The 144,179-nt window shown below is 45.2% G+C and overlaps 1 protein-coding gene across 1 annotated transcript; it reads right to left on the bottom strand.

Moving 5' to 3' along the window:
- Positions 1 to 26,108: 26,108 nt before the first annotated feature.
- Positions 26,109 to 139,942, bottom strand: LOC137637716 (zinc finger protein 271-like). The gene is made up of 3 exons (XM_068369864.1): positions 138,312 to 139,942; positions 110,354 to 110,365; positions 26,109 to 27,242 (listed from the first exon to the last, which is right to left on the bottom strand). The coding sequence occupies exons 1-3, from the start codon at positions 139,729 to 139,731 to the stop codon at positions 26,500 to 26,502; spliced, it is 2,175 nt and encodes a 724-aa protein (XP_068225965.1). The 5' UTR covers positions 139,732 to 139,942; the 3' UTR covers positions 26,109 to 26,499.
- Between the last annotated feature and the right edge of the window lie 4,237 nt (positions 139,943 to 144,179).

Here is a 144,179-nt window from a genome sequence, read left to right as displayed (position 1 = left end):
TGAAAAGGAGTACAATTTAACCATAAAAGAAACACTTTCTGGTACAACTCAGGAACATAAATGGTGGTCTACCCTTAAATCTGCACTCTTTGGTGTAGATGCAACAGTTCCTCCTTTACTTAAACCAGATGGCTCAGTCACTCACTGTCCAAAGGAAAAGGCAACCCTTTTGGCTGATGTTTTTGACAGTAAACAGAGTAATGAAAAATTTGAACTTCCTCATTCCTGTTTTCCTGAGCCTAAACTAACTAGTTTAGCTTTCCAATCTCGTGAGATTAAAGCTCTGTTGGTGGACCTTGATGCTTATGGAGGTGTACACCCAAATGGTATTTTTCCTTTGTTTTTTATAAAGACAGCAGATTTCTTAGCTCCAAAGTTATCTGTTATTTTGCGCAAGTTAGCAAGAAGAGGAGCTTTTAGCACTAGTTGGAGAATTGGTAATGTTACTCCTCTATGTAAATGTGTTTGTGGTAGCTCAAGTCCCACTGATTACCGCCCAATTTCCATAACTCCCATATTATCTAAAGTTTTTGAACGTCTTCTGGCAAAACGTCTTAATAGGTTTGCTGAAGGTAATCATCTACTCCATAGTTTGCAATCTGGTTTTCGTAAAGGCCTTGGAGCATGTGATGCCCTTCTTACAATCTCCAATGCTGTACAGAAATCCCTTGATTGTGGTAGGGAAGTTTGTATGATTGGCCTTGATTTTAGTGCTGCCTTTGACCGTGTTAATCATGAGGCCCTTGTTTTCAAACTGAAACATTTGGGAGTGGGTGGGTCGTTTCTTAACATTATTATTGATTTTTTAAGTAATAGATCTCAAAGAGTTGTTGTTGATGGGCACCATAGTGATTATAGGAATGTGATATCCGGTGTTCCACAGGGTAGTGTTCTTGGCCCATTACTTTTCATACTATATACACATGACATGTGGTTTGGCCTAGAAAACAAGCTTGTTGCATATGCAGATGATGCTACTCTCTTTGCATCAATTCTATCCCCTGAATGTAGATCTAGGGTTGGTGAATCCCTTAATAGAGATTTAGCTAGAATTAGTGCATGGTGCAAATTATGGGGTATGAAGCTGAATCCTAACAAAACTCAAAGTATGATTGTAAGTAGGTCAAGGACGGTGGCTCCTCAACATCCGGATCTCAGTATTGATAATGTTTCTTTAAATATGTATGACTCTTTTAAAATTTTAGGTGTGATTCTCGACAGTAAATTTACTTTTGAGAAACATATAAGGTCTGTGTCTTCTTCAGTTGCACAAAAAATAGGCTTATTAAGAAAGTCTTTCAAGATTTTCGGTGATCAATCTATTCTGAAGAAGTGTTTTAATTCTTTCATTCTACCTTGTTTTGAGTATGTTCTCCTGTCTGGTCTTCAGCTGCTGATTTTCATCTTAATATGTTGGACAGAAACTTACGGTCTATTAAATTTCTTATTCCTGATCTAGATATTAATCTCCGGCACCGTTGTTCAATTAGTTCATTATGCATGTTGCATAAGATTTTTCATAACTCTGACCATCCTTTACATTCAGATCTCCCAGGACAATTCTATCCTGTTCGTAATACTAGGCAGGCAGTTAATTCTAATAGCCAGGCCTTCTCCATCACGAGGCTCAATACTACGCAGTACTCTAGAAGTTTTATTCCAGCTGTTACCAAGTTGTGGAATGATCTTCCTAATCGGGTGGTTGAATCAGTAGAACTTCAAAAGTTCAAAGTTGGAGCAAATGCTTTATTGTTGACCAGGCGGATATGAGTCTTTTTATAGTTTATTTATGACATATTTGTTTTTGATGTTGTTAATAGTTTATATATGACATGTCTGTTTTGACGTTGTTACTTATTTTAGAATGATTTATTGTTAATTTGTTATCTTCATTTATTTATTTCCTTATTTCCTTTCCTCACTGGGCTATTTTTCCCTGTTGGAGCCCCTGGGCTTATAGCATCTTGCTTTTTCAACTAGGGTTGTAGCTTGGATAGTAATAATAATAATAATAATAATAATAATAATAATGTATTCAAACCTTTTCTGTGCATATATACCTTGTTTCTACATGGATAAAAACTTGTCTGTTTTGACATACAGCTAATCCTGTATACCTTGGATGTTATAGTGGCTTATATAAACCTTTGTTCGTATTGGGAATACAAACTTCGACTGATTGGGTATACAGTGAGACCTGTATGCTTTTTGCTGCTAGGTTTGTTCATATGAGATATGCAAACCTCAAGACTTTTCCTGAGTCTGGTATGACTCTTCCCTCTAGGGGGCAGGAAGCACTAACATAGTTCATGATTAGGAGTACAGTGAGCCCTCGCTACTTCGCGATTCGACTATCGCGGATTCACGACTTTGCGGATTTTTTCATAACGCATGTACATTATATACATATATCGCGGATTTTCCGGAAATTTCGAAATAGCCGCGATATATGAAAACCCAAATATTTCGTTAATTCCATTAATAATTAGTAATATCTGCTCTTACTGATGGTTCATTGCATTACATATGACATATAATTCAGTACAGAAAGAAATAAAACACGAAAAGAGAATGTGATCATACGATAATTCAGTTTAACTGTACGTAGTAAAATTAAATCGAACATGAAACGCAAATCAGATGCAGTCTGACTTTGTCATATTTGAATGGTGTAAGGCTGCTGATGGCTACTACGTACTACAAATGTAATGGATGTGCATCTTTTCCATGAATCTTTTGTATGTACTGTATACGTACGTAGTACTGCATCCAATAATATTCTTTGTTGCAAAAATCACATCTCGGATAAGCGTACATATCCTACAACAAAACAAGCGTAAAATAGCGTACATAAAGCATATAGTATATAGTACCTTGTATTTGAATTGGTAACTACTACGTAGCATGTAAGATGGACTGTGATTGGTTCCAGTGCTGATAGATGACGAATCAGCTCCCCAGTTTTGTAATCTAGCCTGTGATTGGTGTTTTGACCGCATCTCTGATCCGCAGCATCTTCTCGCGGCCACTTTGTTTGCTGCTCTCTCGCCGGGTAGACGCTGCCACTAGAGCTGCTGTTCCCTGAAAGGACCTCAGCTTGTTGAGGACCTTCAACAGAAGGTTGGTTGGAGGGAACAGGTAAATCCTGGTCCATTTGTTCCAGTCGAGGGACATGGCATCCACTGCTTCCGCTAGAGTGTCCTCGTATGGGGCCACATAACGAGGTAGCTTCTTGTTGTCGCTCGTCGCGAAGAGGTCGATCTGCAGTTCCTAGACTTGACGTAAGATGAAGGTGAATGATCCTGCGTCTAGGGACCATTCTGACTCTATCGGCGTGAGCCTGAATAGAGCGTCTGCCGTCACATTGCGGAACCCTTGGAGGTGAACTGCTAATAAGTGCCATTTCTTCTTTTCCGTCAAGCAGAAAATGGCCAACATCACATGGTTGATTTGGGGTGATCCCGAACCTTGACGTTTCAAACATCTCATTATCACCTTGCTGTCTAGAACCAGTCTTATGTGGACTGAATGGCGGGAGGACAATTTCTTCAGCGTGAGAAATACTGCCATGGCCTCCAAAATGTTGATGTGGAAGGTCTTGAAAAGAGAGGACCAAGTCCCTTGGACTTTCCTTTGGTGAGAGTGACCTCCCCATCCTTCCTTTGATGCATCCGTATGGATGATGACTGAAGGTGGAGGTGGTTGCAACGTTACCGATTTCTTCAGATTCTTGGCCTTCCACCATGGCTTGATATGTGATCGTAGTCGAGTCGGTATTGGTCTTCTTAGATCTCTTCGAGCGTTTGATGCGTATCTTCTCCAGACTCCTGATGCATCCTTTAACTGTGCTCTTAGCACCGGGTCTGTCACTGATGCAAATTGAAGGGCGCCCAGCACTCTTTCCTGTTGGCGTCTTGATATCCAATCGGATTTCAGAAGTCTCTTAACAGATCCCGCTATCTCTCTCCTCTTCTTTGATGGAATGGAGAGGTGGTGTGACAGTAAGTTCCAGTGTATTCCAAGCCATTGAAACTCCTGAGCTGGAGATAATCGAGACTTTTTGACATTGATCTTGAATCCCAGATGTTCCAGGAACTGGATCACTTTCTTGGATGCTTGCATGCATTCTGTCTCGGATACTGCCCACACCAGCCAATTGTCCAGGTAGGCTAACACATGGACACCTTCTAGGTGTAGTTGTTGAACGACTGCATCTGCAAGCTTTGTGAAGATCCTTGGGGCTATGTTTAGCCCTAAGGGAATGGCTCTGAAGACGTAGTTCTTCTTTTGTAGCCTGAATCCTAGGTAGGAGGAGAGTTGGCAATTGATTGGAATGTGCCAATAGGCATCTGCTATGTCTATGGTTACTTTGTACACCAGTTTTGGCAGCAGGGTCCTTATGTGTTGAAGGGTCAACATCCTGAACTTGTAGTTTACTATGAACTTGTTGAGTGGCAACAAGTCCAGAATGACTCCGAGTTTGACCGAGTCCTTCTTGGGAACACAAAACAGCCTTCCTTGGAATTTGATGGACTTTGCCCTCCTTATTACCTTTTTGCTCAAGAGTTCTCTGGTATATTCTTCCAGAAAGGGGGTGGAGTGTTGGAAGAATTGAGGAAATGATGGTGGAGCTATCTTCCAGCTCCAACCTAGTCCGTTCTTGATCAGGCTGTGGGCCCAGAGATCGAAGGTCCAGCGATCCCGAAACGAATGGAGTCTTCCTCCTACCGGAAGCATCTCATTGCTTCGGTTCACCGGAGGACTTGCCTAATTGACCGCGCCCTCCCCTACCCACTCTTCCTCTTGAGGGGTGTCTAGAGGAACCTCTATATGACCCTCTACTTTTCGGCCGAAAGGTAGTAGTCTGCCTCTCATAGGCGGGAGTAAAGGCTGGTGACTGTGTCACCACCTGCTGGGGTACCATCTGGTAGGTGGATTGGGGTTGTGCCACCATCTGGGGCACCGCAGTCATGGGAAGTTGTTGTTGTTGTTGTTGTTGTCTGGTGGGGCGAGAGGGCAGTCTTGGCCTCTTTGTCTTCCTTTTTGGTTGGGATCCCTCATCCGGGGAAAACTTCCTTTTAGACGACATGCCCCACTTTTGGAGAAGATTCCTGTTCTCCGTGGCAGCCTTGTCGACTATTTCCTTGACCACTTCGCTCGCGAAGAGGTGCTTTCCCCAGATATTGGAAGATATCAACTACCTGGGTTCATGCTTCACTGCAGCCGAAGCAAACATGAACTCCCTACAAGCCCTTCTGGCCCTAACAAAGCCATACAGGCCCTTGATTAGTGTTGCCAAGTATGTCTTGGCCATGACCATAAACATATCTGGGTTTCTAAATTCGCTTTCCATTGCCTCCAAGGTGGTCTGGAGGGATAGAGATGCGACAAGCCTTTCTTTTGTCTCTTGCTCTCTGCGCAAGAGTAAATCAGACAACTTAGGGAGGTTTTCACTGAACTGGCGTCCAGCAATATCCGCCTCCAACTTCCCGACTGAGAAGGTAAGGTGTATTTCCTTCCAGTCCTTATGGTCTGTAGGCAGAGCTAGGGATAAGGGCCTACACTCCTCAAGTGTAGGACAAGGTTTCCCTGCTTCTACTGCCGACATTACGGCCTTGAACCCTTTGTCCGTAAAGGGAAAGGCTCGAGTAGCTGGAGCAAGAAAGGAAGGGTATTTCTTACTCAGGGCTGGCACCTTAGAGTTAGTGAAGCCCTTGTCCTTCAAACTGCTAGCCAGTAAAGCCTGAGCATTTCCATGGTCAAGCACTATGACCTCTTTCGGCTCTGTCTCCTCTTTTGACACAGGTTCCGCCTTCAGACGGACGAAGCAGTCTGGATAAGACTCAAAGCTGGGACAAAAGTCAACATCTTCGATGAGGACGGATCCCGGCTTTTCTGAAATAAATAACCTCCCGTTTGTAATTGGGATGTACTCTGCATGCCTCCACGGGTTTACGTCAGAACATGAAGGAAGGTCCTGCACGTTGAGTCTCTTGTGAGACCCACGGGACGCGGCAAGCTGATGTATCTCCTTCCCCAATGCCGCATCCCTTTCTTCACTCTGCTTCTGGAACCTCTCCATCATCGATATGAAGGTAGACAGAGTCTTCACCATCTCATCAGGTGGGGGAGCAGACGACATAGAGGGCACTGGTTCTGGGGCTAGAACCGACGAAACGGAAACCGATTTGACTTCTTCCTATTCAGTTTCAGGAGCCAAAGTAGACTCCTCTTCCTGACCTTCCGCAAGAAGGTCCTTCTCAGTGTCTTCTGACACCTCTGACATCCTCTCGTCTAGATGGATGTCCTTCATCGCATCCGAGACATCTGGACGCAAGGGATCTGAGGGTGAGGCTGTGGTATGACAGCATCTGCCGACGCCCTAGGGAATAGATAGGCCCGCATCCGCTCATTCGGAAGGTAAGGCCCCGTGGTGTTCTTCTGGAAGCCACGGACCCATCTACACAGCGTGCGCCATGCTGCATCCCTTGACTCCGTTATCTTGGGGGTCATCAAAGGCCTCGGTAACCAAGGCTTTGCAAACGTTACATACCTGGGGGTTCCAATACTTAAGAGGTCCCTTGGTGATGGAACAGTGGGAGTGCGCCTTGCCCTCCTCATGGCCGCAGAAGTCCTTGCTCCGGACGTTGCAGAAGACGCAGCAGAGCTTAGGGTGGTCCTCCTGTAAAAAGAGGAAAACAAAATGAGTATAAGGTAGTTCGTCTCACTTGACAAACTATATAAATATTATTAATAATATTTTTACATTTTATTGCATATAGCTTAAGATAAGTAAGCTAGAAATGAATTAGGAAAAACACATACATGTGTTCCCTGCCCGGCCAATTGCTGTGACCTCCCTCAAAATTAAAGCCTAGGGTTATCCTATTTAGGAGGCCCATTGGAAGAGTTTTACCTTGTAAGGATAGATAAGTGTAACTTCACACCAACTTCCAAAAGGTTTAAAATTGAGGGTCATTTGTAACTGATCATCTCTCAGTATATGGAAAGAAGATTCCTTTCCTTATATAGTACGGTCTCAACAATAGAGTATGTTGGAAGATTTTACTACTGAATACTTTATACTATAATTTTCTGTTTGCAGTAAGATTTATACTGCAAATATACTGGCTACTGTATATTCACATACTGTCGTTCTATCCGGCATATCGCCGACAAGGCTAGTACCTAGGGCACAGTTCAGTCGGCGCATTGCCGGCTGAGATGGTTGCCGGCGGATTGCCAGGCACCGGTAGGTCGGCGCACTAGTTCAGCCTGCATCTGTCAGTCAGGATAGTGGCCGGCAGTCTGAGCCCGGCCGGGCCTTGCCCACAAAGTTCGATGTGCCGGTGGCTCATGGCTGCCAGCGCACAAGTCCAGCCAGCACTTTGCCAGCTAGGGTAGTGGCCGGCAGCTGCCGGTTAGGTTATTACCCGGCGGAACTAGCCAATGGAGAGAGAGAAAACAAGGAGTGAAGGTTGATGTAAGAGCTCTGCCTTACTGCCTTCCTCCAGAGTTTAAATGGAAGGGGAGAATATAGTTTTCAGGCTTCCATCCATCCACAACCATTGCCGGTCTCTGCCAGCCACAGGTTTGTGAATGGCAGTCCAAGAGAGGACTGAAGAACACTCTACAGTAAAGGGATCCTCTGCCGGCAGCCGGTCCAGCCGGCACAGCTCTCCCGGAGCCTTGCGTCCATAAGGGAAAGCTGAATGCTAGGCCACTACAAGCAGAGGCCCGAGCTGGCCCTACAACCTGCCGGCAAGCGGTGAGATTGTAGAACGATGGCCAAAAGGTTGCGATAGCTAGGCCATCACTAAAGGACAGAGGTGGGGGGTGGAAAGGGTCCTGTATGAAGCATGGAAGGAGCCAGCAGAATTACCGGTCCTACCACACCTTAAAGAAACTCTGTTCCAGTATCGAAGCTATCCTAGGCGGCAGGAGAATAACTATTCCCCAGCCTAGGGTCCGCCAATACAGTTAAGTGGCCGGCAGCACTCTTGCCGCCACCCCTAAACAAGAAAGAAACAGAGATCCAGTGCCGGCGTCATCCTAGGCGGCTTCAGCCTAGGGTCTGCAAGCACAGGACTAGCCAACTAGACCACAGGGAGAAGGTAACAATATCATATAAGGTCTTCAAGTGTGGTCTAGGGAGCTCTAGCCTCCTATGCCGGCAGCGTAAACCGACAGGGGAACACTATTCGCCCTGCTGGCCAGCTGCCAGCACCAGACTATCTACTCTGAGGTTCTGACCGAAACCCAAAACCTGCCATCTGCGGTTAAGGGAAGGGACAGAAAACCCTAGCCTAGTCTTGCCTGAATGACAACTCGAGGCATGACCAACTAGAGTTGTAGCCTAAGGCTAATACTCAGAGGGAAGGAGGGATTATCCTAAAATCTCCACTGGAGACGAGTATCGCTTTATATAATAATTCTAGGAGATATCTATCTCCGCCTGAATCGATAAAAGGATACACTAGGGTAACCGGGGAACATGTATGAAAGTATACTAAAGCCACTAGGCTAATAGCCCAGCGGCAGCGAGAATAGACTATCTAAATCACCGAAACTCTCTTGTACACTATCTTAGAAGAGGAAATTATTATGCAATCAATATATCTTACATGTATAAATTGCCTAAATATCTTCATTTAAAATTTTATAACAATAGGAATGTCTATTATATCATGCATGCAAGTAAACTGAAACACCTAGGCTAGGAGGCCTAGCGTAAGCAAGGTTCGGTTACCTAAATCACTGAAACTAATACGAATACTATCGGCATAATATAAATAACTCCTAGTAATGAAGACAAAATAGCTATCATCATTTACGCTATTTTCACCGGGAAAGTCGTTCTGGCTAACTAAATAACTCATGCGTTACAAATGACAGCACCTAAGATGCCTCCAGTACAGGCAACAGCTCTTCCATAAGTTAATTTAATTTTGATTTCATTTCATTATGAGGAAAGAGCTAGTATTTATACAATGAAAAGATCAAATACTCAACTTTCCAGAGGCAGAAGAGGCTGGAGATTGCATGATAAATCCAAAATAATCCAATAACGAGAGAGTAACCGGGAAAATCACCGAGTGAGATCGCTACAGAAAAAGGAATAAATATGGCGGCGATGATGGAGTCATCTAGATACTCAATTAGTAACGGAGGAAAGGTACCTAATTAACGGCTACCCTTCTTTTTTGCCACCTCCCCCCTCGAAGCGTAAACGCTATTCAGGGTAATGATAGCTATGTGGCGTGTCAAGAATACGTCCTCTGATATTATGCGATATCCTTAAAAGGAAACTTTAGGGATATTCACGCCAGGAGTTAGAATTCTGGAGACCTTAAGGTAAATTCTCTGGGAATATCACTGGAGTCAAATATACCCTAGAAAGCTAGTTAAAGGAACCTTCCATCAGGACGACATAGCCTGAGCCCAAAAAGGGTCTATACATATTGCACTACACTCTTATCGAGACTGACACAAACATATGAAGCTTCTTGTTGTGTTTAACAACATAAAAAGGATCCACCTTCTATTCTTTGGCACACACCACCCGGTAAACACTATTCACCACTGGGGTTACAAGAATATGGAAATGGAAAGAAAGTCACAAAACCTGTGGATCAGGTCAAAATCCCTGAAAAAGAACACAGAATTGTGGGAACATACAAACTTGAGGGAAATACATCATGAAATTAAAGCAAACAAACTACTGTACAGTACTGACTTTTTTCAATCTTTGCATTTTTTAAAGTTGTTACACATAAATGGGAAGCTTTAGGTAAATGATATTGAATACTAAAAATTAAAATTAATGCATCAAGGCATTATGTTCCAGTGAATATATTAACACGTAGTGCGGGTTTCATAAAAAACGTGCCCAAGAAGCACTGAAATGAAATAAACTTTGTAATTTGAGGTACTGTACCAATAAAATTCCTTTAATTTAGGTGATATTGACCTTTTAAACTCATAGGTTAATCTATTATATAATTCTACAAAATTTTATGTACAGAAGACAAAAAAAGGTACAGAAAATTCCCTCAAAGTAGCCTAAATAACAATTCTTACACTTTTGTTAGAAAGATAATGTGGTTGTTTGTGAGAAATATTGTGAAAATATTAATATCAAAATGTAAAATACAAAGCAATTTCCTCATAATAATGCATTAATTTAAGAGTTGTTTCAATGATTCTAGCTAGTATAGACATTAACTCCTTTGACATAACTTTCTCCTTTTTTAATATATTTTCTACAACATGACAAATTCGTAGATAATTTGTATTTCTGGGCTCGAACCTGTGCCGCCCAGTGAATAAGCTCCATTTAGCACTTATTCTTAGGTAATTTACTGCTAAATATACCAGAGAAAAAATGTAAAGGAGTGCTAGGTTAACTAGCTCGCTCACCTATTGGTGTCGGTATAAAATTGGGCGTATAGTCCAGAGGTCCCGCACTATTTAGATTTATCCACGACAGAAACCCCAATAGAGGAGAGCCGTTCAACCTCACTCGGTACTACTAACAATGCATCCGCTCAGAACCAAACTCCTTTTAGCACGACGAGTATAGTAACCCGCATTTTTGTTGTGCTCTCGATTTTGGTTTATTTTCCATTGAATTATGGCTTCTTCGTCGGTTTCCCACGAGACACCGTCTAAGTTAAGTACCAAGCTGGGTTTTACTGTGTTTTGAGCAACCTAGATCGTTTAATATTTATATTATAGGAGTTTATTCTCTTCGTTCATATCGATCTTGCTTGATTTCACTACAGTTGGTACTCCTGTTTTTGAGAGCTTTTAAGTTTCACTTGCGGTGTTACTATGTGTATTATTTTTATTATCAAATATTATTTGTTATTGTGAATATTCATTATTTAGCGTTTAGAATCCTCGTGGTTCAATTTTGGGCCGATATCATTTACGTATCGTTATGGCTGCCGACCTTCGTGCTAGGCGGCAATGTTATTTTTAGCCATCAGGTGTGTCTTTTGTCATTTAATTATTATGTTGCATGCCTTGCCCAAAATTTTCTATGTGTTTATTCATATAATTTTTAACGCTATTATTATTATAATGAATATTTGTGCCATTACTCCGTTTGATCTGTCTGGTTGGGGATCGTCAGTTGGTAGCCCTGCTGCCTCGTATCACGTGATCCTCCCCCACGCTCCCCCTCTCGCTAGGTGGGCGGCTATGCTCCCCCCTCCACTAAGGGACCGTTGCCGTCCCTCCTTTTAGAGGGGGTAGTTCAGTGTTTTTGGACTTTGTCCTCCGGGTGGCCCGGCGGGTTCGTCTCTGTCTAGTCTGGTTGGCCACCGGTCAACAGAGTTGGATCCCGGTGCACCCTATTTTTATATTCACTTTTCATTCTGGCTTTTGTTATACGAAACCCTCCGGGTTCGGTTGGCGGTTCTTAGCTACAGTTCCGCCCCCCCTATTATTTTATAACATTTCCTATGATGATTATATATGACAGATCACTACCCCGGAGTCCCTAAATGAATTGGTATTGGATACTTTTATTTCCCGGCCCGGGTCTTAGCCTCGCCCCGGGAAATCAGACGCCCTGTGTCTTAAATTTTTGTTGTTGCATCCTTTTTTATACTCCCGGCTCGACCGGAATGGATGGCTATACTTTAGTCTAAGCTAGACTTTTGTTTAGGCCGGGTCCTCCGGACCCGCCCCTACTTAAGAATAGTACAGTTAAGCCCTAATCTTGTGTTAGGCTTATGTTAGGCCCGGGTCCTCCGGACCCGCCCCTACTTAAGAGAATTTCAGTTTCTCATATACTATTTACTTTAGTCTTAAGCTAGACTTATGTTTAGGCCGGGTCCTCCGGACCCGCCCCTACTTAAGAGAATTACAGTTTCTCATATACTATTTACTTTAGTCTTAAGCTAGACTTATGTTTAGGCCGGGTCCTCCGGACCCGCCCCTACTTAAGAATACTACAGTTAAGCCCTAATCTTGTGTTAGGCCCGGGTCCTCCGGACCCGCCCCTACTTAAGAGAATTACAGTTTCTCATGTACTATTTACTTTAGTCTTAAGCTAGACTTATGTTTAGGCCGGGTCCTCCGGACCCGCCCCTACTTAAGAGAATTACATTTTCTCATATACTATTTACTTTAGTCTTAAGCTAGACTTAGGTTTAGGCCGGGTCCTCCGGACCCGCCCCTACTTAAGAGAATTACAGTTTCTCTTATACTATTTACTTTAGTCTTAAGCTAGACTTATGTTTAGGCCGGGTCCTCCGGACCCGCCCCTACTTAAGAGAATTACAGTTTCTCATATACTATTCTTTTTATAGATGGTGCATTGTCAGACGACAGCCTGTGCAGCTGTTCTACATCAGCCCTGCGGCCATACTATCTGTCGGTCTCACGCCCTCTGCGGTGTGCAGCTGGAGGACGTCGTGGTATGGCACCCGGATAACTGTGTGGTCTGTTTTGACCTCGTTACCACCCTTGGATCTGACTCGGTGAGTCCCGTTGGCTATGTTGCCTTCTTATTTATCTTACCTTTTTTGGCATACATACACTATTTAGTAAGATATCTATGGTCTTGAAGGACCACTGGGGGTCTGCCCTTTTATAATTCCCACTATTATTTCAGGCATCCCCGGAGCAAAAGTCTGCGGCTCGGGCCACACTGAAAGTGTGGGTTGGTGGTTTTGCCCGGAACGTGAAGTTCAAGCGGCCGTACGTCCTCTCCGAGGACTACTGTTCCCTGATTTACCCCAACGCCAAGTCTTTAGCCGCTGTGGCTAGGCATGTTGCAGCTCCCATCATTGCCCACATTGATGCCACCATAGCGGGGTTTATTGATCCAGAGCAGGATCCGTCGGACGCCCCCGGAGATCTAGAAGACAATGTTGCCTCCATGAACCTGGACGTGGAACCCATGTTATTGGATGATCCAGATACAGGTAGGGTGGTAAGTGAGGCAGGTGTTTCTGGCGCTGAGATTCCTATCCTCAGCCCCTCTCTTTCTTCTTCTGATCGCTCTTCCTTCCATGGTTTTTCTGGGGACCGTGATTCGTCCCAACGATTACACCCGGTTCCCCCCAAGAATAAGTCTAGAACCTTACCTAAAGTTCATAAGCCTCATAAGGCTTCTCATGGTTCTAAACAGAATACAAACCTGTCATCTAAGGCTTCTGGCTCCTCCTCTAAGTTTCGCGACCCGGGAGTTCATTCCGCCACACCTGCTGCTAGCCCGGGCCTTTCCGAATCAGCCATGCTTCGCATCGTGTCGGAGATGCAGGCTAAGTTTGTATCAGAGATACAGTCTAAGATGGACACGATGTTCTCTAACATCGGTCAGAGACTTGGGGCATTAGAGCAAGGTGCTCCGGAGCAGGTACAAAGCTCTCTCATCCCGGATGCCTCTAAGCTCCCGCAGTTTACCAAAAACAACCCTTGGCGTATGGCTCTTCATTCCCCGTTCTCAGACGGAATGTTAACTTTGGAGGGTCTTGGCACTCGTCCCCTAGAGGACTTTGAATTCTTTCCTCCTGGTCTGGCATTTCCATTTCATGGTTATGCCAGGCTTACCGAGGAAGCTTTGGTTCGGTTAGACAAGGTCCCCAAGGAGACAGTCATCTTCCCAAAAGAGCAGGCCCAATCTGTGTGGGCCAGATTCCTGAATGACATCGGCTGCACCAACACTAAGGTGACGCCTTATAAGAGCTCTTTTACAATGTTCCTAATGGACAAAAACTCCGTGACTCCATGTGTCAATAAGGTAGCAGAGCTTGCCTTCCAATATGCTCTGGAGGAGAAGCCCTTGCCTCCCATCCGAGAGGTGGATCCAATCTCCCTCCTTCTTCCTTCAGGCATTGAGTGTTGGGACAACGTCCATACCACATTTACCTCTGGAAAGCTAGCAGCAGACTGTGCTTCGGTAATGTTTAGTGAGCGGCTTCCCCGTCTCCCGGAATCCCTCATTAAACAGGAGTATGATTCTCGCCTACGCGTTGGCCGTACTCTGAACCTGGCCACTTCCACGGAGTCGATAGCCTTGACTTACGATACTGAGAGTATTTTTAAATCTCTCAACAAGGCTACGTTGCAGTCATTATACTACGACCTGTATGACTTCGCTACTGCTAAACGCAAGTGTCGCAAACATGTCCTGGCAGAGGCGACTATTAGGCATGAACCTAATAAGCTGATCTGGTCCTCCTGTTGGGGTTCAAACCTCTTCCCTGAGGACCTTGTAGAGGAAGTCTTGGCGGAGGCCACTAGAGTCAACCAGAGCCTTAAAGCCCGTTGGGGTTTGACTCCTAAACGTAAATCTAACCCTGCAATTTACCAAGCCCGGGGTAGGAAGAAGCTCCGTCCATATACTTCCATTCAGTATCATCTCCAAGGGACTGGGGTGGAGTTGGATTCAAGGACCTCCTCCTCCGAACAAATTTCGGCAACATTCCACTCCGGACCTGGTCGAATTTGTCCAGGATCTTTTACAAAAGAACGCCGTACAAGAAACGAAACACCTGAAGTTTCAAGGTCGGCTGTTCAGTGTCCCGAAGAAGGATTCAGACAAGAGAAGAGTGATTCTAGACCTATCCCTTCTCAACTTGTCCATTCAATGCGACAAGTTTCGAATGCTTACCGTCTCGCAGGTGCGGACCTTACTTCCCCGTGGGGCCGTCACCACCTCTATCGATCTTACAGACGCCTATTATCACGTCCCGATAGCGAGACACTTCCGTCCGTACCTAGGCTTTCGCTTAGGGGACATAAGTTACTCCTTCAAGGTGATGCCTTTCGGGCTCAACATCGCCCCAAGGATCTTCACAAAGTTAGCAGAAGTCGCTGTTCAGGAACTCAGGAATCAAGGGATTCAAGTAGTAGCCTATCTGGACGACTGGCTCATTTGGTCAGACACCTCCCAAAATTGCCTAAAAGCCACTCACAAAGTCATCCATTATCTTCAATCTCTAGGCTTCCAGATCAACTTCAAGAAGTCCCGTCTTCTTCCAAAATCGAAGTTCCAATGGCTCGGCCTGCAATGGGATCTTATATCTCATACTCTGTGTCTTCCCAGACCCAAGAGGTTAGAGATTGCAAGGAACACCAAACGCTTTCTCAAAGACAAAGTAAGTTCCAGACGACTCCAAGAGAGGATTCTGGAGTCCCTTCAGTTTGCCTCAGTGACGGATCTTCTTCTGAAGGCAAAATTGAAAGATTTCAATCGTGTCTGGCGTTCGAGGGCGAACCGGAAGCTCCGGGACAGGAAAGTCCGCCTTCCTCCCATTCTACGGGAAAGATTTCTTCCTTGGACAAGAGCAAACAGTCTGTCAAAGTCAGTTCCCCTTCGATTTCCGCCTCCGAAATTAATCATTCACACGGACGCATCCTTGTCAGGTTGGGGCGGTTATTCTCAGCTCAAGAAAGTTCAAGGTCTTTTGACTCCCTTGTTCCACCAATTTCACATCAATGTGCTAGAGGCCATGGCAGTTCTTCTATCCCTGAAACGTCTTGCTCTTCCCAAGAAACAACACCTTCGTCTGGTCTTCGACAGCGAAGTGGTGGTCCGCTGCCTCAACAGAGGCGGGTCAAAGTCAGGGCCTCTGAACCATGTTCTAGTAGCCATATTCTCCCTAGCAGCCTTGAACCGTTGGCATCTTTCAGCTGTCCACCTGGCGGGAGTCCGGAATGTAGTGGCAGACGCCCTGTCCCGGACCTCCCCTCTAGAATCGGAATGGTCACTCGATCTAAAGTCATTTCGGTGGATTCTCTCTCAGGTTCCCGGTCTCCAAGTGGACCTCTTCGCCACGGAATCCAACCACAAATTGAGAGTATATGTGGCTCCCAATCTAGACCCTCAGGCTTACGCCACAGACGCCATGTCACAGAATTGGGACACCTGGGAAAAGATTTATCTCTTTCCCCCGGTGAATCTTTTGCTGAAAGTTCTAGACAAACTGAGATCCTTCAAGGGACAAGTAGCCTTGGTCGCACCCAACTGGCCAAAGAGCAACTGGTATCCTCTCCTGCGAGAGTTGAGACTATACCCTCACCCGATACCCAATCCGGTTCTGTCTCAGATAGTACAAACACGCGTTGTGTACGCTTTCTCAAACATTCAGAGCGCCCTAACTTTATGGACTTTATGAAGTTTGCGGCTATGCATGGTGCCAATATTGATCCTCAAAACACCTTGTTCCTAGAATCGGATAAACGGGATTCCACCATCCGCCAGTATGACTCTGCAGTTAAAAAGTTGGCAAAATTTTTAATAGACTCAGACGTGAACTGTATGAACTTGAACCTTACAGTTACTTTCTTTAGATCTTTATTAGAATCAGGTCTGGCAGCCAATACTATCACCACTATTAAATCGGCTCTGAAAAAGATCTTCCTAGTGGGTTTTAACATAGACTTAACCGACTCTTTGTTAGCTTCAATTCCGAAAGCTTGTGCCAGACTGAAACCGGTTACTCGCCCTACTCCGGTGACCTGGTTCCTTAATGACGTACTCAGATTGGCTTCTGATACCATTAACAGTTCTTGTGATTACATTCCCCTTCTCAGGAAAACACTTTTCCTGGTGAGCTTGGCTTCCGGGGCAAGAATTTCTGAATTGGCAGCCTTGTCGAGAGACCCGGGTCATATTGACTTCCTGCCTTCGGGAGAGGTCCTTCTTTCTCCTAACAAATTCTTTTTGGCTAAGAACGAAGACCCTCAAAACAGATGGTCTTCCTGGAAAATTATTACCCTCACGCAAGATCCGTCTCTGTGCCCTGTTACTACTCTTAGGTCTTATTTATCCCGGACCTCCTCTAACTCCTCGGGGCCTCTATTCGTTAGAGAACAAGGCGGTACCATTTCTATTAAAGGGATCAGGCAACAAATCTTGTATTTTATTAAACAAGCTAACCCTGACTCTTTTCCTCTTGCACATGATATCAGGGCGGTTGCTACCTCGGTGAACTTCTTTCACCACATGAATTTTACAGACCTTTCCAGGTATACAGGGTGGAAATCACCGTCAGTGTTCAAGAAACACTACCTTAAACATTTGGAAGCCCTAAAATTTTCTACAGTAACCGCAGGGAGCGTAGTTACTCCCAAGTAACTCACAGGTTAATGCCTTGACTCTTTATCTCTCCCTCTTACCTGCCTCATTTATACCCTATTGTATTCGTTGGTCTCGCACCTGAATACTGTTATTATATTTGTAAATTTTATACTCCTGAGTATCTGTATATATTATCACTCACGGCATTTTTGGTACTCATCTCTGATTAAAAGCATCCTGTATTTCCCTTACGCTTATGTTTTTTCCTTTATTTTGCAAGTTTGGTGACATTTTCTCTTGTATAGATTCACTGGGCGGCACAGGTTCGAGCCCAGAAAAGGGATTTTGACGTAGGAAAAATCTATTTCTGGGCGAGGGACCTGTGCCGCCCAGTGAACCCTCCCAGCTCCTCTCCCTTGGAGTCCCCAAACTTTGGGTGCTAAGGAGTTGGGTTCTGAGCGGATGCATTGTTAGTAGTACCGAGTGAGGTTGAACGGCTCTCCTCTATTGGGGTTTCTGTCGTGGATAAATCTAAATAGTGCGGGACCTCTGGACTATACGCCCAATTTTATACCGACACCAATAGGTGAGCGAGCTAGTTAACCTAGCACTCCTTTACATTTTTTCTCTGGTATATTTAGCAGTAAATTACCTAAGAATAAGTGCTAAATGGAGCTTATTCACTGGGCGGCACAGGTCCCTCGCCCAGAAATAGATTTTTCCTACGTCAAAATCCCTTTTTTCCTAACTATACAAACCTTAGCTATTTAATAGGGGTTATTATTTTCGGCGTAGCTGAAATGACGAGCCATTAGAATTTTAACGAGGGTTTACTAACCCACCGCTAGTTAGCGGGGGGTAGGAAGGGTAGCTTGCTAACCCCCCCCTCACACACACCTGTGCTTGAGCTCACTTTACTTAGGGGTAGGACTTCAAGGGGGCTAGGGCTGGCAAGCAAGATTGATTAAATAGCTGAGGTTTGTATAGTTAGGAAAAATACAAATTATCTACGAATTTGTCATTTGTTCCGTAACTGAAATACAAACCACGCTATTTAATAGGGGGGACTCACCCATTAGGAAAGGCCAGTATTGGCTTTTGGCTTTGCCCGGGGACTAAGTATCTGAGTGTGTCAGTACTCAAACAATAGGGAGTCTCTGCACCTCGCTAGACCCTTGCTATGCATGGGCCGTGGCCTACGTATGCTGTGTGTGAAGGTATGAAGTGTGACTCGTCCTAGGAAGTTGACCTGTAGTCCTATAGATGGAAACTTCAGGCTAGGACTCCCCCTATACCACCTCGTCAGGGTATGGGGACGTGACAGTATTAGCTTAATACTAGGAACACAAGGAAACATGGTTTACCTACAGTGGTTTGAGGTCAGCTGTGCAGAGAACCCAGGAGGCTGCTTTCCCCAAGAGAGGGGAGGATGAAGAAAAGAATAAGGGCCAGACATACCTTTTCATTAATGCAGACTAAGACTGGGAAACAATGCCCTCAACCTTCTGTTAATTGTCCAATAAGGAGCCTGAGGTTTTAAAACATCTGTTGTGCAGCCACCACAGGGCCGATAGAAAACGTATCGAGCCTCCTGTGGGTCACGTCTTGCAGGTAGTGGGCTGTGAAGGTCGTCTGGCGCTTCCAAACCCCAGCTCGGAGCACCTGCGTCACTGAGAAATTTTTCTTGAAGGCCAGGGACGTAGCTACGCCCCTGATGTCATGTGCGCTCTAGGGCGACGTGACGGAGGAGGGTCTGGATTCATGGACAGATGGATCGCCCTACGAATCCATGCCGAGACGGTGTTCTTGGTGACCTTCCTCTTAGTCCTCCCAGTGCTCACAAAAAATGCCTGCACCTGGGAACGTACTGCAGCGGTTCTTTTGAGATAGAGCCTCAGAATCCTTACTGGGCACAGTAGGAGATGGTCTGGGTCATCTGTTACAGAACGAAGACTCGAAATCTGGAAGGAGTCGAACCGAGGGTCCGGTACCCCCGGATTCTGAGTCTTAGCAATAAACTCAGGGATGAATTTGAACGTTACCTCCCTCCATCCCCTTGAATGGGCGATGTCATATGAGAGACCATGAAGTTCACTGACTCGCTTGGCCGAGGCCAAAGCTAGTAGGAACACCGTCTTCCAAGTTAGGTGGCGATCTGAAGCCTGGCGTAATGGTTCGTAGGGAGGTCTAATATGAGAGACCATGAAGTTCACTGACTCGCTTGGCCGAGGCCAAAGCTAGTAGGAACACCGTCTTCCGAGTTAGGTGGCGATCTGAAGCCTGGCGTAATGGTTCGTAGGGAGGTCTCTTAAGAGACCTGAGAACTCGAACCACGTTCCATGGAGTAGGTCTCACTTCCGACTGAGGGCAGGTAAGTTCATAACTTCGTATGAGTAGGGAAAGTTCCAGCGAGGAAGAAATGTCCACTCTTTTGAGCCTGAAGGCTAGACTTAAGGCTGAGCGATAGCCTTTCACCGCCAAGACTGAAAAGTGCATTTCTTCCCGCAAATACACGAAGAACTCCGCTATCGCTGGAATGGTGGCATCGAGTGGAGAGATACCCCTTCCACGACACCAACCACAGAAGACTTTCCACTTTGCCTGGTAGACAGATGCGGATGACTTTCGCAGATGTCCAGACATCCTAACCGCAACTTGTTGCGAAAATCCTCTCTCAGCGAGGAGATGCTGGATAGTCTCCAGGCGTGAAGACGTAGCGAAGCTACGACTTTGTGGAAGATGTTGGCATGTGGTTGTCTGAGTACCTCGTGTCGCGGAGGGAGTTCTCTCGGAAGTTCCATTAGGAGTTGCAGAAGGTCCGGAAACCATTCCGCGTGATGCCCTAGCGGAGCTGTAAGGGTCATCGAAAGATTGACCGATATTCTGGTCTTGTTGAGCACCCTCCTCATCAGACAGAACGGGGGAAAGGCATACACGTCGATGTTGTCCCACCGTTGTTGGAAGGCATCTTGCCAGAGAGCCTTGGGGTCCGGGACTGGGGAGCAGTACAGTGGCAGCTTGAAATTCAAGGCTGTCGCGAACAGGTCCACTGTCGGGGAACCCCAACCCCACAAAGTCAGGACTTTGTTGGCAATCTGAGGATCCAAAGACCACTCGGTACTCACTATCTGCGAAGCTCTGCTCAGACTGTCGGCGAGCACATTCCTCTTGCCTGGAATGAAATGTGCCAATAGTGGGATCGAGTGGACTTCGGTCCATCTCAGTATCTCTACTGTGAGATGGGATAGCTGCTTTGGAAAGGTACCTCCTTGCTTGTTGATGTAAGCCACTACTGTGGTGTTGTCGCTCATCACCACCACAGTGTGACCCGCCAGGTATTGTTGGAACTGTTGAAGGGCCAGGAATACGGCCTTCATCTCTAGCAGATTTATATGGAGGCACTTTTCTGATTCTGACCACAGGCCTGAGGTCCTGTGTTGCAGAACGTGGCCCCCCCCCCTCCTTTCTTTGAGGCGTCCGAAAACAGCATCAAATCCGGGGGAGGACGAGAAGATCCACTCCTCTTAGAGGTTCTCGTCTGTCACCCACCACTGTAGGTCCGTCCGTTCTGCAGGTCCCATAGGGATCATGACATCCGGAGAATCGTAACCCTGATTCCACCGAGACTTGAGTCGCCATTGGAGGGATCTCATCCTGAGGCGACCGTTGGGAACTAGACAGGCCAAAGATAAGAGGTGACCGAGGAGACGTAACCACGATTGGGCTGGTAGTTCTTCTCGTCTGAGAAAAGAGTTTGTGACCCTTCTCAGCCTTGCTATCCTGTCGTCAGATGGGAAGGCTTTATGGAGATTGGTGTCTATGATCATGCCTAGACTACCAGTCTTTGAGTGGGAAGCAGAGAGGACTTCTCGAGATTTACCATGATCCCCAGATCTTGGCAAAGTCCCGGAAGTTTGTCTCAGTGTCGAAGAAGGACTGACTCCGAGTCTGCTAGGATTAGCCAGTCGTCCAGATAACGGAGGAGACGGATGCCGATCCTGTGTGCCCACGACGATATTAGGGTGAACACTCAGATGAAAGCCTGTGTTGCTGTGCAGAGACCGAAACACAGCACCTTGAACTGGTAAACCTTGTTATCTAGGCTGAATCTTAAGTGCTTCCTTGAAAACGGATGGACTGGGATCTGGAAGTACACGTCCTTCAGGTCCAGTGTACACATGAAGTCTTGCGGTCTCACTGCAAGTCTGACCGTGTCTGCGGTCTCCATGCTGAACGGAGTTTGCTTGACAAACTTGTTCAGAGCCGAGTGGTCGATGACTGGTCTCCAGCTTCCAGACGCCTTCTTTACAAGAAAGTCGACTGAAGAAGCCTGGAGACCCGCCGAGGACCTCTTGGAGAGCGCCCTTCTTCAACATGGTCTGGACTTCTGCCCGAAAGGCTTGCCCCCTTGCTGATCCCATGGCAAGGGAGCTCAACGACACTGGATCCGCTGTCAGGGGAGGTAGAGATGTTGTAAACGGGACGCGATATCCCTGACTAATTACGGAAATCGTCCAGGAATCGGCCCCAAGTTTCTGCCACCTGTTCGCGCAACTTTGTAGGCATCCCCCCACTGGTGGACATGCAGGGGGACTGCCAATCCTAGCGTTTGCAGTCTCGGCCAGTCCCTCTAGGATTCTTTCCTCCCCTGGAAGACTTTTTGCCTTTCTTGTCCTTGACAGGAAAGGGCTTAGACACCACCATCTTCGCTGCAGCTGCTGGTTTCGTGGTCTTGGTAGGGCGTGGTTGCTGGAGGTTTATAGGGCTTCGATGTCAGAGCCCTATGTAGGAGAGAGACCTGATTGGACTTCCTCCACCTCTCAGCGGCCTGCTCCATGTCCCTAGGCTCAAACAAGTTCTTCCCCATAACAGAAGAATGCCTGAGCCTGCTGATCTCGGTATTAGGGACCTTTTGATGGAACCTCTCAGACAACCCGTCTCAACGTTTCAAGATGGTATTAGACCACAAGTTCGCGACTTGGTGGGCTAGAAACTCAATCGTGCGAGTGCCTGAGAGTAAAAAGGTCTCCATAGCCTTCCTGGTACTTTCTTTGGATAAATCCTCCAAACATAACAGGATGCCTAGGGTCCCTAGCCAGATATCCAGCCATGAAGTGGCCAGCAGGGCACACTTCGCCACCTTCTCCTGGCTAAGGATCTCCGTTGCCAAGAACAAGACCTGCCGGTTGGAGAGTCTCTCAAGAGGGACTCCCCTGGTAAGCTCTTCCAACGAATAGTGAAGGGGAAGAGCCAAACAAGTCTCCTCACCGATGTCGAAGTACCTCCTCTGCTGGACACGAGTAGGTAGGAGGAGCTTGTTGCCGGCGCTGGATCGGCTGGAGGAGGCAAGCTCGGAGAGTTGGACTTCGACCTTGTCTCTTTCACTCTTGACCAAATGAGACCAGGGCAAAGCCGCACTGGCCTTCGAGGGTTTTTGAGTCCCAAAGACTCGGTCCAAGACCATGTCTTTGCCCTCACGAGGAGGAATCTCTGGGTCAGCAAACCCATTGAGATTCCTCATAAGAGTCAGAATCTGCCAGAACGCGTGTTCTGACTCCTGCAGCTCTCCTCCTGAAGGGCTAGCAGCGAAGTCTCCTGTCCCCAAAGGCTCTTCTTGGGGGGACTCGTGGACATTTTCCGAGTGCTTGGCTGGCTCCGGTCTAAGCCTTGATGAAGACTTAGGTACAGTCTTAGAGTCCTTCGACTCCCTCCTGGGAGGGATGCAAGACTCCAACAACGACGGTGGGAGGCTCTTCTCCACCCTTACCCGAGAGGACTTTCCAGCGCGAGGTGGGGTTTCCCTCACTGGTGCGATGGGGGAACGCCTCACCTCACGTGACTTCCCTCATAGGACGGGAAGTCTTCGTCCGAAGGAGAGAGAGAGAAAGTCTGGGGGGGGTGAGGAGGCCTTCCTCAAGGACTTACGAGGAGTCAGCTTTGCCCTCGGAGAAGTTACCACGTTCAAAACTCCTCTTTTCCTCTTCAGTGGGGTAGAAGATGACAAGGATTTGTGGCCCAGGTCAGAGAAGACAGGCTTAAACGCCTGCATGACCGCTCTGACCAGTGTTGCAAACCAAGGCTGCTGGCTGACAGCTGCGCTGTCAGATACTCCCTCTGGAGGGAAAGGGATCGACCGATCCCTGGGAGGAGTTACCAAAGGAGGGTTTGCCTGAAACAAAGATGATGAAGGAGAAAAAACGTCCCTGGACCTTTCTGGAACCTTCCCCCCTGCCAGCGAGCACGCTGTTCTGCGCTTGCGGGGGGGGGGGGGAGAACACGACGATGACGACCTTGCCGTGCGCTGCCCTGCAGCTTCGCGCGTGGGTGGGGGTTGGTGATCGCGCTGGGGAGCGTGCTGGCGCTTGCGCGGTGGGAAATACCCTGGGTCGCACGTGGGTGACTGTTGGCGCGAGGGCGACGGTGCGCGCGGGCGAGCGATGGCGTGCAGGAGCGTGAGCCGGAGACAGCAGAGGGTGCGCAGAATGAAGGTTGCGTGCTCGTGCGCGCGAGGGTGAATGTTCACGCGCGCAGGGTCAGGCTGAATCTCTTGCGCGCGGGGGCGCATGAGTGCGCACATCAGGCTGGGGAGATGGGCATGGGACCGTGGGCGCGTGCGCAACCTCGTGGGCGCGAGTGGGAGACTGCGTGCGAAGGCGTGCTGGTGAAGGATGGCGCGCAGATGGAGAACGACGACGAGTTGGTGAGCGCTGGTGCGTTGGCGAGTGCTGACGAGCAGGGGAAGAAATTAACTTCCCTACTGCGCCCAGATCAGAAGATCGTGGGCTCGCAGAAGATTGTTGCCGGGCAGGAGTGTGCTGGCGCGTTGGTGAGGACTGGCGCGCAGGAGAACAATGGCGCGCATGGCGCGCAGTAGGTTGAAAGCACGCAGTAGCGCGCTGGTGATCAGGAGAGCGCTGGCGCGCAGGTGAGCGCTGACGCGCAGGTGAGCGCTGACGCGCAGGTCAGCGCTGGTGCGCTTTAACAGGAGCATCTTCTGTAGATGAGCGCTTGCGCGCAGAAGAGCGCTGGTACGCAGGCGAGCGTTGGCACGCAGGCGAGCGTTGGCGCGCAGGTGAGCGCTGGCGCGTAAGGGAAGTATGTGCCAACTTGCGCATACGCCCTTGTTGCCCCGAAGGGACCGTTGCATGTTTCACAACAGGATGTGTCGGCGCCCACAGCGCATCAGCAGCCAGGAACGGCGACAGCAGGTCAGGTCTGACGGTAGGAAGGTCGACGTGTCCTTTGTAAGGACGACCTTCCACCGAAGGAGATCGCGAACGATCTGCAGAGAGGTCCAGGGTTGTAGCTGGGAGAGTTGGAGAACGATGGCGAGGCTCCTCTGCGGTGGACTGCGGCTGAGACGATGAACCGAAGAGGCGCCTCGTCACACCCTTGAGAGGTGACGGAAGGCCTCTCCGGCGAAGAGGAAGGCGGGCTTTACGCCGTTTGCGCCCTCTGGGGGCCGTAGGGTCAGCGGGCTGACCGTCAGCAGTCCTCCGAAAAGGAATCTCTGTGAGTGAACTCCCCCGAGGGGGAGAATCACCGGCAGGAGAGACTGTTGGACTTAGTTCCTCCCCCGGAGGATGAGCGGAGGGAGGAACTAAGCCTTCAGCTACAACAGGTTGTTCAGGTGCAGAGGTCTGAGATACCGCATCCGAAGCCTCCGTCACCACAACGTCGACGATAGACAGAGGATCAACCTCTGCCAAAGTCGGCGATTGTTTGACAGCGGCCCCCAACCGGATCATGTCAAACAAAGCTTCCTTGGAGGGCGAACCCTCAAGCCCCAAGGAAGACCAAAGCTGAAATAAATCATTATTGCACAAATTAAGATTTAAATCCTCCCCGCGGGAGGAGGAGGAGCTGCCTTGCTATGGGAGGCAACTCCCTCTCCCGAACCCCGAGATTGGGGAACAGAACTATGGCCTACGCTACTACTCGACAGTTTTTCAGAAGAAACCGATCGAGCGGGAGCTTCGGAGGAGGTTTGGGCAACGGAAGAAGAGCTCTTGGGATTTTCTCCTTTCAAAGAAACCTTCGAAGGAGAAATATCCCGTTTGGACTTCTTCTTCTGTCGCCGAGAAAACCTCTCCCACTGGGAGGTAGACCACTCCCTACACTCACCATACTTATTAGTTCTATCACACCGCTAGCCCCTACAATAAGGACAAAGGGTGTGAGGGTCCGTATCGACCGCCGACATAAACGTGCCCCAAGGGCGGTCGGGTAATCCAGGACACTTTCGCATGATAGCAGAGGCCAACTTCAAACACACCTGAGAAAGGAAAAGCAAAAAGCATTAAATAGCAGTCAGAAAGGCGAGGGTGAAAGCAGACACGTCCGACTGCTACCCGAGCCGAGAGCAAAGTGAGCTCAAGCACAGGTGTGTGGGGGGGGGGGGGGTAGCAAGCCACCCTCCCTAACCCCTGCTAACTACCGGTGGGGTAGTAAACCCTCTTTAAAATTCTAATGGCTCATCATTTCAGCTACGCCGAAAGTAATAAACCCTATTAAATAGCGTGGTTTGTATGTCAGTTACGGAACAATTCCCTATTTCCTTATAACTTTTCTCCTTAACAAATTTTCATATGCTTTGAAATCCTGAATTTCAAAGTATGATATACTGGTACTTTTTCACATATATATTGCACTTCAATGGCCGATCCCCCTTTGCCTTAATACCTAAATTGGTTTCGGTTTATATAATTGGTGCAATGGACCCCAACCTGGGGTCTACGGTTGCACCTCTTATATTCCACTAGCCTTGTATTCGTGGGCTCTTTTCAAGATGGTCCCCGTTCCCTTGATGGCAGCAATCTGTACCTCATTTATGCTTGGTTATTGCCTAAAGGTATTCTCATGTTTTCTTCATAAGTCCTGTTGCCCCCACCACCACAGGTATTATTCCTATTTCTTTCAGTTCCCATGTATTTTTCAGGTTGTTCTTTAGTTCTTGGTACAGTATATTGTTACTTTTTGCCTCAGCTCCATTGAGGCCATAATCACTGGGCACTGTCCCATCTATTATATTTCTTTTTTTTTCTTTACTCCAGATCACAATATCAGGTCTTATATCACTTCCTTCTATATATCTTCGTGTTGGAATTATCTTATCATAAAATATGGAAATGGTCCTGTTAGAGGTAACTGAATCTGGTTCATGCTCCCATACTTTATCGTTTACTTCAATTTTGTATTCTTCATATATTTTCCCAATAAATATATTTACAGATCTTATTGTGGCGAGTTGTGTAGTGACCATCTGCAAGTAGGGTTTGGCAGGCTGAAGCCAGATGACCAACACTCAACTGCTGCATGACAAAACCCACACTGGTCATTTCCTGATATACCTGCCATTTTCTTGAAGCTGTATGTTAGGAGGCCTTGGTCTTGTGGTCCTATTTCTCCACCAAAACCTGAATTTCTATTCCTTACCCATCTGAGTGACTCTTCTTTATCTATGTAACCTTTTTCCAGTTTTTCTTGGAATCTTCCTCCTCTCCTCCTGTGGTGTGAATACTATAATGTCTAATGAGATTACTTTTCCGAGAAAATGCTTTGTCACAGACATTGCACTTGAATGACTTCTCACCAGTGTGAATTCTATAATGATTTGTGAGATTATTTTTCTGAGAAAATGATTTGTCGCATACATTACACTTAAATGGCTTCTCCCCAGTGTGAATTCTATAATGTTTTGTGAGATGACCTCTCTGAGAAAATGCTTTGTTACAGACATTGCACTTGAATGGCTTCTCCCCAGTGTGAATTCTATAATGTTTTACGAGATTCCTTCTGTGAGAAAATGCGATGTTACAAACATTGCACTTGAATGGCTTCTCCCGATTGTGACTTCTATAATGACTTGTGAAATTCCCTCTGTGAGAAAATGCGATGTTACAGACATTACACCTGAATGGCTTTTCTCCAGTGTGAATTCTGGAATGACTTGTGAGATTTGCTCTGTGAGAAAATGCTTTGTTACAAACATTGCACCTGAATGGCTTCTCCCCAGTATGAATTCTATAATGCTTTATGAGATGAACTTTCTGAGAAAATGCCTCATTACAGACATTGCATTTGAATGGCTTTTCCCCAGTATGAATTCTATAATGTTTTGTGAGATTACTTCTGTCAGTAAATGCTTTGTTACAAACATTGCACTTGAAAGGCTTCTTCGGGGTATGAATTCTATAATGTACTATGAGATCATTTTGCTCAGAAAATATTTCACCACAGTCTCTGCATGTAAACTGGCTTCCCGCGTCAATTAGCATGCGAGTGTTGAGGTTAGCTATTTCACTGGACTGTTTCCCATCCTTCTTTCTCATACCAACAGCAGTGTTGATTTTGGGATCATCTTTCTGGAATAAATATGTGTCACAGTCACTGTTATCAATCTTCTCTTCTTTTATTTGATTTTCCTCTCCATAGGCTTCCCCTTTGCCACATTCTTCTTTCAAACCTATTTCTGTCCATAAAGAGGTATTTACACTTTCATCCTCTTTGTTGGCTTCCTTTTGGTATCTTTGCAAATCCTCCTCACTCGCTGATACATCACAGTCGTAAGAATATTTCATGTCGTCGTCGCTGGACTCAAATATTTCTGGCTCTGCTTTGAATTCCATATCTGGATCCATGAAAAGAGAGTCATCATCATAGACCCCCACATTGTTAGGAAAATCATTATTTTTCAGCTTGACTGCAGAGAGTGAAGACGAATCTCCACTCTCACTTTTTATTGGAAATTTTATGGATTCAGAATTCCTCAAACTTTCTCTATCACAAGATGACATCTCCTTAGATATTATTTTAAACAGCTAACAAGGAGAGATTTAATTCTTAACTACCTATTCTGAGTGACTATACTTAAAGACTTCCTATATATGAACCAACATGGACCCTTCTTCCATTTTCTCAGTCCTGTATCTCTTGCAGATAAATTCAGTAGTTTGAACAATTTTGCCACAAGAGTTGGATGATTATTTCCTTAGGGAAAAAGTCTGAAATAATAAAGAACAACAGCAATTGGAAAAGGGAAAGGTGAATATGCTTGAGTTTTCTAAAATCTAAGCACAACTTTCTGGACTGTAAAATTCCTAAATGTGCATAACAGACTCTTTATTCTATTCTCTTCTCCATTTGTTCTCAAACAGTTTATGCATCTAAAAATCCCTTCCCTCCCCTTTATATATTTCAGAGTGCAGAGCATGTCCTGTGAGGCCATCAGTTACAATGAATACACAATACAGTTATTCAACTCGTAATCCTTTTCCCTAAACAAACAGATAAAATATTTTAGAATTTATATTAATTTATTTAGCAATACAAACCTGAGTCCTTTCAAAAAGAATATGTCTTCAGCAGAGCTATGTCCTTTAAACGGATTTTGACGTAGGAAAAATCTATTTTTTGGGTGAGATAGCCATGTCGTCCTGATGGAAGGTCCTTCCGGCAGCTTCCTACTGTATAATATTACTGCGAGTGATATTACAAGAGAATTACCGTCAGGTATCACAGGGTTCTAACCCCTGGAACGACTATCCTAAGATATCGTGTATAATCAGGGATGTATCCAAAGATAACCATAGATATCTGCACCCCAAACAGACTGAACCCAGTCTAGGAATCTAAGGAGGAGGGTAGGCGAAGAGCCGTTACATATTCTCTCCCTTCATAGTACTGTCTGTCTTTGATGAACTCATTCCACATAGCAGCGTAACTACAGTACCATGACAAGAGGCATCCGACGAGGCATCGGGGAGGGACAACGTAACGGATGGGCCACCAGGACAACATGGTTATCTCACCCAAAAATAGATTTTACCTACGTCAAAATCTGTTTTCTGGGCTCGAGCCATGTCGTCCTGATGAAAGTGTACCAGAGAATCCTCTATGCCTCGGTAGAAAGCATGAAAGAGAGAGATCCCAATACCGAAATGCACTTACGGGATTACTCCGTCAAGGCATAGGTATGACTCTCAACTATATATCCCAGAACAGTTCGGAGGCAGTATTGACAAGCATGATGGTCCGACAAGGAGGCAATAAGGACCAAAGGAACGCCATCCGCAATTGGAAAATCACCTGAGTCTAGTGTCGGGAACCCTAAGGAACCTGAAACTAAAGGAGGCATCATAGGTGAGGCGTATGGAACCAAAACCCGCCAGGAGACTAAATCCAATTAAGTTCAGGAAGAATAATAATGAGAAGGCACACTAAAGTTATCGCCGCCACGGTAATTATAATCCTAATAGTAGGGCATAAAATAGAAAGGCATGTTTACTCACAAGAATCAGTGCCAAGGTTAACGAGCAACCATCATTAACTGCATATGGAAAATTCTTGTACAAATTCAATACATCCCGTCCATTCCCAGATATAAGGTAACATTAGGGGACAAATACATGACATAAGGAACCATAGGGAACTTATGACAAGATAAACCTGATCAATAGACACATGATCCCGCCTGTACAAAAAAGGGGTAATCACCCGAATCAAATGAGATATAGCATTTTTGGTCAAGCCATGTCGTCCTGATGGAAATTTCTTCATAGTAGCTTCCTAGGTTATATTTAACTACAGTGATATACCCCAGAATTCTAACTCCTGGCGCGAATATCCCTGGCTTTCGCCTTTAGGGATATCGTATGATATCAGAGGATGTATTCTTGACACGCCACATAGCTATCTACACCCCTAATAGCGTTTACGCTTCGAGAGGGGAAAGTGGCAAGAATTGGAGGAGAGCCGTTATTAAGGCATCGCTCTACCCCTACTGTTGATTACCTGAATGACGTCACGTCTGGGCGCCATCTTATTGTTCCTTCTTTTGTAGCGAGCCTTACTTGGTGTTTCCCAGTGTTCTCACGCTATTTTTTGGATTATTTTCTACTATGATGCTTTCTCCAGCCTCATCTGCCTCTGGAAAGTTGAGTATTATCTTTATTTTGTATAAATGTAAGCTCTTGCCAGTTTTTTCCTCGATTCAAGGTTTAATTAACGTAGCAAGAGCTGTTGCCTAACCGGAGGCGTCATGGATGCTGACGTTCGCTATGCATGTGTCATTTAGTCAGCCGGAACGACCTTCCCGGTATATTTCGCTTTAATAAATTTAGCCATTTAGCCTTCATTGCTAGGAAATTCTTATATTATGCCGATAGTATCGTGGTTTCGGCGATTTAGGTAACCGATCCTCACTTACGCTAAGGTTCCTAGCCTAGGCGTCTAGCCTTTGCTTTCATGCATGATATAGTATTCCTAGTGTGGTAATTCATTGAAGCTTTCGGCAATATTTTATACATATAAGATATTACTGCAAAAATTTTCCTCTTCCAAAGATAGTATATGAGAGAGTTTCGGTGTTTTAGGTAATCGATTCTCACCGCTTCTAGGCTACTAGCCTAGAGGCTTTAGTATACTTTCATACATGTCCCCGATTGCTCTTGTATCGCCTTATTTAAGTGGAGACTGATACCTCATAGTCTTTTATAAAGTGATACTAATCTCCCTAGGAGATTTAAGAGCAATCTCTTCTCCCTTTGAGTTAACCTAGGCTGGACCCTAGTCAGATTTGCCTTGAATGGCATTCAGGAGAATCTAGACTAGGGTGTTTCTACCCCTTCCCTTAACCGCAAATTCTGGTTTTGGGTTTGGTCAGAACATCAGAGTATTCCGTCTGTGGTCGGTTGCCGACTGGCAAGGTAAATTGAATTCCCGGGTCAGGTTAGACTACCGACGCAGGAGGCTAGACCTCCCTAGGCCTCACCTGAAGGCATTATATATGATGCCTCCTCCCTGTGGCCTAGCAGACAGTCCTGTGCTGGCAGAACCTAAACTGAAAAATAGAATTCTTCTATTGCTTGGGGGACTCCGACACTAGACTCTGTTCCTACTGTCTGAGACAGCAACGAGGGTGCCGGTAGGTTGTGGGATTGGCTCGGGTTTTCTGTCGGCTGCTCGGATGTGCCGGCTGCTGGCGGAGACCCTAACCCCCTGTCGAGTGTTCTTCAGTCCTCTCTTGGTCTGCCTTCCATAACCCTGCCGGCAGAGATCGGTGAGGTTGTGGTTGGATGGAAGCCTTAATGTTGCATTTCCCCCTTCCATTTGAACCCTCATTCCAGATGGAGGGCAGTACTGTAAGGCTGAGCCTTTACACGCCCCCTCATCCAAGCTTTCTCTCTTTCTTACCACTAGTATCCTGGGTCCCAACTGGCTGCCGGCAGCCGGCTGGACTGCAGACCGCTGACAGATTGTACTGTCACCGGCTGGTATGGATGGCCGACGGTCGACGACCCACTGGCAGCCGGTGATCCATCGGCTACCTGCCGGCAGCTATGCTAACTGCCGGCAGCCGGTCGAACAACTGTCTGACGACATATCTCTCGCCGCCGGCTGACGGAGACCGCCGAATGTCGGCAGCCTCCCTGTGGCTGGCGACCTACAACAGCCGGCGGTCTGCCGCCCATTACCACTAGAAGGCACTACACCTTCTAACTTAAACCCAGGAACTAACATGTCGGCGTATGCCGACAGGTACTGCAGCATATGACTGTACAGTGGTCAGTATAATTGCGATACAGATCAGAATGCAATCAGAAAACCACGGTATAGTTTGTACGGTAGCCCATACATTTTCTAACCTACACTGTGTTTCATGGGCAGCCTACTGTGAGGCCACCTGATATAAAGAAAGTGAGTTCTTTCTTTAATTTACAGTGATCACTAAATTCAATCCCCAATATTGAATTCCAGAAGACGGTGTTAAGTTACACCTCTATATATCCTGAAGGATAAAGATCTAATAAATTTTCTATCTTTAGAAATACCCTGGAATTCAATTTTGAGGGAAGTCATAGCAGTTGGCTTAACAGGAAACACACGTAGGTGTCTTTCCTTCTTCCTTTCTAGCTTACCTATCCTAAGCTAAATATATACATAACATTGTATAATGAAATTTGTGAGATAATTTACCGAATACTCATCTGCCTCTCCTTTCTTTACAGGAGGACCTTCCGAAGTGGGGGAACCACTTCTGAAATGTCCGCAGCAAGAACTTCTGCAGCCATGGTCTATGCAGGACGCACGCGCGCTGCGCAGCGACGTCAGGTTCTCTGAAGTATTGAGATCCCCAGGTATCGGACGTTTGTTCCAATCTGGTTACTGAGGCTTTTGATGACCAAAAGTCTACTGAGTCAAGGGATGCAGCAAGAGAGAAGCTGCGTAAATTGGTCAGGGATTTTCAAAAGAATACCACCGGGCCATACCTTCCTAATGAAAAGATGAGGGCCTGTCTTTTCCCTATGGCATCTTCGGATGCAGTAATCCCGCAACCTCATACAGAGGTCCCCCTCGTACAGATTCCGATAGAATCTGATGTATCGGATGCCATGAAGGACATCCAGTTAGAAGACATCATGTCAGTTGTTTCAGAAAACACTAAACGTAGTCTACTTGCCGAAGATCAGGAGCAAGAGTCTGTATTGGCTCCTGAGACCGACGACGAAGGAACCGAAATAGTTTTGGTTTCATCAACTCCGGTGGCAGAGCCCGTCCCCTTGACCTCTTCTGCCCCTCAATTGGCTGACATAAGTCAAACGTTGACTTCTATCCTCTCTATGTTTCAGGATTTAAAGAAGCAGTCAACCGAGAAAGAAGCTGCGCTACTGTCGGAGATGCACCAACTCGTAGCTTCTCGTGTAGCTCCAAAGAAGCTAAACGTTAAGGACCTTCCCCCTTTCTTGGACGTCAATCCATGGAGGCATGCTGAGCACATGCCCATGTCAGGAGGTAAGATCTTCCTTTCCGACAAGCTGGGCATAGTCTCAGTCGAAGACGTGGAATTCTGGCCCAGTAAAGGGGCCTACCCAGACTGCTACGTTCATCTGAGGACGGAACCTCCTTCGAAAGAGGAGACAGAGCCGAAAGAGGTCATAATCCGTGACCTCCTCAAAGCTCAGGCCTTGTTTACCAGCACGTTGAAGGAGAAGGCCTTTACTAGCTTCAAAGTGCCGGCTCTGAGTAAGAAGCACCCATCCTTCATTGCTTCTTCTACCCGTGCCTTCCCCTTTATGGAAAAAGGGTTTAAGGCGGCCTTAAAGGCAGTCGAGGCGGGAAAACCTTGCCCCACACTCGAAGAGTGTAGGTCGTTCTCCCTTGCCCTACCATCAAACGATGCTGACTGGAAGGATGTTTTTAGTACCTTCTCAGTCGGGAAGTTAGAGGCTGACATTGCCGGATGTCAGTTCGGTGAATACCTCCCTAAGTTGTCAGACTTTCACCTGCGTCGGGAGCAGGAAACGAAAGTAAAATTGCCGCCTCAATGTCTCTTCAAATCGGACTGGAGACGATAGCAAGCGTCTCCCCATCCCCAGATATGTACATGGTCTTTGCCAAGGCTCACTTAGCAACAATGACGAAGGACCTGTACAACTTCATCAAAGCCAGACGGGCTTGTAGAGAGTTCATGTTAGCCTCGGCTGCGGTGAGACACGAACCAAGGAAGTTAATATCCTCCAACATCTGGGGTAAAGACCTCTTTCCAGGTGAAGTGGTCAAAGAGGTTGTCGACAAAGCTGCCACGGAGAATAGAAATATTCTCCAAAAGTGGGGCTTGTCGACGAAGAGAAAGTCTTCACCAAATGAGGGTCCCCAATCTAAAAGAAAGACTAAGAGGCCAAGAGTGCCCTCTCGCCCACCTAGACAACAATAACTTCCCGTGGCCACGGTGTCCCAGACGGTGGCAAAATCACCCACCACGTGCCAATTGGTACCCCAGCAACTAGCGGCAACTTGCCTGTCTTTACCACGGCCTTTGAAAGGCAATCCACGACCTTTCGGCTGAAATCTAGAGGTTCCTTTTGAGGCTCCTCTAGACGCCCCTCAAGAGGCAGGGGCAACAAAGGCGGACGTGGCCAAGGAGGCAAGTCCTCCAACCAGCACTCCAAGTGATATGCTTCCGGTAGGTGGGAAACTCTTCTCTTTCTGGGATCGTTGGACCTTCGATCCCTGGGCCCACAGCCTGATCAAAAACGGACTAGGTTGGAGCTGGAACACAACTCCACCGACTTTCCCTCAATTCTTCCAACACTCAACCCCCATTCCGGAAGAATATGTGCAAAAACTCTTAGACAAGAGAGTCATAAGGAGAGCAAGTTCCAGGGAAGGCTGTTTTGTGTTCCGAAGAAAGACTCGGAAAAACTCAGTGTCATTCTGGACTTGTCACCACTCAACAAGTTCATAGTGAACCACAAGTTCAGGATGCTTACTCTTCAACACATAAGGACCCTACCGCCCAAGCAGGCATACACAGTCTCCATAGACATGGCAGACGCATATTGGCATGTCCCAATCAATCGACAAGTTTCCTCCTACCTAGGATTCAAGCTGCAAAAGAGACAATACGTCTTCAGAGCCATGCCCTTCGGACTAAACATAGCCCCAAGGGTATTCACAAGGCTTGCAAACGCAGTCATTCGTCAACTACGCCTAAAGGGAGTTCAGGTGATAGCCTACCTGGACGACTGGCTGGTGTGGGCAGCATCCGAAGCAGAATACACGCAAGCCTCCAAGGAAGTGATCCAGTTCCTGGAACATCTAGGATTCAAGATCAACTTGGAAAAGTCTCGACTATCTCCAGCTCAAAAGTTCCAATGGCTTGGCATTCATTGGAACTTACAGTCACACCGCCTCTCCCTTCCATCAAAGAAGAGGAGAGAGATAGCGGGATCTGTCAAGAGAATTCTACGATCCGACCGGATATCAAGACGGCAACAAGAGAGTGTACTGGGCTCCCTCCAGTTTGCCTCAGTGACAGACCCAGTGCTGAGAGCAAAATTAAAAGATGCATCAGGAGTCTGGAGAAGATACGCATCAAACGCTCAAAGAGATCTGACAAGACCGATACCAACTCGTCTGCGATCACTTCTCAAACCATGGTCGGAGGCCAGGCACCTAAAGAAGAAGGTGCCCTTGCAACCAACTCCACCCTCGGTCACCGTTCACATGGATGCCTCAAAGGAAGGATGGGGAGGCCACTCCCACCAACGGAAAGTCCAAGGAACCTGGTCCTCTCTCTTCAAGACCTTACACATCAACATTCTGGAAGCCATGGTAGTTTTTCTATCGCTGAAGAAACTGAAGCTTCGCTGCTCGATCCACATCCGACTGGTCCTGGACAGCGAAGTGATAATGAGATGTCTAAACCGGCAAGGTTCGAGATCGTCCCAAATCAACCAAGCGATGTTGGCCATCTTCCGCCTGGCGGAAAAAAAGAAATGGCACTTATCAGCAGTTCACCTTCAAGGGTTACGCAACCTGACGGCAGACGCTCTATCCAGGCTCACGCCGATAGAGTCAGAATGGTCCCTAGACGCAAGATCATTTTCCTTCATCTTACGCAAAGTCCCAGGACTGCAGATAGATCTCTTCACAACGAGCGACAACAAGAAGCTACCCCAAAACATAGCCCCGTACGAGGATCCTCTAGCGGAAGCAGTAGACGCGATGTCCCTAGATTGGAACAGATGGTCCACGATTTACCTGTTCCCTCCAACCAACCTCCTGCTAAAGGTCCTCAACAAACTGAGATCCTTTCAGAGAACAGCAGCGATAGTGGCTCACAAGTGGCCCAACAGCATCTGGTTCCCTCTGATAACGGAACTGCGACTGAAGCTGGTCCCGTTGCTGGATCCAGTTCTGACTCAACAAGTGCAGGAGTCGACTGTCTCCGCTTCATCACAGAAAACCCGAAACCTTCATCTCATGATTTTCTCGCCTTAGCAGTCAAGAAAAGGTTCGGGATTTCGAAGGACAGTATAAACTTTTTAGAAGAATATTAGTCGAAATCTACTAGAAGACAATACGAGTCTTCCTGGAAGAAATCGGTTGCCTTTGTCAAGGCAAATAAACCAAATGAAATCTCGACAGATTTCTGTTTATCATTCTTTATTCATCTCCATGAACAAGGTTTAGCAGCCAACACGATCTTTACGTGTAAATCTGCCTTGACTAGACCCTTGCTATATGCCTTCCAGGTGGACTTCTCTAACGAAATCTTCAATAAGATCCCTAAGGCCTGCGCTCGGCTTAGGCCCGCAGCACCCCTGAGGCCCATTTCTTGGTCCTTGGATAAGGTTCTTCATTTAGCCTCAACCCTGAACAATGAAGATTGCTCTTTGAAGTATTTGACCCAAAAAGTTATATTCTTATTTGCTCTAGCCTCAGGAGCCAGAGTTAGCGAAATAGTCGCCCTTTCGAGGGATGAGGGCCACATTCAGTTCACAGAGTGTGGAGAACTGAATCTCTGTCCTGACCCAACGTTTCTCGCTAAGAATGAGCTGCCCACCAAAAGGTGGGGTCCCTGGAGAATCTGCCCTCTGAAGGAAGAAGCATCCCTCTGCCCAGTGGAATGCCTAAAGGTCTATCTTCGTAGAACTTCAGACTTTAGGGGAGGACAGCTTTTTAGGTTGAGAAACCTCAGGTTCGACATTATCTTTGAAAAAATTAAGGGGGAAGGTCACCTATTTCATTCGCAGAGCGGATCCAGACAGCACACCCGCAGGTCATGATCCGAGAAAAATTGCTTCGTCTCTGAACTTCTTTCAAAATATGAATTTTGAAAGTCTTCGCTCGTATACAGGATGGAAGTCATCCAGGGTTTTCTTCAAACACTACGCGAAGCAAGTGCAAGAGATCAAGCACTTTGTGGTGGCAGCAGGTAGTGTACTAAAACCTGCCGCTTGAATACTGCGAGGAACAGTACACTAATCAGGACTTTTGGTGAAGGGTGTACATGATCCCTCCCTAAGGAGTGACATGTTTAGTGAAGTATCACTGTAGTGACACTATGGACTGTTCTAAGTATAAAGGTGAAAGAAGCATAAAAGACTTACACATGTGCTATGTGTATAACTACGGAAGTGTTTATAAACTGTAACGATAGAAATAAGGAAACATGAAATATTACAATATTTCCTTTTAAAGTGGCTTAAAGTTTCTTTTCAGGTGAAAAAAGTATTTCTGTTATTACCATTTTAATTATGCTTTCCACAATATTTCCAATTTTTTTTTATATTATATTATAAAATGCACTTTAACCTTGTTATATATTGTTTATCAATAAACACATATCTGAATTTTGCATCTCTTTTCACACCAAAAATTCTAAATAAATAAAGGTGCCAGAGCAATTAATTTTATCATCTTATATTGAAAATATATCCGGAACAGATACAATATCTGTTCTAGAGCTAGCTAACCTCATAATTATGTGTTTTTATCAGGTATCAGTCCCTGGTTACGACTGATTTCATATACCTGATTGTATTACTGACTTATACAATTTTCCTATATAGATGAAAACCTGTCTACCTTGCTTACAACACACCAAGTAGACCAGGGGAGGTGTCAGTAGTCAATGCATACATTTGTTCCTTTCAGAATACAAACTCTGTTTTACAAAGTATATGATGAGACCAATATACCGGTTTGTTAGCTAGATTGTTCATATGATCTTACAATCCTCGAGTTCTTCCTAGAGTCTACCATGACTCTTCCCTGTAGGGGGCAGGAAGCACTGACATAGTCCATGATCAGCTGAAGTGGTGTATGACGGTAACACCATGTGTCTCTAGGTCTAGATGACCAAGGAAAATTTATCTCGCGGTTATTGGCACTAATGGGAAACCCACAGATACATTAATGCTCTGGTAAACTTCCATCAGGACGACATGGCCTGACCCCAAAAAACGGATTTTGAGCGAAGCGAAAAATCAATTTTTGGGTGAGGTAGCCATGTCGTCCTAATGAACCCAACCTCCTTTTATAAAAGCTGAATGAATCCCTCCCCAAAGTACTGTATCTGTAGCACCTCGCTAACGCTACAAGGAATAACAAGATGGCGCCAGGACGTGACTTCATACAGGTACTCAACAGTAGGAGTAGAGCGATGCCTTAATAATGGTTCTCCTCCAATTCTTGCCACTTTCCCCTCTTGAAGCGTAAACGCTACTAGGGGTGTAGATAGCTATGTGGCGAGTCAAGAATACGTCCTCTGATATCATGCGATATCCCTAAAGGCGAAAGCCAGGGATATTCGCGCCAGGAGTTAGAATTCTGGATACCTTAAGTAAAATTCTCTGGGATATATCACTGTAGTTAAAAATAACCTAGGAAGCTACTATGAAGGAACTTCCATCAGGATGACATGACTACCTCACCCAAAAATAAATTTTTCGCTTCGCTCAAAATCCGTTTTTGGGGCCCTTACCTTTGTAGGGCCGAAAGGTGGTCGAGTGCCTTTCAAAGCCTGGATTAAATACAGGTGACTGGCTACCAGCTGATGAGAGACCATCTGGAAGGTGGTTTACGGCTGGACTACCATTTGAGGCACCGTGGTCATGGTCACGGTCGGAAATTGTGCAGTTCTAACAATGATCTCCTCTTTGAGGAAATGCCCTACTTTTGGAGCAGGTTCCTACTCTCCGTGGTGGCTTTGGTAATGACCTCTTGGACCATTTTCCATGGGAAAGGGTCTATGCCCCAGATGATGAAATCAGTTTTCTGGTTCGTGTTTCACCATTGCTTCGGCCAACACATGCTCTCTACCGGTCCTTTTTTGACCTGAGAGGAGCCTACAAATCCATCACAAGGGTGGGCCGTTATTAAAGTCCTGCACACATTTCTAAGCAGTTCTGATGAGACAGGGAGGCGGCAAGACTATCTTTCGTCTCCAGTTCCCTTCTCAAAGGATGGTTTGGCAACTTTGGAAAGTTCTCTTTAAACTGCTGGCCTGCTATCTCCAGATCCAACCTCGAGACGGAGAAGGATACATGTACCTCTTTCCACTTCTCTTCGCAGGTGGGCGTAGCTAGAGATAATGGTTTGCATATCTCTAAGATTGGGCAGAGTTTTCCCTCTTTGACTGCTCTCATGACACAGTCTAGGGCTTTCCCCGAAAGGGGGAAGGCTCAGGAGGAAGGAGCAATGAAGGTTGGATGCTTCTTGCTCAATACTGAGACTTTGGAGTTAGTATATCCGGCCCCTTTCTGGGTCTTGGTAAGGATGGCTTGTGCCTTGTCATGTTTCAGGACAATGACTTCCTTCGGTATAGTCTCCTCACGGGATGTAGATTCATCTCGCAGTTTCACGTAGCAATCTGGGTACGCTAAAAGCTGGGCCAGAATTGTAGCTCTTCAAGGGGATTGGACCCCAACTTCTAGGAGATATAAAGCTTCCCATTCAACATGGGCACGTGTTCGTCTACCTCCAGGAGTTGGTTCGGAGCAGTGAGGGAGGTCAGATATTTTAAGGGGCTTAGCGGAGCCCCTGGAAGCGCCAGGGCGTTTCCTTCCCTTTACCTCTCTCTTCATCTCTTTGAGATCTTGCTTATTCTCCTCTCGTTTCTTCCGGAACAGTGTCAGCGTCTGCTGGATCTACTCTAGGAGCGTTTCGCTCCTGCTGACCTGTCTAGACAGTTGGGGAGTTGGGTCTGAAGAGGTTGACGGCATAAGTTGATATGCCGCCACAGTGAGCTGAGGGACCTCAGTCACTGTCAAAACAGATCCTTCTTCCTCCGTGGGTGGTTGAACCACTCCTTATTAAGGGCCTTCTAGCAGTAGGTCCTGTCCGGTGTCAGAGGACACCTCTGACATCCGATCTTGGTGGATGTCCAAGCTTTGTAGTGCCTGTTGATATCCGTGTCCACTGTCCGTTGGATAGAGGGATGCTGGACCTGTGCCTGAGGCACAAACGTATTTGATTGAGCCTTAGGGAACAGTAGGCACTTCAAAGATTTGTTAGGTACGTAAGGTCCCAGAGAGTTCTTCTGGAAACCTCATGCTCACCTTTGGTGGGTTTCCCTTGCTGTATCCCTTGTCTCCGTAGTGTCAGGGATATCTTTTACAAAGCCGTCAGTCAGCAAGGTCAGGCGATTGGAGTGGCCCTTCGGGTCCCTGAACCTTAGGGATCCAGATACGATGCCTTAGGGGCATAAAACCTGTACATCGTATGCCCACAAAAGTCCTTACTCTTGTGGTTGCAGAATACAATTGTACACTTCGCCATTGGCTCCTCCTGTAAGGGAAAAAAAAGGGTGAATAAGTACTAGGTTGTTTATATCATTGATATAATATATGCTTAAAGTACGGGTCCCAATACCTCAGGGATCCGGATAAGAGGCAACAAGGGGCATGAGACCTGCACATCTTGTGGCCACAAAAGTCCCTACTTTTGTGGTTGCAGAACAAGAATCTGCACACTTCACCTTAGCCTCCTCCTGTAAGGAAAGAAAGAGTGAAATGAGTATAGGGTAATTTATCTCATTGATAAATTTACACATGCATAAATAAGGGATTTTGACGTAGGAAAAATCTATTTCTGGGCGAAGGACCTGTGCCGCCCAGTGAATAAGCTCCATTTAGCACTTATTCTTAGGTAATTTACTGCTAAATATACCAGAGAAAAAATGTAAAGGAGTGCTAGGTTAACTAGCTCGCTCACCTATTGGTGTCGGTATAAAATTGGGCGTATATTCCAGAGGTCCCGCACTATTTAGATTAATCCACGACAGAGAACCCCAATAGAGGAGAGCCGTTCAACCTCACTCGGTACTACTAACAATGCATCCGCTCAGAACCCAACTCCTTAGCACCCAAAGTTTGGGGACTCCAAGGGAGAGGAGCTGGGAGGGTTCACTGGGCGGCACAGGTCCTTCGCCCAGAAATAGATTTTTCCTACGTCAAAATCCCTTTTCTGGGCTCGAACCTGTGCCGCCCAGTGAATCTATACAAGAGAAAAATGTCACCAAACTTGCAAAATAAAGGAAATAACATAAGCGTAAGAGAAATACAGGATGCTTTAATCAGAGATGAGTACCAAAAAACAATTATGAGGGTATCTTAAATATGAACATAAATCCAATAAGGTAGGTATAATAATGCCGTGAGTGATAATATATACAGATACTCAGGAGCATAAAATTTACAAATATAATAACAGTATTCAGGTGCGAGACCAACGAATACAATAGGGTATAAATGAGGCAGGTAAGAGGGAGAGATAAAGAGTCAAGGCATTAACCTGTGAGTTACTCGGGAGTAACTACGCTCCCTGCGGCTACTGTAGAAAATTTTAGGGCTTCCAAATGTTTAAGGTAGTGTTTCTTGAACACTGACGGTGATTTCCACCCTGTATACCTGGAAAGGTCTGTAAAATTCATGTGGTGAAAGAAGTTCACCGAGGTGGCAACCGCCCTGATATCATGTGCAAGAGGAAAAGAGTCAGGGTTAGCTTGTTTAATAAAATACAAAATTTGTTGCCTGATCCCTTTAATAGTAATGGTACCGCCTTGTTCTCTAACGAATAGAGGCCCCGAGGAGTTAGAGGAGGTCCGGGATAAATAAGACCTAAGAGTAGTGACAGGGCACAGCGACGGATCTTGCGTGAGGGGAACAATTTTCCAGGAGGTCCATCTGTTTTGAGGGTCTTCATTCTTAGCCAAAAAGAATTTGTTAGGAGAAAGAAGGACCTCTCCTGAAGGCAGAAAGTCAATATGACCCGGGTCTCTCGACAAGGATGCCAATTCAGAAATTCTTGCCCCGGAAGCCAAGCTCACTAGGAAAAGTGTTTTCCTGAGAAGGGGCATGTAATCACAAGAACTGTTAATGGTATCAGAAGCCAATTTGAGTACGTCATTAAGGAACCAGGTCACCGGGGTAGGACGAGTAACCGGTTTCAGTCTGGCACAAGCTTTCGGAATTGAAGCTAACAAAGAGTCGGTTAAGTCTATGTTAAAACCCACTAGGAAGATCTTTTTCAGAGCCGATTTAATAGTGGTGATAGTATTGGCTGCCAGACCTGATTCTAATAAAGATCTAAAGAAAGTGACTGTAAGGTTCAAGTTCATACAGTTCACGTCTGAGTCTATTAAAAATTTTGCCAACTTTTTAACTGCAGAGTCATACTGGCGGATGGTGGAATCCCGTTTATCCGATTCTAGGAACAAGGTGTTTTGAGGATCAATATTGGCACCATGCATAGCCGCAAACTTCATAAAGTCCATAAAGTTAGGGCGCTCTGAATGTTTGAGAAAGCGTACACAACGCGTGTTTGTACTATCTGAGACAGAACCGGATTGGGTATCGGGTGAGGGTATAGTCTCAACTCCCGCAGGAGAGGATACCAGTTGCTCTTGGGCCAGTTGGGTGCGACCAAGGCTACTTGTCCCTTGAAGGATCTCAGTTTGTCTAGAACTTTCAGCAAAAGATTCACCGGGGGAAAGAGATAAATCTTTTCCCAGTTGTCCCAATTCTGTGACATGGCGTCTGTGGCGTAAGCCTGAGGGTCTAGATTGGGAGCCACATATACTCTCAATTTGTGGTTGGATTCCGTGGCGAAGAGGTCCACTTGGAGACCGGGAACCTGAGAGAGAATCCACCGAAATGACTTTAGATCGAGTGACCATTCCGATTCTAGAGGGGAGGTCCGGGACAGGGCGTCTGCCACTACATTCCGGACTCCCGCCAGGTGGACAGCTGAAAGATGCCAACGGTTCGAGGCTGCTAGGGAGAATATGGCTACTAGAACATGGTTCAGAGGCCCTGACTTTGACCCGCCTCTGTTGAGGCAGCGGACCACCACTTCGCTGTCGAAGACCAGACGAAGGTGTTGTTTCTTGGGAAGAGCGAGACGTTTCAGGGTTAGAAGAACTGCCATGGCCTCTAGCACATTGATGTGAAAATGGCGGAACAAGGGAGTCCAAAGACCTTGAACTTTCTTGAGCTGAGAATAGCCGCCCCAACCTGATAAGGATGCGTCTGTGTGAATGATTAATTCCGGAGGCGGAAATCGAAGGGGAACTGACTTTGACAGACTGTTTGCTCTTGTCCAAGGAAGAAGTCTTTCCCGTAGAATGGGAGGAAGGCGGACTTTCCTGTCCCGGAGCTTCCGGTTCGCCCTCGAACGCCAGACACGATTGATATCTTTCAATTTTGCCTTCAGAAGAAGATCCGTCACTGAGGCAAACTGAAGGGACCCCAGAATCTTCTCTTGGAGTCGTCTGGAACTTACTTTGTCTTTGAGAAAGCGTTTGGTGTTCCTTGCAATCTCTAACCTCTTGGGTCTGGGAAGACACAGAGTATGAGATATAAGATCCCATTGCAGGCCGAGCCATTGGAACTTCGATTTTGGAAGAAGACGGGACTTCTTGAAGTTGATCTGGAAGCCTAGAGATTGAAGATAATGGATGACTTTGTGAGTGGCTTTTAGGCAATTTTGGGAGGTGTCTGACCAAATGAGCCAGTCGTCCAGATAGGCTACTACTTGAATCCCTTGATTCCTGAGTTCCTGAACAGCGACTTCTGCTAGCTTTGTGAAGATCCTTGGGGCAATGTTGAGCCCGAAAGGCATCACCTTGAAGGAGTAACTTTTGTCCCCTAAGCGAAAGCCTAGGTACGGACGGAAGTGTCTCGCTATCGGGACGTGATAGTAGGCGTCTGTAAGATCGATAGAGGTGGTGACGGCCCCACGGGGAAGTAAGGTCCGCACCTGCGAGACGGTAAGCATTCGAAACTTGTCGCATTGAATGGACAAGTTGAGAAGGGATAGATCTAGAATCACTCTTCTCTTGTCTGAATCCTTCTTCGGGACACTGAACAGCCGACCTTGAAACTTCATATGTTTCGTTTCTTGTATGGCGTTCTTTTGTAAAAGATCCTGGACAAATTCGACCAGGTCCGGAGTGGAATGTTGACGAAATTTGTTCGGAGGAGGAGGTCCTTGAATCCAACTCCACCCCAGTCCCTTGGAGATGATACTGAACGCCCAGGGACTGAACCTCCATTTGTTGCGGAAGGCATAGAGCCTCCCCCCTACCTGCTGCACCTCAGTATTGGTTTGAGGAGTTGCCTCCACGTCCGCCTCGGAAGTTCTTTCCTCTGCGAAAGGCTCTTCCCCTGCCTTTGTTCTGGTTAGAGCCACGGTGGTAGCCTCTACCTCTACCATAACTCTGGGAAGAGCTATGAGCCTCGTAGGACTGGTTAAAGGCAGGGGAAGTGGCGGAGGCACCAGAAAGCTGGCTCTTAGGTAGCAGAACGGTGACATAGTCATCCGAAGGAGCCTGAGAGGTGGAAGGCTGTGCAGGGACAACAGAAGATGGAGGAAGAGGCAGCCGGAAGTTGGATGAAGCACTCTGTTGTTGCCTGAACTGGGTGGAGGTATATGGTCTAAGCTTCTTCCTACCCCGGGCTTGATAATTTGCGGGGTCATACTTGCGTTTAGGGGTCAAACCCCAACGGGCTTTAAGGCTCTGATTAACCCTAGTGGCCTCCGCCAAGACTTCCTCTACGAGATCCTCAGGGAAGAGATTTGAACCCCAACAGGAGGACCGGATGAGTTTATTAGGTTCATGCCTAATCGTCGCCTCAGCTAGAACATGCTTGCGACATCTGCGTTTAGCAGTAGCGAAGTCATACAAGTCATAATATAAAGACTGTAACGTAGCCTTGTTGAGAGACTTAAAAATACTCTCCGTATCGTAAGTCAAGGCTATCGACTCCGTGGATGTGGCCAGGTTTAGAGTACGGGCCACACGTAGGCGGGAATCATATTCCTGTTTAATGAGGGATTCCGGGAGACGGGGAAGCTTCTCACTAAACAAGACTGAGGCACAGTCTGCTGCAAGCTTGCCGGAGGTAAAGGTGGTATGGACGTTGTCCCAACACTCAATACCTGAGGGAAGAAGGAGGGAGATTGGATCCACCTCTCGGATGGGAGGCAAGGGCTTCTCCTCCAGAGCATATTGAAAGGCAAGCTCTGCCACCTTATTGACGCATGGAGTCAAGGTGTTCTTGTCCATTAAGAACATCGTAAAGGAGCTTTTATAAGGCGTCAGCATGGTGTTAGTGCAGCCGATGTCATTCAAAAATCTGGCCCAAACAGATTGGGCTTGCTCCTTCGGGAAGATGACCGTCTCTTTGGGGACCTTGTCTAATCGGACTAAAGCTTCCTCGGTAAGTCTGGCATAACCATGAAATGGAAATGCCAGACCCGGAGGAAAGAATTCAAAGTCCTCTAGAGGACGAGTGCCAAGGCCCTCCAGAGTCAACATTCCGTCTGAGAACGGGGAATGAAGAGCCATCCGCCAGGGGTTGTTCTTGGCAAACGGCGGGAGCTTAGAGGCATCCGGGATGAGAGAGCTTTGGACTCTCTCCGGAGCTCCTTGCTCTAAAGCCCCAATTCTCTGACCGAAGTTAGAGAACATCGTGTCCATCCTCGACTGCATCTCCGAAACCAACTTTGCCTGCATCTCCGACACGATGCGAAGCATGGCTGATTCGGAAAGGCCCGGGCTAGCAGCAGGAGGGGCGGAAGGAACTCCCGGGTCGTGAGACTTAGAGGAGGAACCAGAGGTCTTTGAAGACGGGTTCGTACAATGTTTAGAGCCATGAGAAGTCTTGTGAGGCTTGCGAGCTTTGGGTAAGGTCCTTGAAGTAGACTTATCCTTAGGGGGAACCGGGTATGAACGTTGAGACGAATCACGGTCCCCAGAAAATCCAAGAAAAGAAGAGCGATCAGAAGAAGAAGAAAGAGCGGGGCTGAGGATAGGAATCTCAGCGCCGGACACACTTGCCTCACTTACCACCCCACCTGTATCCGGCTCGTCTAGCAACATTGGTTCGACGTCCAGGTTCATGGAGGCAACATTGTCCTCCAGACCTCCGGGGGCGTCCGATGGATCTTGCTCTGGGTCGATGAGACCCGTTATAGTGGCATCAATGTGGGCAATGATGGGAGCTGCCACATGCCTAGCCACAGCAGCTGAAGACTTGGCGTTGGGGTAAACCATGGTGCAGTAGTCCTCAGATAGGACGTACGGCCGCTTAGACTTCACATTCCGGGCAAACCCACCAACCCACACCTTCAGTGTGGCCCGAGCCGCAGACTTTTGCTCCGGGGATGCCTGAAATAATAGTGGGAATTATAAAAGGGAGACTCCCAATGGTCCTTCAAGACCATAGATATCTTACTAATAGTAAATAAAATAAGAAGGCAATATAGCCAACGGGACTCACCGAGTCAGATCCAAGGGTAGTGATGAGGTCGAAGCAAATCACACAGTTATCCGGGTGCCATACCACAACGTCTTCCAGTTGAACCCCACAAGGGGCGTGAGATCGGCAGACGGAGTGGCCACAAGGCTGGTGCAGAACAGCTGCACAGGCCGGCGTCAGACAATGCACCATCTATAAAAAGAATAGTATATGAGAAACTGTAATTCTCTTAAGTAGGGGTGGGTCTGGAGGACCCGGGCCTAACATAGGTCTAACACAAGATTAGAGCTTAACTGTACTATTCTTTAAGTAGGGGCGGGTCCGGAGGACCCGGGCCTAACATAGGTCTAACACAAGAATAGAGCTTAACTGTACTATTCTTTAAGTAGGGGCGGGTCCGGAGGACCCGGGCCTAACATAGGTCTAACACAAGATTAGAGCTTAACTGTACTATTCTTTAAGTAGGGGCGGGTCCGGAGGACCCGGGCCTAACATAGGTCTAACACAAGGTTAGAGCTTAACTGTAATATTCTTACATAGGGGCGGGACCGGAGGTCCCGGGCCTAAACATAAGTCTAACTTGAAACTAAAGTATAGCAATCCATTCCGGTCAAGCCGGGAGCATAAAAAAGGATGCAATAACAAGGAATTAAGACACATGGTGTCTGATTTCCCGGGGCGGGGTAGACCCCGGGCCGGGAAATAAAGGTATATCCAATACCAATTCCTTTAGGGACTCCGGGGTAGTGATCTGTCATATATAATCATCATAGGAAATGTTATAAAATAATAGGGGGGCGGAACTGTAGCTAAGAACTGCCAATCGAACCCGGAGGGTTTCGTATAACATAAGCCAGAATGAAAAGTGAATATAAAATAGGGTGCACCGGGATCCAACTCTGTTGACCGGTGGCCAACCAGACTAGACAGAGACGAACCCGCCGGGCCACCCGGAGGACAAAGTCCATAAACACTTAACTACCCCCTCTAAAAGGAGGGAAGGCAACGGTCCCTTAGTGGAGGGGGGAGAAGCCTAGCCTCCCACCTAGCTAGAGGGGGAGGGTGGGGGAGGATCACGTGATACGAGGCAGCAGGGCTACCAACTGACGATCCCCAACCAGACAGATCAAACGGAGTAATGGCACAAATATTCATTATAATAATAATAATAGCGTTAAATTATATGAATAAACACACAGAAAATTTTTGGGCAAGGCATGCAACATAATAATTAAATCACAAAAGACACACCTGATGGCTAAAAATAACATTGCCGCCTTAGCACGAAGGTCGGCAGCCATAACGATACGTAAATGATATCGGCCCAAAAATTGAACCACGAGGATTCTAAACGCTAAATAATGAATATTCACAATAACCAATAATATTTGATAATAAAAATAATACACATAGTAACACCGCAAGTGAAAATTAAAAGCTCTCAAAAACAGGAGTACCAACTGTAGTGAAATCAAGCAAGATCGGTATGAACGAAGAGAATAAACTCCTATAATATAAATATTAAACGATCTAGGTTGCTCAAAACACAGTAAAACCCAGCTTGGTACTTAACTTAGACGGTGTCTCCTGGGAAACCGACGAAGAAGCCATAATTAAATGGAAAATAACCAAAAATCGAGAGCACAAGCAAAAATGCGGGTTACTTTACTCGTCGTGCTAAAAGGAGTTGGGTTCTGAGCGGATGCATTGTTAGTAGTACCGAGTGAGGTTGAACGGCTCTCCTCTATTGGGGTTCTCTGTCGTGGATTAATCTAAATAGTGCGGGACCTCTGGAATATACGCCCAATTTTATACCGACACCAATAGGTGAGCGAGCTAGTTAACCTAGCACTCCTTTACATTTTTTCTCTGGTATATTTAGCAGTAAATTACCTAAGAATAAGTGCTAAATGGAGCTTATTCTCTGGGCGGCACAGGTTCGAGCCCAGAAATGTTATTTTCATTATAAAATAAATTTTTTAACATACTTACCTGGTGGTTTTATATATATAGCTTACGTCTCTGACGTCACGGCAGAAAATTCAAAACTTCCGCCAATCGCCGATTGGATAGCCAGGTGTGCTACATGCGCGCCTCTAGCGAGGTACCTAGAAACCATTCCATCGGTATCCATATCTTCCATGCCTCTAGTCTCTAGAGGGGAGGGGGGGGGGGGATTTTAATTATATATAATCAACAGGTATGTTCAAAAATTTATTTTATAATGAAAATAACATTTTTAAACACAAGACTTACCTGGTGGTTATATAAATAGCTGATTAACACCTTTGGTGGAGGATTAGAGACAGCCAATATAGTTGGAATTCTGCTTAAGAGTTTAAATACAAAACAAACTTAAGGGTTCGTACCTGATAAGGAAGCTGACTTCAATGATACTCTGCCATTATGTCTGCTTTCCTTATAAGATCCAACGGTCCTCTCAGGGGGCTGAAGATCCCTAGGAGCTCCCAACCAGTGATCACACCTCTCTGTGACAGAGCCTCCTCTAATACCCATTTCCGAGGCACTCTCAAGGAACAAAATAGACCACCTGACAAATCAATGATTGCGGAAGACTGTCGCAATCTCCACAAGACAACCATAAAAACACCAAATAAGTTCCAAGAGGAGAACAGGTATTAGGATTATGGGAAAGTAGTTGTGGATTCTTCCCCCACCACTGTACCTGCTGCTACAAACGGTCCCAGAGTGTATCGGTCCTCATATAGAGTCTGGACATTTCTCAAATAGTGTGAAGTGAACACAGATTTGCTTCTCCAGAAGGTTGTGTCCATAATGCTTTGCAACGAATGATTTTGTTTGAATGCCACCGAGGTTGCCACAGCTCTCACTTCGTGAGTCTTGACCTTTAAAAGACTGAAGTCTGCCTCACTGCAATGAGAATGAGCCTCTTTAATTAAAAGCCTGATGAAGTATGACAGGGCATTCTTAGACATTGGCAAGGAGGGTTTCTTCACCGAGCACCACAGTGCTCCCGACTTGCCTCTTAACTTTTTCGTTCTGTCTAAGTAAAACTTGAGGGCTCTTACTGGACATAAAACTCTCTCTAACTCATTTCCAACCACGTCCACCAGGTGCAAAATCTGAAAGGCCTTAGGCCAAGGTTGGGAAGGGCGCTCATTCTTAGCGAGAAAACCCAACTGTAATGAGCAGATCGCTTTATTATTCTGAAAACCCACATTTCTACTGAATGCATGGACTTCACTAACCCTCTTGGCTGTTGCCAGACTAACCAAGAAAAGGTTTTCATAGTGAGGTCCTTCAGAGATGTAGAGTGCAGGGGTTCAAACCTGTCACTCATCAGAAATTTTAAAACAACATCCACATTCCAAGCTGGTGAATCTTGGTGCCGTTGCTTTGTTGTCTCCAAGGATTTAATTAGTTCTTGTAGATCCTTATTATTTGAAAGGTCCAGGTTTCTGTGTCTGAATACAGTCGCCAACATACTCCTGTATCCCTTGATAGTTGATGTAGAAAAACTTCGTTTCCTTCTCAGGAATAAAAGGAAGTCAGCAATTTGAGCTACAGAGGTACTGGAAGAGGAAACAGAGTTGACCCTGCACCATTCCCTGAAAATTTCCCACTTGGATTGATAGACTCTGATGGTTGAAGACTTTCTAGCTCTTGCAATTGCTCTAGCTGCCTCCTTCGAAAAGCCTCTAGCTCTTGTGAGTCTTTCGATAGTCTGAAGGCAGTTAGTCAAAGACTTTGGAGACTTTGATGGTGTCTTACCAGGTGGGGTTGTTCGAGTAAATCTACTTGCAAAGGGAGGCTTCTGGGAGTGTCCACCAACCATTCCAGTACCTCAGAGAACCATTCTCTTGAGGGTCAGAAGGGGGCTATCAAGGTCATTCTGGTCCCTTCGCTTGTTACAAACTTTTGTAGCACTTTGTACAGGATCTTGAAAGGGGGAAAAGCATACACATCTTGATTTAACCAATCTAGCAGGAACGCGTCCGTGTGTACTGCTTCGAGATCTGGCACTGGGGAGCAATATGTCTCTAGCCTCTTGGTCTTTGAGGTTGCGAACAGGTCTATGTAAGGGCGACCCCAAAGCTTCCACAGACTTCTACACACTTCTAGGTGTAGAGTCCACTCTGTGGATAGGACTTGTCCTTTCCTACTGAGACTGTCTGCCAAAACATTCTTTTCCCCTTGAATGAACCTTGTAAATAGAATCACCTGCCTTTCCTTTGCCCAGATGAGCAGAACTCTTGCCGTCTCGTAAAGGGAAATCGAGTGTGTTCCTCCTTGTTTGGCAATGTAGGCCAATGCTGTGGTGTTGTCGGCATTGACTTGTATTACCTTGTTCCGGACTGACCCTTCGAAGATTTTCAGGGCCAAAAGAACTGCTAGCAGCTCCTTTTGATTTATGTGGAAAGATTTCTGAAATTCCGTCCACAACCCCGATACTTCCAGTTTTCCCAGTGTTGCTCCCCAACCCGAGTCCGAGGCGTCGGAACACAACACAAAGTCTGGGCTCTTCAGCTCTAATGAGCAACCTTCCTGAAACTTGATTGGGTCGTTCCACCACTGAAGGCAACGTCTCATTGACTCCGTAACAGGAATACACACCTTCTCCAAATCCTTCTCCCTGTTCCAGCAAGAGTTGAGGTGAAATTGGAGTGGTCAAAGATTCAGTCTTCCCAGAGAGACAAACTGTTCTAACGAGGAGAGAGTCCCCAACAGCCTCATCCACTTCCTCGCAGAACACCTCTGCTCTCCTAGGAACGCACATATTTTCTGAAGGGCTTGCTCCGTCCTTAAGGCGACTCTGAATCATTTTTCCTAAATATAGAATCTCTTGTGATGGTTTCAGAGATTTGTCTTTGTTGACCAGAAGACCCAATTCTTCTGTCAACTTCAATGTTGTCTGAAGATCCTTCAGGCAGGGATCTTGAGAGCGAGCTCTTACAAGCCAATCGTCTAGGTACAGGGAGGCTCTGATGCCTCTTAAGTGGAGAATCCTTGCTACATTGAACATAAGCTTCGCAAAGATTTGTGGGGCGTTGTTGAGGCCGAAACACAGGGCTCGAAACTGAAAGACCTCTCCCTGGAATACGAACCTCAGAAAGTGCTTGAATCTCGGATGAATCGGGATGTGGAAATAAGCATCCTGGAGGTCAAGTGAGACCATCCAGTCGCCTTTCCTTACCGCTGCAAGCACTGACTTCGACGTTTCCATCGAGAACTTTTTCTTCTGGATAAAGCCATTAAGAGCACCTACGTCCAGAACTGGACGCCATCCCCCTAAGTTCTTAGGAACCAGGAAAAGGCGGTTGTCAAAGCCTGGTGACTGCCAGTCCTGTACTCTTTCTATAGCCCCCTTCTCCAACAAGAGAGACACTTGAAGCTGCAATGCTTGCCTCTTTAATTCCTCCCTGTACCTGGGAGAGAGATCCACTGGGGTTAACCTTAAAGGAAGTTGCTTTATAAAAGGAATCCTGTAGCCCTTCTTTAGAAATTGGACTGACCAAAGATCTGCACCCCTCTTCTCCCACGCCTGCCAGAAGGTGTGTAGTCTGGCTCCTACTGCCTGAAGGCGAAAGCATTCAGACTCTGCTTCGCCCTGTCTTGGCTCCTCTTTTCTTAGTTCCCCTTCCATCTGATTTAAGGTTACCTCTAACGGAAGGCTTTCCTCGAAAGGGCTGGGAAAACTTTGGAAAAGGAGTGACTTCTTTAGGTTTGGGGCTAACGAAAGATGATGGCAACACTTTCCTTGCCGTCTTTGAGACTAGGTCTTGAGTGGCCTTCTGCGTTAACGAGGAAGAAATTTCCCTAATAAGATCTTGTGGGACCAGAGATGACGACAGCGGAGCATACAACAATTCAGATCTCTGAAAAGGAGTAACCCCTACCGACAGAAATGAACACAACTGGGATCTCTTCTTGAGGATGCCTGCTGTAAAAATCGCTGCCAAATCATTCGCCCCGTCTCGCAATGCCTTATCCATGCAGGACATGACATGGATTAAGCTCAAAGAGTCCCCTTCTTTGAGTGTAGCAACCTTCTTGCCCAAGGCCCCCAGAGTCTAATCAAGGAAGTTAAATACCTCGAAGGCTCTAAAGACACCTTTGAGCAAATGGTCCAATTCAGAGGTAGACCAAAAAAACCTTGGTCTTCCTCATGGCCGATCTACGGGGAGAGTCTACCAGACTTGAGAAGTCTCCCTGGGCAGAGGCAGGAACTCTCAAGCCGAGAATTTCTCCCGTATCGTACCATATACTGGACCTAGATGCCAATCTATTAGGGGGGGGAAACGCGAAGGCCGCTTTCCCTTGTTCCTTATTGGATTCCATCCAGTCTCCCATCAGTTTAAGTGCTCTTTTTGATGAACGAGAGAGCACCATTCTAGTGAACAGAGACTTCTTCTTAGGCTTTCCTAGAAAGAATTCCGATGGGGGCGATCATGGAGCCACGGGAACAAAAGACTCTGGAAACACACTATGAAAAATCTTCATGAGCTTCAAGTCTACCGAAGGACGAAAAGACTTAGAGTCTTCCTCTTCAGATAACTCCTCAAAGGGCTCGTTAGGCGAAAGAGGAACATCAGCTTCTTCCTCCGATAAAGACCCTTGACGCTCCTCGGAACGCTCGCGATCTGCGCGATCAGAGCTAAGAAGTATTGTGTTTCGTTCAACGTCCTGTCTCGATATTTACTGTTCTACATCGCGTACAGGAGGACGCTCGATGTTATGTCCCAGAGTACGCTCACGCCCTGGAGGACGCTCGATGGAAGAACGCTCGACGTCACCCCCCCGGAGGACGCTTGCGTTCTGGTGAACGCTCGATGGGAGGACGCCCGACATCCCGTTCGACGTCTAGTCCTGGAGGACGCTCAGCTTTACGAACAGAAGGAAGCACAACGCCCTGCTTAGCTAAACAAAAACGCTCAAGAGGACGCTCGACATCGCGCCTTACTGAACGCTCGAAAGCGCTTGTAGTAGGACGATCACTATCACTGCTTAAGTGCATGAACAGCACCTCGATTAGGAGGACGCTTGACTTCCTGAAAGGCAGAACGTTCAACCTCACATGTAGTACATTTAACGTCACGTCCATCGCTACGCGTAGCCGAACGCTCAACGCGTTTAGAAACTTGATCAACAAGCATTTGCCGACTCGCCGCCTTGCGCCGTTTAGCGTTTAGAAAGGAGGCTTCCGTATTCTGGTAGCTTTTCATGAATGATGAAAGCTTCTGCTGCATTTCTTGCAACATATTGAAATTAGAATCTGCTTGCGAGATATCAATCGCAAGCTCGACCTCTCCACCGCTCAAAGACCACTTAGAGCGACCAGTGGGAGAGAGCCAAATTGAAGGGAGCGCAGGAACGTGAATCGATGTAACGCCCGGTTCAGATAACTGCTCAACAGCAGGATGGTTCTCAACAGAATCTAATGTCCTAGCAGGACGCTTAGAAGGCGAGCTTTCCTTGGACGAAAAGCGTTCAGGGCTGCTCCAATGACTACAACCTGCTTGTGATGTCCTGGAAGGACGCTGGTCAAATTTCCTCTTAAGAGGTCTGGACGCTTGACACCAACCTCTTTTAGGAATATCATCATCTGATGATGAGCCAAACACTTTAACCTCACCTTTACTATGGTAAGGGCGAACGTCCTGGGAAACGTCAACAGGAACGCTCGAGGGAACGTCTGCTCGGGAGCTAAAGCCTCACGTTTCCTTTCGTCTTTCGACATTCCTTCTCCCAGGGGTTAGGGAGCTTGGAAGTGGTCTAGGTCTAGGAGAACGACAAGCCCGAGCAGGCACACCCTCCACAGAACTAATAACACTCACTGCACCTCTAGCACTTTCACTTTTCAGCTGTTTAACATCAGCCATTAACTGCGTTTTATCGGCAGCGATAGACTCTACCTTCGTACCCAACGCCTGGATAGCCAACATCATATCTTAAGTGTTGGTTCATCAGCGGTACTCATAGTGGGATCAGGAACTACCACTACAGGGGAAGGAATAGGAACAGGGACATGGGAAGAGGAAAAACCTTTAGAAGAATGAGAAGAACTATGTCTTACCCTATCTCTTGCTAACTTTCGCATATAGCGATCGAAATCCAGCCACTCATGATCAACAAAATAAGGCATTCGTCACACCTATCATCAAGTTTACAAACTTTACCTCTACATTTAATACATAGTGAATGAGGATCAATGGAGGACTTTGATAATCGGGTCTTACACCCACTAGCACCTACCCTAAAACTACCAGACGGGGTGGCCATTTTGAACTTTGTAAGAGAGATCAAATACAAGCAAGGGTCAAAATATCAATATCCAAACATATAACTAGAGTATCCAAACGAAAATCCAATTAAGCGAGAGTCAAAAAACCAGAATTATTGTACAGTACTTCATCAAAGGGACAGCAATAATCAGTCAAAAAGCGAGGAAAATATCCAACCAATGTTACCGCTAACGCCAGCGGGGAAGATATGAATACTGATGGAATGGTTTCTAAGTACCTCGCTAGAGGCGAGCATGTAGCACACATGGCTATCCAATCGGCGATTGGCGCGAGTTTTGAATTTTCTGCCGTGACGTCAGGGACGTAAGCAATATATATAACCACCAGGTAAGTCTTGTGTTTAAAAAGTATACTTTACCATTATTTGTTATAGCTTAGGATAGTAAGCTAGAAAGAAGTAGAAAAGAAGCATATATGTGTTTCCCCTCCAAGCAAATGCTGTGACCTCCTAAAATATTAATATTTTGATTTTCCTTATCAGGGAAAATACAGTGGAATAACTCTTGTACGTACAGCCGGAGTCAGTGGATACTAACACTAAATCCACCACTTGTAGAATATTAATATTGAAGGGTAATCATAGGTGTTCCAATGATCTAGGATTCATCAGAATGTTGAAGGAATACTTCACCTCAACATTTTTTAAACGGTCTCAACAATGGACTGTGAAAGGATACACAGAGTCTACTACTATATCATTATATACTGTAGATTTCTAACTTCTGTATTGTTATAATGCAGGAAAACTGGCTATTGTATTGTCTTATACTGTAGATTTGCCGGTATGCTACCAGGTTAGGACAGTACCTACCGGCACTAGCTGACAGAGAGAGAAAGAATGGAAAGAAGGACTACCATATTATTATAGTTTAGTACAATAATTAAGGGTGTAGGGACTACTGTCTCTACTGCCTTCTTTCTATAATGAGGATTTAAATGGAAGGGAAGGAATATGACAAATTCGTAGATAACTTGTATTTTTCCTAACTATACAAACCTTAGCTATTTAATAAGGGTTATTACTTTCGGCATAGGTGAAATGACGAGCCATTAGAATTTTAACGAGGGTTTACTACCCCGCCGCTAGTTAGCGGGGGGTAGGGAGGGTAGCCTGCTAACCAGCCCTCCTCACACACACCTGTGCTTGAGCTCACTTTGCTTGAAGGTAGATATTTCTAGGGGGACAGGGCTGGCGGGCAAGTTTGATTAAATAGCTAAGGTTTGTATAGTTAGGAAAAATATAACAAATATGGAAATAATTTGTATTTTTCCTAACATACAAACCTGAAGCTATTTATAATAGGGTATTACTTTCGGCGCAGCTGAAAGACGAACCATGATAATTTTAGTGAGGGATAACTACCCCATCCGCTAGTTAGCGGGTGGAGGGTGGGGTAGACTGGCTACCCCGCTCACTCACACCTCTCAGCTGAGTAACCACTTTGCTTTATGGCAGGACTTCTCGTGGGACAGGGTGGTGGGCCAATTTGTATAAATAGCTTCAGGTTTGTATGTTAGGAAAAATACAAATTATTTCCAAATTTGTTATTTGTTCCGACACACATACAAACCTTCGCTATTTATAATAGGGTGACTTACTCTTAGGAGGGAGAAAGTCCTCACCAACTGGCCTTGGTCATGACCCGAGGTCCTCTCTATTTCGATCTGTGATCGAAAGTAGAAGGGACCCTACCCTTGCTAAAATCAAGTGCCGATATGAGGTAATGCACTGATAGTGGCCTGCAGAAGCTTTTGTGTGAGTGGAACTAACAGTGTGGCTTGTCTTTAACATAGGAACTCGAGTACAGAACCAAATGTTCTTCAAGACTTACCCAATACCCTCCCTCTAAAAGGTATTGGGGACGTAACAAAGTATTCTTTTATACTTAGGAGGCACAAGGGAAATGGGTCTTACCTGCAGCGAAGTGAGGTTAGCTATGCTGAGGCTTGTGGAGCTGTTTTCCCCTGAAGAAGGTGAAAGGAAGAAAGGAGCCAGACATTCTTACTCATTCACCCCAGACTAATCCGGGTAGCCTCAGCCCTCAGCCCTCTGCTACTTGTCCATCAGGGAGCTTGAGGTGTTTAGACCATTTGTTGTGCGACCACCACAGGACCAATGGAAAAGGTCTCCATGTTCTAGTGGGTTACGTCTTTGCAGGTAGTGGGCCGTGAAGGTCGATTGACGCTTCCACATGCCCACTTAAAGTATCTGCACCACAGAGTAGTTTCTTGAACGCCAGGACGTAGCAACGCCAGTGACGTTACGAGCTCTGGGTCTTAGGATGGAGGAGAGTCTAGATCATGAGTAACCTCAATTGCCTACCGATCCCAGAGGGGAAGGAAATCCTTGAGGTCCTCCTCTTGACCTTCCCCGTGCTGGTCAACAGTGACGACACACGGGGGTGAGCTGGTATCGTTCTTTTAAGGTAACCCCACAGACTCCTCACTGGGTAAAACCCCAGTTGATGGGTTTCCGGTTACCGAACGAAGACTCTTTATTCGAAACAGGCTGCACCTAGGGTACAGCACACTCAGATTTGAGTCTTGGCAATCCACTCAGGGACGCCACTGAGGATTACTTCTCCCCGTCTCCTAGGGTAGGAGACATCAGACGTTGGATCGAACAACACACTAACTCTCTTGGTCAAAAGCCCAAGTGAGTAGAAAGGGAGTCTTCCGTGTAAGGAAGCGATCTGCTGCTGGGCCTACGGTTCGTAGAGAGGGGCCTTCAGAGACTGAAGGACCCGAACAGCGTTCCCAGGAGAAGGTTGAGATCCAACGGGTGACAAGTTATCTCACACTTGCATAAGTAAAGGCATCGATGGGAGAGAATCCCTTTCCACGACATCAGTCACAAAGGACCGAACACTTCGCCTGGAAGACCGACGCTGAAAAGTGTCTAAGGTGCCTAGACATCTTTTCCATAACCTGTTGGGAAAGGCCTCTCTGAAACGGGTGGTTTAGGATCGTCCCAGGCGAGAAGTTGAAGCAAAGCTACAGCTTAGGAAAGTGTTCGCATGTGGCTGCTTGGAAGATCGAGTCGTGGAGGAAGATCCCTCGGATCTCCGTCAGGAGCTGTAGAAGGTCCGGGAACCATTCTGCGGGTTGCCATAGCAAAGCTATTGGAGCTCCGTAAGGGGCTGCAGAAGGTCTGGGAACCATTCTGCGGGATGCCATAGCGAAGCTATTGGAGTCATTGATAAGATCCTGCTTATCCTGACTTGGCTGAGGAATTTTTACCAGTCTGAATGGGGGGAAAAAACAAGGCACACCTCTAGGCCGCCCCACCGATCTTGGAATACATCTTGTTTGAGGTTCTGGGGAACGGTTGAGTGGGAGCCTGAAGATCAAGGCCGCTGCGAGCATAACCACAGTCGTAGACCCCACAAAGTTAAGACTTTGTAGGATACAAGATGATTCCAAGACACTAGGAGCCCACTATCTGAGTGGTTTTACAAGCACATTCCTATACCAGGAATGACGCAAGCAGATGGGGGCAACTAGTTGTCCTCTGTCCATCTAAGGCTTCGTACTACTAGATGGTTCTCTAAGAGAGGTGAATGCTAGTACCTTTCTGAATCGGACAAACCGACGAGGATGGAATGGTATGGCATATACCCCCTCTCTCTTTTGATGCATTATAGAGAGCATCAGGTCCAGAGGGATGACGAGAAGACAGGCCTCTTTGCGGAAGCTCTCATCTGCCATCCATCATCCGCGGATTGTCCAGCAGTGAGGGGGGGGGAGTGCATAGCAATAAACACATCTCGAGATGATGTCGTGACGTGTAACCAAATGCACGTTCTTGCAATCTAAGGGGAACAGCCTGTTCTCCCTCCAACTGTCACTAATCCAGTGTGGTTGGCCGATTAAGACCGATACCAAAAGGTAAACCAGTTAATCAGTAAAGCTTATGATATACTGTACTGTAATGGCGAATCTCCATAGAGATCGCTTTCCGCACAAGAGACTGTACGGTAATCACCGAACGCATCCAACCAAACCCATGAGGGGATTGAGATGTATCTTCAATCTATTGTTGGGTGGGTAAAGAGCATAAGTGTACTACTGAGTAGTAACACCGAACTGTGCGCATGACAAGTATACATGCGTAGTTTGACTTAAAAGTCGTGTCCGGAACTCAATTGGAGAACGTTGGAAACGTTTGTAATGGAGGTTTCTCCTTCTTAGGACAGTAACGTTTGTACTTCTCCGTCTCCGATCGGTAAACTAGCATTTATATTAAACGTTCCCTATTAGGGAACGGAGATGCTTCTGAGAAGTTTCCAGCCAAAGCCTTTGTAGGAGACTAAGACTTCCAATCGGGAGAAAGGAAAAAATGCCTGTAAGGAGACAGAACGTAAATGCCGTATGTCTGGCTACAGAAAAGTAGCTCAGTAATGTACTGAATACCGTGGTTTCAGTAAGGGATATAAATATACAACTTAATAGAACGGAGTTCTAATTGCAAGATGTATATAGCCCTTATTGGCAGAAAGATCGCTTGCACGCATATATGTACTTGTCCATTTGTGCTAGCGCATGTGTATTCCCTGCCTCCAGGAAACGTCTGCAACGAATCCGGTTGTGGGAATAATGTATGTGCGATGAATCGCAACATTATTGCCGAAAGAATTTTGATCATTGACTAACTGTAATAGTTTCTTGAATGAGAGCGAACATGTTCTCAAGCAAAAATATACAGTTATAGAGGCGATCATATCCTCTTTGGTTTACCCCTCCTCTTTATATGAGGGGCTAGTCAGTGTTCATTACGCAGAAACGGATGTCTGTTTACCTGTGGCCAGGGTTTGAAACGTTCGTAACGTAACGAAAAGATGCCCACGCTGTTGCTATCGTTCTTTTAACGTCAGCTAACAATGATCCTTCAGGACTAATTGTTCGAAACAATAACCCCATAAGGAAAGAATAGAAAGTCTCGGAAGACTATCGTGTAAAAAGGCAAGTTGTTATACCCAGGGTACAATGACGGGGGAGGCTGCTTCCATCAAACTGTAGAACCGAGTTTAAGACCATAACCTCGTGGTTTTGTCTTGGCTAGAGTGCATGCTCCGGGAAGGCTTACAGCCTTCATGAAGTTTAACACCCATTGAACTTTTGTAAAAACTTCTCAGAAACAAGTCTCCCAAAAAAGGGTGAGGTCTCGTATGTGGGGGATTGCTTCAAGAAGGCCAGACATAATTGCCATCGACCGCTTACCTAAAGAGGTTGCCATCGAACGCTTTCTCGATAGTGAGAAAACTACTGTCTAATTCAGGCAAGGCCTGCCAGGGGAAATGAACTGCAATGTACAGTAAAGCATTATCATTCCCCGCTCATTTCCATCTGCTAACCCAACCACTCGAAGTGGGAAGGTGGAGGAAAGATGACGGTGGTTCGTTCGAAAACGAAAGGATCGGTGCTGGCGAAACCAGGCTAGCTGATATAGTAATCAGCTGGGAGTGTAGAGTGAAGTATCAAGTCACACCTTTGGAAGACCCCTCCCGTCGAGGGGGGGGGGGTCGACCATAGAGTTTTCAGAAAACTCTGAATCGTGGAAACAGAGAGATTTGGATGAGAACCTAGGGGTTCACAATCTATTTGTGAATTCCTTTCTCACGACCTTAAGGGATGTTATGCCGAGAACCTGCAGGAACTCTGTCGCTGATTCCTGATGGAATTCCAGGAATCATGTTACGTGACCAGGACCCAAAGGAACTGTGTCATAGTTACCTGTAGGGATTCGTAAACCCTTATGCAGCAGGCATCCCTCTGTCATCAGAGTAAAACTCTTGATGACGATGGGCGCGCGAACAATTCACGGGACGAGAGTTCGAAAACTCTGTCATGAGAGTAAACCTCTTGTGCACTCGTGAACACTTCGCGCAACGAGAGTCCGAAAACTCTGTCATATAAGTATGGCTATGGTCACGAGGACCCAAAGGTTCATCGTGAACTGCGTTGTGAGACCCCCGAAGGGTCGCAAAAGTTGTTCGTACACTTCAACTGATTGCGCGCGCGCCAAATTGGTCGTGCGTGCTAGCCAATATGGTCGTGCCCGCGTGCCAATACGGTTGTGCGCTCAAATCCGATCGTGTGCTCATGCCAATATGGTCGTGCGCTCCTATCCAATCATGTGCGCCAAAATGGTCTTGCATGCGCGCCAGTTTGGTCGTGCGCTCTTGCGCCGAACTGTTGGTAGGCGGAAGGGACCTCGTGTGCGCACCTTTTTCGCGCTCGCAGAGCGCATGAGGTTGTTCGCGCATCCGGCGCGCATAAGGTTGCTCGCGCGCAGTGTGTCAAATGATGTTCGATTGCATGGCGAGCAACTGGATGTTCGAGCGCATGGTGAGCAACAGGATGCTCGCGCATATGGCGCGCCAAAGGATGAACCCGTGCCATGATCGCCATTTTGCTTGCACGCGCCAAGACGGTCGTGGGCGCCAAGTCGGTCGTGCACGCCGATTTGGCCGTGCACGCCGATTTGGCCGTGCGCGCGAGAGCTCTCAGGTTGGTGAGAGAACTCACTGCTACGCTCACCTGAAGGTTCCCAATAGCTAAAGTGTTGTGTGAGAGTGACAGATCAACACAACGAGAGTTTGGAAACTCTCTCTGTCATAAAAAGAATGACTCAGGTCACGAGAACCCGAAAGATCAGCGTGAACTGTGTTGCGCGAACCCGAAGGGTCAGCACAACGAGAAACCGAAGTTTCCCTGTCCCTAAACACGGAAGTGTCGGAGTGACTAAAGTTACGAGAGCCCAAGGGTTCTGCGTAACTAATGTTACAAGACCCCTAAGGGTCAGCGTAACGAGAAACCGAAGTTTCCTTGTCACAAAACACCGAAGTGTCAGTAACTAAAGTTACGAGAGCCCTAGAGTTCAACGTAACTGATGTTACGAGACTCAGAAGGGTTAGCGTAACGAGAAACCTCAGTTTCCCTGTCACAACACACCGGAGTGTTAGAGTGACTAAAGTTACGAGAGCCCTAGGACTCAGCGTAACTAATGTTACGAGACCCCGAAGGGTCAGCGCACCGAGAAACCGAAGTTTCCTTCACAGAACACCGAAGTGTCAGAGTCTACTGGGAGGCAGACCACTCCCTACAGTCTATACAGGTGTCGTCCCTCGACTACAGACGGCCCCAACAGGTCGGAGTCCGTCTCAACGCCAGACATGAAGGTACCCTAAGAGCAGCCTTCAGGACCTGGACAAGTACGCCTGGGACTAAGTCGCACACACAACCTGAAATGAAAATGAAAAAGCAAATCGGGAGAGCGCGGGCAGTATGACCATCTCTACCAAACCAAGAAAGCAAAGTGGGCACTCAACCCAAATGTGTGAGTGAGCGGGGTAGCCGACTATCCTAACCCCCACCCGCTGAGGTAGTTATCCCTTACTAAAATCATCCTGGCTAGCTCAGCTTCTCCAAAAACAATATACCCATTACAAATAGTGGAAGGTTTGCAATTGTGCAGGAACAAAAAATATCTTAAGAATAGTAACATTAAATTAGATCTTCTATATACTGTATAGATTACAAAAACTTCAAAAAACAAAAGGAAGAGAAATGAGATAGAATAGTGTGCCTGATTGTACCCTCAAGAAAGAGAACTCTAATCCAAGACAGTGGAAGGCTATGGTACAGAGGCTATGGCACTACCCAAGACTAGAGAACAATGGTTTGATTTTGGAATGTCCTTCTTGATTTTGGAGTGTCCTTCTCCTAGAAGAGCTGCTTACCATTGCTAAAGAGTCTCTTTTACCCTTACCAAGAATAAAGTAGCCACTGAAAAAATACATTTCAGTAGTTAACCTTTTAGCTAAGAAGAACTGTTTGGTAATCTAAAGTGTTGTCAGGTGTATGAGGACAGAGGAGAATATGGAAGGAATAGGCCAGACTATTTGGTGTATGTGTAAACAAAGACAAAATGAACTGTAACCTGAGAGAGGGATCCAATGTAGTACCAGTCTCTGCATAGGAAGCAGGGAGGACTTCTCGAGGTTTACCATGATCCCCAGATCTTGGCAAAGCCTTATAAGTTTGTCTCAATGTTGAAGAAGGATTGACACTGAGTCTACTAGGATTAGCCAGTCATCCAAATAATGAAGGAGATGGATGCAAATTCTGTATGCCCAGGATGACACTAGGGCAAACACTCGGGTGAAGACTTGAGGTACTGTGGAAAGACCGAAGCATAGCACGTTGAACTGGTATTTCTTGTTGTCTAGGCTGAATCTTAAGTACTTCCTTGAAGACGGATGGATTGGGATCGGGAAGTACGCATCCTTTAAGTCCAGTGTGCACATGAAGTCCTGTTATCTTATCGCTGCTCTGACCGTGTCTGAATGGAGTTTGTTTGATATACTTGTTCAGAGCTAAGGTCGATGACTAGTGTCTAGCCTCGAGACTCCTTTTTCACAAGAAATAATTGATTGAAGAAGCCTGGGAAACCATCGAGGACCTCCTGGAGAGTGCCCTTCTTCAACAGGGTCTGGACTTCTGCCCGAAGGGCCAGCCCCTTTGCTGATCCCATCGCAAAGGAGTCTAATGACACTGGATTTCTAATCAGGGGAGGGAGAGATGTTATGAATGGGACGCAATACCCTAGACGAATCACAGAGATTGTCCAGGGTTCGGCACCGAGTTGCTTCCACCTGTCGCAGAAACCTGGTAGGCATCCCCCTACTGGTAGACAAGCTGGGGCAGTGCCTATCCTAGCATTTGAGGCCTTGGCCATTTCCTCTAGGATGTTTTCCTCCCCTGGAGGTCTTAGTGCCTTTTCTGTCCTTGGCAGGAAAGGTCTTCTTACACACTGTGGTCTTCGCTGCTGTCTTGTTCGTCGTTGTCTTGGCTGGACGGGACTGCTGAGGAGCTGGTGGTTTATAGGATATCAAAGCCCTATGGAGGAGGGAGTCCTGATGGGACTTCCTCCATCTCTCAGCAGCATATTCCACGTCCTTAGTTTCGAATAGATGGGCTCCTTCTATAGAGGAATACCTAAGCCTAGCGATCTCGGCATTTGGGACTTGTTGGAGGAATCTCTAAGACACCGCGTCCCGACATTCCAAGATGGTATTCGCTCACAAGTTCAAGACTTGGTGGGCGAGAAACTCGATCGTGCGAGTGCCTGAGAGCAGAAAAGTCTCCATTACTTTCCTGGTACGTTCCTTGGAGAAATCCTCAGTCAGTACCAGGATTCTCAAGGTCCCTAACCAGACATCAACCCACGAAGTAGCCTGCATGGCATACTTCATGACATTCTCCTGGTTAAGGATCTCGGTTGCCGAGAAAGAGACCTGTTGGTTGGAGAGACTTTCTAGAGAGACTCCTTTGGTGAGCTCTTCCCAAGAGTGATGGAGAGGAAGAGCTGGACGAGGCTCGTCCAAAATCTCAACATACCTCCTCTGTTGGACACGAGGAGGTGGGAGAAGCTTGTTGGTAGAGCCGCAACGTTGGGAGGAGGCATGTTCGGAGAGTTGTAGGGCGATCTTAGCCCTGGCACCCTTCAGGCCCTGAGACCAAGATAAGGCTACACTGGTCTTTGAGGGTTTCTGGGTGCCAAAGACAACCCACTGAAAACATTATGAGACTCAAAACCTGCCAGAATGCATGTTCTGACTCTTTCTGCTCTCCTTCCAATGGACTTGCAGCGAAGTCTCCTCCTTCCATCCAGGAGAGCTCTTCTCAGGGTGGGTTGCGGACATCCCTCGAGTGACTGGCTGTCTCTATAGGCTTAGAATTCATAGAAGAGGACTTCGGAAGAGTCTATGAGTCCTTAGATTCCTTCCGAGGAAGGAGGTAGGAATCCAGCATCGAAGGCCAAGATTGTGGAATACCAAACACAGTTGCTGGAATGTTGGCTTTATTCGGCTTAAAGTTGTGGCAAGGTGTTGGCCAAGCAGGTACAGTGTTAGAGACTCAATGTTGTCAAGCAAGCATACAAACACCAGCTGTCACAGTTACCAATTCACACCACATTCACCCCCACTGAGAAGAACATGAAGTATAGTACACATTCGCATCATAACAAAACATGAATTCACTGATTTCACACCAACTGCAATTATTCTTACATCGCATTTGCATTACAAGGCTCACCTTATTGGCACTACAAATTTCATATTCATTTTAGAAAACTCATGAGTACTTATTTCATTTGATAACTGGGCTCATCTCACTTACATAAAAAACACATTGGTAACAATGGGCCTTATAACTACCAATTCATAATGAACACATTGACATGAGGACATTTACCACCCATACTACTCCCACTCATCTAAGACAAAATATGACAAATTCGTAGATAATTTGTATTTTTCCTAACTATACAAACCTTAGCTATTTACATGGGGTGATTACTTCGGCGCAGCTGATGACGAGTCATAAAGTTTTAACGAGGGTTTCCTACCCCACCGCTAGTTAGCGGGGGGGTAGGGAGGGGTAGCTAGCTACCCCTCCCCCTCACACATACCGGAGAATACTCCACTTTACTTAGAGGTAGCACTTATCTTGGGGGACAGGGCTGGCGGGCACATAACTGTAAATAGCTAAGGTTTGTATAGTTAGGAAAAATACAAATTATCTAGGAATTTGTCATTTGTTCCGTAACTGAAATACAAACCACGCTATATACACAGGGTGACTTAACCCTTAGGAAGGGTGGTAAGTCCCAGCCATACTGGCTTTAGCTTGCCCGGGGATTCCATATTCGAGCGATCAAGTACTCGGACAATAGGGAATCCCTGCTCCTCGCTGGCGGTTGTGAAACTGCCGCAGCCTACATAAGGTGTGTGCGAAGGTGAAAAGTGACTTGTCCCAGGCAGTTGCCCTGGAGTCCCTCAGAAGGAAATCCAGGCTAGGACTCTCCCAGTACCACCACGTCAGGGTATGGGGACATGACAGTATTACACCTAATACTAGGAACACAAGGAAGCATGGTCTACCTGCAGTGGTTTGAGGTCAGCTGTGCAGAGAACCCAGGATGCTGCTTTCTCCGTGGGAGGAGAGGATGAAGAAAAGAATAAGGGCTAGACATATCTTTTCATTCAAGCAGACTAACACCAGGTAACAATGCCCTCAACCTTCTGCTACTTGTCCATCAAGGAGCCTGAGGTTTAGACTAGCTGTTGTGAAGCCACCACAGGGCTGATAGAAACGTATCGTGCCTCCTGTGGGTCATGTCTTGCAGGTAAGGGGCTGAGAAGAAGGTCTGAGGCTTCAACATCCCTGCTTGCAGGACCTACGTCACTGAAAGATGCTCCATGAAGGGCAGGGACGTATCTAAGCCCATGACATCATGGGCCCTAGGCAATACGACGGAGAAGGGTCCGGATTCAAGGCAGGGTGTAGCATCCTGCGAATCCAGGCCGAGATGGTAATCTTGGAGATCCTTCTCCTTGTTACCCAGGATCCACGAACGAGACTTGGACCTGGAGACGAACTGCAGCTGTTCTCTGAAGACACCAGCTCGGACTCCCTACCGGCAAGGTAGGAGATGGTCTGAGTCATCTGCTACAGGATGGAGACTCGAGCCCTGGAAGGAGACGAAGCAGGTCCGGCACTCCCGGATTCTGAGTCTCGGCAACAAACCTCAGGGACGAACCTGAAATTGTCTCCCCCTAACCCCCTGAATGGGCAAAGTCGTAAGAGAGACTATGTGACTCGCTTGGCTGAAGATAGGCTAGCAGGAACACTGTCTACCCAGAAAGGTGGTGGTCTGGGGACTACGTAGTGGTTCGTCAGGGGGTCTCTTTCAAGACTCGAGGACTCGAACCACGTTCCAAGGAGGAGGTCTCACCTTCGACTGAGGGTAGGGGAGGACAAGGCCTCGCATGCGAAGGAAGAGTTCCAGCGGGGGGAGAAAGGTTTGTCCCTAGAGCCAGGAGGCAAGATTTACGGCTGAGGGACAGCCCTTCACAGTCGAAACTGAAAAGGCACATTTCTCTCGCAATCCCACTAGGGGCTCCGCCATTGCTGGAAGCGGCATCGTGTGGAGGGATGCCCTCTCCCCGACACCGCCCACAGAAAGTCGCCCTATCGCCTGGGAGACTACTGCGGAAGACTTGCGCAGGTGTCCAGGCCTCCTTTCGCCACTTGCTGCGAAAGTCCTCTCTCTTTTAGGAGATGCTGGATAGACTCCCGGTGGGAAGAGGAGCAAGCTACGGGGGCAACACATCGATGGTGTCCCACCGTTGCTGGAAGGCCTCCTACCAGAGGGCCTTGGGATGCGTGACGGGGGAGCAGTACAGCGGGAGCTTGCAGCTCAGTGCTGTAACGAACCGGTCCACCGAGGGAGCCCCACCGAGGCAGGACTTGTAGGCTACTTGAGGATCCAAAGACCACTCGGAATGTGGTGTCCGTGACACACTGCTCAGATTGTCGGCGAGCCCATTCCTTTGTCTGGAATCAAGCGAGCTGCCAAGGAGACCGAGGGGGACTCGGACCATCCCGGTATCTCTACCGCAGGATGGGATGGTTGTACTGAAAAGTACCTCCTTGTCTGGGCCAGAAAACCCTCACTGTGGTGTTGTTGATCCTCATAACCCCAGAGTAGTCCGCCAGGCTATGTGGAGCTACTGAAGAGCCAGCAACACGGTTTCCGTCTCTAGTAGGACTAGAGAAGGTTCTTCCTGGTTCAGAACTCTGGCCTGAGGACCCGTGGATCAGGACGTGGGACCCCCCCTTTCTTTGACGCGTCCGAAAACAGCATCAAGTTAGGGGAAAGGACGAGAAGGACCACTCTTGTACGCCCTAGTCAGCTTCCCACCCCTATGGGTTCGTCTGTACCGGTTGTCCCCTAGGGGTCTCGGCGTCTGGGGAGTCATGCCCCCGACTCCCCCGCGCCCCGAGTCGCCACTGGAGAGAACTCAACCTGGGGCGACTGTGGAAACCAGACGGGCCAGGGAGGAGAGACGTAACCACCTTGGGTTGGAGGGTCTTCTCGTGTGAGGAAAGGTCTCGCGGCCTTCCTCTGCCTTGGTACCCTGATGTCTGAAGGGAAGGCTACGGGAGATAGGAGCCTAAGACCAGGCTCGGTATACCAGACTCTGAGAGGGCTGCGGGGAGGACTCCTCGAGGACCACCACGATCTTTAGAACTTGGTAAAGTCTGAGGAGCTTGTCCCGATGAGGAAGAAGGGAAGCCTTCGAGTCTGGCAGGATCGGCCAGCCACACAGGAAACGGAGTGGCCGGATGTCGATGCTGGGAGCCCGTGAAGAGATCCGAGAGGAATTATCGGAGAACTGTTGAGGTGCCGTGGAGAGGCCGAAGCACAGCCCTTGAACTGGAATACCCGCCTTCCAGGCGGACTCCAAAGTACTTCCTTGAAGATGGGTGAACCAGGACCGGGAGTACGAGTCCTACCGGACCAGAGTACCCATGAAGACTTGTGGTCTCACCGCAAAGTTGACCGCGTCTGCAGTCGCTATGCTGAACGGAGACTGTTTGACAACCCTGTACAGAGTCGAGAAGGGAAGGAGACGATTATGGAGGCCTCGAAACCCGTGGGCCGCCGCTTGGAGGGGGCGCCTCTCCAACATGGACTGGACTTCCGCGCGGAGGGCCCGTCCCCTCACCAATCCCTACCCCGGGAGGAGGGAGGGGCTCGAAACCAACAGGGACTGTTGAAGGAGACAAGCTCGGAGAGCTGGCCCTCGGCCTAGTCTCTGGCGCTCTCCATTCCTTGAGACCAGGGCAAGCCGCACTGGCGTAAGGGAGTCCTTGGGTGAGTAGAACTCGGTCCAGGACTGAATCCTTTCCTTACCGAAGAGGAATCTCTGAATCTGGGATCCCCTTGAGGTTTCTCCTGAGGGCCAGAACCTGCCAGAACGCAAGTTCCGACCCCTGGAGCTCCTCCTCCTGATGGACTGGCAGCAAGGTCTCCCATCGCCGGAGGCTCTTCCTGGGGAGACTCGTAGACATGCCCCAAGGGTCCAACTGGTTCCTGTCGGATCCTTGCGGAAGACAGGGCTTTAGGATCCCTCCTAGGAGGGAAACAGGACCCCAGCGATGAAGGATGTAAGGCTTTGCCCCCTCTACACGATAGGACCCTCAGGAAGAGGCGGGGATTCTCCCTATGGAGTGAAGGGGGAGAGGACCGGGTCTTCCGACCCTCCTGGGGATGGGCAAAGCTCATGCGCAGGGGAGGGGAGATAGAGTCTGAGGAGGGCTCATCGCCTGCGTAAGGACTTGCGAAGGGACAGGATAGTCCTTGGGGAAGATACTATGCCAGGGATTCCTTTCACCCCCTTCAGGGGGAGAGGAAGCTGCTACTGATTAGTGCCCCCAGTCAGAAGGCACAGGCTCATTGCCTGCTTGAGTGCTCTGACGAAGACATCCCACCAGGGATGCCAACCAATCCTCGCGCTGACAGGGAGTCCCTCTGGAGGGAAGAGGATCGATCGATCCTCTGGGGGAGATGACACATGAGGGTTTGCCCGTAGAGAATCTGCAGTGAAGGGAGAAGCGACCTTTGACCTGTCCGGAAACCTTCCCCCCTCTGGAAAGGGAGCTGCTCTGCGATGTGGGGGAGGGAAACGCGGAGGTGGCCTGACCGCTATAAGCCCTGATATAAACAGGGCGCGGTCGTGTCGGAGAACAGTGCGCCCATCATGCTGACGATCATGCGAAAAGCACAGATCTGGGTAGCGCGTGAATAAAGCATGCGTAGCAGAATAACCGCGCCCGCATGCCCGCGTACCCGCGTGAGCGTATCGGCGACCGCGTGAACGATCCCCGCGTCTCCGCGCGTATGAAGATCGCTGGCGCTTGCGTGTGAAAGGTCGTGGGCGAGGGAAACCATCCCACGCGCGAACGATCTCGGCAAAAAAAGATCGCCGGTGCTAGCGCCGTCGGCGATTGCATGTGGGAAACCATCCCACGCGCGGAAAAATAACGCTGACGATCTTCGGTGCTTACGCGAGTACGAAGATCGTCGGCGCTAGCGCGAGAGAAAAACCGTAGGAGACAGTGAGCGGGGACCCATAGTACCCGCGTGCGAATGATCTCCAACTATGTAAAACGATAGTCGGCGATTCGCGCGAGCCCGGACGATCTTCGACGCTCACGTGTAAGCGAAGATTGTCGGCCCTCGCGCGCAAGAGAGGATAGTCGGCGATCATGAGCGGGAACCTCGGTGCCCGCGCGCGAACGATCTATGATAATCGTGAGCGGGAAACCGCGCGCGGATGATCCGTGCGATGATTACGTGAGCCTCACTGGTCGCGCGCGGGAAACCATCCCGCGAACGGAACGATCTTTGGTGCTCACGCGTAATGTGAAGATCGTCGGCGCTCGAATCCGAAGATCGGCGGCGAATGGCCGTCGAAGATCACGTGCGGAGAACCGCGCGCGGATGGCCTCGTTGCCGTGCGCGGGAAACCATCCCGCGCACAGAAGGATCATTGGAGCACAAGCATACTAAGAAGATCGTCAGCGCTTCCGCTTAGCGCTGGATCCGAAGATCGCCGGCTAACGGCCGTCGAAGATCGCGTGCGGAGAACCGCGCGCGGAAGGCCTCGTTGTCGCGCGCGGAAGGCCTCGTTGTCGCGCGCGGAAGGCCTCGTTGTCGCGCGCGGAAGGCCTCGTTGTCGCGCGCGGGAAACCATCCCGCGCACAGACCGATCCTCGGTGCTTACGCACACTAAGAAGATCGTCAGCGCTTGAGCGCCTAGCGCTGGATCCGAAGATCGCCGGCTAACGACCGTTGCCGGATTGACGATTGCGAGCAGAAAGGCCTTGAAGGTCGCGCGCGGGAAACCACCCCGCACGCGGGCGATCATCAATACTTACGCGTTAGCGCGAACAGAAGATCGTCGGCTAACAACCCTTGACGATCGCGAGCTCGCGCGCGGGAAACCATCCCGTGCGTGGGCGATCATCAACGCTTACGCGTTAGCGGGAACAGAAGGTCGTCGGCTAACGATCGCGCGCGGGCGATCATCAACGCTTATGCGTTAGCGCGAGCAGAAGATCGTCGGGAATGGTTGAATGATCGGCTAACTCGTAGATCAGGAACTGGGATGTGTCCCTAAAAGTGAGGGCATCCCCTGAAGAGGACCAGGAGGTCTACTTCAGTGCCGATGATCAACTGAGGGACTGCTAAATACTCCGAGGAGTGGTCTCTGTGAGATACCTTTCCCGCGAACGGGAGAGGTGTCCTTCGTAGAAGAGACTTAGAGACACCGTAGGCTGAAACGCTGGAGAGCGCCAGTGCGCTATCTCAGGAACTCCAACGATGTGCGCAAAATGCGCAGGGAACATTGGTAGCAGCCTAACTGAAAACTGGAACAGGGTGTCTCTGAAGGCAGACTCAGGAACAGCAGGAACAGCAGTCGAACGCAAGCGCGTAAGGGAACGTTGGCGCGCAGGTGATACCTGGCACTTAAGGGACTTACTCAAGGTGTGAGAAAGTCTCTCCTGCCCCGAAGGGAGGAGCCCGTTAGATAACGGGGGCGTGGGCGCCCAAGGCGCGTCTGCAGTCAGGAACGGATACAGCAGGCAACAGGTACACTGAGGATTAGTTGCAAGAGCCCGAAGGGTCAACACAACGAGAAACCGAAGTTTCTCCGTCACTAATCACCGAAGTGTAGAAGTGACTAAAGTTACGAGAGCCCGAGAGAACTGCGTAACTAAAGCTCCGAGACCCCGAAGGGTCAGAGTAAAGAGAGAAACCGAAGTTTCCCTGTCAATAAACACCGAAGTGCTAGTGACTGAACAGCAAGCTGTTGTCAACAGGAACAATCCTCCGTAGAGGAGTCTCTATGAGTGGCCTCTCTCACGAACGAGAGAGGTGAGCACTTCGTAGAAGAGACTGGTGATGGAGGCCCGAAAGGCCCTGAGATCAGCAGACATAAACAGGAACAATCCTCCGAAGAGGAGTCTCTGTGAGTGTCCTCTCACGCGAACGGGAGGGGACACTTTGTAGAAGAGACTAAAGGAGCAATCCTCCGAGGAGGAGCCCTTAGTGCGGCCTCCCTCACAAACGAGAGAGGGCCAGGCTGATCCTGCAGCTGCTCGGCCCCTTGAGCGTAGCTACAGAAGCGACTACTCAGCCCCGAGAGCATAGTCGCTAGTACCATGGTCTAGCCTTGCAACCGCTCAGCCCCTTGAGCAAGTCACAAGGGCGACCGCTCAGCCCCCAGAGCATAACCGCCTAAAGACCAAGGAAAGTAAAAAGGGAAGTTAACTAACTACCCTGGAGGCGAACCTCCTTATCGTTCTAGGATGCAATGAAGAGCTGGCAGTAGTCACGGGGGAACTTCTAAGAGAAGGAAACGCTCCTGACGAACGCCTTGTGAGACGGCGGCGAAGCCGACTCCCCAGGATAAACAGGACAGCTCTGCTTTGAAGGCACACAACAGGCACGAAGAAACAGCATCGCAAACTGGAAAATAAAGATGAATAATTATTTAACAAAACAGAATTATAACATTATAATTATGCAACTGACTTTGAATGTACCAAGGATCACCGACCCCCGGAGGGACGTGAGCCCTGAGCAGAAAAGTTAAAACACAATTATATTCATAAAAATATTTGACACAAATAAAACGAAATAGCGACTCAGTCCTGAAAGGCTATCGTAGGCGTAGTACGGAGTAAGAGGTGAACGACCTCAGAGAAGGGCAGGTCTCCATGAAGGCAATCATAGTGGCCTAGGAGTGAAAAAGGCCGTGATCAAGAAAAGATCGTAGTGGCCTGCAAAGCCGGCGATACTCTCGTAGAACGTACACAACACACACCGCACAGCAACGAAAGCAAAGGAAACTTACTATTTTCTATACACCAAAACATACATAAACATCAATAATGTTCAAATATATTAAGTATAAGAAAAGGTAAGTAAAAAGACAAAACAATAATGGCCGTCAAGTGAGGATAGGAGCGGAGACTTCCGATCACTATCCGAGCCAAAAGTAAAGTGAAGTATTCTCCGGTGTGTGTGAGGGGAAGGCTAGCTACCCCTCCCTAACCCCCCGCTAGCTAGCGGTGGGGTAGGAAACCCTCGTTAAAACTTTATGGCTCGTCATCGACTGCGCCGAAGTAATCACCCCATGTAAATAGCGTGGTTTGTATTTCAGTTACGGAACAACTGAGAGATAGCTAGGAAGGCGCCTAGTGCGACTTGTGCGTTGAGGCGCCTCAGAGGTTGGCGTTTCTGTGGGTGCTCCTTTCGACAGTGCCTTTCCTGGGGTGGGCGGTTCTGTGGTTCGTTGCGGTTCAGTTGCAGGCTCTCTCCCCTGGACTTGTTCTGTATCCACTTGACTTCTTTCTGTTCTCTGGCTGGGGTCTCCAGGTGGGATTGATGGGAGTCTTACCATTCTCTCGCATGTTGAAGATGTGATGGCTTCCTTTATCGTGACAGGTGTTTGGACTGAATACTTTAGCTGCAGGAGCCAGGTGACGAGTCGACACAGTGGATTCCTTGCCGTCTTGGTGCGCAACACGAACCCATTGTGGGTTGACATGCAGGAGTCTAACTTCCTCGACCTCAGGTTCATACTTGGATTTCCTAACCGTTTTCTTTAGAAAAGCTTGCTCATTTTCTGTCATCCACGATGGAGCCGCCTGCCCGTATGTTGCTTTCCTGAGGTGCAGGAACATGCGCTCATGCGGTGTTTGGTTCGTAGCGACGCACAGAAGGGACCTCATGCTGTGTAATTCTTGATCCAGGACAGCCTCCCACATTTCTTTAGGGAGGGAGAGAGAAGCGAGAGCTAACGTTACGGTGCGCCACAAAGTTCCATTGGCTCTCTCAATCTGGCCATTGCCACGGGGGTTATACGCAGACGAGTAGCTTGTAGCCACTCCATGGTCAAGAAGGAACTTTTGGTAATCTGACGACACAAAAGCAGGTCCCCTGTCTGAATGAATGTACTCGGGCAGGCCCCAAACTGAAAAGAGAGTAGACAAACATTTAATGGTGGTACTCGCTGAGGTGTCTTCTGTTGCAAAGGTGAACGGAAATCAGCTGTACTCGTCGATTATGTTGAGAATGTATCTGTTCTTTGTGGTGGATGGCATGGGGCTTTGAAGTCGATAGCCAGATGCTCAAATGGCCTGGTAGCTTTTATCAATGTTCCTGTTTCTTTGGAGAACTTAGGTTTGATCTTAGCACAGGTTTGACATTTACGTATGCCAGTCCGAGCTTCTTCAATGGTAAAGGGTAAGTTTCTCTGTCTTAAGATGTGAGTCATCCTTCTGATTCCTGGATGACACAGGTGCTCGTGAAGCTGAGTCAGGTCTCTGAGTACAGGTAAGTGAAGCCACACATCCCGAGGCACGAGAGAGAGCATCTTCTAGTTGGTTCTTTGATCCAGGTCTGTATGTGATGTCGAAGTTGAAACAACTCAATTCCAGCCTCCACCGCATTATTTTTTCATTCTTGATTTTGCCAAGGTTCTTGGCGTCAAACATGAAACATACCGATTGCTGATCAGTTATGAGTCTAAATTTACGTCCTAGCAGAAAGTGTCGCCATTTCTTGATGGCTTCTACGATAACACATGCTTCGCGTTCCCCTGCCGATTGTCGTTTCTCCAATTCTGAGAGCAAGCAAGAAAAGAAGGCCACCGGTTTTCCTTCTTGTGTCAATGAGGCTGCAACGGCATCTGTTTCGACTACAAAGACTGCTTCGTCATCTATAGCAGCAAGTGAAGCTCAAGATATTTCATTCTTTAGTTCTTAGAGTGCTTGTTCTGCGGATTTGGCCATCGGGAAAGTTTTCACTCCGACTAAAGGTCAAATTTTCTGGGAGAAGTTCGATACCCACTTCGCATAGTGGGATAAGAGTCTTAACGTTCTTTTGAGACTAGGGGTACTGTCTCGAGGGTTCATCTCCAGCAACGGATGCATTCTCTCCGGGTCAGGTAGGACTTGGTGATCATTCACTACATGGCCCAAAATTGAGATTGACGTTTGAGCATAAACACTTTTCTTGTCCTTTATGGTAAGTCCATACTTCAATGCAGTTTCTTGAAAGCGTTTCAGATTTCTGTCATGTTCTACACGTGTGTGACCGCAGACCGTGATGTCATCTATGTAGGCGAACGTACCCTCTAGTTGATCCTTACCAATAATTTCGTCGAGAACTTGCTGAAAGCAGGTAGCCCCATTGGTTACTCCAAAAGGCAAACGCGTGAATTCGAACAGCCTTCCATCCGCTTCGAACGCCGTGAATTTTCGATCAGCCATGTTCAATGGTATTTGATGATATGCTGCCTTCAAGTCTATGGAGCTGAAGTAGCGGTAAGTAGAAATTTTCTCAATCATCTCGGTGATCCCTGGAACAGGATAAGCAATTAGGTTGGTGAATCTGTTTATGGTTTGAGAGTAATCTATGACTAATCTTTTCTTATCACACTGATCGACGACTACCACTTGAGCTCTCCACAAACTGCGACTAGGTGTGATGATGCCCTCCTCTAGCAGCCTTTTTACTTCTTTCTTGATGAACTCGGAGTCTTCTTTGGAATACCTTCTGGATTTCACCTGTATCGGGGTGACAGTAGACTCTCAAATTGTCGAAGATGGCTGGCGGTTCAATTTGAGTCGCTATCAGAGTGCAAGGTGACTGGATGCTTAGCTCCAAAGGCAGTAGCTTCCCACCAAAGTCTATGCTGACTTGCTTGTGTAACTGTAGGAAGTCATGTCCCAAAACGACTGGAGCCACGCAATCATCCATCAAGTGCAGACAGAACTCAGGGTATACTCTTCCACTTACGGTTAAATCGTAATTGCAACACTTGTTAAGTTTCATTGTCTGTTTGGCATTAGCCATGGTTATGCTGCAGGCTGAAGAACGAGTCACTGAGTTCATAGCCCTAGCTACTTTGGCATCTATAAAGCCTTTAAATGCCCATCCAGGGCCTCGCCTCCATTCAGTTCTACAGGTACGACAGTTTTGTAAACACTTCGTAGTGCAGGAGAAGCTGCAGCCACAGCGGCCCCTGTTAAGGAAGCAGGGATGGACTGTGGGAGGTTGTCTTGGACTATTCCAGCTACAAGATTAGAGTTAGTTGATTTACCATTATTGTTCCATCGTTTTCTTTGCGACTTGCAGACACGAGCATAATGACCTACCTTCCGACAGTTGGAACACGAAGCTTTCTTGGCTGGGCAGTGGGCTTTGGGATGTAGGGATCCTCCACAAAAGAAGCACCTCTGACCGCTGACGGCGGCAGCACACTAACTTGGATTCGGGGAGTCACTCATTTCGATCAGAAAACTGTTGGGATCCGTTTTGGGTTTTCCTGATCATCTATCAATGCTGCCACTGTGGTATTGGTTTCACTTGCATAAGACGCTGAATGCAGTTGAGCCACTTCCAGTGCACGGGCTTGTTTCACAGCTGTGGATAAGTCCAAGGATAAGTTTCTCTAACAGCCTCTGTCGGATTGCATTAGAGGCCATACCCGTGATGTATGAATCTCTGATGGCCAGTTCTTCAGCCAGTTCTCCAGCCTGAGCGGCTGTACAATCAGTGAAGCTACATTCCGAGGCCAGACCTTTGAGGTACAGTAATCCAAAAAAGCGTCTAGAGTCTCGCCACGCTGTTGCTTGCAGGTGGCTAATTTGTATCTGACAAACACCTCACTTTTCTGTTTCACAAATCTAGCCTTCAACAGGCTTATGGCAGCGGCATATGTGGTGGCACTTTTGATTATCTTAAACAGTTTACAAGATACGTGAACACGAAGCAAGGCCAATTTATCTGGATTTAAGTCCGGGCTGATGGACGCACAGAACGCCTCAAAGTTATCATGCCATATAATCCATTTGTCCTCCGCATTGGCTGATTCTGAGTCCACGTCAATTGGGCTGGGCCTCAGAAACTTTTCCATGTTGAATATTAAGCCGAATAAATTGTGGAATACCAAACACAGTTGCTGGAACATTGGCTTTATTCGGCTTAAAGTTGTGGCAAGGTGTTGGCCAAGCCGGTACAGTGTTAGACTCAATGTTGCCAAGCAAGCATACAAACACTAGCAGTCACAGTTACCAATTCACACCACAAAGATGTTGTGTCCCTCCTGACTTCCACTGGTGGTGGAGAACTCTCCGTGCGAGGGGAGGCTTCCTTTGAAGGTGGAAGGAAGTCCTTTCCTCACGTGACTACGTCGGCAGAGGTAAGGTAGAAGAGTATCTAGTGGAAGATGCAGGAGGAGCGGGCCTTGATGGTTTAACCGGAGTTGGCTTTACCCTCGGGAAAGTGACCACGTCTGAGACTCCTCTTCCTCTTCAGGGGAGAAGAAGAAAACATGGTTCCTTGCAGGTCTACTGGAGCTGCAAGATACTCCAAAGACCAACCAGACAGAGCAGGTTTGAAGGATTGTACCACTGCAATTACCATAGCACTGAACCCTGGCTGCTGACTGACTGATACACTGTCAGACAGATCCCTTGAAGGGGAAGGGGCCGAAGGTTCCTTGCGAGGAGTCTCCACAGTAGGTGGGTCTGCCTCAGAAGAAGGCAGTTTTGGGATTCTGAACCCTTCTGTGGAGGCCCGTTCCCTTTTCCCCGCCAGTCGCGCTGAAAGGTGATTGCGGGGAGGGGAACGAGACGATGGTGACCTGTCATTGTGGTGTTCCTTAGCTTGGAGAACCTGTTCACGGCCACTGCGCGAGTGCGTAGATGAGTGCTGGCGCTTTGATGTGTGTGGTGCATTGGTGAGCGCTGGATCTGTGAGCCAAGTGCACAGGAGAGCGTTGGCGAGCAGTAAGACGCTGTGCAGTGTTGCGAAATCTCTCTGGAATGCGCAGGAGAGTGTTGGAGCGCAGTATAACGATGCGCAGGGTGTTACACAGTCTCCCTAGAATGCGCAAGAGAGTGCGGGCGCACAGTTCGGCGCTGCACAGGAGGTTGCTAGAGAGCAGCTACAAGAGAACGCAAGTGCACAGGTGAGCTGGAGAATGCCGGCGAGCCTGAGGTTGCTGAGAAAGCTTCACACTGGAGAGTGCAGATGAACAGTGGAGCGCTAGCGTGCACGAGAGCACTGGCGCTCGTGCTCAAGAGAACACTACGGCTTGGCGAGATGGAGACCAAAGTTGCGCAGGAGCAGCTGAGGTTTTGGTGAGCGCTGACGAGCTCGGGCTGGAGAGCGTAGGTTGGCTGGTGAGCGCTGGCGAGCTGGCAAACGTTGCTCCCTAGAACGGCCGGTGATCGGGAGATCGCTGGGGCATTGGAAGGCGCTCAGGATGAGCAGGAGAAGGCTGTTGGTCTAGCGAATGCCGAAGCATTGTGGAGCGCTGATGAGCTGGAGAGTGTGGGCACTCTGTAAAGCGTGAAAGAGTAACCTGGCGCTAACGAGATGATGGTGAGAGCTGGCGAGCTGGAGGGCATTGGCGTGCCCCTGCACGCTTAGGTAGGGCCTCAGGAGGCTGTACCGGAGACAGGAACAGTGATGGCAGGTTGGCAGGTCGCTTAATAGGAAGAATAGGATCCAGGATGTGCCCTTTGGAAAAGCGAACATCCACCGATGGAGATCACAAACGATCTACAGAAAAGTCCAGGACTAGCAGCAGCGTCATCGGGAGAAGGTCCAGGAGACTCCTCTGCAGCGGAAACTAAGTCAGCAGCAACAGCTGGAGAGTCTAGAGGGGTAGGGGTGTTGGGAAAAGCCACAGAAGAAATCACGACGTCGACGAGTGCAAGAGGATCCACCTCTAAAGTCGACGACCACCACTGCAAACTTGCACCCTGGAGTCCTTGGAGGGCAGACCTGGAAGCCCCAAGGACGGCCATACCTGCAAAGCAGAAGACATAGACAAGGCCTCACCCGGGGGTTGGCCACAAATAGAAGGGTCTACACTACCACTCAACGGTCTCTCGGAAGAGGCCGGACGAGTAAGAGCTTCAGAGGAAGGTGGGGAGACGGAAGCAGAGGCCTTGGGTTTTTCCCCTTTAAAAGAACCTTCAAAGGAGAAATATCCCACTTAGACTTCTTCTTCCGTCATCGCCCAAAAATCTCCCACCGAGAAGCAGACCACTCCCAACACTCAACAAACTGATTACCACTATCACACCGTTGACCTCTGCTGGCGAGACAAAGGGTATGGCGATTGGTTTCCAGGCCGACATGAAGGTTCCGCAGGGCTGGCCATTGAGTCCAGGGCAGGTGTGCATGGTCACAGAAGTCAACACACATACACACACTATCAAAGAGAAAGCACAAAAGAATTAATGGCAGCCCAATAATAACGGCGAAGAATGAGGAACAGCAACGACCGTACACCATCTGAGCCAAAATGCAAATCGAGCTAATTCACAGGTATGTGAGTGGGAGCGGTAACAAGCTATGCCCCCTATCCCGGCTAATTGGCGGTATGGGTAGTTAATCCTCGCTAAATTTTAATGGTTCGTTATTTCAGCTTCGTCGAAGGTAATACCCCTAAATAAATAGCTTAGATTTGTATTTCAGTTACGGAACAAATCACATATCTTTATAGGTTACGAAACGACCAAAAAATGGTTACGAAATGACAAAGTTCTCAGATATGAAATGACTACTGCCGAACTCGTCCACTAATTCTGATCAGTTACGAAATGACCAATCATATACAGCTACGATATGGTAAGGTTACGAAACTACTATGATACGACTGAAACCATAACCTTACTTAACCTGATCTATCATACCTTCTTCTTAATAAGCAAACATCATTGTAACTCTGAGTGGTGCATGGGTAAATATTTACCAAACTACCTAAGTATTAATTTATTCTCTAGATGAATAATATTTGCTGTACAACATTTTATGTAAAGGTGAAAGGTCAATCTTCTTCCGCTGACACAACTGTTGTAAATATTTACCAGTTGATGATTCAAGTAATCAAAATTTAAAGTTGTCATCATGACTCACCATTCAAATTAAGGATGTTATTATCCACATTAAAGAGAGGCACCAAATCCAATTCCGCATTGAAGCATCTAAATACTGTAATCTAATAGATACTATTTATGATTAGATAATCTGAATCTGGAAGGTTTGTAGATTGGGGGACACAGGCTAGCTCAGGGACCTATTTGCTCTATCAAATAGATACTGTACTGGTATCTGTTAACATAAGATGACCCAACCTCTGAATAAAATGTACCTTGTTATTCGATAATGTCATCAGAGTTTTAGTATATACACAGATGGTTTTAGCCTACGTTAATATGACTATTTAGGCATTTTTATTTTTGCAATCTTGTACTCACCAATTGACTGTCCTCCATGCAACTCTTTCCAGAAATGCTTTGTTGTTCTGTAAAGAAAAAAATCTTTCACTTATTATTCCCTAAATAATGGAACCTAAAATTAGCGTGCAAAGTTAAGGGGAGGGGGGTTCATGGCTCAATCAAGTTAGGCCACAGCAATTTTGGTTACGTGTTCTGAGTAGCCTATAGTTAGTAATAGGATGAGCCTATACCGCAAAAGAATGAATGAATGAATGATTTGAAGTTGTCTGGCATCCTGACATCGAAGGTCATTGATGCTGATATCGTTTATTATAAATAAAGATTAAAAGAATATTCAATTAAAACCAGAGATGTAAATATGGCAAAAGATGTCTCAAAGAGGGAACTTAAGGAAAGTACAATCTATTTCAAAATTTAGTGTAATTTCATCTAGGTCGGCAATTGATTATGATGGAAATGCTCTCCATTCAGTGTAAAGCTATTGTTACTCAAGTGAAATTAAAAAATAACCATGAAATATGGCCTCAAAGGTTTGGTTCAGACTTAATTTTTCGGAAAGACCAGCACATTTCTACTGCAAAGGTTTCGTAAAGATTACCAAGACAAAAAAAAAAAAAATAAAAAAAATAAAGAGACGGTGTCAATCATAAGGTAAGGAATTATTTGTGATTTACTTTTTCATAATGTAAGGATTTATTTGTGATTTACTTTATCATGATGTAAGGATTATTTGTGATTTACTTTTAGTTTGAAACCTGGGAAGGGGGGGGGGGGTCCAACTAGCAGTTGTGACCTGGGAAGGTTTATGACCAGGGAAGGGGATCTGGGGGGGGGGGGGGGGGGGGGTTGCCCCGGCACAGTGTAAAATCCGGACGTCGGATGCCGTCCGGGAGAATAGAAAATCGCTTGTATCACCGGGAAAGACTCGAAAATACACCTCTTTTTTTGTGACTGGTAATGTTCACTGATACTTTCTGTTATTTTCTGAATAAATGTTCGAAAAATATTGGTCTATTTTCATGTTATTGAGAATAATCTCAATCGGACGTCAACATTACACTAACTGGGTAAAATAGCGGGCAGTTAGATAGTGTAATGTTGACGTCCGATTGAGATTATTCTCAATAACATGAAAATAAACCAATATTTTTCGAACATTTATTCAGAAAATAACAGAAAGTATCAGTGAACATTACCAGTCACAAAAAAGAGGTGTATTTTCGCGTCTTTCCCGGTGATACAAGCGATTTTCTATTCTCCTGGACGGCATCCGACGTCCGACGTCCGGGTTTTACACTGTGCCGGTTGCCCCCGGCCTTGGGCCTGTGACCTGGGAAAGGGGGTCTGGGGGACTTGGCCCCCCACTAGGGTTTGTGACCTGGGAACTACTAGGTTAGATTAGATGGGTTTGTTAGGTTCTGTACCCTTTTAAAAATCTCAAAAGTGATAAATAATCATGTTTTGGTCAGTTTTCAGCCACTTACAAGAACCACATATTTTTCCAACTGCTTATCTTGTGCTTATTTTGCATTTCTGACCATTATTATTGCTAATCACTCGTTAATGACATTTCTCCGCCCCAAAAACCCCGGTTTCCCACTGGGGTCCCCCATAATTGCCTTTATATAAGGGGGTCCAAACACTCAATAACGAGTAGGAAAAATATATGGATCATGTATTTTGCTAGAAATTATAGTATCATATATTTCCTACTTACAATATTTACATTCTTCGTAAAATGAACTTCGGTGAAAACGTTGGGCTGAGGCCTGAGGATCTTTTTATCGTAAGCTCGTCGATCGCCTCAATAACAAGACAACCATTTTGTCAACAAACATTCGGAGGCGTTCGGTCTTAGTAGATATTAATTTCCTTTATCTTTTTCATATTTTATTGATCTATTTAGAGATTAAGAATATCTAACTATTTTAAAAAACAGTTTTATTATTTTCTATATACAAATAAATGCAATCTATTTTTGTAATGAATAAGTCTAGACTAGTAAAATGACTAGTTCTATAAGAAACTTCTCTCTCTCGCTTCCTGTTCAAATGAGTTCGCAAACAATACTAAAACACTTAAAATATAACTAGGAACCAGCTCTCTGAGTCCGGATCCTGAGCATAACTATGATGACTTCAAACAAGCGATATCACTAATTTAGTAATACAAGGAAATTGTGGGTATGAAATCTCATTGTCATCTTATTCCTGTAATTTTTTCATTTCAAATAATTACTAACAACTCGAAAATCGATGTTGATAAATTTGGGATAGTTTCCTAGAAATGGATTTGAACTTGTTGATTATTGAAGAGCATAGGTTAAATAAAACAAAGATGAGATCGATAAGAGCATGTGGGCTCCTTCCCTTTCTTAAGCGCTTTAGAGGTGAAGATTTTCGTTCTGAATTAAATCTAGTGTTCAGAATTTAGAGTAAAAGAATGAACTGTAGTCTGGGCCGGATTAATGGGAGGGGCCCAGGGGACTGTGCCCTTTGCTACCCACCAATAAAAACAATAATTATAATTTAAGAAAGTTGATATTGTAATTGGCCACTCATATTACCCATACTAGCCAAAATGAAAATTGTATTATTGAATTTGACAATTATTATGCTCGTACATACGAATGTTACAAATAATTTGTGTCGCTTTGGTTTTGAGTTGTTTCAAAATATTGTAATGATTTGTGGCTGCAGAATAACATACCTCAGTATTCTTTGTGAGTACGTTTACTTTATTCCCCTTCTCGATAATAAATAAACAATTGTCAAACTAATAAATAAAGTAAGTGAGATCTACGCTAAAGTTGTGATCAAATAAAAAGTTACACACACACTCTGAAACCTTCCTCCTCCCCACCAGTTCTGCCACTCCTGCCAGCTCCTGAAAATTTTTATCAAGATCTTGAAAATTTAACCATGGTCTTTAAAGCTTGAAAACAATTAAAATCCCGGAAATCTTGAAAAATCAGTACCGAATAACATAAAACTCCCGAAAGATGAGAGAGAGAGAGAGAGAGAGAGAGAGAGAGAGAGAGAGAGAGAGAGAGAGAGAGAGAGAGAGAGAGAGAGAGAGAGAGAGAGAGAGAGAGAAAAACACATTACAGCTGACAGTGTAAACACACCCAACAAACTGGCTGAGACAAAATTTCTGCTCCTATGTTCTGCTTCTGTTCTTCAGACAGTTCAGTCTCTGCTTTGCAATTCCGTTTTCTTTACGTAATGTTAGTCAGGATGCCTGAAAACTTTTAAATCATTCATTCATTCATTACGTAATGTTAAAGTAAAATGAAAGAACACTAGTTTTGATTGAAGAAAGTAAGAAGTCCAGTAAAATGTTTTCTTTGTTAAAGCTTCGAGTAAAGATTGATTTTTCTTTTCTAAATAGTAGAAAAAATAGCATTGAGTTTTTTATGTATGGATAGATAAAAAACTGTTCTTTGCATTGAATTTTCATTGCCTAGTTTCTTTGGTTTAAAGTAGTTTGTTTTTGTTATTTAGGACCTTCGTTGCCAAACGTGTTAAATGTGTTTTTTTTTTTTTTTTTTTTTTTGAAAAGAAGTAGGGTCTTATAATGAAACAATTCTGGGTTAACAATAATAACAGTTATTTAATTCGAGAAGAAATGACTTATAGGATGTCATTATGCATTGTCAGGACTTAGTCTACAAAGGTCTTATGGTGTCCTTTTCAAGTATGTACTTAGTAAAACTATGGAGTAAGAGGTGCAATTTAGGCACGTTGATGATTTGGGAAATTCGTATCGAAATATTTGTTCTTACGTCACACATCGTATTGCCGATGATTAGTAGTGTAGTGTGAATTGGTAACTGTGACTGCTGGTGTTTGTATGCTTGCTTGGCAACATTGAGTCTCTAATACTGTACCAGCTTGGCCAACACCTTGCCACAACTTTAAGCTGAATAAAGCCAACGTTCCAGCAACTGTGTTTGGTATTCCACAATTTATTCAGCTTAGTATTCAACATGGACAAGTTTCTAAGGCCCAGCCCGATTGATGTGGACCCAGAATCAGCCGATGCAGAGGACAAATGGATTATGTGGCATGATAACTTTGAGGCGTTCTGTGCGGCCATCAACCCGGACTTAAATCCAGATAAGTTGGCCTTGCTTCGTGCTCACGTATCTTGTAAACTGTTTAAGATAATCAAAAGTGCCACCACATATGCCACTGCCATAAGCCTGTTGAAGGCTAGATTTGTGAAACAGAAAAGTGAAGTGTTTGCCAGATACAAATTAGCCACCTGCAAGCAACAGAGTGGTGAGACTCTAGACGCTTTTTTGGATAACCTCAAAGGTCTGGCCTCGGAATGTAGCTTCGCTGATTGTACAGCCGCTCAGGCTGAAGAACTGGCCATCAGAGATTCATACATCACGGGTATGGCATCTAATGCAATCCGACAGAGACTGTTAGAGAACTTATCCTTGGACTTATCCACAGCTGTGAAACAAGCCCGTGCACTGGAAATGGCTCAACTGCATTCAGCGTCTTATGCAAGTGAAACCAATACCACAGTGGCAGCATTGATAGATGATCAGGCAAAACCCGAAATGGATCCCAACAGTTTTCCGATCGAAATGAGTGACTCCCTGAATCCAAGTGAGTGTGCTGCCGCCGTCAGCGGTCAGAGGTGCTTCTTTTGTGGAGGATCCCTACATCCCAGAGCCCACTGCCCAGCCAAGAAAGCCTCGTGTTCCAACTGTCAGAAGGTAGGTCATTATGCTCGTGTCTGCAAGTCGCAAAGAAAACGATGGAACAATAGTGGTAAATCAACTAACTCTAATCTTGTAGCTGGAGTTGTCCCAGACAATCTCCCACAGTCCATCCCTGCTTCCTTAACAGGGGCCGCTGTGACTGCAGCTTCCCCTGCACTACGAAGTGTTAACAAAACTGTCCTACCTGTAGAACTGAATGGAGGGGAGGCCCTGGACGGGCTGGTCGACACTGGAGCATTTAAAAGCTTTATAGATGCCAAAGTAGCTAGGGCTATGAACTCAGTGACTCGTTCTTCAACCTGCAGCATAACCATGGCTAATGCCAAACAGACAATGAAACTTAACAAGTGTTCCAATTACGATTTAACTGTAAGTGGAAGAGTATACCCTGAGTTCTGTCTGCACTTGATGGACGATTGCGTGGCTCCAGTTGTTTTGGGACACGACTTCCTACAGTTACACAAGCAAGTCAGCGTAGACTTTGGTGGGACGCTACCACCTTTGGAGCTAAGCATCCAGTCACCTTGTGCTCTGATAGCAGCTCAAATTGAACCGCCAGCCATCTTCGACAATCTGACAGTCGACTGTCACCCGATACAGGTGAAATCCAGAAGGTATTCCAAAGAGGACTCCGAGTTCATCAAGAAAGAAGTAAAAAGGCTGCTAGAGGAGGGCATCATCACACCGAGTCGCAGCTCGTGGAGAGCTCAAGTGGTAGTCGTCGATCAGTGTGATAAGAAAAGATTAGTCATAGATTACTCTCAAACCATAAACAGATTCACCAACCTAATTGCTTATCCTGTTCCAGGGATCACCGAGATGATTGAGAAAATTTCTACTTACCGCTACTTCAGCTCCATAGACTTGAAGGCAGCATATCATCAAATACCATTGAACATGGCTGATCGGAAATTCACGGCGTTCGAAGCGGATGGAAGGCTGTTCGAATTCACACGTTTGCCTTTTGGAGTAACCAATGGGGCTACCTGCTTTCAGCAAGTTCTCGACGAAATTATTGGTAAGGAACAACTAGAGGGTACGTTCGCCTACATAGATGACATCACGGTCTGCGGTCACACACGTGAAGAACACGACAGAAATCTGTAACGCTTTCAAGAAACTGCATTGAAGTATGGACTTACCATAAATGACAAGAAAAGTGTTTATGCTCAAACATCAATCTCTATTTTGGGCCATGTAGTGAATGATCACCAAGTCCTACCTGACCCGGAAAGAATGCGTCCATTGCTGGAGATGAACCCTCCGGACAGTACCCCTAGTCTCAAAAGAACGTTAGGACTCTTATCCCACTATGCGAAGTGGGTACCGAACTTCTCCCAGAAAATTCGACCTTTAGTCGGAGTGAAAACTTTCCCGATGGCCAAATCCGCAGAACAAGCAATCGAAGAACTAAAGAATGAAATATCTCGAGCTTCACTTGCTGCTATAGATGACGAAGCAGTCTTTGTAGTCGAAACAGACGCCTCTGCTGACGCCGTTGCAGCCTCATTGACACAAGAAGGAAAACCAGTGGCCTTCTTTTCTCGCTCGCTCTCAGAATCGGAGAAACGACAATCGGCAGTAGAACGCGAAGCATGTGCTATCGTAGAAGCCATCAAGAAATGGCGACACTTTCTGCTAGGACGTAAATTTAGACTCATAACTGATCAGCAATCGGTGCGTTTCATGTTTGACGCCAAGAACCATGGCAAAATCAAGAATGAAAAAATAATGCGGTGGAGGCTGGAACTGAGTTGTTTCAACTTCGACATCACATACAGACCTGGATCAAAGAACCAAGTAGCAGACGCTCTCTCTCGTGCCTCGGGATGTGTGGCTTCACTTACCTGTACTCAAGGAGACGAGCTGACTCAGCTTCACGAGCACCTGTGCCATCCAGGAATCAGAAGGATGACTCACATCATAAGACAGAGAAACTTACCCTTTACCATTGAAGAAGCTCGGACTGTCATACGTAAATGTCAAACCTGTGCTAAGATCAAACCTAAGTTCTCCAAAGAAACAGGAACATTGATAAAAGCTACCAGGCCATTCGAGCGTGGCTATCGACTTCAAAGGTCCGATGCCGTCCACCACAAAGAACAAATACATTCTCAACATAATTGACGAGTACAGCAGATTTCCGTTCGCCTTTGCAACAGAAGACACCTCAGCGAGTACCACCATTAAATGTTTGTCTACTCTCTTTTCAGTTTGGGGCCTGCCCGAGTACATTCATTCAGACAGGGGACCTGCTTTCGTGTCGTCAGAGTACCAAAAGTTCCTTCATGACCGTGGAGTGGCTACAAGCTACTCGTCTGCGTATAACCCCCGTGGCAATGGCCAGATTGAGAGAGCCAATGGAACTTTGTGGCGCACCGTAAGGTTAGCTCTCGCTTCTCTCTCCCTCCCTATAGAAATGTGGGAGGCTGTCCTGGATCAAGCATTACACAGCATGAGGTCCCTTCTGTGCGTCGCTACGAACCAAACACCGCATGAGCGCATGTTCCTGCACCCCAGGAAAGCAACATACGGGCAGGCGGCTCCATCATGGATGACAGAAAATGAACAAGCTCTTCTAAAGAAAACGGTTAGGAAATCCAAGTACGAACCTGAGGTCGAGGAAGTTAGACTCCTGCATGTCAACCCACAATGGGTTCGTGTTGCACACCAAGACGGCAAGGAATCCACTGTGTCGACTCGTCACCTGGCTCCTGCAGCTAAAGTATTCAGTCCAAACACCTGTCACGATAAAGGAAGCCGTCATATCTTCAACATGCGAGAGAATGGTAAGACTCCCATTAATCAAGGACCCACCCTCCCACCTGGAGACCCCAGCCAGAGAACGGAAAGAAGTCAAGTGGATACAAAACAAGACCAGGGGAGGGAGCCCGCAACCGAACCGCAACAAACCACAGAACCGCCCACCCCGGGAAAGGTACCGTCGAAATGAACACCCACAGAAACGCCAACCTCAGAGGCGCCTCAACGCTCAAGTCGCACTAGGTGCCCTCCAGGCTATCTCTCAGATTTTGTCCTAGATGAGTGGGAGTAGTATGGGTGGTAAGTGTCCTTATGTCAATGTGTTTATTATGAATTAGTAGTTATAGGGCCCATTGTTACCAATGTGTTTTTTTTATGTGAGATGAGCCCAGTTATCATATAAAATAAGTACTCATGAGTTTTGTAATATGATATGAAATTTGTAGTGCCAATAAGGTGAGCCTTGTAATGCAAATGCGATGTAAGAATAATTACAGTTGGTGTGAAATCAGTGAATTCATGATTTGTTATGATGCAGATGTGTACTGTACTGTATGTTCTTCTTCTCAGTGGGGGTGAATGTAGTGTGAATTGGTAACTGTGACTGCTGGTGTTTGTATGCTTGCTTGGCAACATTGAGTCTCTAATACTGTACCGGCTTGGCCAACACCTTGCCACAACTTTAAGCTGAATAAAGCCAACGTTCCAGCAACTGTGTTTGGTATTCCACAAGTAGCCTTAGTCCGTTATGGAACGTTCTAAAAGAAAGTGTTAAAATGCTGTTTGTCAGATTTTGTATGACAGTGTCAGAGTTTTTCTTTGTATTTTTTTGTATTTTTATGGAGACAATACTAATAAATCATGAATATTATGAACTTTATGTTCCTTTTGGGATATTAATAAACCAAAAAAAAAAAAAAAATTATCAACATTTAATCATAAATGAAGATCCCTTTGCTGAATATCTTGCTTCTTTAGGCGAGACAGTTGGGTAGTGCCATATTCTCTTTACCATGTTCTTCTACTGTCTTGGGTTAAAGTTATCTTACTTAGGGTACATTTAAGCACACTTCTATCTTGTATCACTATCTCTTGTTATTTTGAAGTTTTTATAGTTTATATATGAAAGATTTATTTTAATATCATTGTTCTTCCTTATCACCTTTCCTCCCTGAGTTATTTTCCCTGTTGGAGCCCCTGTGCTTATAGCATCTCTCTCCTTCACTGACTCCGCAAATATCTCTGATATTACCCACTTCAAAACTCTTATTGGAGCAAATTTTCTTCCTTATGTTAGCGAGATGTTGAAATTGTCTTTTCTTCTTAGGCATGATGCAATTCTTTCCGAAACAAAGAAAAACCGATGTCAAATCGAGTGAATGTCAGAGGTCAAACCCAAACGTGTACTCTCTCTCTCTCTCTCTCTCTCTCTCTCTCTCTCTCTCTCTCAGATTTGTGCTAACATTCAAGTCCGAAGGGTGTAATTTACCTTGTAATACTTCGTCTTGTAACTCACGGAATCTATGCAGATGCCACTGCTCAAAAATTTATTTTTTGTTGAAATGTAATAATTATCAAAATTTACTATAACAGAAGAAATATGTTATTTTTATTAATAAAATAAATTTTTGAATATACTTACCCGGTGATTATATAAGCTGCAACTCTGTTGCTCGACAGAAAACTCTACGTTCAAAATACGCCAGCGATCGCTATGCAGGTAGGGGGTGTACATCAACAGCGCCATCTGTCTAGCAGGTACTCAGTACTCAATGTAAACACAGAACCAATTTTCTCCTCGGTCCACTGGGTCTCTATTGGGGAGGAAGGGAGGGTCCTTTAATATATAATCACCGGGTAAGTATATTCAAAAATTTATTTTATTAATAAAAATAATATTTTTCAATATTAAACTTAGCCGGTGATTATATAAGCTGATTCACACCCAGGGGGGTGGGTAGAGACCAGCATTACTTGTTTACATTATTATGAGCTAAGTATTTTGTATTTCATTTTAGCAGTTATTCAAAATAACAAACATAAAATAAATAAGTACCTGGTAAGGAAGTCGACTTGAACAATTACTCTGCCTTTTTAAGTACGTCTTCCTTACGGAGCCTCGCGAACCTCTTAGGATGCTGAGCGACCCCTAGGATCTGAAGTATCAAGGGTTGCAACCCATACAACAGGACCTCATCAAAACCTCTAATCTAGGCGCTTCTCAAGAAATGACTTTGACCACCCGCCAAATCAAGTAGGATGCGAAAGGCTTCTTAGCCTTCCGGACAACCCAAAAACAATAATAAAACATTTCAAGAGAAAGATTAAAAAGGTTATGGAATTAGGGAATTGTAGTGGTTGAGCCCTCACCCACTACTGCACTCGTTGCTACGAATGGTCCCAGAGTGTAGCAGTTCTCGTAAAGAGACTGGACATTCTTAAGATAAAAAGACGCGAACACTGACTTGCTTTTCCAATAGGTTGCGTCGATTATACTTTGCAGAGATCTATTTTGTTTAAAGGCCACGGAAGTTGCGACAGCTCTAACTTCGTGTGTCCTTACCTTCAGCAAAGCTTGGTCTTCCTCATTCAGATGGGAATGAGCTTCTCGTATTAACAGTCTGATAAAAAAGGATAAAGCATTCTTTGACATAGGCAAAGATGGTTTCTTAACTGAACACCATAAAGCTTCAGACGGGCCTCGTAAAGGTTTTTAAATAGAACTTAAGAGCTCTTACAGGATATAAGACTCTTTCTAGTTCATTTCCAACCATACGATAAGTTTGGAATATCGAACGATATTGGCCAAGGCCGAGAAGGCAGCTCGTGTTTGGCTAGAAAACCAAGTTGTAGAACATGTAGCCGTTTCGGATGAGAATCCGATGTTCTTGCTGAAGGCATGAATCTCACTGACTCTTTTAGCTGTGGCTAAGCATACCAGGAAAAGAGTCTTTAAGGTGAGATCTTTCAGGGAGGCTGATTGTAGCGGTTCGAACCTGTCTGACATAAGGAATCTTAGTACCACGTCTAAATTCCAACCAGGTGTAACCAAACGACGCTCCTTCGTGGTCTCAAAAGACTTAAGGAGGTCCTGTAGATCTTTATTGTTGGAAAGATCTAAGCCTCTGTGACGGAAGACTGATGCCAACATGCTTCTGTAACCCTTGATAGTGGGAGCTGAAAGAGATCGTTCTTTCCTCAGATATAAGAGGAAGTCAGCTATTTGAGTTACAGAGGTACTGGTCGAGGATACGGATACTGACTTGCACCAGTTTCGGAAGATTTCCCACTTCGATTGGTAGACTCTAAGGGTGGATGTTCTCCTTGCTCTAGCAAACGCTCTGGCTGCCTCCTTCGAAAAGCCTCTAGCTCTCGAGAGTCTTTCGATAGTCTGAAGGCAGTCAGACGAAGAGCGTGGAGGCCTTGGTGTACCTTCTTTACGCGTGGCTGACGTAGAAGGTCCACCCTTAGGGGAAGTGTTCTGGGAACGTCTACTAGCCATCGAAGTACCTCGGTGAACCTTTCTCTTGCGGGCCAGAGGGAAGCAACTAGCGTCAACCTTGTCCCTTCGTGAGAGGCGAACTTCTGCAGTACCTTGTTGACAATCTTGAACGGAGGGAATGCATATAGATCTAGATGTGACCAATCTAGTAGAAAGGCATCTATATGAACTGCTGCTGGGTCCGGGATTGGTGAGCAAAATATTGGGAGCCTCTTGGTCATCGAGGTTGCGAAGAGATCTATGGTTGGCTGGCCCCAGGTGGCCCAAAGTCTCTTGCATACATCCTTGTGGAGGGTCCATTCTGTTGGAATTATTTGTCCCTTCCGACTGAGACAATCTGCCATGACATTCAAGTTGCCTTGGATGAACCTCGTTACTAGTGATATGTCTAGACCTTTTGACCAGGTGAGGAGGTCCCTTGCGATCTCGTACAATGTCAGAGAGTAGGTCCCTCCTTGCTTGGAGATGTACGCCAAAGCCGTGGTGTTGTCCGAGTTCACCTCCACCACTTTGCCTTGAAGGAGAGACCTGAAGCTTTTCCAGGTCAGACTTACTGCCAGTAGCTCCTTGCAGTTGAAATGCATTGTCCTTTGACTCGAGTTCCATAATCCCGAGCATTCCCGACCGTCTAATGTCGCACCCCAGCCTACGTCCGATGCGTCCGAGAAGAGAACGTGGTTGGGAGTCTGAACAGTCAGGGGAAGACCCTCTCTAAGGTTGATATAGTCCTTTCACCAAGTCAGACAAGACTTTATCTTTCCGGAAACCGGGATCGAGACCGCTTCTAGCGTCTTGTCCTTTTTCCAGTGAAAAGCTAGATGGTATAGAAGAGGACGGAGGTGTAGTCTTCCTAGTGACACAAATTGATCCACGGATGACAGTGTCCCTACCAGACTCATCCACAGCCTGACTGGGCAGCGTTCCTTCTTCAGCATCTTCTGGATGGATAGCAGGGCTGGGGGCTGATCGTCTTGTTCAGCAACGTCCTCATCAGAGGGTTCCTCATCCGAAACTGATGAGGAAACGGCAACGGAGTGGGCAACGTCTGACTCGCTGAATCTGGTCGCACTGGTGGATGCGTGACGGAGCCGGACGCAATATCATGGAACTGCTGCACAGTCTGTGAACTGTCAACAACCATGGGTGCGCGAGGAAGTACAACGTCAACCCGAAACTGTCTAGACTGTCAGGGTTGTGCAGTCAACACCCTACCGGGTTGCTGAGGTTGACGCACTGCGTCACAACAAGTCACCTCTGCTGGTTGTTGAACGTCCTGAACGTCAACAACCGCCTCCGAGCGTCGCTTAACGTCAACGTGCGACTGGCAACCCACACTGGGTCGCATCGGTGGAGGAACCACCTCAACTGGCAGACGCGAGTAGGTTACCTCAGCGTCAACAGGGCGCACAACCGACCGGTTGGAAGGTTGTTGGCCAGAAGGAGGAACCACCTCAACTGGCAGACGCGAGTAGTTACCTCAGCGTCAACAGGGCGCACAACCAACCGGTTGGAAGGTTGTTGGCCAGAAGGTTCTTCTCCGCATTTAAGTCCTCTATCAAGGACGCAAGCTTGGACTGCATGTCTTGCAGCAAAGCCCATTAGGGTCTACGGGAGCAGGTGTGGCAACAGACGGGGTTAGTGACTGAGGCGGAACCATTTACCATCCCTGAAAGCCTTGTTATGTGTGACATAATAGTACAGCAAAACTTCAAAGGCTCGACAAAAGTTGAGAAGTTGACCTGTAAACAACTTGGAGCGTCTCCTGGCTAGGCGCCAGGGCGAGTCTACCAGAATTGAGAAGTCTATCTGGGCAGAGGCATGAACTCCCAAGCCGAGAACTTCTCTCGTGTCCTATCAGACTCTCGCTCTATAAGCCAGTTTAAAAGAAGGGAAATCAAAGGCTGTATCCCTAAAACTCCTCCTGGTGCAAAAACCAGTCGCCTAGCCAACGTAACGCTCTCTAGGAGAGCGAGAGAGCACTAGCTTAAAAACAACGGCTTCGAAGTAGCTAGGCCTAGTGTAAGTTCTGACGTTTAGGCGAACGAGGAGCAGCAGTTACAAGATCCGGACGAAGATCCTTAAAAAATCATCATGATTTAATTAAAGTCCATAGGAGGCTAAGCAGCTTAAGGCTCCTCTCCAAATGACAGAGTCCTCAAGGGAATATCAGTAGGAGGGAGAACAGCACTTTCTCATCTACAGGAACCTTGTCCGATAAAAGCTAGGTTACCTCAGTGAGTCTCTCACTGGTGCATTAGTAGCAGACCAGAAGGCAACGTCATGTAACTGCTTGACAGTCTGTGAACTGTCAACAACTGAACTGTCAACCACAACAGGTGCGTGAGGACATACAGTGTTCACTCGAGACTGCTTTGACTGTCTATACTGAGCAGTCAAAACAACTCTAGAATGCGGAGGTTGACGCACCGCGTCAAAACAAAACAACTTAGACTGTTGTTGTACCTCGCGAACGTCAACGGAAGGTTCCGTGCGTTACTGAATGTCAACATGCGGCTGGCAGGGTACACTGGAACGCATGGGTGGCGGGACTCTCTCACCTGGAGTGCGGCAGAAGGTTGCCTCAGCGTCCACAGGACGCACAACCGTGGTTGGTTGTAGGCTAGAGGTTGGTGCAGTGTCAACCTTCTCCGCACGAAAGTCCCGCATCAATGACGTTAACTGAGACTGCATGGTCTGCAGCAAAGACCACTTAGGGTCTACAGGAGCAGGTGCAGCAACAGACGGTGTGACTGCTTGATGCGGTACCGCTTTGCCTCTCTTAGGAGGTGAGCAGTCGTCGGAAGACTGCAGCGAGTCCGAACTGACCCAGTGGCTACAACTGGGCCGTTGGACTTGCGCGGAAGGGACCGACTTGCGCTTAATAAGCTGCGAGACCTTGGTCCATGGTTTCTTACGAGAAACCTCTTCCGCAGACGAGAAATAAATGGGCTCTCTCGTCTTTGTGTGGGTGGGGCGATCTTGGGTAGATACGCCCGAAACCACGGAGGGAAACGTCTGTTTGTTGATCAAGGCCTGACGAACCCATAAGTCGTTCGACATTACTTCTCCCCTGGGCTTGGGAGCTTGCAAGAGGTCCCGGACTAGGTGAACGACAGGCACGAACAGACGAACCCTCGGACGCAACACTGTAACACTGCGCATATCACTTTATCACTTCGATTTTCTGTTTTGCACTTATTTCACTGAAATCGAAACTTTTACTGATTTCTACCTGAAACACGCAATTCTACCCTCATTAAAAGGTAGTAATTGCGAAATCAGTCGTATAATGCAGCTCATTTATAGCAAAAAACAGAAAACATATATAAAGATAAAAAATTCAGTGGCTGGGAAAGAGACTAAACCCTAGTTCAAATAAACTACGTTTACAATCTCTCACCGCACATAGCCTGGGGACAAGAATAAAACCCTAGAAACGTTTTACCTTCTTCCCCGTACAGCGACTAGGGACGAGAGTTACACGAGAACAACGTTACCCGCTTGAACGGAACGTTTTCTCTCCTCTCTCTCCCTCCGTCTCTATCTCTCTCTCTCTTTCTCTCTTGATTTCGCACCTAAGAGAAGAGCCCAATTATATATCATCAAAAAAACATGTTATTTGACTAAAGGAAAAAAACTGAAAGGATTTCCAATAAAAAGTTCCTTTAATTTAGAATTTAAAACATTAAAGCTAAGAAAGAATGAACAAAACGTCAGAATCGATTTACTCTTACTGCAAAGTGAAACCGTGATACACTCTCTCTCTATCGTAACGATAGAGCGCATGTTGAACGTCCTGAACGTCAACAACTGCGTAGTCTAAAAAACTAAACGTTAGTTCATCTTTGAAAACAGTACGAAGACTATCAAAGAAATTCTTTCATAAAACATTAAATTTAAAAAGTTTTAAATTCTTTAAAGGCTAAATACGATATAACGGGCTCAACGTTGATTAACTTCGGTTCCAAGTTAGGACCGCCTACTGTCAGGAAAGGTCGCATATAAACAAAACATAAAAATTATCTTTATATGTTTATAATAAATGGAAATTTAATCGAAGAGGCCTAATAAAGGCGGAGAGATATAAAATATATAGATCTATAACGTGTTAAGCAAAATTACTAAAAACCTAAACACACTTCCGTCTAAGGGAAGGGTCGGCCATTTAAAAGTGAAAGAGAGTCCATACTCTCTTTGTCACCCTAATTAAATCTATCCAAAACGAGTTCAAGTTTTGAGATGAAGATAAAACACCTGCATAGCGAAAGCTCAAAACTAGAATAGTGTACTTCACCAAATAGTTGTGAAAACAAATCCAGTTAGTAACAGCGTATTAGTAGGTCTTGCCGGTAGCCCGACAGAGAGAAAATTGGTTCTGTGTTTACATTGAGTACTGAGTACCTGCTAGACAGATGGCGCTGTTGATGTACACCCCCTACCTGCATAGCGATCGCTGGCGTATTTTGAACGTAGAGTTTTCTGTCGAGCAACAGAGTTGCAGCTTATATAATCACCGGCTAAGTTTAATATTGAAAAACAAAATTTTCTTGTAGGATACAATGTTTTTGGTTTATTGAGTTACTTTTACTAATTATCCTGTAACTATGAAAGTAAGAGGAATTTTGACAAAATATTTTGTATACACATTTTCCATTGCCATACAAAGCTCAGTGAATTGTTTTTCCAGGATTTTGTGTTTTTCGTTTTATACCCTCATATATTGGCATACCGACCGGGCCCCTTAACAAGTTGCAGACTCAATTGGCTGCTTTATGTAAATGCAGTTAACCTTTAGTAACATGTTTAGGTTATTATATTTATATTTTCATCATTGTAATTTCAACAAAGAATCACCAATTCACATTACATCATGAGGTAAGGATTTCAATTTATCAATATATTTTTCTTTTTATTTATATATGTATTTTTAATGATGAACTGAATGCAGGACAAAAGGGTGTTCAGTGAGGGTCTGGTCCGGTACACAGAACAAAATGATAAAATTCGGGACGTCCCGCCAAATCGGGGCGTCTGGTAACCCTAGGAAATTACAAAAATCAAATAGATCACACAGTCATTAATAAAGAGGGAAGGACGACTATGTGAAATGTGAGAAGCCACAGAGGTGCAGATATTGGTGGTGATCACTGGCTCCTCAATGCTACACTAAAAGTAAAACTGAAAACACCCAACAGAAATGTAAATAGAATGCCAACTTTGATACAACTAAGCTTTTAGAAGATGAGCACAGAAAAACCTTAAATCTTTGCAATTGAGTGTACTACTATTATTATTACATGCTGAGCTAAGACCCTAGTTGGAAAAGCAAGATGCTATAAGCACAAGGGCTCCAACAGGGAAAATAACTCAGGCAGGAAAGGTGATAAGGAAAAACTACATGAGAAGATTTAAGAACAATAATAACATTAAAATAAATTTTTCATATATAAACTATAAAAACTTCAAAATAACAAGAGATAGTGATACAAGATAGAAGTGTGCTTAAATGTACCCCAAGTAAGAGAACTTTAACCCAAGACAGTAGAAGAACATGGTAAAGAGAATATGGCACTACCCAGGACTAGAGAACAATGGTTTGATTTTGGAGTGTCCTTCTCTCAGAGGAGCTGCTTACCATAGTTGAAGAGTCTCTTCTACCCTTACCAAGAAGAAAGTAGCCACTGAACAATTACAGTGCAATAGTTAACCTCTTGAGAGAATAAGAATTGTTTGGTAATCTGTGTTGTCAATAGTATGAAGAAAGAGGAGAGTGTTTAAAGCAGTGGTTCCCAACCTTTTTTCTGTCATTTCCCCCCTGCACCCAGTTCACCATCCAGATTTCCCCCTTCATGCCCCGCCCAGCCCTCATGCCCACTCGCCTGCCTCAGAAATGGGCATGATATTCCAATTCTCCCCTTGAATATCATGTCAGTGAGAAATGATATGATCATATCACAATTGAATGGCTAACAACAAATTGCCGCACGGACTATGAGGACATTTTCCGCTTGTTTTAGTTAGTAGGTAGTGTAATTATTTCCCCCCTGGAAGCTTCAAATTTCTCCCCAGGGGGAAATTTCCCCCAGGTTTAAAGAATAGGCCAGATTATTCTGTGTTCTTGTCGGCAAAGATGAAATAAGCCGTAACCAGAGAGGGATAAAATGTAGTACTGTCCAGCCAGTCAAAGGATCCAATTATTCTCTAGTGGTAGCATTTCAATGGGTAGCTGGTGCATTGACCAGCCTACTATCTATCTATCTATCTATCTATCTATCTATCTATATATATATATATAAATATATATATATATATATATATATATATATATACATACACACAGTAATACCTCGACATAAGTGTGTTCCAACATACGAGAAATTCGAGATACGAGGAAAGTTTCAAGCAAATCTTTGCCCTGAGATACGAGACAAATTGAGATACGAGGATACGAGACGGTTCCGTATGCGGCTGCTAGGTGGCCGAGTGTGCGAGAGGCTGCTCACCAGGACAGCACTGCTCGCTCTTTCCCGTCGGATCTCCGTCGCGTAAAGTTATCTCCGAGCATCAGCCGTAGTGTTTGCATTTTTTTGTGTTTTTACGTTAATTAGTACAAATTAAGTGAATAAGCACTGGGTCCAAAGCAAGTGAGTGCAAAAAAGAGTAGTGAAAAGAAAAAGCGTATGATGACAATAATCGAAAAACATGAGAGTGGTGTACGAGTGACTGAGCTGGCTTGCCAGTAAGAGAGGAGTACATCAACAATATGTTCCATCCTCAAGCAGAAGGATGCTATAAAGAGCACTAAGCCTTCCAAAGGACTAACCATCCTTTCCCAGCTGCACAGTGATATTCATGACGAGATGGAGAGGCTTCTTTTAATATGGATAAAGGAGAAACAGTTGGTGGGAGATAGCGTGACCAAGATGATCATCCGTGGAAAGGCCAGCGAAATCTACAATGGCTTGAAAGGAAAGCAAGCAGCTGAGAGAGGGGAGACTTCGATGCCAGCAGAAATCTTCAAAGCCAGTCATGGCTGGTTGGATAATTTCAAAAAACGGACTAGGATACACTCGGTTGTGAGGCATGGGGAAGCAGCAAGTTCCGACTCGAAAGCTGCAGCGCACTACGTCAAAACCTTTGCCTCAGTTATCGCAGAACAAGAATACATCCCCAAACAAGTGTTCAACTGCGTTGAAACTGGCCTTTTCTGGAAGAAGATGCCCAGGAGGACATTCATCACGGCAGAGGAGAAGAGACTACCGGGCTATAAACCATGAAGGACCAGTTAACTCTAGCCTTGTGTGCCAATGCCAGGGGTTACTGTAAGCTCAAGCCACTGCTGGTGTACCACTCAGAAGACCCACGTGCTTTCAAGAGCCAAAGGATCTTGAAAGAAAAACTGCAAGTGATGTGGTGCACTAATGCTTAGGCTTGGGTTACGCGGCATTTCTTCACAGAATGGGATAATCTGTGCTCTGGTCCGGCAGTCAAAAAATATTTGGCCGAGAAAAACCTGCCAATGAAATGTCTCCTGGTCATCGACAACACCCTGGTCACCCTCCTGGTCTTGAAGAGGACATTCTTGATGAGTACAGGTTCGTCAAGGTCCTTTATCTCCCGCCCAACACCATGCCACTCCTCCAGCCCATGGACCAACAAATAATTTCCAACTTTGAAAAACTGGACACAAAGCATTTGTTCAAGAAATGCTTCGATGTCATAGACAACATCAATCTCACCCTTCGTGAATTTTGGAAGGAACATTTCAATATTGTCTATTGCTTAAAAATTATTGACGATGCATGCCAAGGTGTCACAAGAACTCTTAATTCAGCATGGAAGAAATTGTGGCCAGTTTCCGTCGTAGAGAGGGACTTTGAAGGGTTCGATACGCCAGACCCTGATGAACCCGAACATATTGTGGTGGATGAAATCTTGTATCTTGGAAAGTTCATGAGGCTAGAGGTATATCAGGCAGATGTAAACGACCTTGTCGAGGAGCATCAGGAAGACCTCATGACACAGGAATTGATCGAGCTCCAGGAGATGCAACATTCGGAGGTGTTGCAGGAGCTCACTTCCTCTAACAGCTTCCATATTCACTGCTGAACTGTATGGCATACTAACCGCTTTTGAGAAAATAGCATTGGAAAAGGAGGGTAATTCTACCATTTTTAGTGATGCAAGGAGTGTCCTTCAAGCTTTGGAAAATTTTCATTCTAGTAACCTAGTTTTAAAGATTTTAGAATGGCTTTTCATTATTGGACTGAGAGGTATAATGGTTCGATTTTGTTGGGTTCCAGCACATGTAAGTGTGTCTGGGAATGAGAAGGCAGATTCACTGGTGAAGAATGCTGCATTCGAGTTGCTGCCAAGAAGGTATCCCATTCCCTGTAATGATTTCCAACCTAACATCAAGAAATTGTTTTGCAATAAATGGCAACAGTACTGGCATAGTCTAGATGGCAATAAAATGAGAGAAATAACAAATGTCATATCTCCTTGGAGGTATAACATGATGCCCCAAAAATGGGAGATGTCTCTTTGTCATCTCCGTATTGATCAAACTCGGTTGACACACGAATTTCTGCTGAAGGGCCAACACCAACTGTATTGTGATGACTGTTTAGTACCTTTAACAGTGAGGTATTTGTTGACCGAACGCCCCAATTATAATAACTAAAGAAATAGATATCTGTTTGAGGCTCGAGGTGAGGATGGCAGGTTCATCTTTGCCAAGATTCTTAGACATGATGTGTCATCCTATGAGAGTGGCATTCTTAGATTTATTTCAGAAGCAGGTCTTCTGAAAACTATTTAACTTCTATAATGACGTTCAACTTTTATGGTTTTAATTGAATATTCTTTTATTTTTTATATATAATAAATGATATCGGCATCAATGACCTTGGATGTCAGGATGCCTTAAAACTTTAAATCAATCAGTCAATCAATCAGCAGCGAGGAGGAGGTGGAAGAGGAGGACCGCCTTTCTATGAAGGAAATCAGAGACATGTTAGCAAAGTGGCAGGAGTTTTCTGATTTTATGCAAAAGAGGCACCCGGATAAGTTGGCGTGTGGTCGTGCGTTATCCTTTTGTGACGACACTTGCGTACGTCATTTTCGTAATATTTTGAAGGGGGAGACAAAAGCAAATATCCCTAGATAGGTTCCTTTTAAAAAGGCTGGCAAAAAGTAGAGGTGAAAGCGAGTCAAAAAGGGAGGCAAAAAGAGCCAAGCCGGAAGAAGAAAAGTAAAAAAATGAAAATGAAAATAAAATTAGAATTAAGCTTTGTGTAACATAAGATTAACATTAATTTTCAAGTGTGTGTACAGTAAGCTAATATCATTTAAGTTAAATTTAAAGTTTAAGTTATGTTACGTAGTGTTACAAAAGTGTATCGTACCAAACGTGTTGCCGTCAAGTCTCTCTCCTCCCCTTTCTCTCTCCCTCCTCCTCCGCACACACCACCGTTAGCCGCTACCGTCTGTCTCGAAGGTAAGACCTCCATGATAATGTTACATTTTATTGGAGCTCATAACTAGTACATAGCCATTTGTTATTTTGTGAGTGTAGGTTGTGAATTAGAAAAATTAAAAACATGTTTTTCCACTGTAATATACTGTTTTTAGGTGTTTTTCAGAGGGTGGGAACAGATTGATTTTTTTTTTTTTGTTATTTTAGATGGGAAAAATTGATCCGAGATACGAGCGAATTGACATACGAGCTTGGGTCCCGGAACGCATTAAGCACATATCTCAAGGTATTACTGTATATAACGGATTTTGAGCGAAGCGAAAACTCTATTTTTGGGTGAGGTAGCCATGTCGTCCTGATGGAAGTTCCTATTAGGTAGCTTTCTAGGGTATATTTGACTACAGTGATATTCCCAGAGAATTTTACCTTAAGGTATCCAGAATTCTAACTCCTGGAGCGAATATCCCTAAATAATCTCACAGAGATATCGCATAATATCAGAGGACGTATTCTTGACACGTCACATAGCTATCTTTGCCCCGAACAGTATTAACGCTTCGAGGGGGTATAGTGACAAGAATCTGAAACGAGAATGAAAAGAGAGCCGCTCATAAGGCATCTCTCCTATCCTGTTTCCAGTGTGTATCTGATGAAGGCGGTAGCGCCCTCTTTATTCCTTGTAGCGATATACGAGGTGTTACAGATACTGTACTAAAGGGAGGGGTCAACAGGCCCTTTTACAATAAAAGAAAGGGCGGGTCCATCAGGATGACATGGCTACCTCACCCAAAAATAGATTTTTTGCTTCGCTCAAAATCCGTTTTTTGGGCTCAGGCCATGTCGTCCTGATGGAAGTTTACCAGAGCATTACTGTATCTGTGGATTCTCAATCAGTGCCGTACTCTCAAGAAAGTATTTTTCTGGTCCGTCTAGACCTAGAGACCTATGATGTTACCGTCATACATCATATCATTTAAGCATGAACTATGTTAGTGCTTCCTGCCCCCTACAGGGAAGAGTCGTACTAGACTCTGGAAAAGTCTCGAAGAGTACATCAAAATTTATGGGTGACAAAATGACAAGCCTGTATAGTGGTCTCACTCTATACAATATAAAGCAAAGTTTGTATAATAGTCACCAATGTCAGAATGAATTTGTGACACCTTCCCCAATGTGACTACTCTTATAAACTATTGGATAATGGTTGTATCAGCATAGAAACAAATTTTGCCTCTTTGCCACCAACCCGTTAGGGTACCACGTCAACCCTTCCGAGGAAGGGTTAGAGTGTGTGGACTTTTGCTTGAATCAGGGAACAGTCTCGAAAGACATACCATGATAAAAATATCCATATTTTAATCTTAATGCTCAGTACATTGCTAATAAAATGAGTGTGGGCGAATAAGATGCAGGGTTCACTATGAACTTGTCTATTAAAATTTAATAAACGTACATATCAGATCAACATTTATAAAATTTATAAAATGTGGATGATATGCGTAAAAGCATAAAGAAAAACAGTCAACAGAAAATATTGTTTCATCTACTAGGAAACAGATTTGCCACTCCAATTGAATTATTAATAATAATGATATACTGTAGTCTGTATACTGTTTACATACACTAGCGTAAAAAACGCTTGGCACAAGTGTCCATATTATGCTATAGATTACCGACGTCAATGGAACAGTTCGTAAGGACACTTTCGTGGCCTATTGCTCAGCGTGTAGTAACGTACAGTGACTACACGCGCACCCTCTTAATTAATCGTCCCAAATTAATTACACTGTTCCTCGCAGACTTAAAACAGAAGGTTAAAGAATTCTACCTGCTGCTACCACAGATCTCATAAGTTGCTCCACTTGCTTCGCATAGTGCATAAAGAACGCCTTGGATGACTACCAGCCGGTGGGCAAACAAGGATGTTCAAAGTCCATATAATTAAAGAAATTTTATGGAAGAGGCAACTTTCCTCGGATCATGACTAACGGGTGTAGTCTGGATCCGTTCTGCTAATAACACGGGTGAATTTTGCCCATAGTTATAGATAACTTTGAACCCAGGGTTTCTCTTCTGAACAGCTGTCCTCCCATAAAGTCTGAAGTTCTATGAAGATAGACCTTTAGGCACTCCACTGGACATAGAGATGCATCTTCCTTCAGAGGGCAGATTCTCTAGGGACCCCACCTGTTGGTGGGTAGCTTGTTCCTGGTAAGAAATGTTGGGTCTGGAAATAGATTCAGTTCTCCCTCCAAGAACTGGACGTGGCCTTCCTCTCTGGAGAGAGCCACTATTTCATAACTCTGGCCGCCAAAGCAAGTACAAACAGAAATATGACTTAAATTCAAAACATTCCAAGCACATTCCTCATTGTTCGTATTTATAAACAATGAGGAATCATATCTAATGACCATGCAAAGGGTCTTTGGATGCGCTGGAGGGCTGGTTCATTAAGAGCATCGTAAGAAAGGTCGACCTGTAAGGCATATGGTATCTGACTTGTCAAGGCAGGCTTGAACAATAGAATTGTGTTGGCTGCTAAACCTTGCTCATGAAGGTGAATGAAGAATGATAAATAGGAATCTGTCGAGATTTCTTTCGGTTTCTTCGCCTTGACAAAGGATAGCTATTTCTTCCTTGAAACCTCATAATGTCTTCTGGTTTCCTCCAAAAATCTAAACTGACTTTTAAACACCGAATCTTTTTCTCATCGCTAAGGAGAGAAAATCATGAGATGTATGTTCCGTGTTTTCTGTGATGGAGCGAAGACAGTCGACTTCTGTACTCGCTGAGACAGGGATAGATCCGGTGGCGGTACGAATTTTAGTCGTAGTTCTAATGCCAGAGGGAACCACACGCTATTTGGCCACTTGTGGGCCACTACTGCCGCTTTCCCTTTGAAGGATCTCAGCTTATCGAGGACCTTCAAAAGGAGGTTGTGCGGAGGGAACAGATAGATACTGGACCATCTGTTCCAGTCCAGGGACATAGCGTCCACTGCCTCTGCTGACGGCTCCTCATAAGGGGACATGTAATGATCTATCTTTCTTGTTGTTTTTCGTCGCAAAGAGGTCTATCTGCAGCTCTCGGACTTCACTCGAGATGAAGGAGAACGATCCTGTGTCAAGGGACCATTCTGACTCTATAGGTGTAAACCTAGATAGAGCGTCCGCTGTCACATTGCGGAACCCTTGAATGTGAACTGCTGACAGGTACCATTTCTTCCTTTCCGCCAAATGGAATATGGCCAACGTCACTTGGATCTCTTCGCGCGTTTGATGCGTATTTTCTCCAGCCTCCTATTGCATCCTTAAGCGGTGGTCTTAGCACTGGATCTGTTATCGAAGCAAACTGTGGAGAGCCAGGTACTCTCCTGTTCGCGTCTTGATATCCGTTTGGATTTCAATAGTCTCTCGACAGATCCTGCTATTTCTTTCCTCTTCTTACTAGGAATGGAAAGCCGATGTGACTCCAAATTCCAGTGGATTCCCAACCAGTGAAATTTTTGAGCTGGAGAAAGACGAGACTTTTTGGTGTTGATCTTGAATTCCAGATGTTCCAGGAACTGGATCACCATCTTAGGAGCTTGCATGCATTCTGTCCAGGATGCTGCCCACACCAGCCAGTCGTCCTAGTAGGCTACTACTTGGACCCCCTTTAGGCGTAATTGATGGACGGCTGCGTTCGCAAGCTTCGTGAAAATCCTTGGGGCTATGTTTAGCCCGAAAGGCATGGCTCTGAAGGCGTAAAGTTTTCTATGTAACTTGAAGCCTAGGTAGGAGGAGAGGTGGCGATTAATTGGAACGTGCCAATAAGCGTCAGACAAGTCTACAGAGACAGTATATGCCCTTCTGGGCAGCAGGGTCCTTATGTGCTGAAGCGTGAGCCTTCTGAACTTGTAGTTCACTATGAACTTGTTGAGTGGCGACAAGTCTAGAATAACTCCGAGTTTTTCTGAGTCCTTCTTTGGAACACAAAAAAGCCTTCCTTGGAATTTTATGGACTTAACCTTCAGGATTACTCTTTTGTCTAAGAGTTCTCGGACATATTCTTCCAGAACGGGGGATGAGTGTTGGAAGAATTGAGGAAATTGAGGTGGAGGACTGCTCCAGCTCCAACTTAGTCCATTTTTAATTAGGCTGTGGGCCCAGGGATCGAAGGTCCAGCGATCCCTAAATAGCTGTAATCTCCCTCCTACTGGAAGTATCTTACTTCTGCTGTTGTGGACCTGAGGCCTTGCCTCCTTGACCGCGTCCTCCCCTGTATCCCCTTCCTCTTGAAGGGCGTCTAGAAGAACCTCTGGCTGTTCCTCTAGCTCTCGAACGAAAGGAAGAAGTTTGCCTTTTGAAGGCTGGGTTAAGAACTGGCGACTGTGTCGCCACTTGTTGAGGTACCAGCTGGTACGTGGTTGGAGGTTGTGCCACTATCTGAGGCACCGCGGTCACAGGAAGCTGTTGTTGCTGTCAATAGGGTTTAGCCAGCCGAGAGGATGGCCTAGGCCTTTTTGTCTTCCTCTTGGGTTGGGGACCCTCATCCGGAGAAGACTTTCTCTTGAGATCCAAGCCCCACTTTTTGAGAAGGTTCCTATTCTCTGTGGCGGCCTTGTCTACTACCTCTTTAACCACTTCATTGGGAAAGAGGTCTTTACCCCAAATATGAGAGGAGATCAGTTTCCTCGGGTCGTGCCTCACCTCAGCCGAGGCGAACACGAACTCTCTACAGGATCTCCTAGCTTTAATAAAGCTATAGAGATCCTTCGTAACTGTGGCCAGATGGGGTTTGGCCACAACCATGAACATGTCCAGGATCTTGGGGTCACTTGTCATCATTTCTAGTGTCATTTGCAACGACATCGATGCCGCAAGTCTTTCCTTTGTCTCTTGCTCTCTACGCAAGAGAACCTCCGACAGTTTTGGAAGTGCCTCACCGAACTGGCGTTCAGCAATATCAGCTTCCAGCTTCCCAACTGAGAAGGTAAGGTGTACGTTCTTCCAGTCTTCTTGGTCCAAGGGCAAGGTAGGAGATAATGGCTTGCACTCCTCCAAGGAGGGGCATGGTTTCCCTGCCTCCACTGCCTTTAAGGCTGACTTATATCCCTTTTCCAAGAAGGGAAAGGCTCTGGTAGGAGAGTCCACAAAGGAGGGAAGCTTTTTACTCAAGGCGGGGACCTTTGAGTTAGTGAAGCCCCTCTCTTTCATGGAGCTCACTAGTAACGTCTGAGCTTTACTATGGTAAAAAACTATGACCTCCTTCGGCTTCGTCTCCTCCTTTGAGGCTGGCTCCTTCCTAAGACGGACATAGCAGTCCGAATAAGAATCTTTGTTGGGCCAAAATTCCACTTCTTTCAGGGGAATTGCTCCCAACTTTTCTGAGATCACGATCTTCCCGGTTGTGATTGGCATGTGTTCGGCATACCTCCAAGGATTGGTATCCGAGCACAAAGGAAGATCCTTCACGCTGAGCCGCTTCTGGGGCCCACGTGATGCTGCAAGTCTACGTATCTCCAGTTTCATTGCAGCTTCATTTTCATCATTCTTCCTTTGAATTTGTTGGATCATCTCAACAATGGAAGAAAGAGTCCTTCCCAGTTCATCTTGGATAGCAGACGATGTAGATGGAATAGGTTATGGGTCCAGAACCGATGTAACCGACACTTCGTCGATTTCTTCCTCTTCTACTTGAGGAGCCTGGAACACCTCCTCCTTCTGACCTTCTCCTAGAAGGTCCTTCTCAGTAGAATCCGACACCTCCGACATCCTATCGTCCAATTGGATGTCTTGAAGGACGGCTGAGACTTCAGAATCTACCGGATTCTGGGCAATTGGTATCTCCACCTGAGGCTGGGGAATGATTGCATCAGCCGATGCTTTAGGAAAAGGTAGGCCCTCATATTCTCATTTGGAACGTAGGGACCTGAGGTGTTTTTCTGAAAACCCCTCAACCAGGATCGTAACGTTTCCCTGGCAGCATCCCTTGACTCCATTGACTTAGGGTCGTCAAAAGCCTCGGTAATCAGGTTAGAACAAACTGTACAAACCTGAGGGTCCCAATAGCGGAGATCACCTCTGGAGGCTGCGCATGCTGCGTGCCTCCTGCAATATTGATGTCCGCAGAAATTCTTACTGCGGATATTACAGAACACACTCCCGCATTTCAGATGGTCCTCCTGTAAAGAGAAGAAAAATCCATGCGTGTCAAGTGAAGGCTTTCACTTATATTGAGACATTTAGCTTATATAGAAAAGCTATAAAAGAAAGAAGGAAAGACACATACTTGTATTTCCTGTCCAGTCAATTGCTGAAACCTCCCGAGATATTAAAACTAAGGTTAATTCTATTCTAGAATACCTTATGTAATTTCCTAAACGGAAATTTAAGGTGTAGTTCACACCTTGAGATAAAGTTTTAATATACGGGATAGAAAGAATGCAGAAAGAACTTACTTTCTATGTATTGTACGGTCTCAGCAAAAGGCTGTACAAGATAACATTAAGTATGATGAAGAATTTTTAGTGTTATCACAAGCTCTGTACAGCAGTTTCTGCTAATGCAGTGTGTACTACACTACGAATACAGCAACTACAGTACATCACATGCTGTTGTGCCGGCTAGCACGCGCCGGTACGTGTCGGCGTGCGCCTGCACGTGCCGGCCGGCAACAACGCCTGAATAATTCAAAGATATACTATCTTTAATTAATAGGCGGCAGCCCCCTGATTTGCGACTTGGTGCCGGCCGGCAATCATTGCCAGCCGACGGCTGAAAACACTAATACCCGGCTGCCGGCTGCTAATCGTAGTGGCCAGCAGATTCGGGCTGTTTCCACTGCCAGCCGACAAAGGTAATAAAACCCATGCCCGCCGACAGTAGCCACAAACCAGTGAACCTCCACCTGCCCGGCTGTTGGCTGTTAAGCCGGCAGCCGGGTTAGGGGTGCAACACAATAGTCAGAGAAACAGTATGGATGTAAGGTTATAAGGTGGCATTGCCATAAGACCTTCCATCCAGAAAGAGTGAACTTATGGAAGGGGAGAATGTAGCATTCAGGCTTCCAAAGAATCAATAGTCTGCCGGGCTCTACTGGCAGACATGGAAGGGAGACCAAGGGAGATCTGGGGTTCACTCTGCAAAGAATAAAGGGTCTCTGCCGGCCGACACGTAGTGCCAGCCGGCAGAGAGCTGAGCCTGTCCTCCATCCTAACCTATACTAGGTACGGAAGTAGGACTGCGGCCAAAAGAAAATAAAAGAAAGAGAGGTGGGGAAGGGATAAGGGTCCTATAGACTTCGTTCTAGCAGGAGACACACTCAGCCGTTAGGGAAGCTCATCCTAACCATGAGTTGTCTATTAGGGAGGAAGACTGGCAATACTTGCTAACCTCCTCCCAACCAGAACAAAGTAGGTGAAGTTATTTTGCCGGGCAACAGAGAAAACTCATTCTCCAGCCCGAGAAAAACAACAGGACAGTCTGCTAGGCCACTAGAGGAAGGAATCATCTCTTACAGAATCCTTCCAACATGGACTAGGGAAGCAAAGCTTCCTGTGTCCGCCCCTAACCTAGCAAAGGAGACTCATTCTCCATGCTAGGAAGAAGCAGACCACAGACTAGAAACTCTGATGTTCTGCTCTAACCCCAAAAAACAGTCACTCTGGTTATCAGGTCAGGACAGACATATCCTAGAATAGTTATACCTGAATTATTTTACAGATAGAACCACTAGGATTAAGCCAAAGGCTTACAGAGGGAGAGAGGGATTGAACTTAGCCTCTGGAGGAGAAAAGAACAATCGGGGATGTGCGAAAGTATACTACTGTACCTAGAATACTAGACTAGGTAGGATGAGAATCGATTACCTAAATCACCGAAACTCTCTCGTATACAATCTTGGAAAAACATTCAACAATATCTTAAATGTATAAAATATTTGCCTATAGCTTCAATAATATAACATTCAGAAAAACTTATATCATGCATGAAAGTACTAGTGCCAGACGTCTAGACTACGAAGCCTCATGAAGGGCAAGATCGGTACCTCGACCCGTGTCGAAATCACCGAGCTAAAAACTGACGGTATAATATAAGCATTCCTAGCAGAGCTAAATAGCTAAATTATCAAAGCGAAACAAACCGGGAACGTCGCTCCAGCTAACTAAATGACCCATAAAAGCGAGCGATAGCATCCAGGATGCCTCCGGTAGGCAACAGCTCTTGTTTACGTTAAAATAACTTTTGATTTAATTCAAAACGACAAGAGCTTACATTTATACATAGTAAAGATAATACTCAACTTCCCTAGAGGCAGCAGAGGCCGGAGAAGTCATCAAAATGTTGAAATAAATCCAAAATAACGAGAGAAGACAAGGGAAAACACCGAGTAGTAGAGCTACACGAAAAGGAATATAGAGGGCGCTACCGCCTTCATCAGATACACACTGGAAACAGGATAGGAGAGATGCCTTATGAGCGGCTCTCTTTTCATTCTCGTTTCAGATTCTTGTCACTATATCCCCCTCGAAGCGTTAATACTGTTCGGGGCAAAGATAGCTATGTGACGTGTCAAGAATACGTCCTCTGATATTATGTGATATTCCTGTGAGATTATTTAGGGATATTCGCTCCAGGAGTTAGAATTCTGGATACCTTAAGGTAAAATTCTCTGGAAATATCACTGTAGTCAAATATACCCTAGAAAGCTACCTAATAGGAACTTCCATCAGGACGACATGGCCTGAGCCCAAATATATATATATATATATATATATATATATATATATATATATATATATATATATATATATATATATATTATTACTTTCCAAGCTACAACTCTAGTTGGAAAAGCAAGATGCTATAAGCCCAGGGGCTCCAACAGGGAAAAATAGCCCAGTGAGGAGAGGAAATAAGGAAATAAATAAATGAAGAGAACAAAGTAACAATAAATCATTCTAAAATAAGTAACAACGTCAAAACAGACATGTCATATATAAACTATTAACATCATCAAAAACAAATATGTCATAAATAAACTATAAAAAGACTCATGTCCGCCTGGTCAACAAAAAAGCATTTGCTCCAACTTTGAACTTTGGAAGTTCTACTGATTCAACCACCCGATTAGGAAGATCATTCCACAACTTGGTAACAGCTGGAATAAAACTTCTAGAGTACTGCGTAGTATTGAGCCTCGTGATGGAGAAGGCCTGGCTATTAGAATTAACTGCCTGCCTAGTATTACGAACAGGATAGAATTATCCAGGGAGATCTGAATGTAAAGGATGGTCAGAGTTATGAAAAATCTTATGCAACATGCATAATGAACTAATTGAACGACGGTGCCAGAGATTAATATCTAGATCAGGAATAAAAAATTTAATAGACCGTAAGTTTCTGTCCAACAAATTAAGATGAGAATCAGCAGCTGAAGACCAGACAGGAGAACAATACTCAAAACAAGGTAGAATGAAAGAATTAAAACACTTCTTCAGAATAGATTGATCACTGAAAATCTTGAAAGACTTTCTCAATAAGCCTATTTTTGTGCAATTGAAGAAGACACAGACCTTATATGTTTCTCAAAAGTAAATTTACTGTCGAGAATCACACCTAAAATTTTGAAAGAGTCATACATATTTAAAGAAACATTATCAATAATGAGATCCGGATGTTGAGGAGCCACCGTCCTTGACCTACTTACAATCATACTTTGAGTTTTGTTAGGATTCAACTTCATACCCCATAATTTGCACCATGCACTAATTCTAGCTAAATCTCTATTAAGGGATTCACCAACCCTAGATCTACATTCAGGGGATGGAATTGATGCAAAGAGAGTAGCATCATCTGCATATGCAACAAGCTTGTTTTCTAGGCCAAACCACATGTCATGTGTATATAGTATGAAAAGTAATGGGCCAAGAACACTACCCTGTGGAACACCGGATATCACATTCCTATAATCACTCTGGTGCCCATCAACAACAACTCTTTGAGATCTATTACTTAAAAAATCAATAATAATGCTAAGAAACGACCCACCCACTCCCAACTGTTTGAGTTTGAAAACTTTTCTTTTGACTTCACTGTCAATACTGGAATATTTAGCATGCTCTAACTTGTAATTTCATTACTTCCTCGAAAACTTTCAACAATCAGTTTCTGTCTTTGTCTCTCTTTTTTTTATAGCATCCCAAGTATCATTTGACATCCATGGCTTTCTCCTTTTAACTGTGTGTCACAAGACTTCACTTCGAACTGACTGATATATGTTCTTAATTTCTCACCATTCTTCATTAATTGTCAGCTCTTCACCTCTTAAAGTCTCTAAGACTGCAAATCAATTCCTTCATTCAATTGCAAATGTTTCTCTGTGCTCTTCTAAGTGCTTAGTTGTATCAAACTTAGGTATTCTATCCATGTTTCTGGTAGGTCCTTTCAGTTTTAAATTCAGTGTGGCAATGAGGAGCTGGTGATCACTACCAATATCTGCACCTCTATAGCTTCATTCATTTCTCATAGTCCTCCTTCTCCCTTTATTAACGGCAATGTGATCTATCTGATTTTTGTAATTGCCACATTGTCAAATCCATGTATACTTGTGGATGTTCTTGTGTTGAAAAAGAGTACCTCCAATGAGAAGATTGTTTGCTGAGCAGAAACTTATGAAATGTGCTCCATTTTCCCTTGCAACTTCACCAAGACTCTCGACACACATCATATTCTCTATCCCTTGATTATTTCTTTCAACTTTATCATTGAAGTCGCCAATCACAATTTTCATATCTCTCTCAAGGATTTCATCTACTACTCTCTGCAGTTCTTTATAATATTCATCTTTCCTTTCTTCAGGCGAATCATTTGTTGGCGCATAGCAAACTATAATACTCATATTGCACTGCTTTGATTTGAATTTTGCTAGCAACAATCTACTATTTACAGCTCTCCACTCAGTTAATGCCTTTTTTGCTCTTGGTGTCATCATCATTCCTTCTCCTTCTCTTCCAACTCCATCTGATCTTCCTGAGTAGATATATATTGCCTTGGTCTAAAGTTTCCTTACCAATCCCCTTACCAGGTCAGGTTTCAGTTCCAGTTCCATCAGAATAGATGCTCACCAGAACGTCAGCCGGGCAAGCCCAACCCCCACTGTGGTGCCCAACCACAGCAGTAGCCTCCCCAGTAAACAGCTTAAACTCACGGCCCTGGGCGGGGATCGATCTCTCGCCACGCGAGTGCGAGGCAAACACGTTACCACTGTACTAGCCAGGAGGCTAGTACAGATATGTTTCACTTAGGGCCAAGATATCCAAACTATATTTCATAAATTCACTCTCCACTTGCTGTAACTTAACAATTTCATTCATGGATCTAACATTCCAATTGCCTATTTTCGATTTTTCTTTAGTATTTACAAACCGGGAGATTCTTAGCAACCCGCTACACCTGGGTCTGGGAGCCATTCTGTACCCCTCTCTTTCCATGACTGACTAAATCCATAGAGGATTCATTTGCTAGATACATCAAAGGATAGCCAGTTCCTTGTGATGCACAGTGCCTATCTAACTAAGGGAAGTGACTAATTCTAGTAACACCTAGCATCAGGCATCAGGAGTAAAACACAAAAGAGACAGTTTATCCATTGCCTTAAACCCAGTCCATCATCCTGCTGCCAGTGACTTCATCGAAATTTTGGGGGCATTTCCTCCACACCCCAAGCCCTCATTACTCTACCAAGTTGTTCATCCACTTATACGAGTATTACCATTGGCAAACATGGATTGCTAAGATATACTGCTAGGAATGACTGGAGAGAATATTTAGACAGTAAAGCAGATGAGGCTGACAAAGCTATGAATTCAGGAAGTGGCTATAGTGTAAGAATTGCTCATAGAATTATTAATGAAATCTTGACTGGGACAAAGAAGAAGAAGCATATACCCATCAAAAAGAGAGGTGGCTCTGTTATAGCAACAGAAGATGAAGAAAGACAACGTTGGATGGAACAGTTTAGTGAGGTTATGAATAAGACATATGAAGGGAATAATTTGATTGATATACCTGAAGCGGATGAAGACCTTGATGAGCCCACGAATGAATTCAGTGTGTTTGAAGTCAAAGCTATCCTCAAAACACTAAAGAGATGGAAATCCCCAGGATACGATGGAATAACTGATCAGATGATACTGACCGAAAATGAAGTGACTCTGAGACTACTTTTTTAGATTATTTTGTAGAATGTGGCATAAAGATGCAAAACCTGATGAATGGGAGTTAGGAGTGTTGGTGAAAATATAAAAAAAGGAATATTGACTGATTGCAATAATTACAGAGGCATAACAATCCCATCAGTTTTTATGAAAGTATATAGTATGCTTTTTCTAAAGAGACTGGAGAGCAAGATTGATAACAAAGTGAGAGATGAACAAGCAGGATTTAGAAAAGGTAGAAGTTGCACTGACTAAATTCTCATTTTGAGACATGTTGTACGGCAATGCATAAAATATACAAATCGCCATTTTGCTGGCATTTGTAGAATGTGAAAATCCCTTTGATAGTGTGCACTGGCCAATTTTGTGTAGAGTCCTACGTTATTATGGAATTCCTCTTAAGTATGTAAATTTGATTAAGTCTGTTCATGAGTATAACAAGTGTAAAGTTAATGTTAATGGAGTCTTATCAAAAGAATTTCCACTGGACAGTTGAGTACTCCAAGGGAATATCTTGTCACTTATGTTGTGTATCCTCCTCATGGATTTTGTAATGCATACAACAGTCAGAAATGGTGGAAAAAGATTGGACTGGATTGGTGATGGGAATTTAGCAGACCTAGAGTAGCTGATGATGGTCTCCGTGTTAGCCGAACACCACAGGGTTTGTAATGCTTGCATACTAGAAGATAAAAAGAAGAAAGACAGAGATGATGAGAACGGAGTATGCAATGGAAGATGAAATATCATTGGAAGGAGAAAAGATTAAAGAAGTAGATTCATTTAAGTATTTAGGAACTATGATCTCCAATACAGGGTCTTTAGAATTAGAGTTTCATGAAAGATTGAAAAAAGCAAGTCGGACAATGGCTAGGTTAAGTAAACCAAATCGCATGAAATCACATATAAAAATCATCACACTATATATCAATTTAGTGAGATCGGTGTTACTCTATGGACATGAAACAATCTCCAATAGATTTAGTAGATTTGAGAACAAAGCCCTCAGAAGGATATTGGGAGTTAAATGCCAGGGCAGGATCAGAAATGAAACTATAAGAAAGATTACTCAAGTGCCCTAGAGGATTTATCATGCATTCTCCAGCATCTTCTGCCTCTAGCGGTAGACGAAAGAGTGTATGAGAAGCTAGAAATTAACGTATCTCGGGAAAATATGACGAGGTATTTGACCAACAAGATGCATTAGGTATCACAGAAAAGGAGAGTACCGGGTCAGATATTTATTCCCCATTGACCAGTTATCAAGATGGACGAGTTGTCCACCACAAAAATAAGGCCTGTGTTTAATTGCTCTCCGAAGGTCGGAAGAGCTCCTTCGCTTAATGAAGCTGCCTTTCCAGGCATTGACCTGATAAACAATCTGTTATCTTTTTTTACCTATTTTTGAACCAACGATCATATTATCTTTGCTGACATAATGAAGGCTTTCCTTCAGATTAGACTATCTCTTGATGAGGACAGTAAATATGTCCCCTATAGGGATAATACCATAATTTTTGGTTTTGTGAGTTCCCTTTTCATCGTGAATTATACTGTTCAGCCCCATCTGATGGTGAACTCCCATAATGAGGTATCCACTTTAATCAAAGATAAATTTTATGTTGGTAATTTGATCGTTACAACCAACAATGTTAGTGAGCTTTGTCATACGAGTGATAACATAAATAATTTTATGATCTCTGGATATTTACCACTAAGGGAATGGTCTTCTAATGATAGGGCTGTTTTTTCTCACCTAAAAGAGGAAGAAAATTTTTTTTTCTCCAGAGGTTAGTGTGTTGGATTATTTGTATAAGGAAGAGGATTCTCTAAAACTTAAGATTGCCTCTCTTAACTACAATGCCTCAACAAAAAGGCAGATTTTGTTGTCTTTGGGCTCTGTATTTGACCCAATTGGAATATTTGCCCCAGTGTTGTTGCAAGGAAAAATCTTAATAAGAGAGATGGGCCTAAAATTATTTGACTGGGATCAAGATTTAGATAGTGATCTCATGGCTCGATGGCGTAGGCTATGCAAAGGTTTCGAAGACGTAGGTAGTGTTCCCTTTAAAAGATGGCCATTTAATGCAGACCTTCCTGTCAAATTATATGTATTTGCCGATGTTTCTAAGGAAGCGTATGGGTGCACTATTTATGTTGTTCAGGAGCAGAATTGCTCACTGGGAAGCTACTAAAGGAACCTTCCATCAGGACGTCATGGCTTGAGCCCAAATATATATATATATATATATATATATATATATATATATATATATATATATATATATATATATATATATATATGTATATATATATATATATATATATATATATATACATACATTATATATATATATATATATATATATATATATATATATATATATATATACAGTATGTATGTATGTATGTATGTATGTTTGTTTGTTTGTTTGTTTGTTTGTTCGTTTTATTTATTTGTTTAATTTATTTAATTTTTCCTTTTTAAATTTCATTTTCTTTATTTTTATTTTTTATCTTTATTTTTATTTTTCTATTTTATTTTCTATTTTTATTTTAATTTTTTCTTTTTATTTTTTTCATTTTTCTTTTTATCTATTAATAATACTCATTGAGTTATGACAGCAAGACAAAAGAAAGTTGATAAAATAAGGAAAAGGTCGAAGTAATATTGAGCAGAAGAAATAGATGAAAGGGAGAGAAATTTAGATTCGAACTTTGGAAGTAATTTCCCTAAGTTCGAGGGCCCTCTTGCCCGTCACAATTCTTCAACATTTTGAAGAAACCACATTATTTCGTCTAGGCATTCTCTCGTTAAACGGGAATATCTGGGGGAAAGACCTCTTCTCAGAGAAATTGGTTATGGAAGTCATGGACAAAGTGGCTCAGAAGAATAAGAGCCGTATAGAAAAGTGGGGTATGTCCTCTAAATGGAAATTTAACCGCCGCGAAGGACCTCAACCCAAGGGCAAGAAGCCCAGAAGTAACTTTGAGGGAAGGAAATCCTTTCCTGTTGCGACGGCCTCAGTTACCACCATTCCTCAGACTGTATACATGGTACCCCAGTAGCATGCCTCACAGTCTCCAGCCTTCCACCCTAACTGGGCTCAAAAGAAAGGGTCCGGTAACAGGGAAAGGTCTGGAAAAGACGGTCAATCTAGAGGCCGAGGAAGTAGAGGCAAGGCGATTAAAGATGCATATCCTTCACAACAGCAATGAAGAGCTCGAGGTAGGGGGACGACTTCACCTGTTCAGGGATCGATTAGACTTTGATCCCTGGTCTCACAGCATAGTCTCAAAAGGGCTAGGCTGGAAATGGAGACAGAAACCACACCGGTTCTTTCAATCCACAACCACATTTTTGGAGGATTATGTGCAAGATCTTCTCCAGAAGCGAGTCATCCATTGCACAAAATCCATGAACTTTCAAGGATGGCTATTCTGCGTGCCATAGAAAGATTTGAACACTCTTCAAACTATTCAGGACTTGTCCCCACTAAACAAATTCATTCTGAACGACAAGTTTCAGATGCTGACTATCTCGCATATGCGGAACTACTACCCCAGGGGGCCTACACCGTCTCCATAGATTTTACAAACGCCTATTGGCATCTTCAAATAGGTCGGCACGTCTCCCCCTACCTTGGTTTCAGACTGGCTAGAAAGGCCTACATATTCCAAACTATGCCCTCCGGGCTCAGTATAGCTCTGAGGATTTTCACGAAGCTAATCGAGGCCATCATCCAACAACTTCGGAACAGAAGCTTTCAGGCAATGGTGTACCTGGACGACTGGCTAGTCTGGGCTGCAATGAAATCGGAATGTCTTCTGACTGCCCAAGAAGTCATGAAATTCCTAGTCTCTGGGCTTCCAAATCAACCTCGAGAAGTCCAGGGTGTCTCCAGCTCAGAAATTCTAGTGGCTAGGACTTCACTGGAATCTAAAGTCACACACTCTCTCTCTACCGCAAGGCAAGAGAACGGAAATCGCAAACTCGGTCAAGAGCCTTCTTCGTTCAAAAGTACTCACCAGGCGTCAACAGGAAAGAGTCTTGAGTTTACTATAGTTCACTACTGTGACAGACCCAATCCTGAAAGCAAGACTCATATATGCCAACAGAGTCTGGAGAAGAAAGGCGTCCAATACTCGGAGAGATCTTCACCACAAAATCCTGGTCTTACTGCGAAAGTAGCTCAAGCCGTGGTCCACTGCCAAGAGTCTATTGAACCACGTCCCTCTGCAGTACCCTCCTTCTTCTGACTATTCACATGAATGCCTCAGAACAAGTTTGAGGGCACTCAATTTTAAAAAAAGTGCAGGGTCAGTGGTCGATTGCATTTCAGAAGTTTCACATCAATGTTCAGGAAGCTATGGAAGTGTTTCTGACTCTGAAGAGACGAAATCACACATCAAATTAGTCATCGACAACAGTACGATAGTACGTGTCAACAGACAGGGCTCCAGATCTCTTCAGACCAACCATGTGATCCTAGCCATCCTCTCTTTAGCAAAACAGAGGAATTGGCATCTCTCGGCAGTTTGCCTTGAAGACATTCGCAATGTGACGGCGGACGCCCTGTCGATATTCAAGGCTCTGGAAACAGAATGGTCCCTAGACACAAAGTCATTCTGTTTTGTTCCAGAGAAAGTCCCAGAACTGCAAATCGATGTCTTTGCGGCAAACTTCAATAAGAAGTTTCCGGGTATGTAGCACCAAACTTGGATCCGGAAGTGACAAGAACGGATTTGATGTCTATGGATTGGAACCAGTGGTCCCATACCTACCTATTTCCTCCATTTAACTTCCTACTGAAAATCCTGAACAAACTGCGGACTTTCAAGGGAATAGCAGCTCTAGTGGCTCCCAAGTGACCCAAGAGCAATTGGTATGCTCTTGTTTTGGGACTCTAACCCCTCCAGGTCCCTCTACCATCTACAGGCCTTTCCCAGGATGTTCAACAGAAGACTGTCTTCGCTTCCTCTAGAATAACGAAAACCCTTCAGCAAATAGTTTTTTCGCCCTCGCGGCTCAAATAAAGTTCGGAGTTTTATGTCATGAGTGGTACTATTTTACTACTTTGTTACATAATTTTGGGGTCGGAAAACTCTGGTTTTCTGTATATATCTGCTGTATAAAATGTTTTTTGGGCTCAAGCCATGTCATCCTCATGGAAGCTTCCTATTAGCAGCTTTCTAAGGGATATTTGGCTACAGTGATACTCCCAGAGAATTAACCATAGGTCTCCAGAATTCTAACTCCTGGCACAAGTATCCTTAACATTTTTCTCAAGGATATCGCATAATATCAGGGGACGTATTTCTTGATACGACACATGGCAATCTTCACCCCGAATAGAGTTTTCGCTCTGAGGGGGAAGAGTGGCGAAATTGAAGGGGAGCTGTCATCAAGATTACCCAGGGGATCCCCTTCCTGTACTACTACAGGGTCCAATATGGCTACCCATTCCTTGTTTTGTAGCGAATTGTGCACGGTGTACTCCCGCTTGCTCTCAGAGTTTTAGATCGCTATTTACGAGGATTTATCATGCATTCTCCAGCATCATCTTCCTCTGGAAAGTTGAGTATTTAATCTTTCCTGCGTATAATTTTTAGCTCCCTTCTTACAGTTAAATTAGCATAATTTAGATGTGTTTATTGGAGCGTGGCCGGTAACCTGAGGCGCCATTTTGGACGCTGTCGTTCGCCATACATGCCTTATTTAGTCAGTAGAACGATGTTCCCAGTATTTAGCTTTAATGAATTATGGCTATTTAGGCAAAATTATACTAGTGCACGTATATTTCCTCTTCCTTAAATGTACCGTTCGTATACATTAGTCTCTCGGTGATATAGCGTAGCTGAGATCTCGCCCCGGGCTGGGCTAACCTAGCCTACTCGCTTTAATATACTTCGTACATTATCCCCGTTTACCCTCGCGTACTGTTTCATCAATTCAACAGGAGATAGTATATCTCCTAGAATTATTTATATAATTCAATACTCGTCGCTTTTAGAGAGTTAAGGGTAAACCCTTCCTTCCCTCTGAGTGTCGCCATTAGGTGACAACCCTATCTTGGTCTTGCCATAGAGTAGTATACTCCAGCTTGACTAGGCTAGTGTTTTCTGTCTTCCCCCTTGCCGGCGAGTATCCCGCCTTGGTTTCACGACAGTAACTCAGAGTATTCAGTCTCTATGCCGACAACTCGGCTGCCGGGGGAGTAGTCACTCCCTTGCCGGCTTACAGTTGCAGGAATAGGAAGCCTAGCTTCACTAGCCCGCATCTGAAGTGGTAGTACAATGCCGCCACCCTCTGCCTTGAGGTCTACAAGACAAGTCTTGTTTCGGCAAAGTCTTGGGCTAAAGAATAGATATTCTTCTGCCAGCCAGGACGGCGCCGATATTGAAACAATGTTTCTGATTTGGGACTTGAAATGGCCGGCAATCCTGCCGCCTTCTCCCGACACAACACATAAGACCCTTTCCCTGCCCCTTTCTGTCCTTCAGCGATAGCCTAGCCATTGCATGTCTTTGGCCGGTGTCCTACAATCTTCCCGCTTGCCGGGAGGGCTGTGGTGCCGGCCGGGCTCCTACATATGCAGCTTGATAGCCGCCCTACGGACCCAAGGCTCCGGGAAAGGTTGTGCCGGCCATGATGGCTGGCGGTGGGAAACCCTAATGTCTTCGAGTGTTCTTCAGTCCTGCCTTGGACTGCCATCCACATCCCTGGACCCGGCAGTGGCTGGCAACAGATCTTGTGGCTGGGTTGAAGCTAGAATGATTCATTCCCCCCTTCCATTTGAACCCTCATTCTGGAAGAAGGCAGTAAGGACAGTAGTACCTATACCCTTATTTATCTACTAAACTATAATAAGGTAGCCCTTCTCTATGCTCTCAGGTATTAACTTAGCCAACAGCATGCCGGCTGGACCGGTGCCGCCAGGTATTAGCCTAGCCGGCAACATGCCGCCTGAACCACAGTATATGCTTATAAAGTAGCCAGTATTTCTGCAGTATAGTACATACTGCACGCAGAAAACTAATATATATTATAAAATAGTTTATATTTTCCAACATATATTTTCCAACATACTCTGCGTATCCTTTTAATGTCCATTGTTGAAACTAATCATAATATTGAAGTGAAGTATTCCTTCAATACCCTGATGAATCATAGTCATCAGATCTCATAATTTTACCCTACAATATTAATACTCTTTTATGAAAGGGTTAGTGCTAGTATACACTAATTCTAACTCTAGAAGTTAGAACCCTTCCACTCTAGTTTTCCCTCAATAAGGAAATTCTAAATATTAATATTGAGGGAGGTCACAGCAATTGGCTGGACAGGAGGTACAAGTATGTGTCTTTCCTATTTCCTTTCTAGCTTACTATCCTAAGCTATAATGGTGAAGATAATACCATATTTTCTTGCATGAAAACAAATTAATTTATCAAGTGTGATAAATTACTGCATACTCATTTTAATTTCCTTTCTTTACAGGAGGACCAGAAGCTGAAATGTGAGGTGATGTACTGTAACCACAAAAGTAGGAACTTTTGTGGTCACACTATGTGCAGGTCTCATGCCGCCTGCGTAGTGACAACTGAAACCTTGAAGTATTGGGACCCCAAGGACTGTAACGTCTGCGCGGCCTTGGTGACCGAGTGTTTTGGCGACCCCAAGTTGGAGGAGTCGAGGGATGCAGCACGTGAAAAGCTTTGGAAATGGGTACAAGGATTTCAAAAGAACTCTCTTGGACCTTACCTCCCCAACGATATGATGCGAAGCTTGCTGTTCCCAAAGGCAACAGCTGATGCCGTCGTACCCCAGGCATGGCCCGGGCCCCCCTGCATCCAGATTGCAGTCGAGGCTGATGTCAATGAAGTCTTACAAGGCATGGACATCCACCAGGAGGAAAGGATGTCTGAAGTGTCCACAGACACGGAGAAGCATCTTCTTCGAGACGACCCTGAAGAAGAATCGACTCTACCACCCGGAGGAGATGAGGACCATGACTTAACAGAAGCGGAGGAACCGCTTCTGCCTGTGCCGGCATTCGAGCTGACACCGTCTATGTCTTCGGCTCCTACCCCTCCATTAGACTCGATGGGTCATGCAGTCTTAGCCCACATTACCACGCTAATGGAAAATCTACGTAAGGAGAACGTAGACTTGAAAGAAAAGATGACGAGAGTTCTGTGAAGCGACTCGGATCGTCACCTCCCGAGGGTCTTACAAGCGACCCAGAGTGAAAGACCTGCCACCCTGCTCCGAGACCAATCCCTGGAGGTATGCGGAGTTCATGCCAACTACTAACGGCAAATTCTACATCTCGGTGAAGTTGGGAGCCGTCCACCTGAACGACATTGAGTTTTGGCCTAACGTTGCGGCTTACCCGGAGTGCTTCATCTGGCTGAAGAGTGAGCCAGTGTCGAGAGAAGAGACGGAACCAAAGGATGTCATGGTATTCCACCACGATAAGGCACAGGCTCTCTTGACGAGTAGCCTGAAGAAGGCAGGATACACTAAATCGCGAGTTTCTGCACTGAGCAAAAAACACCCTACCTTTCTTGCTCCTTCTTCGAGAGCCTTCCCCTTCACCTCGAAGGCTCTTCCGACTGTACTCAAGACCGCTGATGCAGGCCAACCATGCCCTACACTAGAAGAGTGTAGGCCTTTGTCTCTGGACTTGCCCACAGATGAGAAAGATGGAAGGAAATCCACCTAACCTTCTCAGTATCGAAGCTTGACGCAGCAGTTCAGCGAGGACCTACCAAAGCTATTGGACTTTCTCGGGCGAAGGGCGTAAGAGACAAAGGAGAAGCTAGCTGCCCCCCTTTCCCTCCAGAACTGCATGGAGACGTGAGCAGGCAATGCCAGCACCCCATATATGTACACGGTCCTGGCAAAGATGCATATGGCCACCCTTGTCAAGGACCTTTATGCCTTCGTGAAGGCCAGGAGGGCCTGTAGAGAGTTTGTGTTTGCCAATGCAACGGTGAAGCACGAACCTAGGAAGCTGATTACTTCCTGTATCTGGGGTAAGGACCTCTTCCCAAAGGAAGTGATACAAGATATAGTAGAGAAAGCTGCCACGGAGAATAGGAACCTTCTCCAAAAGTGGGGCATCTCTTCAAAGAGGAAGTCTTCCCCAGATGCTGGTCCCCAACCCAAGAGGAAGACAAAAAAGCCACGACTACCTTCTCGGACTCCTCAGCAACATCTCACAATCACCATGACCACGATGCCCCAAGTGGTCGCTCAACCACAGACCACCTTCCAAGTGGTGCCTCAACAGCTGGTAGCGCAGTCACCAGCCTTCAACCCAGGGTTTGAGAGGCACACCACTACCTTTCGCCCGAAAGGAAGAGGATCTCAACGGGGCTCCTTAAGAAACCCCTCACGAGGCAGGGGAGGACGAGGTCAGGGTGGCAAACCCTCAGGACCATCTAAACAATGAGATGCTCCAGCAAGGAGGGAGACTCCACCACTTTCGGGATCGTTGGACCTTTGATCGCTGGGCCCACAGCCTCATCAAAAATGGACTAGGATGGAAACGGAACAGATCTCCACCTTCATTTCCTCAGTTCTTCCAACACTCCACCCCCTTACTGGAAGATCATACCTTAGAACTCTTGAACAAGAAGGTTATAAGGAAAGCAAAGTCCATCAAATTCCAGGGAAGGCTGTTCTGTGTTCCCATGAAGGACTCGGACAAACTCAGAGTCATTCTAGACTTGTCGCCACTCAACAAATTCATCGAGAACAACAAGTTCAGGATGTTAACCTTCAACACATCAGGACCCTGTTTCCGAAAGGGGCGTACACAGTCTCAATAGACCTGGTATATGCTTACTGGCACCTTCCAGTCAGCCGGCCCCTCTCCTCCTACCAAGGATTCAAGTTACAGAAGACAAAGTATGTCTTCAGAGCCATGACCTTCGGACTAAACATAGCCCCAAGGATCTTCACCAAACTTGCGGACACAGTCGTACTACAACTACACCTAGAAGGCGTTCAGGTAGCAGCGTACCTGGACGACTGGCTGGTGTGGGCAGCATCCAAGACTGCTTGTCTGCAGGCATCCAAGAAAGTGATCCATTTCCTGGAACATCTGGGATTCAAGATCAACTACAAGAAGTCTCGCTTCTCTCCAGCTCAGGAGTTTCAATGGCTGAGAATCCATTGGAACTTGAAGTCACACTGCCTCTCCATTCCACCAAAGAAGAGGAGAGAGATTGCGGGTTCTGTCAAGAGACTGCTGAAATCCGAAAGGATCTCCAGACGCCAACAGGAAAGAGTACTGGGCTCTCTCCAGTTTGCAGCAGTAACAGACCCAGTGCTAAGAGCACAGCTGAAAGATGCGTCAGGAGTCTGGAGAAGATACGCATCAAATGCTTGAAGAGATCTACAGAGACCGGTACCAACCTTACTACAATCACTTCTCTACCGTGGTCAAAGGTCAAGAGCCTAACAAGGACCGTTACCTTACTACCACCTCCTCCATCGTCGGCAGGATGGGGAGGTCACTCCCATCAAAGGAAAGCCCAAGGGACCTGGTCATCCCTGTTCAAGACCTTTCACATTAATATTCTGGAGGCCATGGCAGTCCTCCTGATGTTGAAGAAGCTATCCCCTCACAGATCAGCCCACATCAGGCTGGTCTTGGAAAACGAAGTGATAGTGAGATGACTGAACTGACAAGGCTCGAGATCGCCCCACATCAATCACGTGATGTTAGCCATCTTTCGTATCGCAAGGAAGGAGAGATGGCCCTTTTCGGCAGTTCACCTACAAGGGTTCCACAATGTGATGGCAGACGCTCTATCCAGGCTAAAGTGATAGAGTCAGAATGGTCCCTAGATGCAGACCTATTCTCCTTCATCTTGGAAAAAGTCCCAGAACTGCAGATCGACCTCTTCGCGACGAGCGACAAGAAACTACCTCGATACGTAGCCCCCTATGAGGACCCTCTGGCAGAGGCGAGGGACGCCATGTCCCTCAATTGGAACAGATGGACCCGGATCTACCTGTTCCCTCCAACGAATCTCCTGCTGAAGGTCCTCAACAAGCTGAGATTCTTCAAGGGAACTGCAGCAGTAGTGGCCCCCAAGTGGCCCAGGAGCAATTGGTTCCCTCTGGTGATGGAACTGAAGCTGAGGCTGGTCCCTCTACCGAACCCAGCTCTATCCCAATTCGTTCAGAAGTCAAATGTCTTCGCTTCATCACATTCATCACAGAGAACTCAACACCTTCATCTCATGATTTTCTCGCCTTCGCAGTCAAGAAAAGATTTGGGATCTCGAAAGACAGTATAGACTTTCTAGAAGAATACAAGTCAGAGTCAACCAGAAGACAATATGAATCGTCTTGGAAGAAGTGGGTTGCTTTTGTTTAAGCAAAGAAGCAAAAAAGAAATCTCAATAGACTTCTGCAAGTCCTTCTTCATCCACCTTCACAAACAGGGCTTGGCTGCCACCACGATAACTACGTGTAAGTCAGCTTTGACTAGACCTCTTCTATATGGCTTCCAGGTGGACCTGGCGAACGAAATCTTCAACAAGATTCCGAAGGCATGCTCTAGACTTAAACCAGCAGCCCCTCCAAAGCCCATTTCATGGTCTCTAGACAAAGTCTTACACTATGCTTCAACCTTGAACAATGAAGATTGCTCTCTAAAGGATCTAACACAAAAAGTGATATTCCTGTTCAATATAGCCTCAGGGCTAGAGTTAGTGAAATAGTAGCCCTATCAAGAGACGAGGGCCATATTCAGTTCACAGAAGTGGGAGAACTGAATCTTTCCTGATCCTACATTTCTAGCCAAAAACGAGCTACCCATCAAAAGGTGGGGTCCCTGGAGAATCTGCCCTCTGCAGGAAGATGTCTCTCTATGTCCAGTAGAGTGTCTAAAGGTCTATCTTCGAAGAACTTCAGGGGAAGACAGCTCTTCAAAGGTGAAACCTCAGGATCAAACTTATCCCTAAAACAACTGAGGGCGAAGCTCACCTACTTCATTCGCAGAGCGGATCATGATAGTACACCCACAGGTCATGATCTGAGAAAGATTGCTTCCTCACTGAACTTTTTTCAGTATATGGACTTTGAGAGACTCCGCTCATACACTGGTTGAAAATCCTCCAGAGTCTTCTATAAACATTATGCGAAGCAAGTGCACGCCTTAAAACATTTTGTGGTGGCGGCAGGTAGTGTTGTAAAACCTGTCGTCTAGTGGTGCGATGAACAGTGAACTGTTTGGGACTGTATCAGTTTGGGTGAAAAGGTGTTGACACCTTGCAGTGCAATACCTTTTTATTAAGTGTCCCCCTGGTGACACTAGGACTGTTCTTTATAGGTACCGAATTATACCAAGGACACCAGTACCATGTGTACACTTGTACGCAGTGTTGATAATTATCCAACATTTACAGTGAACTATCTTAATAATTTTTCAACTGATTTCGAGTGGCTAATGACTTTTCTTCTCTTTCAGGTAGAAAATATATTTATCTTTTATATGTTGGATGTATAATTCTATTGCAAAATATTAATACACCAATTATTACATTTATGTTGTCTATTCAAATAAATGTCTAACGTGTATTTGCGTCTTATTCGCCCCAAATATAGTTAAATAAAATTAGACGGAGTTCTTTACTTATTTTCCTAAGTACAGTATTTGCTTGAGGGTAGTTATATATATGAACAAAATAACTGAATGTTATTTACATTTGTTCCTATATAGATACAAACCCTGCAGCTTCTACTGTCGAGGACGACATTTCCCTGCAGGAGGCATGAAGCCCTAACATTGTTCCATCCCTAGTGGTTATGACATATAACGGTATCGTCATATATTTCTTTGGTCTGGATGACCATATAGAAGCTGACCCAAGGTTGAGGCACTTATACAAACCCACAGATACAGTACTTTCAAGTAATTCTCTGGTAAACTTCCATCAGGACGACATGGCTTGAGCCCAGAAAATGGATTTTGAAGCAAAGCAAAAAATCTATTTTTGGGTGAGATGGCCATGTCGTCCTGATGAACCCACCCTCCTTTTCTAAAGAAAAGGATTGTATAACAATCCCCACCAAAAACTACTCTATCTGTAGCGCCATGCTTAATTGCTACAAGGAATGAGTAGCCATATTGGACCCTGTAGTAGTACGGGAAGGGGATCCACTGGGTAACCTTGATGATGGCTCCCCTTCAATTTCGCCACTCTTCCCTCTCAGAGCGAAAACTCTATTCGGGGTGAAGATTGCCATGTGTCGTATCAAGAAGTACATCCCATGATATTATGCGATATCCTTAAGAAAAATGTTAAGGATACTCGCGCCTGGAGTTAGAATTCTGGAGACCTAAGGTCAATTCTCTGGGAGTATCACTGTAGCCAAATATCCCTTAGAAAGCTGCCAATAGGAAGCTTCCATCAGGACGACATGGCCATCTCACCCAGAAATAGATTTTTCGCTTTGCTTCAAAATCCGTTAAATTCATTACTGTTACATTTATGCATCTTTGGAAGCAAAAACAGACTGCCGTTTTCTTTTTGCATTTCCTTTCATTGGACATACTGTACAAAATAAATGTAATGTACCTCAAATTTCAACCCTCCTTTTATAGACTTTGGTCTTTTCATCTATTGGAGAAAAAAATCTCCACAGTGAATGGGACTATGATGTTGAATTCGTTGCTCCTACTTTTCACAGACATATCGCCCCCTTCATAGCTTGGTACCATAGTAACCAATGCTAAAGGGAAATCTGATTATGTCTATGGGATGTAAAGGGTTAAAACTCTCTTGGCCACAATTGAGAATAATAATTCTCTGGTACACTTCTATTAGAACAACAAGGCTCGACCCCAAAAAAATCTATTTTTGGGTGAGGCAGCCATGTCGTCCTGATGGCCTGCCCGTTGCTTTTCATCTCCTCCCAATTCTAAGCGTGGGACCTCACATCATGCGATGGCTGCTCCTGGAATGGTTCAACAAGAAATGTATTAGTTGTAGCACATTGAGATCGGCGAGTTGTAGCCGCCCTCTCGCCCACATATCACTTATCCTTCGAGAGAAGGTTAACTCTATTCGGGGAAGGATAACCATGGACTGTTATTAACCCGTCCGTGTTATATTTGTGATATCTCTCGGATACTCGCTCCAGAGGTTAGAACTCTGTTCATACCTCTAAGGTAAAATTTCTCTAGTACATCATTTGCAGAAATATCCCAATTAGAAGCTCATGATGAGGAACTTTGATCAGGATGACAAGGCTATCTCACACAAAAATAGATTTTTCCAATGTCAAAATCCATTAATTAAGGTAATATTGACCTCTTTAAACTTATAGGTAAATTTATTATATAATAATACAGAATTTTATATACAAAAGACAAAAAAATGTACAGAAAATTCCATCAAAGTAGGCTGAATAAAAATTCTTATTCTTGATAAAGAGTAATGTGGTTGTCTGTTGTTGTTTGTGAAAATACGAACATCAATATTAACATTATGTAAAATACAAAACAATTTTATCATAATGATGCATTAATTTAAGAGGTGTCTAGCTAGTATGGACCTTTGATAAAATTTCCCTATTTCCTTACAACTTTCCTCGTTAACAAATCTTTATATGCTGTGATAGAATAAATTTCAAAGTATGACATACTTTTTCACATTGCACTTTAATGGCTGATTCCCTTTGTCTTAATACCTTAATCGGTTTCGGTTTATATCATTGGTGCAATGAACCCCAACCTGGGGTCTATGGTTGTACCTCTATACTCCTCTAGCCTTGTATCCGAGGGCTCTTTTCAAGATGGTCACCGTTCAACTTGATGGTCACAATCTGCACCTCATTTATGCTTTTGGCAACTTCGTATCGCTTGAAGGTATTCTCTCAGGTTTTTCTTCATAAGTCCTGTTGCCCCCACCACCAGAGGAATTATTCGTAGTTCTTTCAGTTCCCAAGTATTTTTTCAGATCATCCTTTAGCTCTTGATATTTTGTTATTTTCTGCCCTCTCAGCTCTATTGAGGTCAAAATCACTGGGTACTGTCACATCTATAACATTTGCTGTTTTTTCTTCTTTACTCCAGATCACAATATCAAGTCTTATAGCACTTCCTTCTATATATCTTCGTGTTGGCATTATCTTATCATAAAAGATGGAAATGATCCTGTTGGAGGTAAATGGATCTGGCTCATGCTCCCATACCTTATCGTTTACTTCAATTTTGTATTCCTTACATATTTTCCAATAAATATATTTTTGGGGTCAAGCCATGTCGTCCTGATGGAAGGTTCCTATTGGTAGCTTTCTAAGGGATATTTGGCTACAGCGATATTCCCAGAGAATTGACCTTTAGGTCTCCAGAATTCTAACTCCTGGCGGGAATATCCTTAAAATTTCTCTTAAGGATATCGCATAAAATCAGGGGACGTATATCTTGATACGACACATAGCAATCTTCACCCCAAATAGCGTTTTCGTTTCGAGGGGGAAGAGTGGCGAAAACAGAAGGGGAGCCTTATCAAGGTTACCCTTCCTCCCGTACTCTTACCAGTATCCAAGATAGCGCTTATTCCTATTTTTGTAGCAAATTTGCACGGTGGTTTTCCCTGTTGATCTAACGTTTGTGATCGCTATTTTGAGGATTAATAATGCAATCTCCAGCTTCTTCTGCCTCTGGAAAGTTGGGTATTTATTCTTTACAGTGTAAAATTTTTAGCTCCTGCTTCACAGTGAAATTAGAGTAATTTATTGTGTTTAGGAGCTTGGTCGGTCACCGGAGGCACCATGGGCGCTGTCATTCGTTATGCATGCTTTATTAGTTAGCAGAATGACAATCCCAGTTGTAATAGCATTAAAAAATTATGAAAGCTATTTAGGCATAATTATACTAGTAAAGATATATATATTTATACATATATTTTCCTCTTCCTATGTCGATCGTATACGTTACAGTTTCGACGATTTAGGTAGCCGAGATCTCACCCTGCGCTAGGTTACCTAGCCTACGCGCTTTAGTATACTTTCATACATTATCCCCGATTACCCTCGTGTATCGTTTTATCAATTCAACGGGAGATAGTATATCTCCTAGAATTAGATATGATTTGATACTAGTCTCCTGTGGAGATTTAAGGGTAATCCCTCCTTCCCTCTGAGTGCTGCCATAGGCAACAACCCTGTTTGGTCTTGCCATAGAGTAAATCCCTCCGGCTCGACAAGGCTAGGGTTTTCTGTCTCCACCCTTGCCGGCGTGTATCCTGGCTTTGGTTTTCGTCAGAACCTCAGAGTATTCAGTCTTTCTGTCGGCAGCTGAGCAGTAGGGTGAGTAGTCACTCCCCTGCCGGCTTGCAGCTGCCGGCATAGGAGGCTAAGCCTCCCCAGGACGCACCTGAAGTGATAGTTTGATGCCGCCACCTTCTTCCCTGCGGTCTAGAAGACTAGTCCTGTTTCGGCAGACCCTAGGCTGAAGAATAAATATTCTTCTGCCGCCTAGGATGGCGCCGATACTGAAACAGAGTTTCTGCCTAATGTGGAAGTGGCGGCAATCCTGCTGCCTTCTTCCACACTTGATACAGGACCCATTTCCCTGCCCCTCTCTGTTCTTTAGCGATAGCCTAGCCATCGCAATCCTGTGGCTGGCGTCCTACATTCTCACCGCTTGCTGGGTAGATTGTGGTGCCGGCCGGGCTCCTACATAAAAAGCCGTATTAGCCACTCAGTCTTTTCCTTACAGACGCAAAGGCTCCGGGAAAGTTTGTGCCGACTATGATGGCTGCCGGTGGGAGACCCCTTTACTGTTGAGTGTTCTTCAGTCCTCCCTTGGATTGCCATCCACATCCCCAAAGCCGGCAGTGACTGGCAACGGATTTTGTGGCTGGATGGAAGCTTGAATGACACATTCTCCCCTTCCATTTGAACCCTCATTCTGGAGGAAGGCAGTAAGGTTAAGTACTTACACCCTTATTCATTGTTAACAAACATTTTAATATGGCAGCCCTTCACTCCATGCTTTCTCACTCTGTCAGCTAGTGCCGCCAGGTACTAACCCAGATGGCAACATGCCGACTGGACCAGTGCTGTCAGGTACTAACCCAGTCGATGGTATGCTGGCTGGACCGGAGCTGCCAGGTTTATGTTGCCGGCTGGACCTTGCCGCCAGATGCTAGCTTAGCCGGCAACATGCCGGCTGAACTACAGTATATGATTATACAGTAGCCAGTATATTTTCAGTATAGATATACTGCAGACAGAAAACTATGGTATAATATTATACAGTCGTTATTTTCCAACATACCTCGTGTTTCTTTGCACAGTCTATTGTTGAGATCAATCCTATATTGAAGGAAAAGATTTCCTTCAATACACTGATAGTTAATCAATTAACTACTTACCCCACAATATTAAAGAACTTAAGAAGGGTCGGTGTTAGTATACACTTATCTATCCCTAAAGGTTAGAACCCTTCTCCTTGAGTTTGCCTGAGTATGGAAACTCTATGACTTTAATTTTGGGGGAGGTCACAGCAATTGGCTGGACAGGAAACACAAGTATGTGTCTTTCCTATTCCCTTTCTAGCTTAACCATCCTAAGCTATAATGGTTAAAATATTAATATTAATATTTTGCATAATTTGCTTATCATGTGAGATAAACAACCGCGTACTCATTTAATTTTCCTTTCTTTGCAGGAGGACCAAATGAAGTGCAAAATCATCTTTTGCAACCACAGGAGTAAGGACTTTTGTGGTCACAAGGTGCGCAGGTTTCACGCCAACTGCACCAAAACTACCGAAACCCTGCGGTACTGGGACCCCCAAGATTGTAACATATGCCAGACCTTGGTGACCGAAGGTTTCGACGACCCCAAGTCAGCGGAGTCGAGGGATGCAGCATGAGCAAAGCTGCGCAGATAGGTACGAGGGTTCCAAAAGAACTCTATGGGACTGTACCTTCCTAATGAAAGGATGTGCGACTTGCTGTTCCCAAAAGCGGGTATCGAAGCTGTCGTACCCCAAGCACGACCTGAACCCCCCTGCGTCCAGATTGCCATTGAGACGGACGTCAGTTAGGCATTACAGGACATCCACCTGGAGGAAAGGATGTCTAAAATGTCCTCGGACACGGAAAAATATCTACTGAAGGATGATCCTGAGGAGGAGTCTACCTCCAGATGAAGATGATGATATAGAGTCGGAGTCCCTTCCGTCGGTACCGGCACCGGAGCCGTTGCCTTCAACATCTTCTGCCCCTCCATCAGACGACATGAGACGGGCACTGGCCAATCTTACGGCTCTAATGGAGAACATTCGCAAGCAAGGCGAAGCTAGGGAAGCGAAACTCGAGAGAGAGCTTCGTGAAGCTCGTCTCACCGCCTCCCGAGGGTTAAACAAGCGACCCAGAGTCCAAGACCTCCCACCCTGCTCCGAAATCAATCCCTGGAGGTATGCCGACATCAGGACAATTACTAATGGCAAACTCTTCATATCGGAGAAGATGGGAGCCGTCCCCTTAGATGACATCCAGTTCTGGCCAAGCTTTAATGCCTACCCAGAATGCTTCATCCGATTGAAGCAGGAGCCAGCATCAAAAGAGGAGATGGAACCTAAGGAGGTCATGGTATTCGACCACGACAAGGCACAGCCTCTCTTGTCAAGTAGCCTGAAGAAGGTGGGTTACACAAATTCGAAAGTGTCTGCCTTGAGCAAGAAGCATCCTACCTTTCTTTTTCCTGCTTCAATAGCCTTCCCCTTTATGTCGAAGGCTTTTAAAGCTGTTGCCAAGGTAGTGGAGGCAGGCAAACCATGCCCTACACTAGAGGAGTGTAGACCTCTGTCGTTAGCGTTGCCCATGAAGGATAAGGATTGGAAAGAAGTCCACCTAACCTTCTAGGTAGGGAAGTTGGATGCAGATATCGCGGGGACGACAGTTCAGCGAGAATTTCCGGAAACTGTCAGACTTTCTCTTGCGTAGGGAGCAAGAGACGAAGGAGAGACTAGCGGCATCCCTATCCTTACAGAACTGCATGGAAATGTGTGCAGGCCTAAAGAGCACATGGCCATCTCAGTCAAGGACTTGTACGGCTTTATGAAAGCCAGAAGAGCATGTAGAGAGTTCGTGTTTGCTGCAGCAACAGTAAAACACCAACCCAGGAAGTTGATAGCTTCCAATATCTGGGGTAAAGACTTCTTCCCTAATGAAGTGGGGCATGTCATCCAAACGCAAGTCTTCCTCGGATGCGGGTCCCCAACCTAAGAGGAAGACCAAGAGACCCAGACTACCCTCTCGGCCTGCCCAGCAACATTATTCCACAGTCGCCATGACCGCAGTGTCCCAAGCGGTTGCTCAACTGCAAACCACATTCCAGAAGGTGCCTCAACAGGTGGTTGCCCAGTCACCAGCATTTAACCCTGTGTTCGAGAGGCAAACCACTACCTTTCGTCCTAAAGGTAGAGGCTCCAGATGGGGCTCCTCAAAACACCCCTAACGAGGTAAGGAAGGACGCGGTCAGGGAGTTAAATCCTCCGGACAATCAAAGCAATGAGATGCTTCAGGTAGGAGGGAGGCTGCAACATTTTCAGGATCGTTGGACCTTTGATCCTTGGGCCCACAGCCTAATCAAGAATGGACTTGGATGGAGCTGGAGCAAGTCTCCACCATCATTCCCTTAATTCTTTCAACAGTACACCCCCTCACTGGAAGAATATACCCTAGAACTATTGAGCAAGTGGGTAATAAGGAGGGCAAAGTCCATCAAATTCCAGGGAAGGCTGTTTTGTGTTCCCAAGAAGGACTCAACAAGTTCATCAAGAACAGCAAGTTCAGGATGTTAACCCTTCAGCACATATGGACCCTGTTACCAAAAGGGACGTACACAGTTTCAATAGACCAGCAGATGCTTACTGTCCTATTCCAGTCAACCACCCCCTCTCCTCCTACCTAGGATTCAAGCTAAAGAAGAAAAAGTACGTCTTCAGAGCCATGCCCTTCGGACTAAATATAGCCCCAAGGATATTCACCAAACTTGCAGACGCAGTCGTACTACAACTACGCCTAGAAGGCGTTCAGGTAGCAGTGTACCTGGACGACTGGCTGGTGTGGGCAGCATCCAGGACGGCTTGTCTGCAGGCATCCAAGAAAGTGATCCAGTTCCTGGAACATCTGGGATTCAAGATCAACTTCAAGAAGTCTCGACTTTCTCCAGCTCAGGAGTTTCAATGGCTGGGAATCCATTGGAACTTGTAGTCACACCGCCTCTCCATTCCCTCAGGGAAGAGGAGAGATCGTAGGATCTGTCAAGAGACTACTGAAATCCGACAGGATCTCAAGACGCCAACAGGAAAGAGTACTGGGCTCTCTCCAGTTCGCAGCAGTGACAGACCCAGTGCTAAAAGCATAGCTGAAAGATGTATCAGGTGTCTGGAGAAGATACGCATCAAAAGCTTGAAGAGATAAAAAAAGACCGATACCGACCTTACTACGATCACTTCTCGAGCCATGGCCGAAGGCCAAGAACCTAAAGAGGACTGTACCCTTACAACCAGCTCCGCCATCGATAACCATCCACACGGATGCCTTGACGGAAGGATGGGGAGGTAACTCCCATCAAAGGAAAGTCCAAGGGACTTGGTCTTCTTTGTTCAAGACCTTTCACATCAACATTTTTGAGGCCATGGCAGTCCTTTTGATGTTGAAAAAACTCTCCCCTCGCAGATCAGCCCACATCCGGCTGATCCTCGACAGGGAAGTGATAATGAGATGTCTCAACCGACAAGACTCGAGATCGCCCCATATCAACCATGTGATAATGGCCATCTTCCGTCTGGCGGAAAAGGAGAGATGGCACTTATCAGAAGTTCACCTTCAAAGGTTCCGCTATGTGACGGCGGACGCTCTATCTAGGCTCACGCCAATAGGGTCAAAATGGTCCCTAGATGCAGACTCATTCTCCTTCATCTTACAACAAGTCCTGGAACTGCAGATTGACCTCTTAGCGACGAGCGACAACAAGAAACTACCTCAATATATAGCCCCATACGAGGACCCTCTAGCTGAGGCGACGGACACCATGTCCCTCGATTGGAACAGATGGAACTGGATCTACCTGATCCCTCCAACCAATCTCCTACTGAAGGTCCTCAACAGGCTGAGATTCTTCTGAGGAACGGCAGCTCTAGTGGCTCCCAAGTGGCCCAAGAGCAACTGGTTCCCTCTGGTAATGGAACTGAAGCTGAGGCTGGTCCCTCTACCGAACCCAGCACTATCTCAACAGGTTCAGAAGTCGACTGTCTTCGCTTCATCACAGAGAACCCAAAACCTTCATCTCATGATTTTCTCGCCTTAGCGGTGAAGAAAAGATTTGGGATCTCAAAAGGCTGTACAGTATAGACTTCTTGGAAGAATACAAGTCCAAGTCAACCAGAAGACAATATGAATCGTCTTGGAAAAAGGACTGAAAGAAATCTCAATAGACTTTTGTCTGTCCTTCTTTATCCACCTTCATAAACAAGGTCTGGCAGCCAACACGATAGCTACGTGTATGTCGGCTCTGACTAGACCTCTTCTATACGCCTTCCAAGTGGACCTGTTGAACGAAATCTTTAACAAGATCCCAAAGGCAAGTGCTAGGCTTAGGCCAGTAGCTCCTCCGAAGCCCATTTCATGGTCCTTGGACAAGGTTCTACATTATGCTTCAACAGTGAACAATTAAGATTGCTTTCCTAAGGATCTAACTCAAAAAGTTATTTTCCTGTTCGCTACAGCCTCAGGGGCTAGAGTTAGTGAGACAGTGGCCCTATCCAGAAACGAGGGCCATATTCAGTTCACAAAAGTGGGAGAACTGAAACTTTTTCCTGATCCAACCTTTCTCGCTAAGAACGAGCTACCCACTAAGAGAATCTGCCCTCGGAAGGAAGATGTCTCTCTGTGTCAAGTAGAATGTCTAAAGTTCTATCTTCGAAGAACTTCAGACTTCAGGGGAGGACAGCTCTTCAAAGGAGAAACTTCAGGATCAAACTTATCCCTAAAACAACTGAGGGCGAAGCTCACCTACTTTATTCGCAGAGCGGATCCTGACAGTACACCCGCTGGTCATGATCCAAGAAAAATTGCTTCATCACTGAACCTTTTTCAGTATATGAACTTTGAGCGTCTTCGCTCATACACTGGATGGAAGTCATCCAGAGTCTTCAATAAACATTATGCAAAACAGGTGCATGAGTTGAAGCATTATGTAGTGGCAGCAGGTAGTGTATCAAAACCTGTCTAGTACTGCGATGAATAGTGAATTGATTGGGACTCTCAATTATGGTGAAAAGGTGTTGACACCTTCCAGTGCAATACTTTTTAAGTGAGTGTCACCATGGTGACACTAAGGACTGTTCAAATAATTTCAGGTGTAAAATTATACATATAACACTCTTGCCGTGTGTACTTTACATAGTGTTGATAATATCCAACATTTACAGAAAACTATATTAGAAAATTTTATTAAATTTTCAAATTCCATAGTGGCACTAATCATTTCTTCCCTTTCAGGTAGAAAATTTGTCTGTATTAAGTTGTATATATGTATAATTCTCTTTATATATATTAATATATATTACACGTGTTATTCTATCTTTAGTCATTTATCGTGAATAGATGTCTATTAAAGTGTAATTAAGTCTTATTTTGCCCCACAATTAACACAAATAAAGTATAACCAGAGTTTTCTTACTTACTTAAGTAAAACCTCATATTATTGTATGTTTATGGACAATAAATATAGTTGATACATTTGTTCCAACAGTATATACAAACCGTGAGACTCTTGTATATCTAGTTGATACTATGTTTGTTCATACAGTATATGCAAACCTTGAGACCCTTTTTCTACTGTCTAGTATGACTCTTCCCTGCAAGGGACAGATAGCCCTAACATTGTCTATGATTAGTGGTAATGACGTATAACGGTAACGTCATCTGTCTCAATGATCTGGATGACAATAGGAAAATTTGTCCAAGGTTAAGGCACCTATGAAAATCCACAGATACAGTACTGTCTAATAATTCTCTGGTAAACTTCCATCAGGACGACATGGCTTGAGCCCAAAAAACGGATTTTGAGCAATGCGAAAAATCTATTTTTGGGTGAGATGGCCATGTCGTCCTGATGGGCCCGCCCTCCTTTTCCATAGAAAAGGCCAAGGGAAGATCCCTCCCGAAACTACTATATCTGTAGCACCATGCTCAATGCTACAAGGAATAAGCGCCATCTTGGATACTCGTAAGAGTACGGGAGGAAGAGTAACCTTGATAACGGTGCCCCTTCTGTTTCCGCCACTCTTCCCCCTCGAAACGAAAACGCTATTCAGGGTGAAGATTGCTATGTGTCGTATCAAGATATACATCCCCTGATTTTATGCGATATCCTTAAGAAAAATTTCAAGGATATTCGCGCCAGGAGTTAGAATTCTGGAGACCTAAAGGTCAATTCTCTGGGAATATCATTGTAGCCAAATATCCCTTAGAAAGCTACCAATAGGAACCTTCCATCAGGATGACATGGCCATCTCACCCTAAAATAGATTTTTTGCTTCGCTCAAAGTCCGTTTTACAGATCTTATCGTGGCGAGCTTTGTAGTGATCATCTGCAAGTTGGTTCTGGTAAGCTGAAACCAGATGACCAACACTCTCAACTGCTTCATGACAAAACCTACACTGGTCGGCTACTGATATGCCCGCCATTTTCTTTGGTCTTGTGCTCCTATTATCATGCTTTCTCCATCAAAACCTAAATTTTCATTCCTTATCCACCAGAGTGACTTTTCTTTGTCTATATAACCTTTTTCCAGTTCTTCTTAGAATCTTCCTGCTCTTCCATGGTGTTTACACCTTTCCATTCTAAGTTGTTCCTCTCTAAAAGTGAATTTCTGCCTGGCCTTTCTGGCTATCATTGTTGCTGAAGTCTGTTCAGTGCCCTTTGTTTCTTCTAATAACTGTCCTGCAAAGTTCTTAGCCTGCTTTGTTATTGATGTTAGTTGGCTCAGGGCTTCATTATGATTTTGGGAAACCTTTTTGATGTTCTTATCCAAAGAACTTTTTAAGTATTGCCCTATACTTATGTACAATTGGTGCTCTGTAGGCTTGATTGATTTTGGTTAAATCTAGTTTACATTCTCTGTGTGGGAGGTATATTCTATCCATACACTAGTTTCTATATGTGACTTTGTGCAGGGTGAGAATTTTCCTGGTCTTAACATCTATCTTACCTATCTCACTTTGTGGTCAGTCTACAATACCAAAACCATAGGACATCACTGGTATTGCGCGCTGATTTATGGCAGTGATCTTATTCTTTGGTGTTAATTCTGACTTAAGATCTTTAGGCGGCTGATGTACTCTTTCTTCATCTTTTCTCTCATTTTCTTCTGTTCTATATAATTATTTTCTTCTATTCCCAAGTACTTTTATGCAGGTTCCTCTGAAAGATCTACAAACATACCTTCCTCTACCTCTATTCCTTCTGATGTTACTTTCTTCCCTTTCTTGATGGAAATCTTAGCACATTTATCTAATTCAAAATCCATGCAGATGTCACTTGAAAATCTGTGGACTGTTCTAACTAGTTCTTCCAATTTTTCTTTCATGTCTGCATATAGTTTGAGGTCATCCATTAAGAGCCAGAGGTTCACTCTTAAGTTGTCTTTTCTATTTCTGCTTTTGCTTTGGTCATAGCCGGCGTTAAAGGTCATTCAATATTTTACTAAGCGGATCTATGGTCAAGCAGAAGAGTAGTGGTGAGAGGCTGTCACCCTGAATTACTATCTGGCCCTCAGTGTGTTTATAATATGGTGGTCTTCCATTTATCCATCTGAGCTGACAGGAATGATCTTATATCCTCATTGGTGTTATATAATTCCAGACATTTAAGTATCCAGGAGTGTGGCATGCTGTCAAATGCCTTCTTATAGTCTATCCAAGCCATATTAAGGTTCCTTTGCCTTTTCTTACAGTCTTCTAATATTGTTTTGTTAATTAGCAATTAATCATTGGTTCCAAGTTTGTTTCTTATACATCCTTTTCATTCTTTTTCCATATATTTGCCTTGATCTAAGTGTTCATATATCTCATCTGCTATGACTTCTGTGAGCCATTTGTAGGTTGTTGGTTGACAGCCGATGGGCCTATATTTGTTGGGGAGTTCAGTCTCAGAGCTCTTAGGAAGGAGAGCGGTGTTTCCTGTTGTGAGCCACTCTGGTGATTCTTCTTCTCCTCGTATCATTCTTGAAAAGACTTGTTCATAGTGTTGGTGTAGCGCTGTGATCTTTTTTAGCCAGAAATATTCTTTGATTTTTCTCGCTAACTTTTCTGTGGTGAACCTTATTGCGAGCCTTTGTTAGAAGGCTGTTCTTCTGACTAATGGTGTCAATCCACAAATTCTCTTGGTGTTGCCTTGGGTCTTCAAACAGTGGCTTACAAAACCTCTCCAGATCTTCCCTGCTTAGTGGTGTTCGTACCTCGACTGTTTCTTTCACCATATTTCTATACACAAACTGCCTGTTTAATTGTTTTGAATTTATCTTATGTTCTTTGTTTCTTATTTATGCAAATAGGGCCTTTACTTTGGCTTGGTGCTCTGCTAGTTTTTTGTTCATTCGCTTATCATCTATTCCATAATTTTTCTTAATTTTCTTATTTTCTTAAGCAGAATTTGAGTGCGATTTTGGTCTTTCATATAAGTGGTTTATTCTATCACGTTGTTTCTTTTTCCATATTAGCTCTACATATTTTTTCTTTGACTGGATTCCTCTCTTTTCTTTGTGATCTGGTATGATCTTACTTTATATGTACCAGGCCGCACCATAATTGATATAATTAATTTCTGTCAGACTGAATTCTGTCGGGACTAATCTAGCAAGTCCTGCGTTGACTTTATTCACCCAAGCTTTCAGTTCTTTATTTTCTTCAAGTTTGATCAGTTTGGGCCGATCTTCCAGTGATATTGTTTTGGTTTCTTCAATTTTATTGGCCAGTATGAATTCTATAATGTCTTGCGAGATGACCTCTCTGAGAAAATGCTTTGTCACAGCCACTGCACTTGAATGGCTTCTCTCCAGTATGAATTCTATAATGTTTTATGAAATTACTTCTGTCAGAAAATACTTTGTTACAGACATCGCAATTGAATGGCTTCTTCACGGTATGAATTCTATGATGTCTTATGAGATTACCTTTCCGAGAAAATGCTTTGTTGCAGATACTGCACTTGAATGACTTCTCACAAGTGTGAGTTCTATAATGATCTGCGAGATGACCTCTCTGAGAAAATGCTTTGTCGCAGACATTGCACTTAAAAGGCTTCTCCCCAGTATGAATTCTATAATGTTTTGTGAGACTACCTCTCTGAGAAAATGCTTTGTTACAGCCACTGCACTTGAATGGCTTTACCCCAGTGTGAATTCTATAATGTTTTGTGAGACTCCTTCTTTGAGAAAATACAATGTTACAGACATCGCACTTAAATGGCTTCTCCCGGGTGTGAATTCTATAATGTTTTGTGAAATTCTCTTTATGAGAAAATGCATTGTTACAGACATTGCACTTGAATGCTTTCTCCCCAGTATGAATTCTACAATGACTCTTGAGACTCGATCTGTGAGAAAATGCTTTATCGCAGACATTGCACTTAAAAGGCTTCTCCCCAGTATGAATTCTATAATGTTTTGTGAGATGACTTCTCTGAGAAAATGCTTTGTTACAGTCATTGCACTTGAATGGCTTCTCCCCAGTATGAATTCTATAATGTATTATGAAATTACTTTTGCAAGTAAATACTTTGTTACAGTCATTACACTTAAATGGGTTCTTCACGGTATGAATTCTATAATGTACTATGAGATCATTTTGCTCAGAAAATATTTCACCACAGTCTCTGCATGTAAACTGGCTTCCTGCGCCAATTAGCATGCGAGTGTTGAGGTTAGCTATTTCACTAAATTGTTTTCCGTCATTCTCTCTCATTCCAACATCAGTGTCAATTTTGGAATAATTTTCCTGACATAAATATGTGTCACAGTCACTGTTTTCAATCTTCTCTTTTATTTGATTTTCCTCTGCATTGGCTTCCCCTTTGCCACATTCCTCTTTCAAACCTCTCTCTGTCCATAAAGAGGTATTTACACTTTCATCCTCTTTGTTGGCTTCCTTTTGGCAACTTTGCAAATCCTCCGCACTTGCTGATACATCACAGTCGTAAGAATATTTCATGTCGTCATCGCTGGACTCAAATATTTCTGGCTCTGCTTTGAATTCCATATCTGGATCCATGAAAAGAGAGTCATCATCAAAGACCCCCAGATTGTTGGGAAAATCATTATTTTTCAGCTTGACTGCAGAGAGTGAAGACGAATCTCCACTCTCACTTTTTATTGGAAATTTTATGGATTCAAAATTCCTCAAACTTTCCCTATCACAAGATGACATCCCCTTGAATATTATTTTAAACAGCTAACAAGGAGAGATTAAATGCTGAACTACCTATTCTGAGTTACTATACTGTACTTAAAGACTTCCTATATATGAACCAACATGGACACTTCTTCCATTTTCTCAGTCCTGTATCTCTTGCAGATAACTTCAGTAGCTTACACAATTTTGCCACGAGAGTTGGATGATTATTTTCTTTGGGATGAAAAGTCTGAAACAAGAAAGAACAACTGCAATTGGAAAAGGGAAAGGTGAATATGCTTGAGTTTTCTAAAATCTAAGAACAACTTTCCGGACTGTAAATTTCCTAAATGTGCATAACAGACTCTTTATTCTATTCTCTTCTCCATTTGTTCTCAAACATTTTATGCATCTATAAATCCATTCCCATCCCCTTTATATATTTCAGAGTGCAGAGCATGTCCTGTGAGGCCATCAGTTACAATGAATACACAATACAGTTATTCACCTCGTAATCCTTTTCCCTAAACAAACAGATGAAATATTTTAGAATTTACATCAATTTCTTTAGCAATATAAACCCGAGTCCTTTAAAAAGGAATATGTCTTCAGCAGAGCTATGTCCTTTAATTAGAAGAATGACTTCAGTGCAAGCTGGAATGGCCAATTGTTATGATCTTAAAATTTTTTACAGGTTCTTTATATAAGTAAAATGATGTCAACAATAACCAATTAAATATGGGAAATGAATATAAAAAGAAACTCACGCAAAAACACAACACGTTTATTCACAAACTCATATAAAGAAAACCAACGTTAATAATTTGTTTACTTTTAACTGATAAATCAAATCAATCAAACACCAACAGAAAAGGGGAACAGTCAGTAAGGTAAAAATACTTAAGGAATAGTTTTCTGCATGTGCTGAGACGATACTGGTATGGAGACTTCAGGCTTGAGAACGTTGGAGAAGGGTGACTGAAGTTCAGATGAAACTGGCACGATGACCTGATTCGAAGACATCACATAAAGGGTGGCATCAAGAAGGGACATGAGAGGTCTTCTTCCAAGAATTCGATGATACTGTTGAAGTAAGGCTTGAGAACGTTGCAGAAGGGCGGCTGAAGTTCAGATGAAACTGGCAAAACAGGATTTGAAGACGTCACAAAAAGGGTGGCATCAAGAAGGGACGTAAGAGGTCTTCTTACAAGAATTTGATCATACTGTTGAAGTAAGGCTTAAGAACGTTGCAGAAGGGCGGCTGAAGTTCAGATGAAACTGGCAAAACAGGATTTGAAGATGTCACAAAAAGGGACATAAGAGGTCTTCTTACAAGAATTCGATAATACTGTTGAAGTAAGGCTTGAGAATGTTGCAGAAGGGCAGCTGAAGTTCAGATGAAACTGGCAAAACAGGATTTGAAGATGTCACAAAAAGGGACATAAGAGGTCTTCTTACAAGAATTCGATGATACTGTTGAAGTAAGGCTTGAGAATGTTGCAGAAGGGCAGCTGAAGTTCAGATGAAACTGGCAAAACAGGATTTGAAGATGTCACAAAAAGGGACATAAGAGGTCTTCTTACAAGAATTCGATGATACTGTTGAAGTAAGGCTTGAGAATGTTGCAGAAGGGCAGCTGAAGTTCAGATGAAACTGGCAAAACAGGATTTGAAGATGTCACAAAAAGGGACATAAGAGGTCTTCTTACAAGAATTCGATGATACTGTTGAAGTAAGGCTTGAGAATGTTGCAGAAGGGCAGCTGAAGTTCAGATGAAACTGGCAAAACAGGATTTGAAGATGTCACAAAAAGTGACATAGAGGTCTTCTTCCAAGAATTCGATGATACTGTTGAAGTAAGGCTTGAGAATGTTGTAGAAGGGCAGCTGAAGTTCAGATGAAACTGGCAAAACCGGATTTGAAGACGTCACAAAAAAGGTGGCATCAAGAAGGGACATCAGAGGTCTTTTTCCAAGAATTTGATGATACTGTTGAAGTAAGGCTTGAGAATGTTGCAAAAGGGCGGCTGAAGTTCTGATGAAACTGGTACGATGACCGGATCCGTAGATATCACAAAAAGGGTGGCATCAAGAAGGGACATCACAGGTCTTCTTCCAAGAATTCGATGACAGCGTTGAACTAAAGCAGGCTGTAGGCAGTTTTGGCTACTTCTCGTCACAAGCAGGGAGGGCTGGCTGCTTCAATTTGTCTCTTCTTCCCGCCCATAGCGGGATCTTTTGGAGATAGGCTTTTGTTGTCTGAAGGGAAGGTTAGAATCTGGCTATATCAGACTTCTGGTCTTCTCTGTTTCTTATCTCGTTAGGATTTGAGTCTTATCTGCTTCGGACATAGTTTCTCTCTTGTCTTATGTCCTATCTCTCTTGGACAATCTCTTCTTGAAGTTTATATACCCCTGTATAGGCGGAGTTAATTACAGTGGGCAGTGGTCATTTCTATAGAAACCATTTTTTTTAACAATTCTGCATCTCTAATGGCTTCCTAAAAAATGCCCACTTCGATTACAGTGGGCAGTGGTCATTTCCATAGAAGGCATTTTTTTTAACAATTCTGCATATCTATTGGCTTCCTAAAAAATGACCACTTCGATCATGCCATGGAAGCTTCTAGAAGAAATTTCTGATGCAATCTGGACCACGTCTTAAGTCGTAACAAAAGGGCAGCACATGTCCTTCCATGATGACAAGGATTTCCCTCAGGCTCGGTTTCTCAAAATATGCTGAATCCACTAATTAAGATGATGACTTCTTGGTCAAAACAAGACAGTTCCCTTATCAAAGTAGGCCCTCTCGGTGAGGCTTGGTTTACTTCCAAAATGTTGACGACAGTGAAGTGATAACAGGTTTGCCCACACAAGGCCGTAGTCGAATCTCGTCTCGCCTTGCTGCTCACACTTTGGGAATAGATATTTTTGTGTTATAGAATATATCCTTTTAAAAGTATTCTATCTTCACATGAAACCAATTAAGAATTATTCCAGATCTTGGAGCCAGGTATAGCATCTCTTTAACCTCCCGGGTGATGGTAGGATAGGGTGCTGCCTGCAGCGGGGCAACTCACTAACTTTGACCAAGACTTGTGGGGTGGATGTGGCAGGAAGGAAAACTTTAAATGACTTAAGTTTGCATAGCTATGAAAAATGCCGATTACTTTCTAAATTCATGATTTGTTCCTATGCAAAAATAAACCTCATTCATTTAAAAGGGGATTCTCCCTAGGTGGGAGGAAGTCCCTCTGACCCGTTTGGCTGGCCAATAACTTGGGGCAATCATTCACGGTGCTGAAGAGAAGCAACGATGCCCACCGTCCTTGAATCCCTGACCCAAGGATATAAATGCTAATGAGTTACGGCCGACTGTGTCATAAAATCTGCATATCTTGCAGTCTGCAAAGACTAGTACTATGATTATAGGATTTGCAGGGTAATCACGATTGGCTTTGAAAAGGAACGAGAGGATACACTTTTACCTGTCGTAAAATAACTATACGTCACTAGTGAGCTTATCTGCACATGTATCCAACCAGGATGAATCCAAGAGAAGAGACCTAAGGTGATATCCTTGAGATAGTGAGCTGTAAACATAGTTTATCTTTTCCAGCCTCCTGCTTTAAGCATTTGTGCTACGGAATAGTTCTACCGGAAAGTCATTGTAGCAGCAATTGCTAGCACATCATGGGCTCCGGGAGTTACACTGGCGGGCAAATCTCCCTAAGATTTACATGCTCTCAAGATGGTTTCACATAGCCGAAAAGAGTTTATATTCAGGGTCACTTTCTTCTTCACATCATTGTGAATCATTGGATGACATTCACAAGTTAACTTTAGATAGAGGCAATGTATAAGTATAGTACTGTCATTTAGAGTATTTGGGAAAATGCAAATTAATTTCAAAAATTTGCATGTTTAAACATTTTTATTAATGTTGGCTATACTGTGTATATATGTTTGCTTGATGCTTATCAATCTAAGTAATTGTCTCCTGGCACCTTATATCAATGTTTCAGGTATAAACAGTGCCGTGCACATAGTGGGGGGGGGGGGGCAGAAATAAAGAGCAAAAGCTACCAAGCATCATTTCCTTTGTGTTGTTACTACCAAGCAAGTCTGTCATCGTATGTTTACCTGTACTCCAGTGGAATATCATGACAGAGGAGAAGATGGTTGTAAGTGTTAGTTGTGATATTTCAATCGGAATTACTGATCAGTGTAAAGCAAGCCATTTTACTAAGGTACTAGTTCTCATTCTATGCAGGCCATTTTTGTCAGGGGCATACTTACGTGAATATGATAGCCATCGAATGACTGCAAACTGTGAAATTATGAAGTATTCCAGGGACTAGAATGGGCATGAAAGCGAGAAACCCAGTTGTTGGTTATACTGTATCAAGAACCAAGACAAGACTGTTTAAAGATGGCATGGCTTAAGATTAATTGACTACAGAAACTGAAGGTATACTGCATTGTTT

Source organism: Palaemon carinicauda, unplaced genomic scaffold (assembly GCF_036898095.1).
Source record: "Palaemon carinicauda isolate YSFRI2023 unplaced genomic scaffold, ASM3689809v2 scaffold94, whole genome shotgun sequence".
NCBI lineage: Eukaryota > Metazoa > Arthropoda > Malacostraca > Decapoda > Palaemonidae > Palaemon > Palaemon carinicauda.
This window is presented reverse-complemented; position numbering and strand designations above follow the sequence as displayed.

Bases quoted from the DNA above. Each gene is read 5' to 3' on its own strand.
- LOC137637716 (XM_068369864.1), bottom strand. From the start codon at position 139,731: ATGTCATCTTGTGATAGGGAAAGTTTGAGGAATTTTGAATCCATAAAA.